Source organism: Mustela nivalis (assembly GCF_964662115.1).
Source record: "Mustela nivalis genome assembly, chromosome: X".
In the NCBI taxonomy this organism is placed as follows: Eukaryota; Metazoa; Chordata; class Mammalia; order Carnivora; family Mustelidae; genus Mustela; species Mustela nivalis.
Genome location: NC_139040.1, coordinates 124,271,746 through 124,413,473, shown reverse-complemented (window position 1 = coordinate 124,413,473; position 141,728 = coordinate 124,271,746). Strand labels below are relative to the sequence as shown.

Below are 141,728 nucleotides of genomic sequence, written 5' to 3'. Positions count from 1 at the left end.
AGGACCCTGAGATCATGACCTGAGCCGAAGGCAGAGGCTTAACCCACTGAGCCACCCAGGCGTCCCTCTCATGATGATTTTGGATGATCCCAGTTTACCCTCAGCATTCAAGCCCAGTACCTCATCAAAGAGTTGAACCAACAACCATTTGGTAAGTTTTCCCCACCTAGATCTTGCTTCTCCTTGGTAGTATTGACATCATGGTTTGTGAGGATTCAACCCTAGCTTCCCAGCCCCTGACCATTAACATACTCAGAGACCAGGGGCTTTAGCTTCTACTGTAAGGTAGAGTCTGTCAGTTTTGTTACCCAATTACCATGGCCTGCCACGCTATCCAGAAGCCGCTTTCCCCCTGAAAAGAACATGTATATAGCTTGTCTATGAGAAAAATTTTAAGGACATAAAAATTACAGTAAATATTGTTAGCAGAAAATTTTATTAGGAGAGTTTAAAAATAATTACATTAGCAGACTCATTCAATAAAAATTTTAGACATATGGTTGAGTATCAGTATAAATCTCATTGCTATGGTAATTAACCGTAAAACACATAGGTAATAAATCATTGCAAGTAGTGTTGTGTTTTTTATTCTTTTTTAATAATAGAGCACATACATGTCCCCAGGAAGAATGAAACGGGGCAGAAATGCTGCCAGAATTGGTGGTTTGGGACAGTTTTTTGGTAAGCAGACAGATTCAGGAGTTTAAAGAAATACTCAATGTGCCAGGTACATCTGAAAAGTGCATGAACCCAGATGAAAAGTTCCAATTACATGAATAATCCCAGGAATCCCCCAAATCCCAGTTATACAAAATCAGGTTACAGTGGGCTACAGCCCGCCCGCAGGAGGACTTTGGTGTGGACGGAGGGCCAACTCTTGGCCACAGTAGGTAAAAACCAGCCATTTATCTGACCTGTTTAATCTGTTGTCATTGAGAAGCATGAAACTCGCCAGCATCACTAACATGTGGGTCCTCTGTTCCACGTAATACTTTTCTTTCCCCTACATTTGATTTGTGCACAGGGCTTGGCTCCAGGACCGCATCTGCTTGAGAAAACCTTTTTTGATCCAGTATGAAGGGAGGGAGGGGAAGGCAGCGGACTCCAGGGCTACGGAGAGCTCTGGCAGGGGATGGATGGGGGATGACATGACACCACCTGGTGGATCTGGGGCCACTGGGGGTGAGGTTCCCGGGATCAGGCAAGAAGTTGCAAAACTGACCTGATTACCTAAAAATGAGGCATCTGGAGGGGCCTTGATTTGATCAAGTTTCACCATCACCATGGAGAGCAACCTTACCCCTCCATCTGCGCTCAGGGCTCAGAGGGCCAGGGGTTTCATGACTTTTTCAAGGACACAGGGCCATTCTGTAATTCAGGCATCAGCGAATTTTGAATAAGGACTAGATAGCCAATAATTTAGGTTTTGTGGGCCACCAAGCAAAATGGAGAAGTTATTATTTAGGTCCTTACAGAACGAGAGAAAACAAATTTTCACAATATTTTTATTGACAAAATATAAGAATTTAGTACAACATTTTGCAGTACACACTATTAATTAGAGGAAAGGGGTTTTTTTGATTGTTTTTTTTTTTTTGATGGGAATATTATTTTTCTTAGTTGAGTTGCAAACGTGGTACAGCTGTAGATCAAACAGATTGCAAATGCTCACGTGTAAGAACAATGTTTAGGTCTCTGGTACAAACAGCACCGTGGATGTGATCCGCAGGCCACAGTTTTAGAGACCCTCGTAGTGGCACACAGTCGTCTGCAGTGGGTTTGGGGGTATTCGGGGTTGCGGGGGGGCTGCTCCTGGTCGCTAGGCACGTCCGTCGCCTCTTCCTGCACCCTCCCTCGCTGCCCAGTTAAGCTGGTACATCGGCCCTCCCTCTCCAGGCAGGGCAGAAAGGTCAAAATCGGGGCCCAGAGCGCTCCCTCTTCAGCACCCCCTCCCTCGGCTCCGCCCCCTCCAGCTCCTCCTCCTCCCGGTCTCGCCGCGGCGCTTTCCCGCGCCTCCGCCCCCTCAGCTCCGCCCCGCCCCGCCCCCCTCTAGCCCCGCCCCGACTCCGCCCCCTGCAGCTCCCTTCCACTCCGCTCCTCCTTTGGTCGACAGCCGCGCTTTCCCGCTCGCGTCGCAGCCTCCGGTGCCACCGCCGCCTCCGCCATGCCCAACATCGTGCTCTTCAGCGGCAGCTCGCACCAGGACCTGTCCCAGCGCGTGGCCGACCGGCTGGGCCTGGAGCTGGGCAAGGTGGTCACGAAGAAGTTCAGCAACCAGGAGACCAGGTGGGGGCCGCGCCGGCGGCCGGGCCGGGCCGGGGAAGGCGCAGGGCGCGCGGCTGCGGGGCCGGGCGGGGACCGTCGCCCGCCCGGGACCACTCCGCGGCCGCCCGCTCCCCCTTCCGGGGCGGGACGGCCACGACGCGGCCTCCGCGCCACCGCTGCGGCGCCCGGGAGACGCGGAGGAGGGCGGCCCCTGGCCCGGAAGGGCGACCTCGGGGCGGTCACAGCGTCGAGGAGAGGTGGGCGCAGGCCGGCGGGAACCGCCTCGGTGCCGGGCACGCGGCGAGGGACGTCCCCGGCTGTGCCCGTCCGGTTTCCCCGTCCCCCTCCAGGCTGGTCCCAAACCCCCGGGCGTGCGAGGGACGGCTCCGCCCACGTCCCCAGCCCCGGCTGCGCGCTGCCTTCACCTGGGGTCGTTCGGAAAGCCGCTTCCCCGGCCTGGCCCGCGGCTGGGTGCGAGTCTGCGTTTTCAGAAGCTCGCAGGTGACTCCCCTGCAGCCCGGGCGCCGACCTCTGGGTTGAGCCGAGGCGGTGTTTGTGCGGCGGGTTTCAAGAGCGCCCGAGCGCACGTGCTTGTTCCCGTGGGCTTCCTCTCATTTTTCTGCCTCAAAGGTGATAGACTTTTGGTCATGTTCGTAGTTGTGGGACTCTGCTGTGTCCAGCGGCAAGGCCCTGGCCCGCGTAACCGCTACCCGTGTCTCAGGTCCAGGAGCCGTGGTCGCCTCCGTTCAGTGAGGTCAGACCGGTGCCCTCCCCCGCCCCCGCTCTCACCCCCCTGCTCCCCTCCCCCACCACGAAACGGGACAGGGGCTCCGTTTTCCACCTGCCTGAGTCCACAAAGCTCTTTGACCGGTTTCAAGTGGGTCTCCTTTTTAGCTCTCTCCCTCAGGCGTCCAGCACTGTACGCAGTTGCTGATCATTTTTATGTCTGGCAGAGGTCCAAAGCAACCAACACTTTGAACAAGTGGTGAGGGAACAATTGGTGTGAGCTGCCAAAACGCAGCAAACAACATCTCTGCTTCCCACCGTTTCAGAAATGAACTTGAAATGGATCGTGGACCTAAATGTGAAGCCTAGAACGAAACATTTGTAGAAGAAAACCTGGGTGACTTTTGGATTAGTCAAAAATGCCTTAGATGCTAAGGAATTAGAGTCAGAAATATGGGGACAGTGGTGTTTGTGGAGTCAGCTTTATAGGATCTGGGAAACCCTTCTTCCCAGTGGGAAATCACTATACATACATAGTCTCGTTGATAATGTAAGTGAAGAAACGTTTGCGAACGAGTAACAGGTGCTCTACCTCCCGGGAGTCCTTGAGCCCAACATTTCCGCTTTGCGGAGTTTAGTAGAGAAGTCTGGAAGCATGGTGGCGGGCTCGGGAAAAGGCTAGTGTAGCGGGGCTTGAATGTTGTAATATCTTGCCAGTCTTATTCAAGTTTCGGTAGCCGTAACAAGAGTGGGCTACTAGTTTTTGTTCGGGAGGTGGCATCGTGTAAGTAAAGGAGAAATTTCTGCGTGAAGTGGATTTTGAAAGCAAATACGTTGCCCTTCCCTGTTCTCTCTGTGCAGCGCCCTCCTTTGTTGCTGGAACCTAGTTAATCTCAGAAGTCCATTGCAAAGGCATTGTTGGATTTCTGTGTGTACCTTTGGAGGAAACTCATTCGGACCTTGAAGTACGATTATATATTTAACTCAATTTTATTTGGGTTTTGAGTATTTTATAACGACCACCTGCTAACTAGAAATCATGAGGTCTCAGAAACCACTCTACGTGACGTCTGGGAATTGCTTGTATAGTTATATTATGTATTTTTTTTATTTTGTGTTTGGTTTGTTTTTTAACCATTAGCTCTTCAAAGGTTTTATTTAGTTATTTAGTTATTTAGAGAGAGCAAGGCAGTGCTCCGCAGCTCACGTGAGCAGGGGGAGGGGCAGAAGGAGAAAGAATCTCAAGTCGACTCTTGAGCTGAGCCCAGAGCCCGATGCGGGGCTCGGTCCCCGTTCCCTGAGATCGGGACTTGAGCCGAAATTAAGAGTCAGATGCTTAAGTGACTGAGCCCCCCGGGCGCCCCTATTTTGTTTTTTTAAGTAATCTCTGTGCCCAAGGAAGGGCTTGAATTCACTACCCTGAGATCAAGACTCCAATGCTCCCGACTGAGCCAGCCAGGTGCCCCAACATTGTGTGTGTGTGTGTGTGTGTGTGTGTGTGTGTGTGTGTGTATATATATATATACACATATATATATATATTAAAGATTTTATTTATTTGACAAAGGGAAACAGCAAGAGAGGGAACACAAGCAGGGGGAGAGGGAGAAGCAGGCTTCCTGCTGAGCAGGGAGCCGGGTGTGGGGCTCCATCCCAGGACCCTGGGCTCATGACCTGAGTCAAAGCAGGCACTTAATGACTGAGCCACCCCAGCGCCCCTGTATGTTTTTATTTTTGGAATATAACAGGTTAGCTTCCTGACTTTTCTCTTTCCCATGAACTGTGTAGGTCCAGAGGCTGATTTTTACGAACAGTCCTTTCTGTACTAGGTATTGTACTAGTGATCTGGTTTTTACTGTGTAGTCCTAGAGATGAGAAATGGGGTAAAAAGAAGAGAAAATTGATTTAGTTCATGTAAGCTTCCTGAACCTCTCCCCAAAGCCAGGACCAGAAATGTGCTTTAATGTCTCCTGCTCATCACTCCTTCCATTCTCCACTTTTTTTTTTTAAGTTTTGATTTTTCTTTTGTAATCTCTATACCCAACGTGGGGCTCAAACTGAGAATTCCAAGAATCAAAAGTAGCATGCTTATCCAACTGAGCCAGCCAGGCACCTGTTCCTCGTTGTTCCCCACTTTTTTTTTCTAAATGCTTTATGTATTTAGGGGCACCTGGGTGGCTCAGTGGGTTAAAGCCTCTGCCTTCCGCTTAGGTCATGATCCCAGGGTCCTGGGATCGGATCAAGCCCTGCATCAGGATCTCTGCTCATCAGGGAGCCTGCTTCCTCCTCTCTTTCTGCCTGCTTCTCTGCCTACCTGTGATCTCTGTCTGTCAAATAAATAAATACATAATCTTTTAAAAAATGTTTTATGTATTTATTTATTTGTCAGAGAGAGAGAGCGAAAAGGCACAAGCAGGGAGGCAGACTTGCCCCCCCGCCCCCCGCAAGGAACTGATTGCGGGATTCAATCCCAGGACCCTGGGACCATGACCTGAGCTGAAGACAGACTCTTAACTGCCTGAGCTACCCAAGCGCCCCTCTTTCCCCACCTTTAAAATACCACTTAATCAGACATGGGGCCTCCTGAATTTCCCTTCTCATCTCTGAATCACTTTACTGATTTTTTTGTTTGTTTATTTTAAAAGATGGTATTTATTCGTTTGAGAGAGAGGGAGCGTGAGTGAGCATGAGTAGGGGGAGAGGGACAAGTAGACTCATCTCTGAGCATAGAACCCAGCACAGGGCCCCATCCTGGGACCCTGAGATCATGACCTGAGCCCCCCAGGAGCCCCTCTGAATCATTTGAAATATGCAGAGAGATGTTTCTGCACGGGCTTCCATAGAGATGGCTGAAATCCCACAGTGAAGGTGTCTGAAGGTTTGTTGTAACGTTTTATCCTGGTCAGTTAACCTGCCCACAGAGTGGTTAGCTGTACTGAAAGACCCAAAGTTTTGGTTTTCTGTTGTGTAACAAATCACCCCAGAATTTAACTGCTTAAAACAGCGATCGTGTATTTGACTCACAATCGTGAAGTTTGGGCAGTGCCTTGTGTGATGGCGTCTGGGACGGTTAGCTAGGGCTAGAGGGTCTACTTTGAAGGTGGCCTGTTCACATGGCCGGTAAGTCGGTGCCGGCGCCTGCCTGGCAGCTTGGTTAGGAACCTCAGGACCTCCCCCTACTCCACCCCCCAGGGCTGCTTGAGCTTCCTTACAGCATGGAAGACAGGCAGTGGACCTGCTGGTCTGGTAAGCTCTGGGCCCTGAAGTTGGGGCATTGTCACTACAGAGTCTTCCCAAATCCGAGGGAAGGGGAACATAGACTCCACTTTTTATTTTTTCTATTTTAGAGAGCGTGTGTGCGTGCAAGGTGAATGTGCATGCAAGGGAAGGGGAGAGGCAGAGGGCGAGAGCATCTCAAGCAGACTTCCTCCTGAGTGTAGAGCCTGACGTGGGGCTTGATCTCACAACCCTGAGATCATGATCTGAGCTGAAACCAAGAGTTGGATGCTTAACTGACTGAGCCACCCAGGTGCCCCTAGACTCCACTACTTTTTTTTTTTTAATGATTTTAGTTATTTACTTGAGAGAGAACGCAAGAGGGAGAAGCAGGCTCCCCGCTGAGCAGGGAGCCCGATGCGGGGCTCAGTCCCATGATCCTGAGATCATGACCTGAGCCAAAGGCAGACGCTTCACCGACTGAGCCACCCAGGCGCCCCTAGACTCCACTTCTTGGTGGGAAAAGTTTTTAAAGCATCCGCAGCCATCTTTTAATCACTACACCCGTTCATTGTTGAGTCACATAAACTCACCTGCCTTCTTATTTCAGAACCTGTGACGATTCTTCATCTGAACAGCAAAAGGATGCTGCCTTCTGGCCACAATTTTTAAAAGACCCTACAGGAAAGATCAGTCGTGATCATCTTTATGAGTAGAAGCAGGAATAGCTTTGGGGAGAAGAGTTGCCATGGTGATAGGACTTTCCATCCTCTGCTGGACTGCTAATCATAAGGGGACTGAAGTTCCTGAAGAAAAGTAGGCCAGAGAAGCAGGTCTTAGGGGATAAACAGTCCTAACACCAGACGCTGGCAGATTTGTTCTGTAACAGGCCAGGTAGTAAATACTTCGGGCTTGGCAGGCCCATGTCCCCTCTGTCGCCGCTGCATCTTGTGGTTGTGTAGGTTAGAAGTCTGTTAGGGGTTGCTGCATTCCCTTCTGGAGGCTCTGGGGAGAAGCCATTCGCTTGCCTGTCTCAGCCTGGAGAGGCCGCCGGCAGTCCTTGGCTCCTGCCCTCTTCAGAGCGAACCATGCAGCACCTTCCTCCCCCTGCCTCAGACCTCCTGTCGCTCTAACCTTTTCCGTCTTCCTGTCCCATTTAAAGGACCCTTGTGATTGCATTGTGCCAACTTGAATAATCTCCGGGGAATCTCCCTATTTTAAGGTCAGCTGGTCAATAACCTTAATTCTAGCTATAGGACTCCGGGATTTCCAAATTGGCCTTATTCCGCAGTTGACAGGATATTCTCAAGGGAATTACGGTTCGCTCCTTAGAACTCAAAATAGGAGGGGGCATATAGAATTCTGTCTCTCTTCATACTCTTTCCATTCATAGCAGAGAACGTAGAAAAACAGGACCCCCGTTACCAGAGCTGACTTGCAGATCAGTTCGACTTGAAAGACTTCATTTTTGTGTCCCAATTAATTCTAGTTGAAGTCGGGTAGAAGCGTCTATGGATTCAGCATACTGCTGCATGGTGTCCAAAATATCGACTCATTTTTAAAGTTGTTTTAGAAACAGTTGGCTCTGTTGATAAAGCAGTATCATTGGGTATAATTGGCTTCTGATAGTAGAATAGATAAGGGTAATTATTTATGTGCCTCACTTGTAATTTTACAGTAAGAGTCATTCTGTTTCTTCTCAGGGTGAGCACATTTGCAGACCATCTTACTGTAGGGTGACATGCTTTCCTAATCATCCTGCTAGGCAAAATCATACAATAAAAAGCACAGGGTTTATGGGAAAGCTGGGGTTGGGGGACCAGCACTCAAACTTCTTCCGTAACTTGATTTAAGAAAATGGGATACAACAGAAATGGTGAAAATGCTACACATACTGAAGGTTTAAACAATAGTGGGGCACCTGGGTGGCTCAGTGGGTTAAGCGTCTGCCTTTGGCTCAGGTCATGATCCCAGAGTCCTGGGATCGAGGCCCACATCAGGCTCCCTGCTCACCAGGAAGCCTGCTTCTCCCTCTCCCTCTGCCCCTGCCCCCTGGTCGTGCTCCCTCCCAATAAATAATTCTTTTTTTTTTTTTAAAGATTTTATTTATTTATCAGAGAGAGAGAGGGGGAGAGAGCGAGCACAGGCAGACAGAATGGCAGGCACAGGCAGAGGGAGAAGCAGGCTCCCTGCTGAGCAAGGAGCCTGATGTGGGACTTGATCCCAGGACCCTGGGATCATGACCTGAGCTGAAGGCAGCTGCTTAACCAACTGAGCCACCCAGGCGTCCCCCAATAAATAATTCTTAAAAAAAAAATACATAAACGCTGTAGTAAGTATGACACTTTCCACTGAAAAAGACCTACAGCTTCCTTGTGGAAGCGGGTCTCGGAAGGGCCATAGCTTTGGGGTTCTTGTGAGGCGATGGGGGGAGGGTGACCCGAAGGCATGTGGGAAATGGTGATACCAGATGTGGATGGGTGTGGCTGTGGTCCTCGTGGGGAGGGTGCGCGCGCGCATGCGCCAAGTATTTCTCAGTGGTTCCATTCAGCTGGGGACAGTGCAGTTTTCTGCCTTCTCGTCTCAGGATGAAAGGCGGTGTGGAAGCAAATGCAGAATTCGTATTATGCTCCAGGTATCAATTGTGGAAAAACATAGCACAGCTGAGGGTCTCCTTGGTTCCTGGCCCTGCTCTGGGAAGGACCTGCCTCAGCACACAGCGCTTTCCCTTTTCTTCCCACGGGAAGGCGCATGCCAGGGATGGGCTGGCTCGCTGTCGCCTTGAACACTCACCATTCTCTGCCCAAAACATGGGTTTTCCAACATGCAGTTTTCAGAGACTTGCGAAGCTTCTCTTTACTCTTTCTCCAGAAGCTACTGGAGGATACCAAACCAAACAAAGAAGTACAGCAAGAAAGAGGCTACAGGAAGTGGGGAATTGAGTGTGGGGGAAGGGATGGTGGGATCCCCCCCGGATCCCCCCGGGGGGTCGGCACCTGTGCAGAGGCAGAAGGAGAACCCGGGGCAGCCAGTGGTGGGAGAAGACACGGCAGGACAGTGAGCTGGAGATGGCGCGTGCAGCCGTCCCGGTGGGAATGCAGATGGGCAGGCCAGTGTTTCCGCTGCAATTTGTGTTCACTACTTAGAAAACTTAGCAGGTGAAAACGTAGGGCGTTAGACTCCAGGGAAGACCGATCACCGAAAGCTATGTGTAGGCGGGAAATCTAACCTTGGATTGAAGTTTGCTTTATGGCTCAACTCGGAATAGTATACTGTTTAGCAGAAAGAGGTAAATATGGCAGGACTGAGACATATTTCCGGCGAGCGTAGAAGGTCCCCTCCTATGTGAGAAAGCGAGGCTTGCCAGGGGTCCTCAGCGTGCCTTTGGGAACCTTGTTTTTGCCAGGGTTCCCGCCCTTCCCAGATAGGAACAGCTCTCTCTGCCCACCTGTGCGAGTGGTGTGCTTAATGTGGAACCCCTGGGGGTCTGGGATCTTGGTCCGGGCCAGGCAGATGGAGCCCATGGGACCCCCAGCTGCACCGCCCCCGGTATGAGCCTGGGCACGGATGAGCCTCCGTGGCGGACAGCACTTCAGGCATATTGTCCCCGCGCGTGGCTGGGGGGTGAGGCTTGCACCCGCTTGCCCGCGGAGTTTGCTCCTCCCCCCTTTCCCTTCGCTTCTTTTGTTCTGCTTCCTTTGGCCGTGGGAGGTCCTAGCCACGAGTGCCACTGTACGGTGAATCCTTGCCCCACGGCCGTGCTCCAGGGGACCTCCGAGGCGCAAGCCTGCTTCACCGTTCGGGCCTTTTCTTTTCCTAGCGTCGAGATTGGTGAAAGCGTGAGGGGTGAAGATGTCTACATCATCCAGAGCGGCTGCGGGGAAATCAACGACAACCTCATGGAGCTCCTCATCATGATCAACGCGTGCAAGATCGCGTCGTCCTCCAGGGTGACCGCCGTGATCCCGTGCTTTCCGTACGCCCGACAGGATAAAAAGGACAAGGTAGGAGGTGTGCGTCCCGTTGGCAGAACCTATTCTGGGGTACCATCTGCGTTTTTTCCCCCTTACGTATTACCTTACAACATCTGGGAAGATGTTTGCTTTCTATTTTAATGATCGAGTACATAAGCCTTCTTATCTGGGCTTTTCAAAGGTCTGTCTTTGAACCAGCCATCGTGTTCATATTTACAGATAGAGATACAGACACGGCATGTGTTTCCAGGCATTATGATAGCATGTAGCCCTGGTAATGACATTGTTGTGTATCTTTAATGGTGGTGGATGGAACTGGACCCTCCCCTCACCCCCGCGCCAGTACGTTAATCTGGGGAAGTAGAATCCCATTACCGGGCTGAATCAATGCCAGTATTTTGGTTGGGATTCTGTACTCTCGTTTTGCATATGTTGCTATGGGGAGAAAATGGGTAAAGGGCCCAACCAGATCTCTGAATTGTTTATTACAATTGCATACAGGTGCCACAGGTCTTCGAAAAGAAAAACATTCATTTAAAAAATACACCTCTTTTTTGGGGGGGGAGTGGATCCTGGGTGGCTCAGTGGGTTAAACCTCTGCCTTCGCCTCAGGTCATGATCTCAAGATCCTGGGATCAAGCCCCACATCGGACTCTGTGCTTGGCGGGGAGCCTGCTTCTCCCTCTCTCTCCGCCTGCCTCTCTGTCTACTTGTGATCTCTCTCTCTCTCTTTTTGTCAAATAAATAAATAAAATCTTTAAAAAAATAAAATAAAAAATACACCTCTTTTTAACCTTTCACAAAGAACGAAGTTAGTATTATTGACTTTTTCTTTTAGCAACATTAGCCCTGTAGGAGGCTGTGTGAGTTTCTAGAAGAAATTAAAATAGTCCTTGCCTTCGTAAAACATCAGAGAAGTTGGGATTGGAGGGGCACTTTGGAGGGGATTTTATTGGTTTGCCAGGGCTGGTGCAGCAAATCACCATAAATTGGGTGGCCTAAAACAACAACAGAAACCTGTTCTGTCATGATTTGGGGGCCAGGCCTCAGAAAATAGGGTGGCATCAGGGTTGTGCTCTTTATGAAGACTCAGGCGGGGGTGGGGGGAGCCGCCTTTGCTTCTTCTGGTTTCTGGTGGCTCCTCGCATTCCTTGGCTTCTGGTGGTATCACTCCCATCTCGCAGTTTTCTTCCCTGTTTCCCTGTGCCCTTCCCTCTTTTTTAAAAGGGTGGTCATTGGATTAGGACCCACCCTTATCTGGAGTAATCTCATTTTGATCTTGACCCTTAACCCTTTACCCATTTTGATCTTTACTCTCTAGTCCTATCTGTAGGCACCCTCTTTTTAAATGAGATCACATTCCAGGGTTCTGGGTAGATGCGTTTTGGGGGGCTATCACTCAAAGCACGATAACCATTGGCTCTTAAACTATTAACGTGCTTTCTGTCTTACGGATGGCTAGAGGCTCATCAGGTTCTCCACAAATCCTTGCAATGGAAAAGACACATGGCTATTCTGTGATGTGACTAATCATGCCAGACGTTTCCCCCAATACACCCCTGTTTATCTCCCTAATTCATTTTATGAAACAACAGACATTTCCAAACAGCACACAAGATTCCCTCCTATATGGAAAAAAAATCCCTTTATAAATTTGAATTCGTATACCAAGATCCCCCTAAATTTTAATGCCTCTTCCGATGTGGTTCCCAGACCCCATGCTGAACACAGCTGTCAGCTAATCTCTCCCTAGAAATTGGTCTCCAGAACGCCATTCTGCAATTGAGTTATGATTTACCGTGCATGGATTAGACCGGGTTGGCAAACTTTCTATAAAGGGGTGTATGGTCGCTGTGGCAGCAGCTGAACTCTGGTGTATCTCAGAGACACAGATGATATATAAATAATGGGTGTGGCTGTATTCCAATGAAACTTTTATGTATGGACAGTGAAATGTGAATTTCATGTAATTGACACATGCCGTGAAATATTGTTTTGATTATTTTCCCCCTGGCTGTTCAGTCATGTAAAAACCATTATTGGTTCATGAGCAGTACCTGCGTGAGTGTGTGACTTTGTGACTGTGTATGTATCACTCGGTGATGGAGCTTTAGCTAAGGGCCCCCAAAACCTTTAGGTCACATAGGTTGCCGTGAAGCACATAACCTCCCCCTTGTTATTTAGGAAGCAATTTTTATTCTAACTTGATTGGAAAGTTTTCTGTGCATTTTTTTCTCCAGAATTTCTATTGATTTTTGTCCCATCAGCACAGTCTGTTGTTCCGTTTGTGTATGTTGTAGCCTTGTAGTACATCTTCACTTTTGTCCATGTCCTAAAGGAGCCAGTGATACTCTGCTCTTTCTCTTTCGTGTAGCAAGAGGCTTAGCGAGTTCTGTATTCTGTCATTTGCCATCAGGTTCTCCTTTCACTTCTCGTGGCTTTGGCATTTGGTGCTCAGATAGGGGATTGTATCTTCTTGAGTAACTGATTCCCTTTATTGTTCCATGGGCCCACTGCCCCGGGGAGGGGAGCCCTAACTTCTCCTTAACCGATACCTGTGGACACTCTTACGGTTTTTGTTTGTAAGTATCCAGTCTGTTTCCAGGGTGGCATTTTCAAACTTTGTTGCTCATGTTTTTTCCTAACAAAGTCTTCTTCCTGCAGAGAAACTAGTCCTGCTTGGCCCTGGCCCCTGGCAGGGACCTGTCTCCCACCTTAGGGGGAATGTGGCCACTGCTGGCCAGCAGTGTCCCCTGCCGCCCTACGCAGTTCTCCCACGAGCCGGCGGTGCGGGCGTGGCTTCTCACCAGCTCTTTGTCCTGGTTCCCACTGGCCGTCATTGGGGCCGGTATTCCTTTCAGGACCCTTTTGAACACCTGTCTTTCTTTCCCTTCCCTCTTCACGAATCACTTTGCTCTAAGTGTGTTTCTTGGAAACAACCTGGTAGCTGTTTTTGTGTTAAACCCGCATCAGACAGTTCCAGACTTCCGAGCTTAACTGCTGATGGAGGAGATAAGACGTTCATTGTCAACCACGCAGGGAGGTGGACGCAGGGTTGAGAGGCCACACAGATAGCAGCAGAGGGAGCCCTGAGGGCAGAAATTGTGTGGCTTCTTGTCAGAGAAAACTGGTGAGGAGAGAAGGAATGGTGGAGGGCTGTGTTCGGTTTGTGTTGCTGTTGTAGTAAATGACTAAGTGGGGGATTGGGGGTCACTTAGAGTGACAGAAATGTCTCACCATTCTGGGGGCCAGAGGTCAAGAATCACAGTGTGGCAGAGCCAGGTGTGTCTGGAGGCCTAGGGGAGGATCCTTCTGGCCTCTGCGGCTTGGAGAGGCTGCCTGGTTCCTTCGCTTGAGGCCACATCCCTCCAACCTGTCTGTGTCTTCACTTGGCTTCTTACCTCCGTGAATTTTCCCTCTTGAAGTGCGAGTATCAAGGGATCTAGGCAAATGCTTAAGAGAAATGGCCCGAGCCTGTGAGCAAACTGTGTTTATCAGTAACTGGGCTGAGCTGAGACCCAGAATGAGGGGGAAACCCTTCTTCCCCCTTTGTGCTCTGCTGAAGAGCACTGAAGAGTAGGCTGAAGGCCGTGCAGTGTTGGAATGTGACAGGATGGCATGGGCCACACGTGCATCCCCTGCCCGACTCCCCGCCCCCGCACGCCCCAAACCCTGGTTTCTCTTGTCCTGTTATTTCCCGCAGGATAGTGCAGCCTGTGATGTCTGAAACACAAGGAAATCCAGGGTAATTGACCTTTATGGAGTTATGTGCAGAGAAGCCCAGAAAAAGCTAGAGGCTTTTATTCATATTCAAAACCTGCTTCTTTGGGGCACCTGGGTGGCTCATCATTGGGCATCTGCCTTCAGCTCAGGTCATGATCTCAGGGTCCTGGGATCGAGCCCTGCATTGGGCTCCCTGCTCAGTGGAAGCCTGCTTCTGCCTCTTTCACTCCCCCTGCTTGTGTTCCCTTTCTCACTGTGTCTCTCTCTGTCAAATAAATAAATAAAATCTTTATTTAAAAAAAAAAAACCTTTATTTTGAATCTTACTGCTTCTTTTTTTAAGCAAGCCCCGTACATCTGTAAAATTTTATTTTTGGCTTCATTGGTATGTGCAAGAAACCAGGGCCTAGTTCCGGCAGTGAAGGAATGGTTTCATAAATCATGACGCGTCAGCACATGCGGTGCCGTCCTGGAGAAGGGAAGGTGACGTAGTATGAGTCGTAAAACGCATCGTGTCGCATTGCCTGAACTCTGGGGTTACAGCTTTGGAAACAAACGGACTCAGGTTTGAATTTCAGCATCATGATTCACTCAGCTCGTCCTTTCTTTGTAATGGTAGCTTAAACTCTGTGTGTGTTTAGTTTTCTCATCTGTAAATGTAAGGATAGCATTTGCTACTATTTCTGACATGCTGTGCCTACAGCAAATACATAGGTAGGCAGATTTTTTTTCCAAAAAGAGCCAGGTGTCAAATTTTAAGACTTGGTGGACCACCAGATCTCTTCCACAAGGTCAGCTCCGCCCTTCTGGCACAAAAGCAGCCATAGATGATACGTAAGCAAAGGGGTATCTGTTTGTGTTCCAGTAAAGTTTTGTTTATGGATGCGGGAATGGGAATTACTTCTTTTTTTCCTTAATTTTTTTTAAAGATTTTTCTTATTTATTCGACAGGAAGAGAGAGAGAGGAGAGAGAGAGAGAGAGAGAGAGAGAAGGAGAGGCAGGCCCCCCCTCAGAACAGGTTTCCATCCTGGGGCTTGATCCTAGGACCCTGGGATCATGACTTGAGCCGAAGGAGACACTTAAGTGCCTGAGCCACTCAGGCACCCTATCTGTTTTTTTCTTTAGGATTTTATATGTTTATTTGGGGGAGACCACAAACGGGGGTGGGGGGGGTGGGCAGAGGGAGTTGGAGAAGCAAGCAGTATGTGGACTCGATCCCAGGACCCCGGGATCATGACCTGAGCCTAAGGCAGACGCTTCACCGACTGTACCACTTGGGTGCCCCTGGTGTAAGAATTTCATATGCTTTTCAAATGTCACAAAACGTTCTTCATTTGTTTTTCAGCCTCTGAAAAAGGTAAAAGCCATTCTTAGCTCACAGGTTGTACAAAAACAGACCACAGGCTGGTTGGTCTCACCGGCCGCGGCTGGCTGATGCCCGCGCTGGTTGGCAGTCATTAACGGCCAGTTCCCTTCCCTGGTGCAGACAGTATGACGTGGGCATAGCTGGAAAGCGTTAGTTCTGAGAGGGTACAAGACTTGCAGCTTTTTTTCCCCGATCATTTTCAAGGTTATGTTCTTTTCAGTTATTTTAATTTCATCGAAATATTATTTATGGAAATTTCAATTTCAGTTATTTCAAATAATTATCCAATTGTTTCATTTGGGTTTTTAACTGGAAACCTTGAGAACATTTGTCCTGACGTTGGTTTCTCCAATATTATAAATTTGTAAAGTTCATCCAATGTACATTTCTAGCAGGATGGCACCCGATACATTGAATAAGATCTAGAATATCCAGAGAGTCTTTTCATGATTGGGCTGGCTCACCAAATGTTTGATCTTTTTCCGTGTTTCATAAGGGGAGTTGAACGTTTTACTTTTGGTCGCTGTACCTGGATGCCACCTTTGTGGAAATGTCATATAAATTATTATCCTGTGGCTGTAAAGTCCATTAATTTGAAGATCCTCTTTCCTGCAGGAATCGGTTGGGTCTTGAGCCAAAGTCATGGTACAGAACACAAATTCTTAAACAAGATCTGGAGAAGGAAATCTCCGAAAGTATGAGTTTAGACATTACCTGGGGTTTGGATCTCAGAAGTGGGACGTGCTCGATGCCACAGAGGAATGTTTTGGCCAGTTATAAAATCAGAGGAAGAGCCCCAGTTTGATGAGCATTGAGAATCAGATTGTATTACAAAGAAGTCTCCATGGTCAGTTTGTTCTTTGAATTATTCTGAAATCGTGTTAGACTGAATAATTCTCGCAGTCACCGAGGCAAATCACTAAGCCTTGAAAATGCGATGGGATTGAGAATCTGTTGTTGAATATTTACTGAAGAGCTGTGGTGTGTACGGTCCCGAGCCATGTGCTCCAGAGGATGTGAAAATCTTCTGAACCAGTCGTTTGCCCTTGAGAGATACCTGGTCCAGTTGTGAACTATGACGTCCGTACACTTCAGGTCTTCTAATGTCAGTCTTTCAGCAGATGGCCTGAGGCGGTCCTCAGCCATAGTGGCCAAGTGATCAGCCTATGCAGCATCTCTTTAGAATGGACAGACCATTTCTCTCCGGAGTTCTCAAGAGTGTCCCAACGTTTAGAGATTTGAACCAGATGGGGAGGGTCAAACGCAGTGTGGCCCAGCAGAGGCATGGGAGTGAGACCGACATGTGGGTGTAGACGGCAAGGCTTGAATTGTTCTCTAGAAGAGGGAGAGAGTGGGCCCAGTGCAGACGGCAGGGAAGACCCTTGGAGTCAGGCTGGTTGGGGTGTTCTTTTTTTTTTTTTTTTTTTTTAAGATTTAGTTATTTATTTGAGAGAAAGCACAAGTGGAGTGAAGGGTAGAGGGAGAAGCAGGCTCCCCGCTGAGCAGGGAGCCCAGTGCGGGGCTCCATCCCAGGACTCCTGGATCATGACCTGAGCCAAAGGCAGATGTTTCACTGACTAAGCCACCCAGATGTCCCAAAGTCGGGGTCTTTTTTATCCTAAAGGCAGTGTGGAACAGAACAGGGAGTTAAACGATAAAAACATGAATTTTAGTTTGTGGTTAGTTGAAAAAGTTGAAAAATGTAAAAAAAAAAAAAAAAAAGAATATTTTCCCACAATTTCACTTTCTGGAAACAGGTACCGTTAATATTTAGGGGTGTTTCTTCTCATTCCTTGTGGGTTGGAAAAAATGTGTGTGTGTGTGTGTGTGTGTGTGTGTTACATATGTGTTACTAACCTGAAAAGTAGAACTGCCAGTTATTTTACTAGCAAAAGGTAGGCTTATTTGAGAATTTAAAAAAAGCATCGGCAGGTCTGAAGGACGAAGGATAGGAGCAAAGGGGGAAGTTGGGAGGGCGGTTAGGAACTGAAAGACCATTGGAAGAAAGTGGGAGTTGGAAGCTATTATAGTGGCTTTCCATCAGCGGAGCTGTTGCCAGTCCAAACCAACAGGACAGAACCAACCGTATGTTAGCTCTCAACCAGAACCCTACGTCTGAAAATATTTATTGGTTCTTACTTGGATTTAGGGAAGAAAAGTTTCTCCCTCTGAAGGTCACCGGAGTCACGTTTGCCTCCTGAAATGGCTGGGAGATAAAAATCGCAAACTAGCTCGAGAGCGCAGTGCACGGAGTAACCGAGTGCATCTGGGAAGCCACGGTACACGGAGAAACGTGAAGCAATAGTTAAAACAGACCCTTTCGGCAAGCACATTTTAAAACAGCATTATCTCAAAAGTGCTATTTAGAAACATGTTTGTTACCACTAATAGTCTGTAAAGTTGCCAATTCAGAAACTATGAATTTGGATAAGAATCCAGGGCCCATTCCTAGTTGAGATAAAAGAAAGACTTGTGAATTCAGAACCTTGTCGCCCTTCAGAAACGCTCACAGGGTCCTAATGAGGCTGTTCCTGTTTGAAAAGGTTTCCCCCTTTCGGCAAGAGATTGGGCAATGCAGATCAAGGGTGTTTTCTTGCCATCAAAGAGATAGAAGGTCTACAGGCCAGGTCAGGAGAGCTGGGGAAAGCGGTCTCTCCAGGTGTTCTGAGTTTCAGTCCCGGGGATCTTGACTCTCACATCCTCTGAGGATGAGCAGGTCCGGTCAGGAGGTGGTGTTTGGTTTAGAGGGACCATGTGGATCCAGGAGTCTGTTCTTGAGTTGGGCGACACGGGTCAGTGAGCCATTCCCAATTGGGGCCTTTCCGGCGAGGCTGAAAGATCTTTTTGGAGGTGTCCTTTCTGAGAGACAAATTCTCCAGGTTGTGAAGGGTGATGATGTAAGATTGCTTGTCTGCTGGGAGTACACAGTGAAGACTTGGCTCTACCAGAGAATGGTGATTTTTTTTTTTTTAACAGAAGCAACTACACCTTTATGATATTGAAGAGCTTTCTTTGCATCAGGTGTGGGTCCTAAGAGGCAGGGCCAAATGCACAGTCGTCCTGGGATTATCTCCAAGCGCGAGAGTGCATGAGTTCCAAAAGCAGGAAGGTCTGCGATCTAGAAGGACTCGTGGCCATGCCTTTGGCCCAGGCATTTGGACTGTACACATTTTGCCACTTAAGTCTTAACGGTGTCCTTAGTGCATTCGAACAGCCCTGAGGATTAAGGACGATGTGGAAAACATTTATGTGAAGCTAGCCACAGTGCCTAGACTTGGAGAAGCACCTGACCAGTAAAGCGGGGACCCCAGTCACTGTGTATGTAGTTCAAGAAAGGTTCCCCAGGAAGGAAATCATTTTTTCTGCTGGAATTTTAGCCACAGAAGAGGCACTGGCATATTTACAGGGGAAGCTTCAGTCCAGTGAGAAAAGTGACAAACCATGATGAAAACATGCTTGTATCCATGAAATCTAGTTGCCAAACCTCCAGTGGTCCGTTGGGCAATTTAATTTGCCAGGCGGATTAAGATATGGTGTGGAGAGGTTTCCCAGGATTGTATTTTGGACAAGTGGAGCAGGCAAAGTAGACGTTTTCTCAACCTTTGTAAAATTTCCCGTCAGTATTGGTTCATGAATGCTCTCATTCTGTCAGTAGACCCATGGTTTAGTGCGTGGACAGCTGGAAGTAGTGCAAATAGTGGAATTTCTGGTAGGACCCGACGGTTATTTGGTCTAAACCCGAGCTCGCTTTCTTCATCAAAGCAACAGTTACTAGATTTCCAGTATTTTTTCTGGGGCTAATTGTTGCACACCTCTGGTCAATTTTTCTAATTTGTTCTTTGAAAGAACATCCTGCCTTTGGAACACACCAGGGCTCTGGCTGTCATTCTCCTTGAGAGGAGCATTTTTTTGGTGGAAGTATCAGCAAGGCGATGTCCTTGAGTCTGGAATGTGGGAACTTTCAGAGCCAGAGCTGCCGGCAAAAGCACAGCACCCAGTAAATTCGGACACGGGAGCCGTGTTTAATCTTATCCCCATTACAAGTATGGAGACCCGGTTGCTGCCGTAACATTCCAGAGTCTTGAGCTGCCCCAGAGGCACACGGACTGTCTGTGTAGGTGTATGTGGTTTTGCCTTTGGCGAAAATAGAAGCTTGAGTAAGAGTGGATAACCCAGCCTTGTTGTAGCAAAAGTAGCTAAAGGTAAAGGGAACAAGACGCAGTGACTTCAGAGGGAGTGGGCAGGGCACGCCCAGCGTGCTGGCTGCCGGTTTGGTCCTGTAAGAACGTCAGTCATCCCTGGAAAGTCTGCGTGGGTCACAGGAGTCTGCTGGGAATTGTCATGGGCAGTCGGAAGGCGGCCTCCAGCGTGAGGCAGTGTGAGGGGTTCGTCAGCGCAAGGGGGGAGGCTGGCAGAGTTAGGGCCCTCGCGGTGAGAAAGTGTGACTGGGAGGAACAGGGAGTAGGAGGGTGTCCCTGGGGTGAGGCGCCTGGTGGCGTGGAGCCGGGGGACGGTTCGTGGGACCCGTGTGACTTACATCTGCGACAGTGGCAGAAGTGGCTCTGAGGCGAAGGGCGGATGCCTGTGGAGCCACTGGTTGCTGGCGGGGTCACCCTCTGGCCTGATGTTTGTGGGTGGGCGCTCGGGGGCATTCCCGAAGCTCTTGTATGAGAAGAGGAAAAAGGCAGGTTGGTAATTAGGAAGTCTGGGGGCAGGGGCTTTTGTTAGGCTTTGCTTTCAAGCCCCAAAGCCTGTGTCATGCCCCTGTTTCCCAATAAATAGGGCTGGGTTTGTCGGGTTTGAGTAAAGGGCATAGAGGCTGGGCGGGGAGAGAGAGGTTTGGAATCCTAGTTTCCACAAGAGCCAGCCAGTTCGAGAAAGCCTCTTAGTTCTAGGTTCTGGGACATTGAGGTTCCCTCGGAGTCTGCCCAGATCCAATTCTGGTGTGTGTTCTGAGATCACAGACCTTAAATACCAAACGGGAGTTTGGACAAAGGACAGTTTTTCTTTGGAGACTTTGATGTCCCTTTAAAGGCCAAAAGTTTTAGCAGATGGGTGCTGTCTTCTGTGAAGAGGCTTGAGAAGGGGGACAGAAGCAGACTGCGTATCGTGACAAAGTAGAACCTGCCGAAAACTCTGGATCCTCCCAATCCGCTTTTAAGGTTTGGGAAAAGTTAGGAAGGGCTCTATGTAGCCCTGGGGCATCACCAGCCAGGTGCATTGCCTTTCTTTCTGAGGGGTAAAAATACTGGTTGTCCTTATCAACCGGGGTGCTATGAAATGCACCACATAGGTCAGTCACAGTGAAGCATTTGCTTTTGGCAGGAAGGGGTGTCAGTCAAAGTGCCATCAGAGACCGCATAAAAAAGATGCCGACAGGTCATATATTTCCCCCAGTTGGCTATCTTGGTTACTACTGTCAAATTCTAGAATTATTTTCCTCTTTTGCGAGAAAGCAGCTTCCAGCATATTTTTCTAAGAAATCTGGGCCCAGTCGAAGAAAGCAGGTGCATCTCTTAAAGGGCCTGGACAGATGGGAGCAGGTTCAGAGAGAGGAGCCTGTCAAGATCGATCAGAGGCCACCCACTCTATGAGCCATTTTAGTACTCCGAGGCGGGGCCTGCTGTATAGCCGCCGTGTCAGTAAGGGCAGACACAGACTTAGCCCAACCTGAATAGTAATTTCTGCAGGCTGCTTAGAGGGAGGATTGGGAAAAGCCCCTGTAGTTTCCTGTAGCCCCGTTGTAGAGAGCAAGATGGAGTCACTCAGGTCAAGCAGGGGCCCAGGACACCCGTCTTGAGGACCCTGGAGACTCTGATAACTCCTAGGGGGCGTGACTAGCAGACCTCCTCTGCTTCTGCGCGTTACGATTTCTGGGGTTTCAGCTGATGCTGGGCTTGGTGATATCTTGTGGTTGCAGTGCCCTGAACTGCTGGCGTCAATGCTTGACATGAGTGACTCCATCTTGCTCTCTACCCCTGTCCTTGGGAATTAGGACGTTGTAAGACTCCTGAAGCTCTTATATTTGTAACAGTCTTTTCCCAGTGTCCTGGTTCTTTGAAATAATAGCAGAAACTACTCTTCCGGTTTTGTTTAGGGGACTTCATTTGCTGGAGCTAAACATCAAACATTTTAGCCATTTTTCCCTTAGTTGCGTTATCTAGGGTGCGAGCAAACTGGTTTCCCAGGTTACTCATATCTGAAGTGGATGTAGTTTCTCATCCCATCCTGGTCCTTTTAACTAAAAGGGAAGTTGGAGTAGTCATTAATAAGCATAGAGTTAAATGTTACCTCGACGGATTCATCATCCAAACGAAGACCAGAATTTTCTTTAAAGACAGTTGGGAGGTGATTATAATAATCACGAACAGATTTTATCAAATTTTTGTGTGTAAGCCTGAATTTTGTTCCATCAACAGGCTTACGAAAAGCCATTATAATTGTTCAGTGGAGATTTCCAGTGAGTTTTCTTGCATCTTGCCAAAAGGTAGGGGTCTGTTTCTAAATCCTGCTCAGGATTTTCCCATTGGGCTAGTTTTGTCCGGTGTTTGGCCTGGCCCTCACCAACAAGCATGTGCACTAGTTGATAAAAATCTGAGAAACCAGGGTGGTAAGTTGGAATAACTATGTTAAATTCTTCAGCAAACCTCTGGGGTCCCAGTCATTTCAGGAAACTCTTTAACCATGGCTGGAAGTTCAGCCTTAGTTCAGATAACGTAAGAAACTTAAGGGTCTGTTTAGATCCTCGGAAGACTGAACATTAAAGGGGCACTTTTTAACTGGTTCAGGAGAGGAGAGAGTGGAGGAGCTTCTGAGGAAGGGAAGGTTTGGCAAAAGGACTGGAAGGAAAGGACAGGAGACCAGAGGGAACAGAGATACCGGAAGAAGATGGCGCCCAGGGGGTGGGGCCTGAACACAAGGTGGCTGCCTTGGACCCGGGGGCAGGGTGAAGAGGCCTCAGAAGCCGGTTTTTCTTTTTAATCATTTGCCTCATTTAGTGTATAAAGTGTATCTCGGAAAGAGGCAATTTCAGATTCCTGACAGTGTTTCGAAGCTTCAAAATACCAATTAAAATAGAAGAAATCCCATTCAGTTTGAGAACCGTGGTTGTTGTCCAGTTTAACTTGGAGAAAATTAAGTTCGGAAAGATTGACAGTTCCCCATAATGGCCATTGAAGTTCTAAATGACTTCTGGTTAAGCCAGTCCATTTATTTATAAATGTGCGTTTGGAGGGACCATAGTTTTTAAACATAAAACTGGCTGGAGTCCCAGTGGAGGGGTGGGGGGGGGGCGGCAGCATGCCCTCAGAGCATTTTGATGACTGGGTCCTGTTTCTTAGAGGTTTTTCTGGAACAGCCTGGTTCTGCGGGAGGACTTTCTCGCTGCCTCCATTCTGGCGTGAGTCTGTACTTTCTAATTAAGTTTCCCTTGCCAGCTTATCTCTTCCCGCAGGCCAAAGACCCTGAGGGCTCGGCAGCCCCTGAGAGGAACCGAAATTACCCCCTGGAGCAGTGGGCTGTTCCTGGCAGGCGAGTCCCCCCACAGGTGACCCCAAGGCAAATGATGGATCGATCTGACTCGTCGCCCACCTGCCTTTTCCCACATTTTCCTTATATACACCCAGACCTTTATCTGGCACTTTGGAGACCATCTTGGAGACACCGGTCCCGCTGTCTTCCGGGTGGAAATGAGTTCTGTCCTGTTCCACCACTGCTCCTTTCTCCGCCTTCGGATCTTGTCAGCAGCCGGTAGCCAAAGCTGGTTTATGTGGGACCCCTGGGACCCCAGCTACGGTTTCATTAGTCCCGTTCCTGACAGGAAGCAAACCGGAAGCTTGCACAGTTCCATCAGGAACAGTCTGAATTGTCCTGAAGGTCAAAGGTGCGGTCAGAGGTACAGACAAAAACAGAAAACCCCAAAACCCAGGGCTTACACAGATCCCAAGTAAAGCCCGGAGAGCTTAGACACAAGGCGTGAAGCTCAAAATCCTAGGAGAAAGCTTCCCCTGAAAACCCCGGGGTCGGGGTCGTAGATAAGGCAGTGAGCCCCAGCAGCTCGGGGGCACCGCCCCTGTTAGCTCACCAGCCCCGGGGCCTCTCCGGATCGGGGCTGATCACCAAGTCATGCCGATCTTGAAATAGACTCTGCCGCTTACTTTCCCAGCAACGGACAGTGATTGGGAATGGAAGAATTGCAAACAAACAAGGTGTGGCAAGACTGTAGGCAAGGTGGAGGACAGCCGGGAGAGAGAGGCAGGCTTTTGAAGGAGAGAAGGGGGAGGTTGGAAGGGCGCTTAGGAACTACAAGTCTCTTGGAGGAACCTGGGAGTTCAAAGTGTGACGGCCTCTCATTGGCTGAGCTGTTCCCTGGGGCCCACGAAAGCACTTGTTCCTCCTGCTGGAAAGGCAGAGTAGTATCCCTGGGCAAGGTCAGGGACGTCTCTTCGTCTAGGGTGTGCAGTGGATGAGGAGTTGGGAGGGCATGAAAACTCCCCCTCCCGAAACCCCCGGACTCCCACTAGTGAGGGTTCCCATTCCTAATGTTCCCAGTAGATTATAAAGCAGTAGGTTTCTGTCCGTTTGTTTGTTTTTTAATAAAGTATGGTGTGTTAAGAGAAGATACAAATGATCCGTTAACATTATGGTGTAATTCCTTCCTGTGTACGTTTTTACATGAATATATGCGTGTATTTAATAGGGATCATGTTATTTCTTACTACTGTGAATGAAATGTCTTTTGTTTCACTTTTGAGATGCAATTGATGACATTCTGTGAGTCTGAATGAAATCTTTTCAGCTTATATGTATATATTTTTGGGTTGGTGAATGAGAATATTACTGTTTACAGTAAAATGCTGACCTCTTTTCCCAGGTTTCATCTATGTCTGTGTAGTCTGAATTTTTTTTTTTTTTGAGTTAGACCATTATTGTCCAGGGTTTATGATGTAGAAGCTAAAGCTGCAGAGAAGTTACGTTAATGTTAAAGAGGAGACAGCGTCAATAAATCACCTTGTATCCCTTCTTGAAACACCAAATTCTTATTCCTGGTACAGTGTCTTTCTTCAGTCTGGTTTTTGTTTAATCCGTGACAGCACACGCTTCCAGCTGAGGCACATGGGCTCTTCCTGAGGAGGGGCTGGCCTCTGCGTCGCTTCCCAGCGTTCCCCCCCACCCCCAGTCTCAGACCAGTGCCCGTGGCCACACTGGGCTTCTTTCAGTCCCCGGATGTGACCTGTTGGCCTCAGTGAAGTCACACGTGCTGCTCTCTCTGGAACACTGGTCTCCCCTCTGCTGACCACACCTTAAAAGCAGTTTTTGAAGGGGCCTCTGCTGACCCGTCTCTACACTCCGTGCCCTGACCCGTCTCTCTACACTCCGTGCCCTCCATGCTCTCTCCTCTCCTCTGGGACCTCTTGTTCCTCACCCTCATCATTCTGTGTAACACAGATGGTGATGCTACGTGTGTGTGTTTGGTTTGCTTCTTGGATATTTGTTCTTTCTACCCAGCATCAAGCACATTGTCTTGCAACAATATATGGAAATAGTAAATGTTGGGCGAATAAAATGGAACGACTATCTTTGGTTAATAATGTAATTTTCTTGTTATTAATAATAATTTGAAGTATTAAAGTTTTAAATGACTTAGGTTAATTTTATTAATGTTATCTCTTCCCTTCTCTTTTCCTGTTATAAAATCTGTGTCTTTATTTTTTAGAGTCGTGCTCCAATTTCGGCGAAACTAGTGGCCAACATGCTCTCGGTTGCCGGGGCCGATCACATCATCACCATGGACCTGCATGCCTCTCAGATCCAGGTTCCAGCATTTTCTTTCTTGCCCTTGTGACCAGGGGCTTAATGGGAGTGGTTAAATCCTAACTGCATTAACTTAAATTGTTTTTGAAGTGGGTGACGCGACTCGCGTTTGAGTTCGTATGTGGCGGCTGTCTTGGGTTTTCATCTTTCCTGGGCTTGAAAACAGAGTTTAACCGTTGTTTCCGCTGTCTGCCGCCAGTGCGTCCGAATAGTTGTGCAGGAGGGGGAATGGCTTCTTGGTAGTAAACTTTATCATTCCCATCTCCATTTCTCGAAGGTACTTAGAATGGCAGGGTTGCCAGGTATGTGTTTTTGACCTCCTTCCCAACTTAGTTCCTTCATGTATAAAACAGGCCCCGTGATACTACACCTACTCGGTGATACAATGCGGAGAAGCATTTGGCTTTCAATAAGGTGCTTAAGACACAGCAGACCCCTTTCCCCCATTCCCCTGCAGAGCCATTCTCCTAGTGCTTAGAATATAGGTAATCCTAAGAGACTAGAACATGTCTACAAAGATAACGGATTGGACTGACCTAGGCACCCGGAACATACCTGTCTTTCGCTTTAATTGTATTAAAATTCAGAAAAGGGAGTCTGTTGAAAAGACTTCTTTTGAATAGAAAATTCAAATTTTACATAATGAAAGAGGGTATCTTGTAAAAACAAAAACAAAAACCCAAAAAACTCTGCAGTGTGACCCTGACTTCTCCCCTTAGGGATTCTTTGACATCCCGGTGGATAATTTGTACGCGGAGCCCGCGGTCCTGCAGTGGATTCGCGAGAACATCGCCGAGTGGAGGAACTGTATCATCGTTTCACCTGACGCCGGGGGAGCCAAAAGGTAGCCCAAATGCACAGTGGTTTTTCTTTTTGTTCTATTTTTTTTTAATGCGTTAACTAAAGCAGCATGTTTTAAATTACTTAACACTCTATTGTGTAAATGGACGAGGACGGGGACCGCAGCCTTCCCCTGCAGAGTAGAGAGCGGTTCTCGAGGTTAGCATGTCATCGTTCGTGCAAGAAACACAAGCATGTGTTTGTTTTCAGTGGACGTGTTTTACTCAAGGTGTTACTTTAAGTTAATTTTTTTCTGATGATAAGAGCAATAAGCCTAACTGGAAAAGAAGGCTTTTCATTAACAACGCAACACACTAAGCCAGTCCTTCCTACTACAAACCCTTGACAGGGAAAGCCAAAATAGAACGGAGCTTTCAAAAGGAAATCTGTGTCCGTAGAGCACAAGAAAAGGGGGCATAAGATCCAGAGCCAAGAAATAAAGAAGAGCTGAAAGCCCTGCTTCCAAGGCCTGGGTCAGGTATGAGGTTCAGGAAGAGGCCGACGTTTTGGTGTTTTGGTGTTAACCGCCCACATAGAGGTCTCTAGAACAGTCACCGACTCTCAGATGACTGACTTGGACAGAAACTGACATGGTACCAGAAGCATCAGACTGCGGACACCCGGACTAGCACCAGGAAGCCATGCCGAGCTGCCAATCTAGCGGGCTTCGCGGACTTGGGGAGTGAAGGAGCGGTCAGTACCGAGAGTTCAGAATGCAGGACGAGGACGGTAGAAGGTGGCTTCCATACGGGCCGGACGCTTGCGGACTCTGGGCAGCGACCATCTGGGAAAGGAAGACTGGGTGGCATGGCGCTTTAGTGCCCAGGTGTAGGGGTCTCCGTCAGGAAGGGAGAGGGACAAGAGACCTCTGGCTGTCAGTCGAGCACAGACGCAGAGAAGCTGATAAATGGGCCGCGAGAGTATCCAGTGACTGTCGGGCTTCGGGATGTCTTTAAAATGCAGCTGCCTTTTTGGCTCCCCTGTCTGCCTGTAGCCTGGCGGAGGGGCTTAGAATCGAACTTAAAAGCTCAGGAGTAGCCCAGAAAGCCGTCACTGAGCCCACGCAGGGAAGCGGAGGTCCTGATTCTTAGAAGAGCCCCCACGAGAGCTGAGCGCTAAGTGGCCCTCTGGAGGGCTTGCTGGGGATGAAGAGGTGGGGCCCGGCCCCCCTGGATAGCGGCAGGAAGTGGCTGTTGCCAGGAAGGAGACACAACTGCATCAAAGGCAGTAGCACAAAGTTGGGAGGCGAAGACCCAAGCCGGGCAGCGGCAAAACCCTCACCTGGGACCTCCAGGTCAAAGTGTGCAGAGTGTCCTCTGTCTGTCCGTCTGTTGGAAATGCTTGCCCTTTACTTGGACACTTTAGTAAGTCACACGGTGGACTCTACATTTGGACACGGTGACTGCAGTGGCCCGATCGGAGGCCGGAGGCGGACGAGCAGGTCAGAGGTAGGTGAGCCCGAGACGGAGCTTGTTGTTAGTGGCGGTGCTCGTGAGACACGATTCGCATCCGCCCCTGCTGTTCTGCAGCTCCGCGGAGGTCGGCGCCGTCCCGGAGCTGTGCCTGCCGCCGCCCTCCCCAGTTCGCGGACGTTGTCCGCGCCGCAGAGCAGACCCGTGCCCGCTAGCCAGGCGCTCCCCCACCCCCCGGCCGCCGCTGCCTCCTTCCGCCTCTGCAGACATCGCGTGTGCACGGCTCGTGCAATACGCGGTCCCTCGTTTGATTTTTTTTTTTTAATTTTTTTAAAAATAGTTTATTTTTTTATTAGAGAGAGAGCATGAAGGAGAGAGGTCAGCAGGAGAAGCCGACACCCCGCCGAGCAGGGAGCCCGATGTGGGACTCGATCCTGACACTCCAGGATCAGGACCCGAGCCGAAGGCCATTGCTCAACCAACTGAGCCACCCAGGCGTCCTGGTCCCTCGTTTTTAACCAGGAAAAACTACTCCGGAAGCTAATAAGCCAAAAGAATAATAGATGCCACAGACTCTTGTTGCCTTTTCTTTTTCTATCCCGACCCTATTTTTTATTATATAGTCTCAGCCTACGCGTCCTGTTCGCGGAACTTCAAATTGGGTCATGTTCCCCATCTCCCTCTTTAGACACCTCCGTTCTTCCCAGCGTCAGAATTCTGTTGTTCAGACACATCCCCCTTTTCAGTTGACACAAGTGGTAATCTGCCGCACACACCTCTTCCCTGTGCTTTTTAAGAACCATCCTCGTTCTGTCTTGGCCATGATTCCACAGCTATGCAGTAAATCCACTTCCTTGCTCTTTACGGCTGAGCGATAATTCCACGGTGCGCATACATCCGGACCCCTTGACCGAGTCCCCCCGTTCCTCGCCCGGAGGTCCTGTGGTGTGTACTCCTAAGCACAGTCCTGCAGCACTGGCCTGACTGTGTCTGGAGGATGTTTGCACACATGAGCTAGTTCTAGAAGGGCAGTTGCCCAGTCCTAGGGCAAGAGCCATTTTGGTTTGCATGAACAGGAACAAAATTGGGTCTTTTGGAAAAGGTAGACAGGTTGACCTTCCCAAGCACGAATGCCTGTGACTTTCTCCCCAGGCCTGCTGCCATAGCAGTTGGGCCGACCTTTTCTGCTTTATGAACGAGATAGAGATGGCATGTGGTTTCTTTTCCTGCTCATTCTGGTTGCTACAGACAAGGTCTGGCATGTCTTTTCCATGAGGATCATTTGTCATGTTGGCTAGAGGCCTTTTCCTTTGGATCATTAGGGGTTTATTTGCTTTTTTTTTTTTTTTTTTTTTTTAGTGATTCTATTTATTCGACAGCACAAGCAGGGGGAGCAGTAGGGAGAGGGAGAAGCAGACTCCCCGCTGAGCAGAGAGCCCGACATGGGGCTCGATCCCAGAACCCTGAGATCATGACCTGACCCAAAGGCAGATGCTTAACCGACTGAGCCACCCAGGTGCTGTGGATCGTTAGAAGTTCTTGGAAGACAGGAGGCTGTGCCTTTGTTCCGTGCGGGTATAGTGCGGATACTTCCCCAAGCTCTTTGTTTCTTTGTGTATTTTTATGTTCTACAGGACTTTTGGAACATTTCTTCTGTTGTCATTTATTTTTTCGTGTTCTGGCTTCTGGGTTTAGGAAGGGTTTACCTGTCTCTCAATTTTTCTTCCATGATTTCATCTATTTCAAGACAAATTGCCTTTTTCCTCTTTAATGTTCCAATTTTTCTTCCATCTGATAGTTGTTTTGGATTAAAGAGTGAAGAAGAATCCAGCTTTTTCTACCCCTAGCCATCTAGTTGTTCCAAAGCTATTTATTAAATAATCTATCTTTTCCCTTTTGATTTGAAACACCATCTTATATACCAAATTCCCCCATCTACTTGCCAACCCTGGCGTGTGGGTTTTTTTTTTTTTTAAGATTGATTTATTTGTCAGGGGTGGGGGAGGGGAGGGACAGAGGAAGATGGAAAGAAGAGAATCCTAAGCTGACTCCCCACGAGCAGGACCCTGAGATGGTGACCTGAGCCAAAACCCAGAGTCCGATGCTTTAACCAACTGAGCCACCCAGGCACCCCAAGCCTTGATTTTAAAAGTGCAGAATCAGGGGTGCCTGGGTGGCTCAGTGGGTTAAGCCTCTGCCTTCGGCTCAAGTCATGATCTCGGGGTCCTGGGATCGGGCCCCGCATCCGGCTCTCTGCTCAGCAGGGAGCCTGCTTCCCCCTTTCTCTCTGCCTGTTGTTCTACCTACATGTGATCTCTCTGTCAAAAGCGTTTTAGGAGCGGCTCTTGTGGATTTTACTCCCACCTTCTTTCATTTTCCACAAAGTTTCTGCTACATGTCATTAGCTTCTTCCTCTTCTGGGGTAAGCTGGTCCCCAACCGACAGAACCGCTGCACAGATGCCCCGTGATACATACAGTGGACGTGGTCAGTGGTATCTTTGCTCCATGCAATGGAAGTCATCTCACCAAAGCAGATGGGTATCAGACCCGTTGGAACCCGCTGCCTTAGTTAAAAGCTTTGAAGCTTGACTCGCTGCAGGTAAAAGGATTGCCACAAGAGGGCACTCTTGGGTAGTCTCCGAAGCTCAGTGGGGCTGACTGCCGAAGGGCAAGTAAACCCTTAGAAGGGAGCTCACCCTTGGTGTAAACACGGAACCAGGCTGGGAACTTGGTGAAACGGATTCAGATTGAACTTCTGTTGTTTTCTTCTGAAAACAATGGAAACACATGTTGAGAAGAAATGGCAAGGAAACTGTATATTTTGTTCTAGGTTTTTCTGGGTAAGATCCAGAGTGATACCCTGGGTCAGCATCATTTGGTAAGAACATATATTGAGTCTCGCGCAGGTAGAGGAGAAGAGCTTGTGGCCACACGCCACGGGCGCACGGAGACGTCTGGCCTGCCTCCTTCTCCCTCTGTTGCCAGCCCAGCCCTTCCTGAGTGGGCAACTTTGGAGCGTTTGCCGCAGATGAGCAGAGAAACTCACGGTTTACTAGTCCCAAGGCCTCTGGTGCAGGGAAGCCTGTTCTCCTTCGCTGTCGTGTTATGTGGATTTGTGAGCCGGGACTTTTGTCCCCACTGGCTACGCCACAAACTGAGCGAGTCGCAGTTTCTAAATAACTTGATTTAAATTGTCTCTTAGTGATCTTTTTTCCTTACTGGTTTTTCATATACACTGTCTTTTCATGCTGTTAAACATACAGCTGTTTCCTTATGCTTCTTTTTTACATTTTTATTTAAATTTCAGCTGGCTGACATGTGGGGTCACATTAGTTTCGGATGGATAGTATGGTGATTCAGCACGTGTCTCTGATTTTTTTTTAAAGAGTCGCACGAACACTAACAGGTGGCGTACGGATTTCTCAGTCCGCGGTTTTAGCCAGTTTTAGCCAGGCGCCCGGCAGTCGCCACCGGCTGCCACGAACGCAAGGCCACGTCAATACATGCCTCTCCCCGTGGCTTGCTTACTGCGCGTCCCAGGCCAGGCCTGGCTTTCCAAGTGAGGCCCAAAGACCTCGCTGTCTTGAGTGTGGTCGGTTAACTGCCTTCCCGGAACACAGCACTGAACGACAAGCGCTTTTCTTCATAAGGACAAGATTTGACACGTCTCTCCGTGTCTTCAAACAGGGTCACCTCGATCGCAGACAGGCTGAATGTGGAGTTTGCCTTGATCCACAAAGAGAGGAAGAAAGCGAACGAAGTGGACCGGATGGTTCTGGTGGGCGACGTGAAGGACCGCGTGGCCATCCTCGTGGACGACATGGCTGACACATGTGGCACCATCTGTCACGCCGCGGACAAGTATGAGGGATGCTGTGGGCAAGCGTGAGGGCATCTCATTAGGAAAGGAGAAATGGCAGCTTTTAAAAATCGGGCCGGTGTTCCCAAATTATCACTGGCTGCTTGCAGAAGGTGTTTCAGACCAAAGGACCGTCTAGGCCCATTTCTTTTTTCTCGGGAGGAAAAAAACCCACAGACCTTTATGGCCTGGTTTCCATTTTCAAGGACGAGCTTTCTGTGTATTTAAATATTAAGGGTCAGAGAAGGTGCTTCCCCTAAAACAGCACAGAAGGAGAGAGGCCATCTTGCGGGCTCCTTCTGGCCTTTTCTTCCTTCCGTTTGGCCTCCCCTCGAGCCTCCTTAGCCCCTGGCTCCAGGAGGATTGAAGGATTGAGAGCGGGGCCGCACCCCGCCAGGCGCGGCCACCTGCAAAGGGGCCGGCCTGACTTGAGACGTGCGGGGGGCAGTGCCCACTGGGTTTCCAACATAGTATGAAACAAAAACCATGCAAGCTGTGTCACTAGTTGTTCTGTACTGACTGTAGCTCAAAATGATGATAGTCTGGCTTTCTTAGTTTAACCCTGTGCTTCTCACCCACGGGCCGTTTGGGTCCCCTAGAGACATTTGACAGCACCTGGAAACGTGTTTTGGTTGTCCCCAGTGAGGGGAAGTGGGAGGGAGAGGCCGGGGATGCTGCTCAGGACAGAATTACGGGGGCCCGAGGCCGAGGTTGACAGAAAGAGTTTTGCCACTGCATACCTCAAAAGATTCTTTTTAGGTTAATAAATGCAAGAGAAATTGGTTTTCTGATTTTCTCTGTGGAACACACTTTTTGCTTTTTTAAATCACACTAAGGGGAGAATGTTTCAAGGGTATTTGTTCTTTTTTTTTTTTCTTTCCCCTTCTTCTATTTTACAGGCTGCTCTCGGCTGGAGCCACCAAAGTTTATGCTATCCTGACACACGGGATCTTCTCGGGACCAGCTATTTCCCGAATAAATAATGCCGCCTTTGAAGCTGTTGTCGTCACAAACACCATTCCACAAGAGGACAAAATGAGACACTGTCCCAAGATTCAGGTAACTCCTATATGGCAGGCAGAACCAAGCAGCGCGGAACATCCGTCCAATCCTGAAAACAGTCCCGAGTCTTCCATGGGGGCCTGTGGCCTCTCCTAACCAAGGGCGCGATCCCCGCTGGGTCCGAACGAGGCTGGGACCAGCGGAAGTCCAAGTTAGAAACAGTCAGCCGATCAAACCACACCAGGAAAGCAGTTGAAAACAGGCCAGGCTAAAGCTGAACAGCATGACCATATATGCCCCAGGAGTCCACCTCTGGCTCTGTACCCCCAGACTTGAAAACAGGTGTGCGGATGAAAGCTTGCGCATGTCTGTCCATAGCAGTGCTCTTCGCAGTAGCCAGAAGGTGGAAGCGGCCAGGAGTCCTACCACAGGGGAGTAGACCGCCAAGGTGGGGTCCAGCATCAGCCTTAAAGAGGAAGGATAGTCTGGCATAGGTGAGAACATGTGAACTTGAAAACATGGTGTTCAGCGCAAGCGGCGGGCCACAGGACAGGTGGCGTACGATCCCCCTTCTCTGAGGGGCCCAGAGCAGTCCAGTCGAGAGATGGAAACCAGAGTGGTGGTCGCCAGGGGCTGGGGGGTGAGGAGGGGAAGCTGGCGCATGACGCGGACAGGGGTGCTGCTGGGATGCTGGAAACATTTTGGAAATGGGCGCCAGCGACTGGCTGCACAGCACTGAGAATGCGGTTAATGGCGGGGCGAGCGGCAGTTCTCACATTATGGGTATGTTCCCACAATTTCTTAAAAATGGAGGCGAGAAAACGGGCCGTGCTAAGGATATTTAGAGCTTTGCCCCTTCCTGCCCTTCCTGACTTGGGAGGCTGCCGGAGAGTTGGTGGTGATCAGATTGTACCGATGGCCTGGAACTGTGCCGAAGGGATTTGAGCCCCGGTTTTGGCTCTAGGCTGCGGGGAACCTTGGCGAGTCATTTCATCACTAAAAGCCTCCATTGTCACCAGCAGAGCTAGAAGGTGGAGCCGGGCGACCCGCTTCGTGATTTCTGACCCGTCCAGTGGCAGCGAGGTTCATTTGGCACAGGGCGGGGGCGCAGCATTGGAAAATGGTCAGAGTAGCTTTGTCTTTCATCTTCCTCCCTGACTGACGGTAGTTGCGAGTCTGTAGACTACATACAGCCCCTGGGCCTGGTTTGGCCCACCACCTGGTTTTGTAAATAAAGTTTTATTGGAACATAGCCGCACTCATTTGTCGATGTATTGTCCGTGGCTCTTCTCACACTGCAGTGGCTGAGTTGAGCCTGGCCCGCAAGCTGAAAATACTACCCCTGGGCCTTCCCTGAAAACCTAGTGCGCTAACCCGAGTGAGGTGATCTTAAGTGACGCAGTCACTGCATTTTTGGAAACCGAGAGAGAGGAAAGCCTTCCATGTCATGATTGCGTAAAATTAAACCAGAGACACCCCAAGAAAAGGACGTCTCTGGCTAACGGACCCCGAGAAAAGCCTTTGAGTGTTCGCACTGGAACTCTCGCTTCCCCAGTCCCACGCATGTTGGTAACTTGAAGATCGAAGTGGGGGCGGCCGGCGGGGGCGGTTGGTGCTCGCGCATCTCTGTGTGCTGGAGAAATCCTTTCTGGGCTCTGTGGCTTCTGTGGTTTTCGCTAACTACGACTGAGGTGTCCCCCTTTTCTGTTGACCTGCAGGTTATTGATATCTCCATGATCTTGGCGGAGGCAATCCGGAGAACACACAACGGTGAATCCGTGTCCTACCTGTTCAGCCACGTGCCGCTCTAGACCCCCGACGGGGAGCGCGGGGCCGGCCCACTTGTGCGTGCTCGCCTGACTTCTTAGTTTTAGGACTCAGCAATTCTAGGATATAATGCAAAAGCATCCCATCTTGTACCCTCCAAGACGCATTGTTTCCCCCTTCTCAAGCTCAAGACCATTTCTTTCCAGGTTGGCGGGGGAGGGTGGTGGCTGTTTGATCCTCGTGAGTGAACTGTTGTTAATGAGATACATTTCGTCATCCCGACTTGTCCCGACAGGTGACCCTCTTCTTTGTTTTGCCAGTACTTTGAGGCCACAACTTTCAAGTATGGAATTCTACCGCCAAAGTTCATAGTTTATGTATTTCGAGGTTGCCCAAGGCGACTTCAGATTAAAGCCTTCTGTGTAAATAAGGATAATGCCTATGGACATTGGGGTGAAACCCTGTATACAGAGTTTAGCCTTTTACTTCCGAGGGAACCTTAGAAAATTGATAATACCCTGAGTTTGGTTTTACTTTATTTTTTTCTTCTTAGTAACCATGATTCAAATAAACCATTGTGGTTATTCTTAATTTGGCCAGAATTTAAGCAGCCCAAGATGGCCACTGACACATTTACCTTCTGATAAACATGAGACAGCAGAGTCAATCTGCATTTTTTTCATTGCCCCTTCTGAAAAGCACATGATAACCATCACTTACCTGCAATGTCATGTTCTAAAATTCCAGAATTATGTGCAGCGGTAAATCTGATTGAGGAAGTGTCAAGATACACCCTTCCGGCTCACTGGGGCCACTCACGCTGTGCTCTTCTGTCCCGCCGTCTTGTTTTATGGCCTTTTGTTAGTTCCGGCTTTTATTTTGTCTTTTTCCAATAATTTCACTTTGTGGGTTGCCGCTAAAACAAAGACTCCCCTAAGTCTTCTCAGATTTACTGGTCTGTTCATTGTTTTTGACATAATAAAAAGGTGAATTTCTGTTGAGTACCACCAAATGCATATTTAAACATGACCTCCTTTGTTTTAATATTCTTTTGCCTTTTGTAATCAGAAGTAGCAAGTCTGCTAGACTACTGATGATTTTAACTAAAACCATTCCATGAAGAACGTGGGTAAGCAAGGCCTACAGAGAAAGTAGAGATAAGGAAGCATTCATTGTTTTGTGACAGTAGCGTTCCAGTGGTGACCCAAGAGCGATGGTGGAGGCAAAGCTTGCTTTACTCACACGTGGCCCTTGACAGCATCCTCCTCGGTGAGGTTCCTCCCCACGTGTGGCAGAAGAGAGATTTGCCTGCGGAGACAGAGCCTGAGAATAATAGCAGTCCCTCTCTCTGCTGAATCTTAAAACTCGAAGAGAGGAAATTGATCTAAATTTTGCAGGTCGCAAAACCAAATCCAGAAGTCAGTAACGGACTTGAACAGCAGTCCTTAAGGTTTCAAACTTCACCACAGCAGAGGTCGAGGTAAAAAAATATCGTCTGGGTCATTGCGGAGATGAACGTCTTGCTGTTCCTTAAAATGGACTTTTGAGGAAAGTAGTATTCTAGCCTGGTAGAGTTGGCTGTGCAATGTGGATTGACTCTCTCTAGGTAGAGTTAACTTGATAATGTAAAGAGCCTCCTTAGATGTATGTAATTTTTAGTTTTGATAAATGAGGAATATCTATTTCTTGGAATTTCTATGCCTAGACCAGTGAAAATGTAGTTACAGACACGCACACGTAGACAGCCTTGGCATACAAGCGTAGACACATTAACATGACTGAAAAAAGTTGATTTAAATGTGATCCTTTTCTCTCAAGTCTAAGAGCTTGTTTCAGAATAATCTTCAGATAAAAATTTGCATGATCATGATTGAATTAACAACTGCCTCTCTCTTCTAGTCTCACTTTGTTGTTTTTCAAGTAGTTCTGATACATTAACTAATTCGACTAGACTTGGCCACACACAGCAGCAACGTAGACCCCCTCGACTCTGTGATGGTTTCCGTTCAAGGATGACGAAGGAGCCCTCGGGAGCAGCCCCATCCCCAGACTCTAGCCTTTGCTGCTGGTGTGCAGACCTTAAGCGAAACCACCAGATCTCTCGGTTGGGTCCGACTCACGTGTGTGGGGCCGAGCAGGGGAGCCGCAGAAATACGCATGCCCCAGAGCTGCTCGTGCTCCGGCCGAAAGTGTGTGACTCCGCGTGCAGATGCTCCTGTTAGAACGTGCCTCTGTTCGGATGCAGTGCTTACATGGGTTTAGGATATAGGATTTTGAGGTTGTCGAACACTGTACTAACACATTTCAATAAAATCGTGCTACTTCTTTCTGTTATAGTTTGTGTCCTCATTGCAAAGTGCTGCGTTTTGATGGGGTTCCTGAACGTGTTTGCCACTTCGTGATGCTAGCCTGGCGTATAAAATTACAGAGAAGCCAGAAGTTAATTGAAGTCAGCTTTTCTCCATGGTGAAGGTATTTCGGGACTGACCAGCAGCCTGCCTTGTCCCAAAGTTGATAACTCCCAGTGTTGCCCATAAAAGTCAGAAATGACACAGTGCACTTATATGTTAAAGTAGTAACAGTCTGCCCGAGAAGATCACCATTTAAGACCCAACGTGATGGAATGTACTAGAAGGGAGGAAGAAAATAAAGGAGAGGTGGGATCCCCAAACATCACCAACTTTACAATTACACCTAGTCATGCGGTCACACCGCTTCCGAAGTGTTTCATTTCATCTCGGCGTGTCCGTAGCCAATCTGCTGGCTGAGCTCCAGGGAGGACAGGCCGAGTGGCGAAGGGAAAGCAAATACGAGGGGGCAGAGGGCCGAATCGGGCTGAGGAGATCCGAAAGGGCTTTGTGAAGGGACCGCCAGTATAGATGAGAATTTGTGGCGAATGGTCCACAACCGATGGCTGTATTCCCGCTGCGACCAGAGCGGGACAGGACAGGGCATTTGTATGATGTGCTCGAGTGAGGATGGCCTGTGGAGACAGAAGTTAAGGGCTGAGGCGTGTCACCATATCGTTCATGTGGAGTGTGCGAAGTCTACAGAACCCCTCCTTTTTACTAGGAATCTTCATCTTTCTGGTTTATTGCCCCGTAGCCTGAGAACACCGCCTCCACCTTGTCCCTGCCCTTGCTTTCCAGAGCTGTGTTCCGATTGCTTTGTTTTACTGTAGCCCCTAAACTGTTTTCTCTCCTGGAAAGCAAAGCGCGCGATGCTCAGAAGCAGATTTCACCACTCAGTACAGTGAAACCAGCAACGAAAGCTCTTTGGGAGGGTTGCTTCACGTCTCGTGCCTCAGTTTCCATAGATGGGAAATGGGAGAGAACAGCCGATGAGGATTTTGAGATCTCTCTATGGCGCTTAGAACGGAGTGTTTTGTACACTAATCTCACCTTTTAGAGCAGGCATCTTAAGTCTTCTCTCTGAAACGATAAATAGATGGGAAGCAGCAAGATTTTCATGCATTTTCGAGACGTTAAGCTGCGTGCACATGTGGTCTAGTCACAAGCACCAGCCCCTCACCCAGAGGGACGTAGTCCTGGCGTGTGACCGTCTCTGTCCACGGCAGCGTTCGGTGGCAACAAATGATCGTGTGTTGAAAATCCCCCCCAGTGGCTGTAGAGGTGGCAGGGAAGAATGGCCTACAGTAACTGACGTTCTCTTGGTTACATTTACGCCAGTGAACCCTTAGCTGGGGGAAAGAGACAAACCGCCCTTACCGCTTACACTGGGTCCTGCTTTCGGTTGGTGTTGTGCTGGGACGGAGAATCGAATCGGGTTGTTGTGAATGGCCTCGATCGATCATGGTCACGGTCTCTGTTGTTGGCTTTGGCCATCTTGCTGCGTAATCAGAGATACGGGAACACTTGATTCCAGTGACTTTGCAGGCTCCAGCCTTGGCAGCCAACATACAGAGGATCCCTGTGCCAGAGCCCACATCTGGCACCACCTTGTCCTTGAAAAGGTGCAGGTTGTGAAACACGGAGTTTCTTATCTTCCAGCATCTCGTGAATGCTAAGGTGAGCATAGGAATGAAGTAATCCTTCTTAGACTTCCTATTCTTCACTTTGGGCTTCTTGCTGGTTTTTGCTTGGCGACGGGAGACCTCCATGATGCAGTTGGTGGCCTCGGCTGCCACCACCCTCGGCCGCACCTGCTCCTTGTCCCCCGCCCCGCCCCGCCCCACCTCACACTGTCCTAATGGCAGAGTCCCACGGCCAAAAGGAAAGCCAGCACAAGTCATTTTACATTTTTTTTTTTTTTTTTGCATTTTAAAAGAGCAATAAAAAGAGACCAGCAAAGCGAAAGGCGGGCATGCTGTGGACAGTGTCCTAAATGGGGAGCGTGGTGGTCTAGAGCCTGGTTCCTGATATGCCACTAGCAAGCTGTGTGACCTTGGGAAAATGTCTACACCACTCTTAAGTCTCAGTATCTGCCAAAATGAGAGGGCAGATGATCGCTGAAGTCCCCTGGGATAGGGGTTTTCATAGGCTATGCTATCTATTGTAGATTTAGTGGGAATAGCTAGTAACTGAAGGTTGTGGTTCCCAAGAGGCAAAGAAGAGAACTTCCCTATCAGGTGAACCACTTGTTTTGGCTGGCGGAGAACTTTCTCAATTTTCGTGCCATAAACCTTGTACCCCAAGAAGCCCTTCCATTCTGAGCAAACCAGCATGCTTGGTCACCCCCATTCCGTCTTCGAAGGTAGATTGTTCTGGATCCCCAATGCTTGCCTCAGCTGAGGAATCCCACAAGCGTGGCTCTGATTTTGTGCCAGTTGCAACAAAAAGCAGGCTATATCACAAGCCCGACTCGGTGCAGTGACCTGTGATGTCACGGTTATTACAAAATACCTTGTCAAGTCACTATAGAAGCCAAAGAGTTGTAGTCACAAATAACAGAGGAAAAAGGGAGGCGCTTCTAGAAAATGCATTTGAGACCTAGCGGGATGGCCAGTCCTTGGCACAGCTGCTTTCAATCCCCTAAGTGGCCCTTACCCCGGGGCACAGTCCAAGGAAAAGGCAGGGTGTCCCAAATGTTCATTTTGGTGTATATTTGCTATAGAATGAACTCAAGAAGTGCCACTGATGTGTGCTCATCTGACCAAGGAACGGACCCTACATTTGTTTAAGCCCCAGAATATCCTGTGTGGGCCCAGGGCTACTGAGCAGTCTCCTAGTACCGCAAAGGGAGCAGACCCCCGTCCTCAGCAGCGGTGTGCTCATTTCCCTGCTGACTGCGCTCAGAGCCTTTGAAAGACAAGGCTGGGTGAAGACAAATTCACAGACAAGGTCCTACAAGTTAAAAGAGTGTGGGGGGAAAACCCAGATGGCACAAGAAGGCCAGTTTTTGATGAGTCACTAATTCCTTCCTGCTTTGCATCGGTGCAGTCACGAACACGGTTCTGCCCCTGGTCATTTGAAGCTGTTTTGTTGTACACACACAAGTTCAGCACTCTAGTCGATCTGAGAAATGCACTTGCTTCCATGGATTTTGATTGGACACAATCATTTATTTGGGGCCAAGGCCACTGTAGCGGGGCGTGGTCAGAAAGAGCTGATCACAGTGTTTTCTCCCCCTCCCCATGTGTTGCTATATCCTGCTTTGGTTTTGTGTACGTTTGATGGTATACAAAAAAAGTGGCGGGGGGGGGGGGCCTAGGTGGCTCAGTAGGTTAAGCCTCTGCCTTTGGCTCAGGCCATGATCTTGGGGTCCTGGGATCGAGCCCCACATCGAGCTGTTGGCTCAGTGGGGAGCCTGCTTCTTTCTCTCTCTGGCTGCCTCTGCCTACTTGTGATCTCTGTCAAATAAATAAATAAAATCTTTTTAAAAATCTGAAATAAAAAAAAACGAATAAACTTTTTATTAAAAAAATAAAAAATTATTTAAAAAAAGAAAAGAATAAACTTTAAAACAAAGACTTTAAAAAAAAAATCTGAAATCAGAATCCTTTCTATCTTAAGCCCACCTAGGCAGCCACACTCAGCATTAAACTTCAACAGAACAACAGTTAAAAATCGCCTTTAAGATGCTTTATTGTTTTAATAGCCATTTCTGCTGCACTTCTGCCATTAAGCACTTTTTCCTAAGTTTACTAGCTTCTTCTCTTGATCACATATTTTCCCCACAGCCAGTTTTATCTCTAAGAAGGGTCTCAGGGTCCCTCCCTGACAGAGGCATCTCAGAATGGAGGAATGGGGGCAGGGAAGACCAGAGGTGAGGAAGGAAAATGGGGGTGGGGGGGTCGGGGGTGGGGGGGTAGTGAATGTGGGGGGGGATATGGGGGGTTGCTAAGGGAAGGGGAGGGAAACTGGATGAGTTACTGAGGACCAGCCTTTCCCTGGCTCAGATGCCTCTCCTCGTCTGAGGGACAGATCTCCTCTGCTCCCTCCTTTTTGTCCCTCTGTCCCTGTGGCTGTTTTTTTTTATTTCCCCGGGAGAATTATGTCAGGGTTTCTCCACCTCAGAGCACTACTGGTATTTTAGGCTGGATTATGCCGTGAACTCTACCTAAGAGACGTAAGTAGTAATGCCCCCCCAACCCCCCACCACGCGCACACACACACACACACACACACACATTTGTACAAAGGAAAAGCATGTCTCCAGACATCGCCACATGTTTGGGGAGCGGGAAGAGTGCAAACTTGCCCCTGGTCCAGAACCACTGATGGATTCCATCCAGAACCTTCTTCCTTGATCCTCTTTCCTGACATTCATTCAAGCCAGAATTCCAGAGTAGATCCATCCTGGCTTCGGGACCAATTTCAAGTAAAAAAGCATTCTGGAGCAAAGTGAATAAGGCAATGGCATTGATCCCTTAAGAAAATGAAGCGGCATTGTTTCGGTAGGACTTGAAATTAACACCGAAATAATCACAGTATCCATTTGACGCAGGGATTCACAGTATCCATTTGACGCAGGGCTACGCACCCGGATCCCTATGTCTGGCAGGAGTCAGGTGAGATTTCAGTAAGTCACTAAATCATTCGTTTTCTCAGTTTCCCCTAGGAATGCTTCCAGCCGCATGATGGGTCACCAGGGGTGGGTTTTTTTCAGTTTTGTTTTAATCAAGAAACAGGAAAACAGAGCGAACTTCAAAGAGGTGACTGAATTTTAGTCTGACTTCAAGTGATCTCTGGAGAGCAGTTCTTGGTGCGCCGGGCAAGTGGCAGGTTTCCCAGCCCTAAGCCCTCCGTGCTTAAACCAGAGAGTCTGTCACCTCTCTTGTGAAATGTCACGGAATTGATCAGAGTCTGGAATGAGATGGAACATTTGAGACCAAATGAGTCCCCTCTCATTTTACAGGCAAGGAAACTAAGGCTCAAAGAGTTGAGGTGACGGGCTCAGTAAGGCCACGCAGGTCCTTAGAAGAAACAGGACCTCTCACTGCTTTGACCTAGAGGAGATGTTTACTGAAACGCAGGCCACCTCTGATGATTAACCACTGTGTCATGAAGGTGCACTATATCATGAAGCCTCAGAGCAGTGAGGAAAAGCACAAATTATGCTGTGCTAGCTATTCAACCTGAATGCTTGCGTCCATAGATTTGGTGGTTCACTTTCTTCCTTCCAGAAAGTCTTCATCGTATTCCCCGCCTTTGCCTGGTCCTTTCTCAGCATCTTACCAACATGGGGAGATTCCAAATAATGGCCCTGGGTCATGGATGGTTTTCAGATAATGGTAATTTTGTAGGACAGTGGTTCTCCAAGTGTGGTCCTGGACAAGCAACATCTCCATCACCGGGGACCTTAGGATAAAGGCCAGTTCTCGGGCCCCATCCAGCCATATTGTATCAGAAACTCTAGGTAGAGCGGTGTGGCATGCATGGGGGTGGGCAGCCATGGGGGTTCAGTACACCAAAGTTCGGGAACTACTCTGCAAGGCCAGGTTTTCTAGGATGGTAGCTGGCAAACTTGGTGGCATATTGGAACCACCTAAGGAGCTTCAAAAAACACTGGTCAAAACAAAATTGATAAAAAAAAATGTGTCATCATGTGTGGTGGTGGAGGTTAAGTGGACTTACTGTGGTGATCATTTCTCAGTATATACAAATATCAAATCATCACGTTGTACATCTAAAACTAATATAATGTCATGTCAATTACATCTCAATTTTAAAAAACAATAAAATGGGGGCACCTGGCTGGCTTTGTTGGTTAAGCATCTGCCTTTCACTCAGGTCATGATCTCGGGGTCCTGGGATCCATCCAGCCCTGTGTCGGGCTCCCTGCTTAGCGGGGAGTCTGCTTCTCCCTCTGCCTGCCACTCCCCCTGCTTGTGTGCTCTTTCTCTCTGACAAATAAACAACAAAAAAAATCTTTTTTAAAAGAGAAAACAACAACAAAACCAGTGAAATTGTTGCCTGGCCCTTGCCAGGGTAGTGATCCCCGTCGTAGAGGGGAAGAGCCCCATCTGCTTTAATAAACGTGCTTCTGACTCTGGGAAGTTAGTCACATTTCATTGTCCGTCATTGGAACTCTTGTATTTGACTCAAAAGTTAGGCCTGCTTTGTAGACATTTGGAGAGAACAACAGTTTTCGACTTATTTGACGATTCAAATGTACCTAGAATAGAAGTTTGGAGTGTTTGTGTCACCTTAACTGTCATTGCCAGATACTTAGTTTCTTGGGGTATTTGAGTTGCTTCTAATGCTTGTATTTTATTTTATTTTATTTTATTTTTAAGATTTTATTTATTTATTTGAGACAGCATGAATGGGGAGGAAGGGGAAGATGGAGGAGAGGGAGAAGCAGGCTCCCCGCTGAGCAGAGAGCCCGACGCGGAGCTCAATCCCAGGACCCTGTGACCATGACCTGAGCCAAAGTCAGACGTTTAACCTACTGAGCCACCTAGACACCACTCTAATGTTTTGGTTTTACTAAGAGAAAAAGACAATGCTGGTTTTCCAGGAACACAAAGTAGAAGGAGATGCTCTTATATTATTAATATTCCATTGGTGAAAACAGTTATTATCAAAAAATATTAAAACAAATAGTACTTAATCATTTGTAATAAGGGATTCAACACACAGTGCTTAATACCTAATTAATTTCCAATGGTTCTATTAATGTGAGACTCTCCTTTAGGGGAATGGAAGGAGGGAAGCTAGAACCAAGAGAAAAGTAATTGAAGTAGTTATTTAACACCAGTTTTTTCAGTATCATTGGTTAGGTAAAGAACAATAAAAAGTCAATGAAATCATGGTTACTTTTTCAAATCTGAATTCCATAGGGCAGGCCACAGACTGGAAAACCAGGCAGGATTTCTATGTTACAGTCTTAGGGCAGATTTCCTTGTCCTGTGGGAAATCAGTTTTTGCTTTTACGGCCTTCAACTAACTGGATGAGGCCCACCCACGTTATCAAGGACAATCTCCTTTGCTTAAAGTCAACTGATTATGTAAAGGTTAATCACATCCTCAAAATACCGTTACAGCAACATCTTAGGTGTTGTGAATGATGGTGCTTCCAAGTCAACCAAATCATCAGCAAATCCCAAGTGAGTGTCTTTCCATCGTGCCTCACTACTAATGAATTCACTCGTGGGGCTATGGAAACCCCATGACCAGACAGACCACTGGTTGCAGGCCATTACATCCATAAATAGCCTTTTCTCTTTTAACCACATCATCTACCCCATTATTTGCATCTGGGGCCTTTTTTTCTTTTTTTTTCAAAGCATCTGACCCTTTGGAGTCATCTGGTGAACACTAGTACTTATAGGGAAGGTTTTTGTTACATGAATTTGCATATCCGGTCGAGGACATCTTCAGAACACTTTCATTTCAAGGTGAAATGAAACTTAGAGGACTAAGCAGCGAGACACTTGGTATTTCGGTTTATGGTCGGGGGAGGGAGAACAGAGACAGGTTAATGATGATACTGGGGCTTTGCAATGATTTCTGTAGACTGTGTTCTACCTCTCACAGACAGCGGGCTCACGGTATCAGCAAATTTCTAACAAAGAATATTATTTGGAGACGGTCAAGGTTGCATCTCACTGAAGGGGTTAAAAGTTCAGGCTCGTTACAAAAATACCATGATTCTTGCCATTAAAGTCCTCTCTCCCTTTTCACAAGCAGTCCCTGACTGCCAGCATCAGCGAGGGGGAACAGCAGAAATCGGGGAGGGGTGGAGTAAATACCTACCCCTCGCTCCCATACTCCCCCAAACCAAGAAACTCGCACAGAGAAACGCAAGAAGTCATACTTCCCCGTGCTGGGAACTCAGCATTCGGAGGACTGGACCACTTTGTGTAAAGGGACTTACTTAGGTTCCCTTCACCTTTGGGAGAGTATGTATGACAAAGTTTCTGCGGAACTACTTTGATGTCCGTGTCGGAGTCAAATGGCTGGCCAGGGACTGCAACGTGCGGCTTCTGGTCCGCAGCCGAGGGCCTGTTCCCCTGCCGCGCTGGATGTTAGCTCGAGTCTGCACTTGCTTTCCATGTCAGAGACCTAATCCCAGGAGTTCCACGAGGTTTAAGTCGCTAGATTAAAATATGACACTAAACCAGGGCTGCGAGGTGAAATCCGGGATACCCAAGTAAATCTGAATTTCAGATAAACAAGAAATAATTGTTTAGGATAAGCCTGTGCCAATTTGCTAAATGTAGCAACCCTGCACGAAGCCTTGACCCACCAAGGACCACTCCTGATCCTCTTTATTTCCACTAAAAAGGAGAAAAGAAATGCAGTCAGACTTAGAAAACCAAGTACAAGGCATCCAGCCAATGAGAGGCCTGTTTTCATGGGACAACTTGAAGCAGTCTATCGTCAATATCCAGTAATTTCTCTTGAACTAATGAAGCCACGGGGGACTGGGCCGACAACGTGGCCATCTTCTGTGTCATCACTCAGCCTCTGGGATAGTTGACAGTGAACCCTTTAGCAGAAGGTCCTTCGTAGTTCAAGGTTAGTCGCTGCGCTGCCGCTCGTAATGGCAAAGATCTGAATCAAGCCACATGTCCGTTGATAGAGTGATGCTCAGACAACTTGTGGAATATCCAGAAACGGGATGCTTTCTAGCTGTGGGAGAAGAATGTATGGGGCAGAAGGTGTAGAAAAACTCTGAATGGCAAAAGCAAGAGAGGAATAAAGTATTTGCTAATAGCAAAGTGTACTGGGACCCAACCCAAGTTCGGCTGGCCTTCGTCCCAAACAGCCATCACTCAAGGAACTGGTTTAGAGTGGGGAGGAATAGGAGAAGTTTTTTTTTTTTTTTTTAATTTTGGTTTTTGTTTTTTTTTTTAAGATTTTATTTATTTATTTGACAGACGGAGATCACAAGTAGGCGGAGAGGCAGGCAGAGAGAGGAGGAAGCAGGCTCCCTGCTGAGCAGAAAGCCCGATGCGGGACTCGATCCCAGGATCCTGGGATCACGACCTGAGCTGAAGACAGAGGCCCCAACCCACTGAGCCACCCAGGCGCCCCTTATTTTTTTATTTTTTTTATTCAGGAGTTCAGCCACCTGGGGAGAAGGCAGACCTTTGTTCAAAGGCCAACCCCGGGGTTTCTGCCTGGCCCAAGGGTTCACAAAGAGGCTCAGGTGGTTCATTGGCAAAGGGAGTGCAGTAGCCTGCCACATTTCTTGATGTGCAGAATCCATGGTACCAGCTACAAACACTATCTTGGTGCTCAGGTTGGAGCCAGTGGCGACCGGTTCCTGCTTCGTGATGCGCGGAGGACCTGGTTCTTTATGCAAGGAAGGGCAAGGTCTGCGGACACACAAAGGGAGGTTAGTGAAATCCTTTGCGTGACTTAAAAAAGAAAAACATTTTGCTACAAAAGTAGCTCGGCTAATCAGAAAGCCAAGGCTACTAGATGGGCTGGCTTCTATGGCCTGGGAAAGTTCTGGTCATTCATTACCTGAGGCAGGGGGTCTGCAGATAGAAGGAAACTTGGGAAAGATGAGTAAGGATAAACCACAGATAGTGGCTTCTTGCGGAGAGGGGGTCGGGGTGGGGTTGGAATCGGGTTGATGGTGCATCAGGAAAGGGGACAATGCAGCAGGCTCTAGAAAGGCCCACTTTTAAGTTTGGCCTTTGGAATCTGGAGAGTGGGATTTTGAGTGGGTTCTCACCATTCCCAGAACTGATAAGAGTGGCTCCCTGCCACTCAGCTGTTTTTGTGAACACTATGATGTATGTCGAACACTGGCTGGCCATCCAGGAGCCTGGAATGTTAGCATGTGCTAGGTAGAGGGTGCCTACGTGACCAGTCCCCCACAAAAAACCCTGGGCACTGCATCTCTGAAGGGAATTTCCCTGGTAGACAGTATTTTACGTGTGCCTTGTCAACTGGTTGCAGAGGGAATTAAGTGCTTCCTGTGGGCCTCCCCTGGGAGAAGATTCTGGAAGCTTACGTTGGGCTTCCTCTCCGGTCATGGCCCCATGCACATTTTCTCTTTGCTGTTTTTGGTTTGTGTCCTTTCACTATAAAGAATTGTAGCTGTGGGTAAACTATATGTTAAGTCCCATGAATCCTCCTCGTGAATCGTTAAACCTGCGGGTGACCTTGGGGATCCCAAGCACAATTTCTCCCCCTCTTTTTATCTATAAAAGTTTTGTACCACATAAATGTATACTATCTATTAAAATACAAAACATAAGTCCTTTATATTTGCCTAAGAGCCCCATCAATCTTTCTCCCTTCCTTCCTTTTGTTCTTTTTCTGTTTTCTGTATATTAGGTCTTGCCTTATGATCATGTGTTTTCTATTAAAAGTAAAGAAAAAGTTCAAGTCCTTGCCTTATATTTGCCCAACTAAAAGCCCCATTCAAAATGTTCTCAGAGAAGGGTGCCTGGTGGCTCAGTTGACTGGGCATCTGACTCTTGATTTTGACGGGGGTGGTGGTCTCAAGGTCATGGTCTTGGGGTCCTGGGATCTAGCTCCACAGCAGGCTCCTTGCTCAGTGAGGGGCTGTTTCTCCCTCTGCCCCTCCCCCTGCTTCCTCTTTCTCTCTCTCTCTCTCTCTCTCTTTCTCTCTCAAATAAAGCCTTAAAAAAAAAAAAAAAAACCCAAACCAAAAAACCCAAAATGTTTTCAGAGAGAGGAGTGGGTGGGGGTGGAGTTGGGAGTTGGGGGAAGAGAGAAGAAACCTGAAAGGAAGGAATATAACATATTTTGCTGCCTTGATCTCTAAGGAGATAGAAAATTCTTCTAGCTTTTAAATAGCAGTGCTCGGGGTTTTTTTTTTTTTTTTAGTTTTTGTAAAACAAAAAAAAGCCCCACTTTTTTCCAGCTTTTACACCTTAATGTTTCAAAATCTTAGGGATTTGTTCCAAAAGAATTTGTCCCTCTTTGTATATAGGAAATTGTCCAGCACATAACTGGAAATATGGGTCTATTATTCCGGAGAACATTTTTGTCATAGAGCTTAAAGTTACCTTCAGATGTGACATCATACATCAAAAAAAAAAAAAAAAAAAGGTTTTGTATAAAGAAAGAGTATAAAAATTTACAGAGACACAACCAAACTCACTGTGTGAACACTTGAATGACTCCTGAATCGGGGGTGGGGGAGCTATAAAGGTTGCTTTGGGGACACATTGGGGACATGTGAATATAGAATCAACATGGGATGGCATTATGGGATTATTGTTAACTCTCAGGTGCCATCTTTGTTTTAGGAGATACAGGCTTACCTGCTTAGGGTAAAATGTCATGTTATTTGCAACTTTCAAATGATTAAGAAAAGAAATACATACATATATACATATAAGTCCAGAAATAGAGAAAACCAAAGGGGCCCAAGCTTAATTGTCGCACACAGACTGGGTCATATAATTCCTTCCACTCTTCTCTAGAGCAAGATCAAGTTGGGCAAAAAAAGAAAGATTTTATTTAAATAACCAGGCTACTGACATAATTAAAGTTAAAGTAGAATGATTTTAAAGAATATTAAAGAATAACATCCATTATTAGATATTATTAATAATATCCATTATTAGAAAATCAGTAATCACTCTGCTACTGAATTCACCACATGGATTTAAGGAGGACTTAGGATCTCTTGAATTAAAAAAAAACCATAGGCTTTCTTCACGCTCAACGACTGGACAAGTGGCATTTAACCAAACTGGGTCATTTAAACAGCTAGTGAAACTCAATAGATGACTGGTGACTTCAATTGATTAATCTGTATCACCATTGTCCTCTCAAGATTAACTTAATTGATTGAATTGTTCTTGTGTTCACGATCACTTTCATCTTCATCATCATAAAGCCTGATTTCTTCAGCACCCACCATGGACTGGGGATGATGCCTCCCTAACTCTCGGGGTCTGTAGTATCCTTGGAGCGCTAGGAGATACAAATCAAAGGTCAATACAAGAAAGCATAATCAATACACCACACACCAGTATCATCATTTCTCAGGATCTTACCATATGAAACCTGGAGTTGTCTTTGCTGATCACAAAGCCTCATCCCTCCCTGACAGATGAGAGAATAGATTTACTTTTACATAGTCAAATATCTCAGTGTTTCTTTTCGGACTCTGAGGTTGCTGCTCTTGGGTTTTTGTTTGTTTGCTGTTGTCTTCTTACATGGAATAACTTTCTCATTTAAGATTGTAAAAATCTCTCTCTCTGGTTTTTTTTTTTTTAGTACTTTTAATGTTCAAGGTCTTACATTTAAATTTTTGAACTGTCTGAAGTTAATTTTGATGTAAGAAACAGAGGTAGGACTATAGCTTAATTGTTTGTAAATTTTATTAAGCCAGCCACCCAACATTATTTTAATGATTTCTTTGTCATTGATGTGACTTTAAAATAATGTCCCATATGCGCCTCTTTGCTTAATTCTGACATCTCCTCTCTTTCATTGACACGCTGGGACTGCACTGTCGGCGATGCGGAGTTATAACGCATTTATAAACGAAATCCTCCCATTAGTACCTTTCCAGTTAGAACTTACCTGCCTGTTCTCGCATGTGGTCTTGACCCAGTCCGATCCAGCGCCTCATTTCTATAACAAATATTTACTCTGTGAAAGGAGACGACACTGGGGACATAGTGGGCAAATTGGAATACCAAATCAACACGAGATGATACAGTGGGGTTGTTGTTCATTCTCTGAGGGGTCATCCTTATTTTAGGAGGTAATGTTAATCTTTGGGATAAAGAAAGCCCAGCTGATTTCCAAAACGCCTCCTGTTTCGAGTCAGTCTGGTAAGTCACTCATGGTATTTTGCTGAGGTCGCACACCATTTATAAATCAATTTAAGCAAGATTTCCATTTTTTACAGCGTTGTGGACTCTAGCCCTAACAGCGAGCTATTTCTCTTCATTTATTTACAGCTCCTTCACCATCTCCAGGGTCCGGGCGGGCAACAGCAGCACGCACAAAGAAAGAAATTGATGAATTTAGCAAAGTGTCTTTTAAAGACAGTGTAGACAGGATTCAGGGCAATCAGGGCAGGTCTTCGCAAGCCCAGGCCTCCAGTGGCAAGGGGAAGGAACACTCAGCGGTATTCGGAAAGAGTGCTGTCAAGGAGTCCAAGGTCGCCTGACACGGAGCGGGATGGAAAGGCGGGCAGAGTGGACCTGGCGGCAGGTGGAAAGCCCATAGCCCATGAGGTAGAATATTCTAGTCTCCTGCCTTCTTCCTACTTCCTTCGTTCCTAAACGTTCTGTGCTGGTTTTCTTCCCAAGGAGTTCATATGTTTGTTACTGTTTTCAGTGGGTTATTTCAGGGTGATTTCACTCCTCCTGTTGCCGCTTGGGATCCATCATTGTTTACATGCGAGACAGCGATCCTTTTGCACATGTTGTTTGCACAGCAATTTGGTCTGATAAGAAGACAGTTGATGTTTCCCGCCTGTGTAACTAGTGCTTACCTGCTTTGCATGTCAATTTCAGTATTCGTAAAAATATAATACTATGTTTATTCCTTACTTATTTATTTATTTACTTATTTTTAGTATTCGACGAGTTAATACATACAAAGCAGTTAAAACAGTGTCTGGCTCGTAACAACTCCCCCCGACCCCACCCGTAAATCTCTATTTCTGTTGCATCTAGTCATTTTTCAGCCAATCTGGTGACTTTTCAGTATATTAACCCTGATCACTATCAGCTGATCTCCCCACACCAACTTGCATTTTTCAAATTCTCTCCAGGTGGATGAGGCGGACTCAAGACCTCTAAACGTAACAACCGATCGTTTGCCTGCCTGGTCAAAGGACAAGATCATCGGTGAAGAAGGGGACAGTTCTCACGAAGACCCCACTTTGAGAAGCAAGGCTTCATATGACACCAGGCGACAAGGGCAGCTGACCTATTCTACTGAAGTGAGTCAGCAGCTGGAAGACCTGCCCCTGCTTCCAAACCAAAGGGGCCCTTTTGATGGTGGGGGCGGGGTGTGAAGACAGAGGAAGGTAAATTTAGACCTGTCTCTCTGACATCTACAAGAGCAGTGGCTCTCAACCTGGGGCTCGTTGGCCCCACAGGGGATATTTTGCAATGTCTGGAGACATCTGTGGTCGTCACAACTGGAAGGGCAGTGTTTCTGGCATCTCATGGGGAGGGGTCAGGGGCGCTGCTCAACATCTTACGAGGCGACAAAGAATTATCTCCCCAAAAAGGTCCAGAGAGCTGAGGTTGAGAGGGTTGCCCATTCAGAGAAGGAAGGTCCGCCTCCAGGGTTGTTTGCATTTAGACAAGACATTGCTCCAGTTACGGTGGTAGAAGTAAGAGGAACCTGGTGCTTCTGCAAACCTCCTGTCTGGGGTGGTTTAACAGTCATGCTCCTCCCCGCCCCCCAACCTTGTCCTCGCACTGGAAAGCCCTACGGCTGGTAGCATAGACCTTCTGGGACCCCATGGTCCCTGAGTATCATCTCCTATCTCCGAAGATTCCAGACATAGAATCACTCCATGCAACCCAGAAAGGTATTTTTCCACCCGTGGACAAATTTGGGTAGTGTAATTAGGTGTGTGAGCCGTTCTTCGGGAGTGGGGAGGGCAGGAGAGGGAACCTAAATCATATGCCAAAAAAATTTTTTTTTAATCTAAAGAAAAATTTGGTAGTCTAAAATGTCAATTCTTTGAAGATAATGTCAATTTCATAATATTAGAACTGGTTTTCTGGAGTCTACCTCTAGCTTACATAACTTTGAGGAAGTAAATACTATTAGTGGCTGTTTCCAAGAGCACATTTTCCAGCGACGTCCCAGCGTGTTTTGAAGCTACAGTCCTTTAACCTCTCCGCAATGTAAAATGCAGTGTTTTCTCTTTATCTTAGTTGATGCTGTTGGATCCATCGCATCTTTCCTGCTCTGCTGTCTACAACCAGACTTCTCTATTTCTCTGTGGAAGAAGACTAAAAAGGGTAAGAACAGCCAAGAGTTCCCTAAAAAACTGTTCTCGGTCATCTTGGTGGGAAGAACTGAAACCAGCTGGCCAGAGAGATATTTAAGAATTTGTATTTTAGTTATTTGCGGGGTGGGGGAATCTTCTTTGTCATCGATATTTCATAATCAAGATGAATCATGGTATTATGTAAATTCAGATTAACCAACTCTTGCTCTGTCCAACTTCGGGCCAGAATTAATGCGAGCTGTGGTGGGAGGAACAGAAATCGCTTCTGTGGCCTTCATCTGTCCATCCGATGTTTCCGGCGTTGAAACCATACAAATCACTGAAGTTACTTTGTGCTTTTTCCAGCCTGTGGTGTGCTCTGAGCGAGTACATATGTGGTGGGAGGGGGGGGGGGTACCTAGGACCAGCAGCTCAGGAGACCTGTGCTGGCAAAGAGACCAGGGATGTTGGTGGACAGTCGTGACGGCTTCAAGAGCAGGCTTTGTTTGGAAACTGTTTTGGGGTGGTGGGGAGAGGTCTCGGTAGAGAACTGGGGAGTTCTCTAGAGTAGGGTAGCTGTGTGTGGATGGAAAATGGCAAAAGCAAAACGACAGGGGTGGGGGCGGCTTCTGGATAAACCGACTGGACGGGATTCTTGCTGTGAGCAGGCCAGGGAGGTCAGCGATCACCTGGAGGAGGGGAGGGGTTGAGGGATGTGGGCAGGTATCAAGGATGATCAGAGATCAATGGTGAGGGATTCTCGCTACACTGACCTGACCGGACTGCAACTGGGAAGACCGACCCAGAAGCCCAAAGATCAAGGCCTAGTGACTGCAAGGAGCCCAAGGCCCCAGCCTTACCTTCTCTGTCGAGGCAGAACATTCTAAGAACCTCTCCATGCGCCCTTCCAGGGCCACCAGGAGGCTCAAGTCACAGAATATGTGTTTAAGTTCTTTGCAAGCAGTGTGAGCTATTAGGGATGTCAAAAATTATTCAGAAGAAGACATCGGTGGCCTTTTTCTGAAATTATTTGTCACCCAAATGAGCCTTGATGGAGTACGGTCAGCGGGAGCCCCTGCTGATTTCTAGATCTGAGTGTGGGCCCCATGGCTCATTTTACGACTGAGGGCGAATGAAGGATTAACCACATGGGGGGGGGGGGCTATGTTGCAAAGGAAACAACTGCTTATAGTTTCATTTCCTAGAAACTCAGATGTCTATTTTTATACAAACCCATGCCCACATCTGCCTTTGGCCTTTGAGGGGTGGCATGAGGGCGCCGGTAATAACAGAGAGTGGTCAGGTTTACTGACCCCTCGCTGTGTCGGCCAGACATCGTGCCAAGGGCTTCATGTCTTAGGTTCTGTTTCAGCTTCAAAGCAGCCCTGTGAGGCCCAGATGAGGCTTCAGGAGGTTTTAAGAAGCTTGAGTGGTCTCAGCGGGGAAGCCCAACTCCGGGAGCCGTGCTTGAGCCCCTCTGCTCTGCGCACTTAGACCAAGCCCGTCACACAGCGTTACCCAGGAGACCCTCAGAACCTGTGAAACTCCATAATGATACCTTATTCCTGATGAGTAAAGGGGCACTTGGTAGATCTTTCCTAAGAAAAGACTTGGAAACAGTTTTCAAAAAAAGAGCTACAAGAGGCCAGGAAGCACAGGGAAATGACTCAACCTTATTAATAGTTATAGGCCCTGTCCTTTGATATGGAAACTCCACTTCTAGAACTCTTTTTAAAGACATGATCAAGAATGTGGCAAATTATTTATCAAGGCTGTCAATGCGGCATGGCAAAGAGAATGTCTCGTGCCAAATGTTGGGGAGGGATTACTTAATTGTGGTCCCCATTTAATGGTATCTATACAATCATCAAATCATGTTAATTAACTTTTAAAAATTTAATTTATTTTATAACGAGCTTGCGAACAGGGGTGCTGGGGGTGGGCATGAGCAGAGGGGAGGAAAGAGGGGGGAAGGATCTCAAGCAGATGCTTACTCGATGTTGGTTAATCCGGGAGCATGATTTATACGAACACACATGTTACCTATTTTTCTTAGTAGTTTTGCAAAGGAGCCCCACATTCTGACCATTTTACCGTTGAGAAATCAAGGTGCTCATGAGGTAAAGTGATTCACCAAAGTCCAAGAGCTCTTATGTGGCAGAATAAGAATTTAAGATCAAATCGTTCTGGGACACTTGGGTGGCTCAGTTGGTTGAGCGTCAGACTCTTGATTTCTGCTCAGGTCATGATCTCAGGGTCATGAGATCACGCCCCACATCAGGCTCCACACTCAGCGGGAGAGTCTCTCTCCCTCTGCCTCTGCCCCTCTCCTCCTTCTGTTCGTGCTTTCTTTCTCTTTCTAAAATAAATCAATCTTTAAAAAAAAATGAAATCTTTCCCCCAACAAAACCCTAGCTAAGGCTGGAATGCTTTACACTATGTGAAACAGACAGCAGTATGGAGATCAGTATTAGAAAGAAACGTGTCAGTATGTAGCTGTGGCTAAGCAATTTTAAAAGTAAAAGCATTCTGTTACTCGTAACTATAGCAAATTTCTCTGTGGCCAAGCAAAGAGGTAATGAGAAATTTATTTACTAAATTAAGCAAGCCAGATCATTTCAGCATTTGAAAAATAGTGCTAAAATTAACATAGTCATTACAGATGGACCCAACAGTGTCTTTGCACACCGAGACCGGATCCCTTGTGTCTCCGAAGCTTGCCAAAGCTTAGAGCTGAGCGGCATGTTGTGGCCACAGCTCATACCCTCCTTGCCACCTATGTTTGCACAGCTCCCAAACTAAGAAAACTTTTATGTTCTTAAGTGATTGAAAAAGTCAGAGTAAAGGGGGCACCCAGGTGGCTCAGTGGGTTAAGCGTCTGCCTTCGGCTCAGGTCATGATCCCAGGGTCTGGGGATTGAGTGAGTCATGCATCAGACTCCCTGCTCAGAGGGGAGCCTGCTTCTCCCTCTCCCTCTGCCCCTTACCCTCTTTCACACACTCTCTCTCTCAAATAAATAAACTTTAAAAAAAAAAAGAGTCAGAAGAAGAATACTATTTCATGACCCATCCCAGTTACTTTAAATTCAAACTTTAGTGCCCACAGTTTTATTGTTTGTTCAGAGGTTGTCTCTAATCGCCTTCGCACAACATGGCAATCTCCTTGCTGGTTGAGTAGTTGTGACAGACACTGGATGGCCAGCAAAACATAAATTCTAACTGGCCCCTTACAGAAACATGTGCCAATGGTTTGGTGGTGGTTTAAGGGAAGCAAGCAGACTAGATGTAAGGTCAAATAAGATTTAATATCTTCTGGTCTTTGGTGCTTGTTGTGATGCATAATAGCCATCAAGCTGCTAATTTATCTAAGACTTCTTTATATCATTTTATTCTTTTATTTTGAAAACTAGGCCTGTTGGGCTAAAATGGTAGGAAATAAATGATCAAAAGTCTCTATTTTTAGAATAAGTCGGTTATATCCTCATACTTTTTTTTTTTGGTTATATAATGAGACTTTGACATTTATGGTAATTATACTTTACAGAGATTAGCCTATAATTAAGAAATCTTTCAAAATTTGTAACAAAAAAGGGTGGTTATTTTGTCAAAAATTTATTAGGGTAATTCCAAGTGGGGCCTCAGTCTATAAAGCAAATAGAAAAAGAAGGAAATCAGAGGCTCCTGAGGTAAAATGATTCACTAAAGTTAAGTTTAACTTCCTTATTCTTGGGGCTTGGAGCAAGGAGCCTGAGGTGGGGCTCGATCCCAGGACTCTGGGATCATGACCTGAGCCGAAGGCAGACGCTTAACAACTGAGCCACCCATTGTGTTAAGAAAGCCTGTGCGGCTCCTGGGCTGGAGCCAGATGGCCCTGTGGGAGCAGGGGAAGGAGCTAAGGAGGTTGCCCGAGAGGAGAACCTGTTTCCGCAGGGTGGGATGTTGGGCTCCTGATCTCGAGTAGGAATCTAGGGCCTTGCTGGTTTGCTGGCTGGAACCACATGAGTTGACCTTGAGGGGAGAAACAGTTGTCTGAAAAACGAGCTTTCGGCTTTCTGGCAGTTTCAACCTCATTAACCCCTAGGGGCACAGTTTCAATATCAACATGGCAAAAGGTGAGTGAATTCAAATTCCCGGGTTTCCAGCAAATGTTCCCCAACAACCAGCCTCTTCCATGGCCCTTTCTGATTATTTTCCAGCCAGGCCTCACCTCTGGTTCAACCCAGCCCGGCCAGTCCCAGGATCCCCCACGGGGAGATGAGACCCCTGTCTTCCCTGGCTGGCCTAAAGCTCCCGCCACCAGAAATGCCTTTTCCGATACCCTTTTCAACACTAGGGCGACTTGGCTTTTTATTTTCCCCCCTGTGTGACCCTGGAGCTGTTGTCCCCTGAAGCCTGGCAAACAGTAGCCCCAGGGGGCACCCCGTCTGTTGGCCTCCTGACCCGCCGGCTGGGTAAAGGAATGGCAGTGCGCATGGCGGTCATTGTTCCCCGGCCGCCAGCATCCCCATCTCAAGATGGATTTCCCCCTCCGTGACGGATGTGACTGAGAGGAATGAAATCAAAGCAGAGTGTAGCTCTGCAAAGCCTGTGAGAGAAAGAGCCCAAGGGGAGGGCAAATGACCTACAGAAAGGTGAGGGGCTTGGGAGGTGTTGGTTCCTTGTTGCCACTGGGGAGGGATTGGTTCCTTGTTGCCACTGGGTAATCACGGGTTTCCTCGTGTGCTCTGTCTGCGGCGGGGCTCCCCTGAAAACCCCTCCCTCACAGGCGTGGTGGGGCCCGGAGCCTCAGCCGCTGCGAGCTGTGTTTCCGGCTCCATGTGGCTCTTCAATATGGCGGCCACAGCGTAGCCAGGCCTTTTCCAAGGCTGGTGGCTCAGGGCCCTGCAGAAAGTGGGGAGACAGAGAAATCGAGAGAGAATGAGCCCTAGGTGAAGTGAAACCCCTATTCCCTTTTCCATCCTAGCCTTAGAAGTCCCATGGCATCACTTCTGCTGCTGCTCTCCATGGAAACACTCAGAAAAGCCCTCCTGGGTTCCAAGAAGGATGGGAGATGTGTGACCAGATGTGTGGATTCCTCCACTAGGGTTGAGAGTTTTCTGCTCCTGGCTAGGGCCCGCCTCCCTGCTGGAGCACTACGTCTCCTCCTTGCTCTCCTGCTCAGGGTCAACATTCCATTCTCTGTCCTTTCTCTCCAAGTCGTCATCCTTGTCATTGTCGTCCTCGTCATCATCGTGAATGCTTTTTGGTGTTTTGTTTTGCTTCATTCTCACCAGCCTTATAACATGCTGTTCTTTCTCTCATCCTAAAATAAATTCTTTTGACCCTACTGGCCCTGTGAATGCCTGCCAGTGTCTTTCTTCCCCTTTATAGGAAATTTCCCAGAAATGTTTGCTATTTCCAATCCCTCATTCTTCCAAGAGCTTTGAAGTCTTATTTTCTTTGGCTTCACCTTCAAAATATATCCAGTATCTGGCAAATTCTCATCACCTACACCCTTGCCAGCTGGGTCTGTTGCTTGAAATCCCGCAATAGGCTCTTGACTGGCCTCGGTCCTTCCGCCTTTGCCCCTCATTATCTGTTCTCCACACAGCAACCAGCATGAGCCTTACAAAATATAGGTCAGGCCGTGTCGCTCTTCAGCATTCCACTCCGTAAAAACCACCATCCTTCCTTGGAACGGTCGGCAGGGCCCGCCATGCTTGGTGAGGGGCTACGGACCCCCTCTTTGATCATCTCCTATCCTTCTTCTCCTCCCCTTGTTCCTGGCACACCCATCTCGTGGCCATTCTTGTAAATATTCCAGCACAATTTTCCGTCTTTGCATGAGGTTTGTCCCTCTGGAATGCTTTTTCCCTGGACAGAGCTGCCTGGTCAACTTCCTCCTTCCCTGAAGATCCTTGCTCACATGTCAGCTTCTCAGTGATGTCTCCCCAAGCCACCCAGTTGTGGTCACAAGCCTGCTGCACATGCCTGACCCCCTTCCCCCTGCCCTGCGCTTTCTTTCTAACCCTTACCAACTGACATCCATGGGATGGTTACTGTTCTTTTTCAGTTTATTATTTGGAGAACATAAGCTTCGGAAAGAGCAGGAATCTCTTCTGTTTGGTCCACTGATGTGACCCAACACTTAGAAGTGGTTACCTGGTATGTGGCGGGAATCAATCAAAACTTGTTGAAATGTTCATTTTTCATAATTTCCTCCTTTTGTTATGCTAAGGTTTATTACTTGCTTTGGATTCTCTAAAATGTTTTTAAGATAAAAGTAATACATGTTCTTTATGAAAAAAAAAAACAAAACCCTCAAGGAATAGTGGATATCACATGTTCTTGCTCTCTCTCTCTCTCTCAAATAAGTAGATCTTAAAAAAAAAAAAAAACTCTAGGGGCACCTGGGTGGCTTAGTCGGTTAAGCACCTGCCTTCAGCTCAGGTCATGATCTCAGGGTCCTGGCATCGAGCCCCACATCAGGCTCTCTGCTCAACAGGAAGCCTGCTTCCCCCTCTCTCTCTGCCTGCCTCTCTGCCTACTTGTGCTCTCTCTCTCTTTCAAATAAATAAATAAAATCTAAAAAAAAAACAAAAAACCTCTAAATAGCACAATATGGAAACCTTACAATGCTCAGAATCCTTGAGATGAAATGGAAGTTAAAGCAAGACACAGGCTCACATGCCGAGTGCATTGGCTGTAACTGTATGAGGGAACTTGAAGAGGATGGGTCAGCGTGGCATGGGCTCTTGGTTCAGTTGCCTCTCCGATCACTACCTCTTCATCAGGGAAATGGGAATATTTCTATGTCCTTTCAATTTCACTGTCAGGGCTCAGTGATGTAGTATCAGTACCGTGTCTTCTTCAGCATCTGGCATGTAATAAGCATGTGATAAAAGGCAGCTGTTATAAAAAAAAATGGCTGATGACTGTTCAGTGTGAATTCCACATTTTCCATTTTAACAAAAAGAGGTAACTGATGAGAGAGGAGGACACCTGTGCATACAGAGTCAAACATTCCCATTTTACCCATGTTTAGCTCACTAATTGAGCATCCAAATTTACCAGCGTATTTGCCTGTGTAATTAGCTGTGATTTGTAGCCAACGCTGAGCTTATGTCCTGGTGTATTCGGTTACTTTACAAATCAAATTACCAAAGGGCACTGTCTTTAGGCAGTTGTTGCCCAAAAAGCAAGCAAAACAAAATATTGTGGATTATTTGCACCAGATGAAAAAATAGGTCTGCCTCAACACTGAGTGAACTCTTTTTCAAGACTTTTTTTTGTTCATATATTTTAATTAATCTCTATATATTTATTTATTTTAGAGAGAAAGCAAGAGCACTAGCGTGAGCGTGAGAATGAGAACAAGCAGGGGGAGGGAGAGGGAGATAATCTCTAGCAGACTCCGAGTTGAATGTGGATCCCAGTGCAGGGCTGGCTCCCATGACCCTGAGATCATGACCTAAGCCAAAACCACATGTCAGACACTCAACCGATGGAGCCACTTGGGTGCCGCAAAACTTCACATCTTTCAATCATCTTCTCAAGAATATCTTTTAAATTTGGAAGCCTCCAAGGGTATTATTTCTCTTTAAAACATTTAGAAAGGTTTTGTTCATTGAGTCCATTTTTCTTTCCTCCTTTGCTTGATCAGAATCCAACCTCTCATTGTGGTTCAACTTCCCTTTGGCACCGATGGGAGAATGCGAACTCGAACTCGCTGGTACCTCTGAGTTCCAGGCTCCTGGTGCAGCAGACATGGAAAACCCAGAGACCTCCTGCCTGCCGTAGAGCATCACAAGGGCCAGCTGGCCTGGGGATCAGCTATAGAGCATAGGCTGTGCTTGTTCCCAAGGGAGACATGTGAGCTCTGCGCTCTCACTGGGGTTTCAGGTTCAAGGGAACAGAACTGAGAAAGAATCGAGTAGAAGACCTTGTGCAGTTCCACTTCCCATGGCCTTCCTCTGCCACTGTTGACTTCCTTTCTGTGGCACTTTCCCACTTTACCCCTTTCTTTTAAAGGTCCCAAGGCCTCCTGTTGTCTCCTCAGTTCCTTGCCTTGTTTCTGACCTTTGGAGTACTTTGCTATTCATGATCATTCAATATGTGTCTTCTGTGGGATCTTAAGAAAGTTCAAAGCCTTGATTTATTCAGTAGCTATTGATCTCATGCTCACTATGTGGCAGGCATCATAATGATAGAGTACATATAAAGACAAGCAAGGTTCTGGACCTAAGAGCATTCACCATCTAGAGGGAGGAATGGTGCACTGACATGGAGCCTTCCAGAAAGGTGGTATAACAGAGCAGTCAAAGGCGCCAGCTCTGTTTCTGAATTATTTGAGTCTTACCTTAGGCCGGTTCTGTAGGCTCTGCATTTCACCCTCCTTGTTGCAAACAAACCTATTTCTTAGAATTGCAATGATGATGAAATCATTTGTTAAATGCTGTTGCTTGAAATTGGTGTCAGTGAACAGAGTTACAGGCTTTGTAGGCAATATGATTTCTTCTCATATTTGGCGATCTTGGGTTGAATTTCTTAGCATTAATTCTATGCACAAGTTTAATACGGCCCAAGATTTTTGTCTAGACCAGGGGTTTGCAAACTACTGCCTGTGTTTATATGGCTCATGAGCCAAGGATGGTTTTTACAACTTTAATGAGTTACGTTCTAAATGGTAATTTAAATACCCACATAATCATCTCAATTTTGCCTAGAATATTTTCTCTCTGCTTTTCGCAGAAAAAGCTCACCATACTTTGGTCTAAAGAACGTTGGGTATTTAAATTACCATTTAGAATGAAACTGCATTTTAAAATTACATTTAATTTTGATTAATTTAAATTTAAATAGCCACATGTGACTGGTGGCTATCATATTAGACAGAGCAGCTCCAGGCCATTTTAAGTGTAAAGATTCTGTATTTTGTCAATGTCCCTCAGTCTCAATGTCATCAGCTCCCTAGAGGCTGTATGAGTCAAGGGGAAGACAGCATTCCTAATCAGATTCTTTGCCCTGGACTGATTTCTGTTGTCTGCTGGAAAATACTTAATGGAAAAATGTTTGAAAAATGCATGTGAGCCCACACTTACGTCCTCTTAAGGCTGTTAAGGCTATTATCTCTGTCCATTCGTCTGCTTTCATCTAGGGTAAAGCAGGAGGCTTTTTCAGCCCTCAAGGCTTCAGATTAAGGAAGTCTTAATCAACTTTAGAGTTCTGGTGGTAGGCAGACAAAACCTCACTTGGCAGAGCTGTACTTTCTTCCATCCCTGCTTGCAGATGGCTGACTGCAGCCACGGCTCATGCCTCTCCCAAGATGGCCGAAAACAGTCAGAAGCCCTCGACGTGCATCATCGTTCTGAATCTTGCCAAACCATTTCCCCTAAAAGTAAAGTCACGAGTCACAGTTGACATTTCAAGGCTGTGCAGCCCAGTGACCGTAGTTCACAATATTGTGTATTTGAAAGTTGCTAAGGGAGTAGATCTTAAAAGTTTTCACCACAACAAAAAAGAGTTGTAATGATGTGAGGTGATGGATGTTAACTAGATTTACTGTGATCATTTTGCCAGATATGTGTTTATCAAATCATCATGTTGAACACCTTAAGCCACCATGATGTTATATGTTAATTGTATCTCCATAAAACTGGGAAAATAAAACAAAAGTCACAGTTGATGCATGTTCTGCCTTCCAAGATGGCATGGGTGATAGTTATTTTGCAATGGTGTGACATGGGTTGCTAGCTTTCCAGGCTCTGACGTCTGAATCTGTCTTGCCCATAGCCTAATAACATCAATGTCACATATTTTCCATTCTTTCATGAGCAGAAGTTTACTTCCAAGTTCTAAATCCTGCACTGGCTGAAAGTAGGTTTACATTTGTACAATAGAAAGTCCAATTAATTCTGGCTTAGTATAAAAACTTTGTGATTTCTCATAAGCCCCTAGAGTTCAGCAGTTCTGAGCCATTATTTACACTCTTCTCTATGAGATCATGCAAGGATCTGGGCACTCTGGCTCATCTACCTTGTTGCTTCATCGTCCCTATAGCACATTTTCCTTATTTGCAAAATTCAACATAGGTGGCTACAACACCCATATTACAAGAAGCCAGATGGAAGTAGACAGAAGGAGAAGAGCCCCTCCGTTTAAGGACATATCCCAGAAATTGCACATCTCGCTTCCTCTTCCATCACATTGGCTTTAACTTAGTCACGAGGCCATGCTTAGCTGCAAGGGAGTCTGGGAAATAGACTCTAATAAGGGAGACTCTATCACTACGAGATGAAAGTAAGGGGACAAAGATATGGAGAGAGATTTAATTTGATGAGGAGGATAAAAATAACTAATTTAAAGTATCAGAAAATACCCTGTGGAATAAGAACACAAGCATCAACATCTTGTCTAGAAAGAACGAATGGTCTTTCCATGTTTTCAGTTTAAATCCATACTTTTTTTTGTCGCTCCTCCTCTGTGTTTTGCGCTCTTTAAGGGCAGGAGCTGTGTGTTTATTGCCCCTAGTAGGTATTCAATAAATATTTGTCAAATCAAAGAAAGAATATGCCAGTGGAATTCTGATTTTTTTTAAATAAATTCTTTCTCACCAGTTACTTGGTATGATTCCTAGCTAAGGAATTTTTGGGGAATTTTCTGGTCCAGGTCCACTGTCTCAGTCTTGGTCCTTGGTGTGCTCGTATTGTTGTTTCCGGGTCTGCCATTTTCTTGGAGGGGGCTCTTTTGCTGAGCACAGTGGCTGCCTCATGAGGGGACATGGGTAGTGGAGTCCCGAGCCAGGACTGGGAGCCCATTCTTCCAGTCCTCAGTCCGAAGTGTTGTTTCACATCATGCATAATCAGGGCAGTAGCAGATGAGAAGAGGGAGTGAATACTTCTGTCTAGATCGATCCCAGAGAGTGTCTTGAAGAAGGCGGGTTCAAACTGAGCAGTAGAAAGCAGAGCTCCTGAAACTTCTTTCCCCAGGGAATCCTCAGGCAAATAGAAGAGATAGAATGTGGTCTCTTGTCAAGTCTGGGGCTGTAGCCTAAAACAACCTACTCCAAGGAGAAATCTGTTGGAAGTATTTTGCTTTATTTCATTCATGCATGCATTCATTCTTCTATTCATGTGTTTAGCAAACATAATGCAACATGAATTAAATGCCAGGCACTGTTTTACACAAGGACACACAAAGCCTTGCTCTCTTACAGCTTACCTTCTCATGCAGGGTAGACATTAAGCAAATAGCACGCAAGTTATAAGCAGATAAGCTATCAGCAAGGTGATTTCTGACAGTGTTATGGGCCATGAAGGAAATAAAGCAGGGTGATCTAGTAGGTACTCTCCTAGATCTAGTGGACTCACCTGTAAAATGGAAATTAATAATAGAGGTCCACAGTTGCAAAATCCCCAGAATGAAAGCTTTGTTGTAACTCAGTCAATGGCAAACACATGACCTGAATTCATTTGGAGGTGAATCTTGATCAGAACAGAACAAGCTAGTTCTTTCCTTGCTTGAGTCCTTGTGGGCTTGCTCACTGGCTTTTCTTGATTTCCCTCCCTTCCTTTATTCCCCACTTAGTGTGGAAAATTCTTTGTTTCACTGCACAAATGTGTGTGTGTGTGATTATGGGATGTTGCCCTGGGACCCCGTAATTATATAATATGTAGATACATATATCACATTACCTTCTATGATCTGGAAAGTTCTTAGTTCCAAAACACATCTAGCCCCAAAGGTTTTGGGGAAGGATTGTGGATCTGTAGTACCACTTACATGTGGTTATTAAGAGGATTTCATGAGTTAATGTATTTAAACACTGAAAATGATATTAAGAATATAGTAAGTGCTACCTAAGCTAACAAACGTTACTGTCACTTTCACTAGTACTACATGGAAGGGTACTGGGTGAGTTGGCCAGAGGTCTGTCCGAATATGTGCTATCTGTGCAGACACCTAAGGGATGAGAATGACCCGGCTGTGGGAAGAGGAGGAGAAAGATAATTTCAGGAAGAGGGAACAGCAAGTGCCAAGCCTGGATCGAATGCAGAACAGAGAACAGGCCAGATGTCTGGCATGTGGTCAAAGAAGGGGAAGGAGGGTTCAAGGTCATGGTCATAGGCTGGAATCAGAACATGCATGATATAAGCAATAATAAGGATTTAAAGTATAATAGGAAGTCATTGTAGTTCATGAGTTTCATGTTTATAAAGACTCTCATGCCATTTGAGGAATGGAATTTTTAGGGGACCGTTTGGGAGTATCTTGAGGTAGTCCAGGTAAGACCTAATGGCTAACGGCAGGAAGGCGGTGGTAGTAGACAAGGAGAAAAATGGACAGGTGCAAGAAAAGTTTAGAGATAAGGGAGAAAAAAAGACTTTCTGATTAATTTTTCCTGCTAGTTCATACTATGTCCATATGTAGAGGCTAACAACGTCACAGTTGGGGCGCCTGGGTGGCTCGGTTGTTAAGCATCTGCCTTCAGCTCAGATCATGATCCCGGGGTCCTGGGATCAAGCCCCCCATTGGGCTCCCTGCTCGGTGGAGAGCCTGCTTCTCCCTCTCCCAATCCCCCTGCTTGTGTTCCCTCTCTAGCTGTCGCTCTCTTTCTCTCTGTCAACTACATAAATTTAAAAATACCTTTAAAAAATTAAAAAATAAAATAAAAATGTCACAGTCATTGTTGCAGGCGTGTGTGTTAAGGGCAGGGTTCTGCACATCTCTCCCCAACTCCGCATTCAGTGATATCACACTGGCAGCTCACACTATGGCAACTGGCCGATGCTATAAATCAGGACTTCACAAATCAGAGATGTGGGTTAGGAGAGGACAGCGGTTGTTAAACATTTCCAAACTCACCACTGTTCATTTTTCTATAACTGAGTTGTCTTCATCTTAGAGCATCCATGTCCCCCCATCACCGAAATACTTAAACTAGGCGTATTCTGGAAACTCTGTGGTGGTGATTGGTATCACTTCCTGTGTTTAACTCTGCTAATTCAGGGATCCTCCCAGTTCCTCCCCAGAGCTCATCTAGGTTCCTGGGAGTGGGATCCGAAGAGCGCACCTGGTTCACACTTTGCCCTCTATTCATTCTGGCCCCCTTCACAGCAGTACTTGTCACCTTCTGATACTGGGGTTCATGCACCCATCATGTCTTCTGACAGAAGCATAGCCGGAGATGCAGTCCAGGGTCTGGGATCCTTTTATCAGGGACCATAAAAATAGCTCGCTCTGCTTCTCTCCTTTGTCCATCTTGACTCAACCCCTCTTCCCTGAGTGATGAACATTTCTCCTCAATCTTTGAGTAGATCACTGCTCCAGGGAGATAGACCATATTTATCTAAGGGTCTCCTGCATACCCTGGCCTAGTACCATATCTTCCCAGGGATTCAAATACTCCAGATTGGGAGGTAAAGCCTTAAAGGAATTAGAATTCCTAAATAGAATGAGAGAAAAGGAAAGCTCAGGGAAAACCTGCTTACTGACCTTTCTATTAGAGGATCTAAGGGAAGGAGGCATTTGGTTTATGAGATTTCAGTACAATTGGCTGATTCAGTCAACTGGGAAGACAAAAGCACTCACTGATCTAGAAGCCTGTTGTAGAGATCCACACTGGATCATTCAATGGACTAGCACCAGTTAAACCAAAGCCAGTGTTTTGGAGTAAAATATTGATAGAAATCCTGAAACTTGAGGGCATGTCCCTGGTTAAACCACCTTCTAAGGCAGGGCCAGTTCAAGTTAATATGGTGACTAGCAAAGCTCTTCAGTACTTCCCATACCACTTTTCAAGGTCTTTCTCCTCAGGGTCCTACTGTCTCTCATGCTAAACCTGGTTGCCAAAGAATCACCATTACGGGTAGATTTCCATATGTGCCAGTTTGCCTGGGAGAGTCTTGGTTTTCTGCCTATAGCCTTAGCGTAATTATTACTAGGCTTCCCCTTCCTTTCACTCCCATAAGTATCGTCTTTGATCAGTCAGGTCTCACCCAGGCAATGCTCAACTCTGCTCTCTTCTTTTCCAAATTCATGTAATGTAAAGCCAAAGCGTAGGGAAAATGTTCATTCCCAGATCATCTTGGATTTCCAAAAACAGTCCAAGAGGAAAGCCAGCTCATAGAATGGCAGCACCAAAATGACAACTGAGTGTCCTTGGTCAAATCAGCTACCATCGCTGAGCTAGGTCTTCATCTGTAAAATGGGGATAATGGCTCTCTTACTTTTTCTACTTACAATATTAAGAAGCTTGAATATTGTGAAAGCCTCTTGCAATGTGTGCTAGAGCAGGATTATTAGTGAGCAAAACATAACTGCATAAAGTCTTTTTTTTTTAAGGTTTTATTTATTAGAGAGAGAGAGAGAGCGCGCACACAAGCAGGGGCAGAGGCAGAGGGAGAAGGAGAAACAGGCACCCAGCTGAAAAGGGAGCCTGATGTGGGGCTCGATCCCAGGACCCTGGGATCCCGACCTGAGCTGAAGGCAGATGCTTAACCGACTGAGTCACCCAGGCACCCCTGCACTAAACTCTTAATGTGTCATTCTTCCCAATATATTTTCATTTTAATATTCCTTCATCCACCAATTTCAGACTTGGGTAGCTATTTGATAGTTCCTTTGTTTTACTATTTTAAATAACAGTGGACAGGAAAACGCTGCTTCTACCACCTTCAAAGCTATGGAATCGAAAAGCTAACATGCTAAAAGCTGAACATGTAACTCGAGCATGATGAATCCCCGTCATGGGGCAAGTACAGTCGTGAGACGTGGGGAGATGCCCTTCAGGCCTTTGAGAATAAGACCTGGGTTGTTTATTTGCAACAGTAGCAAAACAGAGGCAGCAGATGGGAAATTTTAAATCTGACTCTTAGTATATTTTAGAACGATTTTGAATGATGGTGATTTGGCCTTTCTTATCCTTGCAGGTGTTTCCAATGTGGACATTGAAGAGACAGCTCTTTATGCTTTTAAACATAATCCTAGTTTCTGAACTCCTTGGAGCTAGATGGTTTCCTAAAACCCTGCCCTGTGATGTCAGTCTGGATCCTCCGAAGGCCCACGTGATTGTGGACTGCACAGACAAGCATTTGACAGAAATCCCCGGAGGTATTCCCACCAATGTCACCAACCTCACCCTCACCATTAACCACATACCCAGCCTCTCTCCAGCCTCCTTCCACCAGCTAGACTATCTGGTAGAGATCGATTTCCGATGCAACTGTATACCTGTTCGACTAGGGCCGAAAGACCATCTGTGCCCCAGGAGGCCACAGATTAAACCCAGAAGCTTTACTAGACTCACTTATTTGAAATCCCTTTATCTAGATGGAAACCAGCTTCTAGAAATACCTGCGGGTCTTCCTCCCAACCTGCAGCTGCTGAGCCTTGAGGCCAACAGTATCTTTTCTATCATGAAAAATAACCTAACAGAACTGACCAACATAGAAAGACTCTACTTGGGCCAAAACTGTTATTTTCGCAACCCTTGTAACGTTTCGTTTTTCATTGAAAAAGATGCTTTCCTGAGTCTGAAAAATCTAAAACTGCTCTCCCTAAAAGCTAACAATATCACCTATGTCCCTACTACTTTGCCATCTACGTTAACGGAACTCTATCTTTATAACAACGCCATTGCAAAAATCCAAAAAGAGGATTTTAATAACCTCCATCAACTGCAGCTTCTTGACCTAAGTGGAAATTGCCCTCGTTGTTACAATGTCCCATTTCCTTGTACACCCTGTGAAAATAATTCTCCCCTCCAGATCCACCCATCGGCTTTCGACGGGCTGACAGAATTACAAGTGTTACGTCTGCACAGTAACTCTCTTCAGCATGTGCCCCAAAGATGGTTTAAAAACATTAAAAAGCTGAAGGAGCTAGATCTTTCCCAAAACTTCTTGGCCAAAGAAATTGGGGATGCCAAGTTTTTGTATCTTCTTCACAACCTTGTCCAGTTGGATCTGTCCTTCAATTATGAACTTCAGGTCTATCGTTCAGCTCTGAATCTGTCAGATGCATTTTCGTCCCTGAAACACCTGAAAGTTTTGCGGATCAAAGGATACGTTTTTAAGGAGCTGAGCAGCCATCATCTGTCCCCGCTACGGAGTCTTTCCAATCTGGAAGTTCTTGATCTTGGCACTAACTTCATAAAAATTGCGGACCTCAGCATATTTGAACAATTCAAAACATTGAAAGTCATAGATCTTTCAATGAATAAAATATCACCTTCAGGAGATTCAAGCGAAGTTGGCTTCTGCTCTAGCACCAGACCTTCTGTAGAAGGTCAAGCACCTCAGGTCCTAGAAACACTGCATTATTTCAGATATGATGAGTATGCAAGGAGTTGCAGGTTCAAAAACAAAGAGACTCCTTCTTTCTTGCCTTTTAATAAAGATTGTTACATGTATGGGCAGACCTTGGACCTAAGTAGAAACAATATATTTTTTATCAAGTCCTCCGATTTTCGGCATCTCTCTTTCCTCAAATGCCTAAATTTGTCAGGAAATACCATTGGCCAAACTCTCAATGGCAGTGAATTTCAGCCTTTAGTGGGCTTGAAGTATTTGGACTTCTCGAACAACCGGCTTGATTTACTCTACTCAACAGCATTCGAGGAGTTGCGCAACCTGGAAGTTCTAGATATTAGCAGTAACAGCCATTACTTTCAATCAGAAGGAATTACTCACATGTTAAACTTTACCAAGAACCTAAAACTTCTGAAGAAACTGATGATGAACAACAATGACATCGCTACCTCCACCAGCAGGACCATGGAGAGCGAGTCTCTTAGAATTCTGGAATTCAGAGGCAATCATTTGGATGTTTTATGGAGAGATGGTGATAACAGATACTTGAAGTTCTTTAAGAATCTGCTGAACCTAGAGGAATTAGACATCTCAGAAAACTCCCTGACATACTTGCCTTCTGAAGTTTTCGATGGCATGCCTCCAAATCTGAAGACTCTCTCCTTGGTCAAAAATGGGCTCAAGTCCTTCAACTGGGAAAGACTCCAACATCTGAAGAATCTAGAAACTTTGGACCTCAGCTACAATGAGCTGAAGACTGTCCCCGACAGATTATACAACTGTTCCAGAAGGCTCAAGAAACTCATTCTTAAGTACAATCAAATCAGGCAACTGACAAAGTACTTTCTACAAGATGCTTTCCAGTTGCGGTATCTGGACCTCAGCTCAAATAAAATCCAGATTATCCAAAAGACCAGCTTTCCCGAAAACGTCCTCAACAATCTGGAGATGTTACTTCTTCATCACAATCGGTTTCTGTGTACCTGTGATGCCGTGTGGTTTGTCTGGTGGGTTAACCACACAGAGGTGACCATTCCTTACTTGGCCACAGATGTGACTTGTGTGGGGCCAGGAGCACACAGGGGCCAGAGTGTAGTTTCCCTGGATCTGTATACCTGTGAGTTAGACCTGACTAACCTGATTCTGTTCTCCCTTTCCCTGTCGGTGGCTCTTTCTCTGATGGTGATTACAACAGCCAACCACCTCTACTTCTGGGATGTGTGGTATAGCTACCATTTCTGTAAGGCCAAGATAAGGGGGTATCGGCATCTGACATCCCTGGATTCTTGCTATGACGCCTTTGTGGTGTATGACACTAAAGATCCCGCGGTGACAGAATGGGTTTTGGATGAACTGGTGGCCAACTTGGAAGACCCGAGAGAGAAACATTTCAATTTATGTCTGGAGGAAAGGGATTGGTTACCCGGGCAGCCAGTTTTGGAAAACCTTTCCCAGAGCATCCAGCTTAGCAAAAAGACGGTGTTTGTGATGACAAACAAGTATGCAAAGACTGAGAACTTCAAGATAGCATTTTATTTGTCCCATCAGAGGCTCATGGATGAAAAAGTGGACGTCATTATCTTGATATTCCTTGAGAAGCCCCTTCAGAAATCCAAGTTCCTCCAGCTCCGGAAGAGGTTGTGTAAGAGTTCTGTCCTTGAGTGGCCAACAAACCCTCAGGCTCAGCCGTACTTCTGGCAGTGTCTGAAAAACGCCCTAGCCACTGACAATCATGGGACCTATAGTCAGGTGTTCAAAGAGACGGTCTAGCCCTTCTTTGCAAAATGGGACTTCCCACCTTACCAAGGAGAAGCTTGACTGCCTAGATTTTCTGATCGATGGCTCACTCAAAGGGTGTTTTCCAATTCTCTAAGACCAGGATGGTCCATACCAGAGAGGAGAGTCACAGCGACCAAGGAATTGGAACAATGGACTTTTTATGTCGCATGCAATCATCTTTCTTATCCCTCTGTGACTCCGTTTGCCCTTGAGCCTCTCCTTTCTGTTCCTGGATAGATGATACTGGGAGAACGGTGGCAAGGAGAGGACACGAGGCTCCGATTCTCCCGTTATTCTCTTGTGATTATGAAATAAACACACAGTCTCAAAGTACGGAGAATTGCACTTACACCCATAACAAGTACTGGTCTGTCTAGAGATATGGTAAAAGGTGCTCAGGGTCTTCGCCTTTGACATTACATTTTTAGTATCTGTGCTGCCAAAGCGAGCACCGCCTATGATATTACAATGTATCAGAGTTAGTGAAATGAAAACACAGTCAATGCCTCACCCCACGGCTTCTGTATCATGCAGCGCCCCCTTCTGTGCAGACCGAGAATTGGCTCCTGACCAGTGGTGGCCTAGGTGCCCCTCTCTCTTTGCCCTTGGGCCTGTTGCTGGGTTCCGTGGGGAGATAGCAAAAAACATCTTTCGTACTGATGGACATAGTCCAGTCACACATGAGAAAATTAAAGTGATCTGGCTTTGCACAAAGTGAGGCTCTTTCCCTTCGAAGATAACTGACCTGCTTAAAGTTGTCACAGACTGAACGTTTGTTCCCTCCCAAATTCAGATGTGAAATCCTAACCCCCACGTGTGATGGTATCAGGGGGTGCGGCCTTTGGAAGGGGATCGGGTCATGAAGAGTGGAGCCCTCAGGGATTCGATCAGTGCCTTATAAGAAGACAGCAGAGACCTCCTTGCTGTGTTCCCACTGTCCGGGTGTGAGGATACAAAGACAGGTCAACAGCCCACCGCTCAGAACACGGCTCTCCCCAGAGCCAGGCGCTGCTGGCACTCTGAGCCAGGATTTTTGTCCTTCAGAACTGTGAGAAATAAGTATGTGTTGTTTAAGTCACCTGGTTTATGATGTTTCCTTACGTAGAAGCCTGAGCGCACTCAGATATTTTTATCTGCTTTGCCAAGTTCTGTGTCCAAAGTAACATTGCCTCATGCAATGGCCTTTCAGACCGCTTTGCTGACTAATACCGTGTATCTGTAATTATCTGCCAGCTTGATTCGTCAACACGAGATGGGTTTGATAGTAAACTCTGCAGGAGGACCCCAGGAACGTTTCTTTACTTAATAAATACAGTTATCGGGCAAGGATGACATTTCTATGGATTCCTTTAAACTGCAGGAAGCAGGTAGGGAGAGGAGAGACCGACGTTTCTGGACCTCAGTGTTCAGAAGGCTGAGGCCTTGAATGCCCGCTTTCCTATTCAAAGGCAGCAACAGAAAGGACTAAGACATACTGAAGACACACACACTTCCAGCTGGGTCTCAAGTCTCAGGAGTTCAACATTTGGAACCTGATTGTTTGGCTTTATTTCATGAGAGGGACTATTTACAGAGGCTGTCTGTGGCCTTTAGAAAATAGTGTGCATGGGTTCAAATCTTGGAGCATTCATTGGGAGACACCGAGTATGTATGAAATGCCAAAGGTTTGACTTTAAGTATAGTTGTAAATACACAGTATATATATATATATATATATATATATATATATATATATATATATATATTCCTTCCAAACAACTCGTAATCGGTAAGGGTTACAAATTCCCAAATCAGTCTCTGGAATGAATAAAGACATAAGCTGCTAGAGCCAACTATTTGACAACATCTTTAACCTTTATTGTACTTAATAGACACCTTTTTTCTTCTTCAGTGAAAACAAACATAATGTCATAAAACTTGGCTCTTGGCCATCATAAAGCTTCTTTGATTAAAACACACCAACACATCAGGCTGAAGCCATTTGGGTGATTTATAAACCATAAAGCACTTGAAGACAGCTTAAACATCTTGTGAAATGGATTAAGAGGAAGGGAAACTGAAGATAATGCATCTTTGAAACCACAACATATTTTGACATGATGTTGTGTCCAGGCTTTGTTGTAGGAAACAACCAGAAGCACATCGACAAACGGTTTTCATCCCAAATTCTTAGTGATCTTGGGTGGTCACTCTTTGGTGAACCTTCAGAGGGCCCTCCATGTGGTTCTCTATGACTGAGGCCACTAAGTCAGGCTACCAGGAGCGCGTGACTGCTGGGTCCCTTCGAAGTTCTGAATGTCCCACTGCTTGGCTCACCCGAAGGGACTCCCGACCGCCCATGAATCCCCCTCCACTGTCAGGGCTCGGCCTCCAGCTCCTTTCCCCACTGGACTTGCCAGGTTGTGTGCTTTCTCCTCAGACACATCCTGTGCCTCGGCCAGACGTGGGATCCACATCGTTGCAGGATCCAATCCAAGGGGTTGGGGGGGGGGGCATTTGGTAGGGCAAGTGTTATGGCTGAGAAAAGACAAAGCAAGCCTTCTGCAGAGGAGAGGGGGGGTGATGAGGGTACTCAGAGCTCCGTTCCTGCATCAGCGTCTCCTGGCCTCATGTTCACATCTGTTTCCTGCTCTGTTTGGACACCCCTAGGTCTAGATGGTCTCTTTAATGTAAACAGAAAGCCTTCCTTGGGGGGAGGCTGTCCCCCTCCCTGCAAACACGCTTTTTATGTACTTCCGCCTTCTCCTCCGAACCAGGATGAATGGCAGAAACAGCACGTGTGCTAAATCTTAGAATGGGGGTGGGGATCAGGTTCAATCTGCCCACCGCCTCTTCTGCACCTGCTGAAGTGAGCAGGTTTACGGAACAGGCCGTGTGAGCCTGTCCGTCCTTGGAACTTTGAGCGCCAGTACTCAAGCGGCGGTCCGTGCATGGGACACACCGCCAGTCGCCTCTGCTAGAAGATTGAGCCCTTGACCCTAAGGCACCCTGGGGGCCACTTGTAGCTTCTGAGGCGCGAAGAGCAGTGTGGGAGGGGAAGTCAAAAAAGGGCTGTGCTTAGGGGAGCCCCAGGACCGAAAATGATCCCCTATCACTGAGGTCACGTGATGCAGGAAACCAGGAGACCAAGTCTCCACCCCAGCAACCAACAGAGAGAAAGGGTCCGCAGGTGCCGATGCGCTTGTGTGGACACAGGCTGGGGGTGCCCCACGCGGGTGGCGGGTGCGGGGACGGCAGGGCGGGCTCAGCCTGTCTGAACTTTTTTCTTTTGCCTCCACCTCCCTCTCAGTTTCCTCTTCGGCTTTGGACTCCACAGCGAGCCTTGGGTAGCGCGCACAAATGAGGAGAAGGAGAGGTGGCTGCGGCTGCGGGCGGGATTCTCCTGCCTGGAAGCCATGGTTCTGTGTGTACCCTTGCGTTCCAACAGATCCCTCTCCCACGCACCCAGAGTAAATCCCCGCCTGCTTCGACCTTCCCCCCGGGGTGGGGGACGGCGGTGGGACTCTCTGTCCCATTCAAATCCTTGTTCTTCCTTATCTCAAATCTCAACCCTTTGAGTTAAGAAACCGGATAAGATCTGGTCCGCTGCCTTTTAAGATTACCTTCATCTCGGATAGTAGTCAATTTCTAACATGTTTGCCATAGGCTTCCAGAGTCGTATTTCTCCACACTTACATGGATCGCTTCTCCCGCCTGGAGATTTATATGAATTAAATGTTTTGGAAGAGCCCCGACTTACGCTGACTGAGGAGGTATGAGTTCTAGTGTCTCACAAGGAGCATGGTCCAGCAACAGTCTGCTGGGATCTGGAAGGAGATTGGAAGTCCTGGTGGCCTCGTGGCCTTAGAGCCCCCCGAGTAGGGCAGGGTGAGGTGGGCAGCAGAGAGCCCGATGCAGGCCTCGATCCCAGAACCCTGGGATCATGCTTAACCAACTGAGCCACCCAAGGGCCCCTATAACCTGCCAAGTATTTTTTTAACACACGGCTCTTTTCCATTAACGTGTCATGATGGATTAATCTGTGAGATAATCAGCTCCCCAGAGCCGGCCACCTAAGTCGACAGAACACAGGAAACATGTTCTGAAATGGAGAGAATGAATCTGAAACAATTTTGTGTTTGGCTCCCATTCCCGAGGGCAAGGCCCCCAAAGGGAATGACAGGGCAAGGGGACAGCGAGGAGGATCTCAGGAAGAACAGCATAGGATGAAGTTCCTGGTCCCCAGACACTGTTATGAAATGTTATGGAGCGCAAGGGAAGGAAGTCACATTTCTTAAGCAGCAAATGCCAATTAATGCTTCATTTATTCCATTAAATCTTCACATTGCCTCTGTGAGGCTGGTGTTAGGAGCTCTGCCTTTAAGGATGGATGGGTTAATACAGAGGGGTGTGGTCAGCTACCTGAGGTCACAGAGGACAGAAATGGTTCCAGCCCAAACCCACCCAGCTCTGTCCCACCAGCTCGATTGGTTTCCCAGTGTTACTGGGGGCCACAATCACCTAAGGAGCTTGGAAACCATGTAGATTCCAGGCCTCCACACCAGCGAGCCGGATCTCTGGGGCCCAGGAGTCTACATTCTAGAACTAGCCCAGGTGCCTCTCCCCAGCTGGTCCACAGGGCCAAGTTTGGGAAGGACTGCAGCTTCCTCTGGGACACCCAGGGTGGTTAATAGACGGGTCTCTTCAGCAAGGAAAGCCTGGGTTCCCCCAGGTGTGCTCAGTTTCTCTTTCTCCTTCCACGTATAACTCTCCGCGCTCTTACCCCACTGCCAGCGAGTGGAGCTGCGCTTAAATCGCAACACCCCCGCCCCCGCACTGGATTTGGAGGGATATACTTTATTTACATGGCGTTGGCTGCTCTGTTTGAGGCTAAAATGTGAAGACAATTTGGACAAGAACACTGACATATTTGGGTAGAGACGGGTAAGTGGCCAACTGGATTCACAGTCCCGTAAGTCCTGACAAATAGAGCTGCTTATAATCACAATTTAAAGGGCGCTTTGCTAGAATTTGCCTAGTATCTGACCGAATTCATGGTTCTGCGGATACGGTGCAGAGCGCCACCTAGCGGAACCTCATGGCTGTCGATACTCATTTCCTGAGACCCTTGGCTGGGTCTCCAAAGTGAGGTGTGGGAAGAAAATGCAAAAATAGATACCATCTTTTCAAAAGTGTGTATGTGGCTATTTCATCAGATACCCATTGCATTAATACGGAAATATATCGGGACATATGTTAAATGTTGTTTATTGGTGAGAGGACAGTATAAAAAATGTTGAAGACCATAGATAATCAGATCTTGGTTTTGAGCATTTATTTCCATTGCTTTGGCTTGGTGTCTCAAGATGGAGGGGTCATGCATTTCCCTAATGTTAACCCTGGGGTTTAAGCAAATATCGAATCCCTCTTAGTATGTCTCTGGCTCTCCCACTCAGCTTCCCTTGCTGAACACCCCTCACTCATATCCTGAAAATCTAACCCGTAACCGTGGTCTCCTGCCGTCACACTCAAGCCCGCTGGTCCGTAAATGGTAGCTTTGAAGTCTGCTGGGATCTGATAGTTTAAAAGTTAGTGGTCTTTTTCATCCTACTGAACTGTGAGTTCAGGAACATTCCCTGGGTGGGCACAAGGCTCAGGTGCCCCATGCTCCCTTCCCGCAAAGTTAACCAAGTCAAAGATGATAGAATGCTTTACACGCTTATCGCTATATGGTTTATATACATTCATATGTATGTGTGGTTTTGTGTGTGTATGTTTGTGTTTATGTGTGTATACGTGTGTTACTAGATTTGCTAAGTCTAAATACTACATAGGTTCGTTGTAAAACTAAGTGATAGAACCCATGAAAAGTACTCGACATGGGGTGTCATGTTTATCAAGTGCTCCGTAAATATTAGCTTATATTATTATTTTTATCTTATTACTTTAGATATAGGATTGATTTTATATTCTCGAACGGTGAATATATATATGTATTTTAAAAGATTTTATTTATTTATTTGACACAGACAAGAGATCACAAGTAGGCAGAGAGGCAGGCAAAGAAAGAGGAGGAAGCAGACTCCCTGCTGAGCAGAGAGCCCGATGCGGGGCTCGATCCCAGGACCCTGGGATCATGACCTGAGCCGAAGGCAGAGGCTTTAACCCACTGAGCCACCCAGGCGCCCCTTGAACGGTGAATATTTTTAATCTTTTAAAACACACAGTGTCCGAGAATTTTCTCCTACAAACCATTTCTGCTCAACATTTCATGTGCTATATTCATATACTGTTTTAAAATTTTTTCATGTAAGGAATGACACTCAATTTGTTCACCCTTCCCTTCATTACCTAGTCTCAATCACTGTGTGGTCGACTCTTGTTTTCTTTGGCTGTAAAGCCATCAGACTTTCCAGAAATGTCTCAGATACCCAGACCTCATTTCTGTGGGCTTTTTTTCAAATATAATTTCTCATTTTCCATAATCTTCTATCTAACCATGAGAATGCTGACCACTTCCTGCTTAAAATTTCTTTGAGGAAAGTCCCTTTTTGTTGATCCAAGTTCCTATATTTCCCCAGTTCTGCTTTTTCCTATGATCCTACAAGAAGAAAAGAAAATCCAAACGTATGAAGTAGTTCCAAATGTTGGTTTGCATGAAACCATGTGATGGTTCTTTTTTTTCCATTTTAAAGATTTTATTTATTTATTTGAGAGAGTGAGCAGGACCAGAGGGGCAGAAGCAGAGGGCAGAGGGAGAAAGGAAGAAGCAGACTCCCTACTGAGTGGGGAGCCCAACGTGGGGCTCAATCCCAGGACCCTGGGATCAAGACGTGAACCAAAGGCAGACACTTAACAGACTGAGCCACCCAGATCCCCCAACCCTGTGATGGTCCTTATCTATAAGAATCAGAATTGAATTCTGATATGTGCCCTAACTCTGGGCATAATTTCATCTTCATTGTCACACTGGAGTTTACATTTTTCCTCATCGTCTGTTCTCATGAAACTTCATTCAAAAAAACCTTTTTAAGAGAGGCCATTTCAAGGTTTATAACCAAAAGTATAAAGTGCTTTCTTCTGAGGATGCAATGTGCAGGGTTTAATCTCTCCCGAAGAGGGGCTGGTCACCCACGGTGAATCACGCCCAGCCTCGGTGAAGCTCGCTTGGCCGATTCGAATCCCACCCAGGAAGTCTGCAGGTTTCAGAACCACAGGTGTCTGAGGGACCAGGTCATTGACCTCTCTCGGCAGCTGAGCAAGTCACACGCGTGCCAGGTGGGGCTCAGATCCAGCGCATGTCAAATGCGATGCCCAGTTGAGTCGACCCACCCAGGTACAGGTAGAAAGACAGAAATGCAAGTCTTCAGTCCAGAGCGTGGGCTCCTCACCATACAGGGCTAACTCGGGGCAGCGGAAGCGAAGATGGGGTACACTCTCCTTATGGGCAGATGGTCCCAAGAGAAGAAGAGCTGGGAGACAGGAGCAAACAGGAGCGGTGACCATTCCCCGCTGCGGCCACCGTGACAAGTCACTCTGTTGGCCGTGGGAAGCATAAGAATCGCTGCGGTTCTGATTGGCATTTCTCTGATGATTACTGATGCTGAGCACCTTTTCATAGATGTGTTGGCTCTTTGTGTTTCCTTTTTGGAAAAATGTCTCGTCAGTTCCTTTGCCCATTTTTTGAAATTGGGTTTTCTTTTGTTTCGTTGTGGGTGTTTGTGTTTGGTTTCTTGCTGTTGAACTGCATGAGTTCCTAAGTATTGTAAATATTGACCCCTAATCAGATTTGTGGTTTACAGAAGTTTTCTCCCATTCTGTAGGCTGCCTTTTTAATTTCGTTGCCGGTTTCCTTTGCTGGGCAGAAGCTTTTTCGTTTGACGGGCTCCTACTTCTTGATTTTTGCTCTTGTTGCCTGTGATTTGGGCTAAAAAAAAAAAAAAAATCATTGCCAAGACCAATGTCGAGGAGCTTTCCCCCTATGTTTCCTTTAAGGAGTTTTGTGGTTTCGGTTGTTATGCTGAAGTCTTCAGTCCACGCCCACACACAGGTGAGAGGTGACTCTGTCCCATCAATCACGAGGGTTGCAACCATGGAGATTCTCAGGCTGGGGACCATACCAGGATATCTCAGCAGGAAGGACATACTTATTGGGAGATTTAGATATTGACGCCCCTGCCTGTCACAGTAGGTTCTTAACCATGGTTGCACCGTGAAATTACCCAGGGAGCTTGAAAAACCCCCCATGCCTGGGCCCCACGTACACGGATTGTGATTGAATCGGTCTGGGGCATAGCCAGGGCTTTCACAGGAGAAGTTGAACAACCTGTTCTCAGACTTGAACGTGCATCAGATTCACCTGAGGGTCTTCTGAACACTCGCTGCTGGCAGGTCCCAGATCAGTTTCTGATTCAGTAGGACTGGAGTTGAGCCCGAAAATTTGCATCTCTAACAAGCCGGACCCACGTAATGCGGAATGCTGCCGGGCTGGAAACCGCACTTTGAAAACCCAGGGCTCCTGGGTCAATACATTTGAGTCCTGACATCTGCATTTTAAGTAGAGCCGGATGATCCCCGAAGGAGTGCTATAAAGACCAGTCTTTGCAAAACCGTCCCCGGGACACTGTTTACATCTACTGCTTTAGGTACTGAGATGAGGAGGCCGGGAGACCGCGTCACTGAGAATGTCTCCTTTCCTTTGCCTTCACCCGTCTTCCTTTGTTCCCATCCAAGCTGACTTTCGGCTCCGTGCACGTTGCCTTGGGGGACATGTGCAGGGTAAGTTATTTGGATTTTGTCTTTAGGGGCCTACTGGTCTTCGGGGATCATAAGGGGGTTTGGGGAGGTAAAGCGACGCGAGGACATCTGGGTCTCCAAGAAGGGCGCAGGGGAAAGGCTGCTTCTCCACCCTTTTTGAAGAGGGAAGAGACTGGACGGGCCAGGGAGGCCCGTTGTTGGTGCTGAGAAAAGAGGGAATATGCCAGCTTTATGTGCAAAATGACTATGAAATGGATGGCATGCACGTGTGCACACACACCCACCCCCCCAACTCTGAAACCACCGCATCAGACCCGGGAACTGCGTGCACAAGCCCTGGGAGGCAAGGCTCACCCAGGCTTCTCGAAGGATGAGTTAGGTTTGGGGAGAGTCAGGTAGGGAGAAGCTCGGAGATGGAAAAGAAACCGAGTCCTAGAAAATCAGTGTTTCTTTCCGCACGTCGCAGTGGGCAGACCGACACGCCTCGTACACTAGCCACGCGTTCAATACTTAAGCGTTTCCCACCTGGCTGCATTTCCTACCTAACCTGGTTTTTTTTTTCTCAAAAATCAAACTCAGTAAGTAGACTTAGAATATACACTGGGAAGTCGGAGCTTTATTTCATATCGCTCAAAATGTATAAATTTAAGCCTTCTCTAGCTCATCGCTTCGTTAAAATCCTCTATCTACTCCCAAATGGGGGGAGCAGAAGTTTATGGTTTTGTAGCGTTTGCTTTTCTTAAATCTTAAACCCTTTTGACACCCATTGGTCAAATCGTGAACGACAATTCTTTCTGTTTAGAAACTTGGGTTGGCGTCACGAAAACTGCCCCCAAACTAGGAATAAAGACTATATACACAAGCAGATTTGTATTAACTTTCACAACGATTTAAATTTTCATACTCCTGTATACATTATCACACACAAACGGCCGGTCGGGTCCTGCTAGTCAGAAGTCCGAAAGAGTGGGCTGGGAGCACCACCTGGTGGCAGGATGGTTATTAACACCTTCGCCCTTGGCTGGACCTTCCAGAATTTCTGACCTGAGCCTCCAACCTAACAGGCTGTTCTCCAGTTTTCAGCGTGCCCTCCTATTTGAATTAATGGATTATTCCCCAAATCTCCTCGCATGTTTTCAGGCTCTGGTATTGAGCCCTTCCCCCCAGCAGATGCTCTCGCCCCCGAGTATCCGACCTCACCTCCTGCATCCCAAAGACACCGGGGACTCCCCGCCGTGCACTAGTTCCAAGGCCCTCCCCTCCACACCACAATGTTTATTGTCACGGTCTTCCACACCACTGCACAAAAACGAGGTTCTGCACCCCCCAAAAGAGCCCATCCACCAAGATCCGTATACTATTCCTCAAGGAGAGATGGGCCTCCCTTAGGGGTTCCTTCCCCTTGGAAAGTGAAAACCCCACCCAACCTTCTCAGGGCTCCTTGCCTTTTGCGGACTTGGAAAACCTGTTCCATCAGGAATAGCCTGTGAGCTGTACAAACACGCTTTTCCATTTCCGGGTTTCACCTCCCCGGAACATGGTTCTGTTACTTTCCTTCCAAAGATGTTTGCTGTGGCATTGTTTGTAATTGAAAAAAAAAAAAAAAAAAAAAATGAGGACTAACCCAGATGTCAATCAATGGGAGGTTCTTTAAGTAAATGGGAGGTCCCTTAAGTAAAACCTTACAGCTGTACGATGCGCACAGCAGAGCCATTACAAATCAGAATAAGACGGATCTACAAATTCAATACAAGGCTGGGTGGAAACGGTCCAGAGCGGCACTTGTCTGATCCCATTTTTCCAAAAGCATTGTTCGTAGCGCCAGGTCAGTATACACAGAATATCTTTAAGATCACATACCCTGTTGTTAATACTGGTTCTTTTTGACAGGTGGAATTTGAAGGGTGTTCAGCCTCTATGGTATACATTCCCGAATTGCAATGTTTAGAAGTAGGTGGGAATCTTAGAATCAGGAAAGATTTATATATTTTTAAAACTGGCCCATATTTTTTAAATGGCCCTTAATTTTCCTGATCTAATGCTCTGAGTTTCCCTCCTGGTGTCCCCACCGTTTATCCACAGATAGGGGCACGGGACAGCATTGGCTGAAAGAAGCGGTGCTCGGCCTCCGAAGGCTGACCGTGGAAACTGGGCCTGGGAAAATGGAGCGTAGGGCAGGGCGTGACAGGTGCCCAGAGCTCTCGGATCATGTGGGCAAATTACTGAACCTCTGCAAGCCTGCTTCCTCCTCTGAAAGCGGAAACCATAATCCCCAAGACAGCTGAGTGTGGGCTGGAAATGGGAACGGCCCTGGAGGGGTGCCTGGGATACCAGGTCTGAGAATACCGAGGGAGAATTGGATAGAGATGGGCTCTAGATGGCAGAGAAGCTCGCATCGCCGCTCCCGGGGCCGTGCTGCTGTTGCTCATGGCGCTCTGGCTGAGGTTCTAGAAGCTTCTGCAGTGTGCTGGGCTCCTTGCTGTGTGGGCCAGGTGACGGGGTCTGATGGCATCCCCCGCTACTGGGAAACCCCTTCAAGCTTGGCTTTTGATTCTTCTGCTCTCAAAACCACTTTGTCGAATGTTGCTGGTCATCTTGTGTTTCAACATTAGACAACTTTTTATAGGTCCCTGGAATCCTTTCTGTTGTCGGAATATCCAGTAGTGGCACAGTTCTGGAGCCAGAGTCACCTGACTTTTTTAACCTCTTGGTGCTTTAGTTCCCTCTGATATAAACTGAGCACAGCCACAGTCCCTCCATCAGGGATCCTGGGAGTGGCGAGTAAGTTCGGAAGGGCCGGTCCTGCCACAGAGTGAGCCCTCCTGAGGGTCAGCTGCGGCTGGGGAGCCCTTGCTTTCTTCTCCGACTCTCCATCCCTCTCTCCCTTTATTCCAGAAACATCCGCCGAGCTTGCCACTATGCAAGGAGGGTACAACATTGGCGTTTCTGCCCTCAGAGACCCGCTGATGAGAGTTCTGCCCTCCCTGGTCAGTGAATGCCAGATAAGAGTTCGAAAAAGGGAAACAGGACGGCCTGACCCTTTGGGAGTTCAGAGCATGAGGCCTTGCCTGGCGTGGACACGAGGGGGGGGGGGCTGGGTGAAGCTGTGTGGGTGTGATGTTTAGAGGAGGCCACTCCGAGCTGATGAAGTCCAAACTGCGTCTTGGAGGAATCCCAGAAGGGTGACATGGGGGCGGTGTGCGTGGCACTTGGGAGGGGAGTCGGAGGACTAAGGACTAGGTCAGGAGGCGCTTGCCCCTGGGGAGCTGGAAGGGGCAACCCACCCCGCCATCTGTTTTGGATCTGTGGACCCGCCCTCGGCTTCCCCCACTCCCCCCACCCCCACAATGGCTCTGCAGTACAAGTTGTACGGCTGTAACATTTTACTTACTGGAGCTCTATCCATCAACATTTCCGTTCGTCCTAATTTTTTTTCTAAATTACAAAGTCACGACTAGCATATTTGGATGGGAAACAACACAGCGCCGATGTCCGCACTTTCTGCCTGTGCTTGTCTTTGGAAAAAGTTTTGTTGCCTTGTCTCAAGTGGGAACATTCACCTTGTACTTGATCTGTCTCTACGACCCGTATGCATATACAGAGAATCTGAACCTAGCTCAGTTTATAGAGTCCTTTTTCTTTGTAGCATTTAAATACATCTTGTACTTTAGACTGGCTGTGAATTTCTGTAATAGTTGCAAAAAGAGCACAGAGAGTCCCCGTAGAACCCCCACCTGGGTTCCCCTGTTGTTAGCATCTTCTAGGACTATGCTACATTTCTTTTTTTTTTTTTTTTTTTTAAAGATTTTATTTATTTATTTGACAGACAGAGATTGTAAGTAGGCAGAGAGGCAGGCAGAGAGAGAGGAGAAGCAGGCTCCCTGCTGAGCAGAGAGCCCGATGTGGGACTCGATCCCAGGACCCTGAGATCATGACCTGAGCCGAAGGCAGCGGCTTAACCACTGAGCCACCCAGGCGCCCTACATTTCTTGACACAGTATTATTAGTGAACTTTCTTCGGGTTCCATTAGTTTTCCCCTAGTGCTCAGAGTACCTTATGACATGTAGTCGGCCTGTCTCCTTAGGCTGCTATGAGCTGCGACAGTCCCTTGTTTTCCTTGTTTTGGATGACCTTGGCAGTTCTGCAGATCACTGGTCAGGGATTTTGTAGAGTAGCCCTCCGTTTGGGTTTTTCCGATGTTTTTCTCCTGATGAGACTGGGGTTATGGGTTTTGAGGAGGGAGAGCCACAGAGGTGAAGTGCCCTGCTTGACGCATCGTATCAGGGATACCTGCTAGCAGTGAACTTAGTTTTCCGTTTGTCCGTCAGTTTCTATTAAGCTAAATATGGGTTCCCACTGACGTGTCTAAGCAACCCAGGGCCACGTTCTGTCCTTCCCAACCCTCCTCACCCCTCGCCCGCCATAAGCTCTATTTTCGACCGAGCCCCTTTATATCTTAACTTTCTGAAGCACCCCCCCCACCCCTGGCCACGCCCCTCCTTACTCACAGATAAGATGGCTAAGGCTTGAAGTTTTACAAGCTACACACACCTTCCCATGTGACCGCGGGCTCAAGGGAACAATCGCACAGGATGGTTTCGCTCCATCACTCTCAAGTCCCTCAACTGTGGCGCATCTGTGCAGGCTGCCGCCCCACCCCCCCGCTCTGTCCCCACCACCTGACCTTAAAGCCCCCTGCTGTGTCAGCCAGCTCTCACTCCCCTCAGAAGCCTTTCCCTTCACGATGCTGTGGGGTTTAGAGCAAACCAGGGCAGCCTTGTCAAGCCCCCTCTGCCTCCGTGCTCCCCACTGCTCTCGGCTCTAGGGTAGTCTAGACACTGCCATTTCTCCTGATTCTAGCTGGGGTATCAGGAGGAGGCTCCCCCTCTTCCTGGTTCCCAGAATTTATCTGGGGCTTCTGAGTTTCCTCCTGGTCTTCACACAGGCCAGGCCCTTGTCTGAGAGCCAGCTGGCATCTCTCGCCCTCTCTGTCTTGCTCCTCTCTGACCATCTCCCCCTCTTAAACCTTATCCAGGGAGAGGAAATACCATTTTAGGTGTATGTATTTCGAACATCTAGAACTCGACTGCAACTTTCTTGGGTCCTGTGACACCGACCCTTCCCTGACGCAGTGACTGCCTCAGAGCCCCCTTCCCACCAGAGGAAGGTCTGGGGATTGGGGGAGGGGACTCTCACTGGTAAACGTCTTACGAGGCCTTTCTGTTTCCCTAATCCCCCTTTGGCCTGGGAACGCCTGTCAGCACCTAAATTGGCTTTGGCGGACCAGGAGCAGCCAGAACGAACGTCAGCGTGCCCGCAGTGCGTCAGTGGAGGGGGAAGTTTTATGATGTGGATGAGGTATTAGAACACAGAGTTAGCGGGAGCTGGAAAACTCACCCTCATCCTCTTCGCGAAACATGGACAGAAGGCTTGATCATGTCTGGCTTTTCACTTAGGACATTTGCGAAGGGAGAAGTTGAAAGCGCACAGAGCAGAAGTGGGGTGGTGGGTTCCCATACTCTTCTCTACCACTACTGCCCTCTTGACCTTGGCCTTCAGTTCCCACATCCCTGAAATAAGGTGGCCCTTCCAGCTCTCAAGTGCAATGGCTTTTTGTGGTGTCTTGGCCCATTATTTGAGACAGTGGCTTCAGGAAACACAGGAATGGGTTGCAACGAATGGAAACACCCAGGTTTTCAGATAGTTGGTCTGCAACCTGGGACTGCCTCAAAAAGGGAATTTGCAGAGGACTGCAAGACCTTGCCTTGGCCCTGCTTGTGCAGTCAGACATGCTGTTGAAAGGAGACAGTCCTATTCATGATGCTGAAATAGGCTTCAATTTGTTTAGCTGAACCATCATGTACAGTTGCACAGGTTGTCCACTGCTCAAGAGTAGTTGGCGATATTGCCAAGTGAGGCTGTAATCCAGCCCTCCTTCTTCATACCTAGCTCTCTGCTCTGATCGGGGGCTACATAAGCCACAGGAAGTATGCCTTCAGCTAACTTTTTCATCCAGAGGGCTGCCATTTTCTCATGGATTTTGAAGTTTTTGTATAGACTAGCGCTTTAAGCTTTTGTTTAAAATGAGAAATAACGGGCACCTGGGTAGCTCAGTTGGTTAAGCAACAGCCTTCTGCTCAGGTCATGATCCTGGAATCCCAGGATCGAGTCCCACATCGGGCTCCCAGCACCATGGGGAGTCTGCTTCTCCCTCTGACCTTTTCCCTTCTCATGCTCGCTCTCTCTCAAATAAATAAAATCTTTTTAAAAAATAAATAAATAAAAGGAGAAATAATGTACAAATGGTGAAAAACTGGTGGGGAATGAGCCTAACGGGCTAACAGAGTGCTCTGGAGGGTAGGTTAAGGGGCTCGGAAGTAAGGGAAGAATGGGGAATAGGAAGTAGGGGAAAAGCTATGGAATTGTGGGAACAGGTGCGGGAGGACCAGGAGCTGGACAGCAGCTGCTACCTGCAGCCGAGTCCTGTGGCCCACATCACCTGTGTCTGTGCTGACCAGGGAGGGGCCGCGGGCCTGGAGGGACCTTAGGAAGCTGACTGGGGCTCCCAGACACGGGCCCGCAGCAGCCATGCCCTCAGGAGCTCTGCACCTCAATCTCAAGCCAGGATGGACTCACATCGGATGCGGTTTTGTGTAGAGGAATCCTCTCATGCATTCCTTCATCTAAATCTATTGCTTAAGAAGCGGTTCTTTCCTATGACTCCTTCCACGGTAGCTTTTCTGTTCTCCATGTTGAATTTTTTTTGGACACACAACTGATGGCAGGTTCCTGGGGCTGTCCTAGGTCCTGAGCCCTCTTCAGGGCTCCACGGGAATCCCTGTGTGGCTGGCCTGCATGTGGGAGAAGCCGCCCGCTGCCCTGTGAATGCTCGGCAGCCCACTGAGGCCGGAGGAAAGGAGCACGGCTAGCACCCTACCCGTGGCTCCCCGGGCCCGCTGTGGGCCACAGCCCAGGGGAGCGAGAGGGGCAGGGCAGGGAGAGCAGGGCTGGCTACTGAGGGCCAAGTGTGAGGCTCAAGTAGAGGGCCGGCTCACTCTGGCCTCTTTCTGCATGGGACTAGGCTTCTGGTTTGCAGTGATCATCCTGCCTCAGTGTCAATGTCATTGCCCTCTTTCATGGTTACTGGTTGCGTGGAAACACCTGAGAAGGTTCACTTGATTTGAATAAGTGGCCCAGGTTCCTAAGCTTGCCTGGCACAGCACCGACTAGACTGTGAGCGTCACCCCACCATGTGCCGGGCTTGGTGGGAGCCCAGCTGACTGGCCAGTGATCGGCTGACCCTTTGTGGCTGGGGAGCCACGGTGTGTGTGTCTGTCTTTTCTAGAAAGGCTGGCCAGCAGTCCAGCCTGAAGTTCAGCCCACTTGTTCAGCCCTACTGGCAATCCTTTTTACTTCTTTTTTTTTTTTTTAATTTAAGATTTTATTGATTTATTTGAGAGAGAAAGTGAATGACAGCGCACATGTCGGGGCAGAGGGGGGCAGAGGGAGAGGGAGAGGCAGGCTTCCTGCTGAGCAGGGAGCCCAAGGCTGTACTCGACCCAGGACCCCGAGATCATGACCTGAGCCAAAGGCAGGCGCTTAACTGACTGAACCACTCAGGCGACCCTTTACTTACTTTTTAAAACTTCATTTTTGACCAAATTGTTCGAGGGAAACCAAGAGACTGGTAGCAGGTAGATGAGATCTCTGAGCTCACTATCATGAAGGCTTCTGGGGGGCCCATGAAGCCACAGGGTGTGTTCCCTTGGGGGGAACAGTAATGATACAATGTGTGTGGAGCGGGGTGCGTGTGTGTGCATAAAAATGTCACCCCGGTCCCACCCTGTCCCCAGTGTCCGGCAAGAAGAAACACATCCTATCCCTTTCCAAGTGAATCTCTTGGCCAGGGGTCAGCCGATGTTCTCTAGGAAGTAAGTATTTTAGACTCTGTGGGCCAAGAGGCTCATGAAAGACATGAGGTAGGTACTTACATAATAAGAGAAAAACACATCACACGCTTATTTAATTGATAAAATTCAAACAATAATCGAGTGCACTTTTTTGTAATATAGGTCTAATAATGACAAGGATGGCATTCTCTGGGGATAATCACATTCGTGTATTTGGAGTTCAAGGTTAGCGTCCCTTAGCATCAGATTGATTACAAATGTTTATCTGTAAAAATTATTCTTCACCCCCATCCCCCACGCCCCCCCACCCCCGCTGGATTTGGCCCTTGTGCTGCAGTTTGCTGACTCCTGTGCTTAACCCTTCAGAGGCGCTCTGAGAGCCCCGAATCCAGGAATCCAGTTCGCTCATCAGACCGAATCAGGAAATTAACACTTCCTGCCTCGTGAATGCTCGCGAGCTTGCAGCCACCCGTTCCCTCATTCGCTGGATGTTTACTGAGCTGCTACCGCGGGCCAGGTGCGGGCTGAGGTGCGGGGACACTGGGGGTGAGACTCCCTCTCTGCACCCCACGCCCGCTGGGGGACCCACACCCACCTCGCTCTGTGCTGTTTTGGAAACCCGTGGAACACAGATGAAGGAACGCAAATGTTATTTCTCTGCTTTATAGAACGAAAGATGAGTTTAGGCAATCCTAAACGGAATTCAAATGTGATGTGTGGTGAAGTTTATAAAAACACACCGAAGTTTTCTTTTTCTTTTAAAGGTTTTATTTATTTATTTGACAGAGATCACAAGTAGGGAGAGGCAGGCAGAGAGAGGAGGAAGCAGGCTCCCTGCTGAGCAGAGAATCCAATGTGCAGCTCGATCCCAGGACCCTGGGATCATAACCTGAGCTGGAAGCAGAGGCTTTAACCCACTGAGCCACCCAGGCGCCCCTCACACTTGAAGTTTTCTAAGTCAAAGAAAAAATGTCGCAGTTTCTCTCCCTCCTTTTCCCCTGATCCTGCTCTCCAGAGCAAACTGATGTTAACATTTTGGTGAGGCTCCTTGTAGCTTTCCCCCCTCCCCCCACCATGCACACCCACAACTCCCCCCATATGTGTTCTATTTGTATCATTCATTTAAATCATTTTATAAATAACGTTCTGCCCCTGAATTTCAGTTTTGAAATTTTAAAGCACAGTCAAGAAATGATTTGGCAACAGTTAAGAAATCACAAGTTCCCTTCTTCCCACATAAACTTCTGCAAACTGCATGCCGGGTTCTGCTGGTGGTAAAGCCGCCGAGTTCAGGAAGTTGGCCAGTTTCTTTGCTCTGAGCACACCGAGTAACAGAGGGTAGCCCTCCCTGGCGCTGCAGGTGACCGATGAGAAATTAGGACGACAGAGCCTGGTAAGCCACTTCTGTTCTCTTAACAAAGCTTTCCCACGAAATGCATGATTTCTGATTGACTCCGAAATGCAGCTTGGGGGCAAACAATGCAAACACAGAACGGGATAAATGGGGCCAGCAAGTATTAGAGCACCTCTCAGTGATGGGCACTAGACATTGAAAATCAAATACAGTGGTCTGACTGATTTGAACAGGACAACAAGCAGATTCCAAGTTAGGAGCTGACTGATACACTCTGGTCCTGCCAGAAACAGTAGTCTCTTCTAGAACCAAAGGGTTGGAAACAAAGTGAGCAGCACAAGTGTTTTTCCTTCGCTATCTCTACAAACGAAGGACAAATTCTCATCTCACATGCTCTGGTCACTTGCTAGGGCCTCGGCAAAGCCTGAAATTAGCATACTCCAAGGCATGTTCAATATTCATTGCTACTTTTCTTGTTCAGGACTTTTAAGTAAACCTGTTATCGTTTCTACAATTGTATTCTGTAGTCAGGAGGTCGGTGTTTGCTACTGTTGGGAAAGGTCAGGCTGAAAAACAAAATTTATAATTTGAAGAAGTGATGTACTTTCGGGGCACCTGGGTGGTGCAGTGGGTTAAGCCTCTGCCTTCGGCTCAGGTCATGGTCCCGGGGTCCTGGAATCAAGCCCCGTATCAGGCTCTCTGCTCAGCAGGGAGCCTGCTTCCCCCTCTCTCTCTGCCTGCCTCTCTGCCTACTTGTCATCTCTCTCTGTCAAATAAATAAAATCTTTTTTAAAATTTTTACATTTTATTTCCAGTTAGTTAACATATAGTGTAATATTTGTTTCGGGGGTACAATACGGTGATTCAACACTTCCATGAAAAACCCAGTGTTCATCACAAGCACATTCCTTAATCCCCATCACCTGTTTCCTACATCCCCCCCCCACCCAACCTCCTCCCTGGTGACCATCAGTGTGTTCTCTAGAGTTAAGAGTCTGTTTCTTGGTTTGCCTCTCTGTGTGTGTGTGTGTGTGTGTGTGTGTGTGTGTGTGTCTCTCTCTCTCTGCTTCTCTCTCTCTCTTTCCTCACCCCCTTTCCTCATCTGTTTTTGTTTCTTCAGTTCCACAAATGAGTGTGATCACACGGTATTTGTCTTTCTCTGACTTATTTTGCTCAGTGTTATACTGTCTACATCCAACCACATGGTTGCAAAAGGCAAGATTGCATTCTTTTCGATGGCTGAATGAAGTTAATTTTGAAATCCACGCGATGCCCATTTTAGGTCTTGAAAGGAATTAGGTTCGTACCGCAGTTCAATGATGCTTTGTGAACGGACTGCAACAGCCCAACAGGGCCGCCAACACATGGGGAACTGGGATTGAAGTTATCCGATTTCTACTTGGCCTGTGAAGCTGCTATGCAAGCCACAGCCAATATAATTGTATTATAAGAAATGAAAATGGAATCATAAAAAACTCAAACTAGCTTGGAAACGTGCCCTGCTTCCCTCCCTCCCATTGGTGATATGGGTAGGACCTCGCGGGCCCCTGGCCTTGGAGCAGAGGTTGTTAGCTTTGACTGTGCATTAGAATCACAGGGGAACCCCCAGACTGATGAAATCAGAATGTTGGGGCCCGGGCCTGTCGGTTCGTAACTTCTCAACCTTGCAGCTTTCTCAAGGTGAGTCCAAGAGCCATGGCCTTAGAACAGTGGCCCACAGGGCCTTCCGGTCCTTTGCTTAAAGAGCACAGTGCTTTTGTAGGGAGTGAGAAGGTTCCAGGAAGAGCCAGATCTCCCTCATTAGCCCCTTGGTTGGATTTCAGAAAGCAAAATCAAGGCTCTGAGTGTGCCTCATCTGAAAAGCCCAGGATGTGGCTTGTGGAAAGCCCAGACTTCAGCAACATCAGGGTTTGTGCGCAGAGGAGGATGGTGTTACTCATGGTTTGTCTTAGCAAGTCCGCTGGCGATTATTTGTAAGGGCATCTTAGGGTCAGCTCCAGAGTCCACCGAGGGGCTTGTCATTCCAAAGGAATGTGTTAACTTCAGCTGCATTATTAAACAGAGCTGAGGGATTTGTTGTTTTTGAAACTCTTACCAACCACCTCCGGAATTTGAATCCTGAATGTTCCTGGTGTGGCTATGAGTTCTCTGTGGACCGTCCAAACCAGACCATAGCCAAACAGCTGCTTGCTTCTAGAATTACCAAAGTGCCAACTCCTCGGGGACCTCTAGGCTCAGCTGCAGCTCTGCCACCTACCATTTGAGTAGCTTCTTCGGGCCTCAGGTTCCCCATCTGTAAAATGGGGTCTTTTTTTTTTTAAAGATTTTATTTATTTGACAGACAGAGATCACAAGTAGGCAGAGAGGTGGGCAGAGAGAGAGAGGGAAGCAGGCTCCCTGCTGAGCAGAGAGCCCGATGCGGGGCTCGATCCCAGGACCCCGGGACCATGACCTGAGCCGAAGGCAGAGGCTTAACCCACTGAGCCACCCAGGCGCCCATGGAAAATGGGGTCTTAAAGTAGCACGTGCCATACTGACAATCATGCTATTTGAATCCCCCAAAATACAGTAGGGAGCACTTGAGTGCCTTGCCAGGAAGCAAACCCCAGGACCAGTGCAAGTCACACGTTTTTGTATTTAATCCTCATAAAAGCCAGGAAATTGGGATCCATCTCTTCGTTGACATGCGGATTCAACATGGTAGTGGTTTCTCTCCCAAAGCCGTTAGCGAATCCATCAGATTTGGGAAGGATAAAATATCTTTTGATTAGTTGTAAATTTCACCTAAGCTGACAAACCCTGTCAACCATTTCTTTACTAATTTACTTTCATAATGTCTCCGCGGGCAACAGATTCAACAGCAAGTGAATCAGAACCCATAAAAAATTATAAATAGGTTCCCGCTGGGCAAAAATTCAAGTCTGGTCGAACACCACATCACGCCCAAATGGCTAAGTAATTCAACTGACCATGTTTTAGAATCAGAAGGTTCTCTTGACTCTTTAGTGTAATCCTGGGTTATCCGCGGGACCCATCCTGAGAAAGGGGATACAGCTTAGGAGATGGTCTGAGACAAAGGAAGCCTTTGAAGAGGGAGAAGGAAGGAGGCATCATTGCTGAAAGTTTGCAGCCTAGGAAGAGGATGTAGAAAGACAAAAACCTGTTTCATTTCAGGACGGCAGGCTTGTCCCCCACCCCACCCCCACCCTGCCCCCCACCCCCAGATGATTTTTGCCTGAGATTGTGAAATTGTGCAGCAAAACATACAGGGTTGAGGTGAGCATCGCCCAGTGGGGGCACTTCCTTTGCACCCAGCACCATCTGTTTCTGTCCTGCCCGCGCCCCTCACCCCCTCGGGCGGGGTTCCGGGGGTGGCCCCTCACGGCATCCTCAGTGAAGGCAGACTTTTCTGAACGCATCTTCAGAACTCCCTGGTCTTCTGTCATTGTGGTTTTGGCGTCCGTTGGTGTCCAAGCGGAGAAGGCAGGTGTGAGGGAGAACTAGGGTCAGTTGTTCTCGTTGTGCTGTTTGGGTCCTTCTGAACCCAAAGGTGACACCTGGTCTGTTGTCAGCGATGGACCCAACTGAAGGACGGAGCATGCATGGAAAATAGGAAAACAGTTGTGAAATCGCTTCCTCTGTAGCTAGAAACCGTGCTATTTGGCGGGGAGGGAAGTTAGCAGGGTGTGTGTGTGTGTGTGTGTGAGAGAGAGAGAGAGAGAGAGAATGAGAGAGAGAGAGAATGAGATTCCTATGCTTTCTTTAAGGAAATGGGTCCTGACTTTTTCTGGGTGTTCCAAGGCAACACCCAGTGAGAGATCCAGACCACGCAGAGCCAGTCATCCTCAGGGAACGTTCTAGGCAGGGAGCTCACCAGCCTTTCTGAACAACGGCTTCCTCGGGCGGTTGGGCTTTGTCTAGGCACTGGGTTCCACCGGCCGCTCTCAGTCCCCGCTGCCCATTCTCGGGCTCCGCAAACTTGGTGGCTCAAGACAACAGAACTGGATCCTCTCAGCTTCTTGGCAGCTCTGAGGGAAATGTTCCAGGTCCTTCTCTTGGCTTCTGGTGGGGGCCAGCAGCCCTGGGCATTCCTTGCAAACTTCCCTCTTCTAAGGACATCAGGCGCCGGACTGGGGAGACCCTCACTCAGCATGGCCTCGCTTTGACTGGATTCTGTGGCCAAAGACCCTACTTCTGAATCAGTTCAGACTCATGGGTACAGAAGTTAGAGGTTCAGCTCGTCTTTCGGGGGGTTTCAACTGAACCCGCAACATTCCCCTTTTCTGACCCTCGCCCTCCACCTTCGCTGCTCCCGGTCGAATATTTCTCTCCCTGCCTGTGGCTGTCTCCCCACCTTGTGCCCCTGTGCCTGATCTGAACCCCGGAGTGAGACCGTGGACAACCAGGGCCAGCTTCTCATTAGAGAGCTCTTCTGTTCTTAGAAGCCACAGGGCCTAGGGCCCGTGACACTTTAAGGAAAGCTTTCATTTTCTTTAAAATCAGGAAAATCATATAATTCAGGCCAGACTGTGTTTCTCTTTATGCCAATGTGGTCATAAAAGAGAATTTTGACTTTTATTTTTTTATCTTAATGGACGAAGGAGCGCACAAAGGCCAAAGTGTGTTGGCCCCACCTCCTAATTTCTGATTTACCAGAGAGGCTGAGGAAAATTCAGGAATTGCTAATATGTCCCCAGTGAAGGAGACTGAAGTATTTTTTAAAATGTCTTTATTTATTCTGGAGCAAGAGCGAGCGAGAGAACATGGGGGGAGGAGCAGAGGAAGAAGGACAGGGAGACTCTCTGCTGAGCGTAGAGCCTGACACGGGGCTCAACCTCACAACCCTGAGATCGTGACGTGGGCTGAAACGAAGAGTCGGATGCTTAGCCAAGGTCCCCTAGGAGACAGGAGTATCGATCACAATCCCTTACCTGAAACCCATGGGCCAGCATGGCGTCAGAGTTCAGATTCATATTTTAGCAAGATGATATGTTACAAAACACTTCCAACAGGTGCAAGTCACCCACATGGCTATTTCTGCCATGCAAGGAGAAATCTCACGCTAACTAGCTAAATACAGATTATAGTAGCCTTACAGTCAGTTCAGGTCCGGTTTGGGTGGCCAGTAAGTCCTAAAAAACAAAGTTCTCTGGTGCTCGGATTTTTTAGGATTTTAAACTTGCAGACAGGAGACCGAGAATCTGTGCAGGACAGACAGCACCTGCATTAAGAGACTAAGTGTTAAACCACTGTCCTGGGTGCTGGAGGCTCACTCTATCCATCACTGCTTCTGAATTTTTTTTTTTTCCTGTTTCTGTTGATTTCTGTCATGCTAGGTGAATTGCTCAAGGGGACGGATACTCGCTATTACGCAGGGCTTGGAGGATGGGGGTCGGGAATGGGGGCCATATAAGTGATGAGAAGCTTCATTTTACAACACTTCCCAACAGATGAGTCTCTCTGCCCAAAAGGAATGGCCGTGAGTCGCTTTCGGTCAGAGTGTGCTGGAGTGATCGCAGATCTTTTCCCCAGTGCAAGGCTGAGCCCAGGGTGAGGAGAGTTGAGGCAACATTTAAGGAAGGGAGGATGCCCCAAATTTGCCCCGTAATCAAGATGAACAATATTTTAATGTTCGGTTAGAAAAAACAATCAAACCGGCCACCTCCAGCCTGCAGGCTAGTTGCCTGTTTTCGGTAAATAAAGTTTTATTGGCACCGGAGCCGGGATCAAAGGGAGGCAAGTGACGTGGGGCCTCGTGAGAGCGGGGTTGGATTCTGTGTTTATGTAACATGTTGACTATTGAGTGCATCAGACACCTCATCCTTGACTCGTACTTTAAGGGGTTCCAGACCTGCCAGGGGGAGGGGGACAGGTGGCAGAAGTAAGTATCCTTTCTTCTCTCTGTCTCAGGTTCGGTTTTATTCGCAGAGTTGCACTTTCTGTCTTACTTGCACAATCGCCCCTTTCCCTCCTTCATCTGATTCCCAGAGTGGCCATTTCTCTATTTTATTTGCATAGTTGCCATTTCTCTTCTGCCAGACTCCATGGTTTGGACTCGGTGACACTTGTGAACATAATTCTCCTTGGTGGCCCTTGAGGTGCTTCCGGAGCCTGGACTCCTAGTAGCCGGAAGCCTGGGGGCGGCCAAGAGGAAGGGCTCTGCCAGGGAGGCGCAGCTCCTGCGGGGCTGTCGGGGGCTCCCCCCTCCCTCCTTGGCTCCAGTCGGACGAGTGAGCTAGTCTCAGCCCCGCACTTGGGAAGATGACGGGGCCTTTACAGTCCATTCACAGGCGTGAGGTCCTGAGGCAGATGGAGAGGCTTGGCGGCTCGGGGTTTTCTCCTCGAGTCCTTGGCTAGCTGCCAGCTCACCGCTTCCCACCCTGTCCCACCATGTATTTCTCTCCAAACCAAGGTCAGCTGGAACTCCATCAAGTCACCTCCTTAGGTCAGGACCCTTGGAAGAGTGGAGTTAGGAACCGCAAGCTCCTCACTCACAAATGGGCAGAATATGCTGATCCCTTCCATGGCCCGACGTTTACTTTAAGTTGCTTCAGATTCTCCCAGACTCTGGGAGGCCATTTTCACTCTGAAAAAAAACACAAAACAAAACCAACCAAACAAACCAAAAAAACAGTGAAATTCAGCAAGTTCTCCTCCTTGTCTCTAGCGCCCCCTAGAGGCTTTTCCGCTCACTTGTTCCTTGTTGTAGGAGAGAACCTTGCCTCTGAGATGAGACGCGGAGGCCTTAACTTGAAGCCACACAGGACAGCTCTGTCCTCTGGACCTGCCCAAGTAACCACCTAAAAATGCCTCTCCTACCAACAGAGCTGTTCATCACGCTAAGGGAAGACTCTCCGATCTGGCCTTACCTGGCCTTCTGTTCCTCCTGGGCCTTTTTAAACATTCATTTGGAATGTTTTATTAATGGATAATTAAAAAACAAGAGCAGGAAATTAATAAGCACTACCTCAGCCAGGTGATCACAGGCCACATACAGTGAGTCACCTTGCTACTCTGTGCCCTTGGTGTGATGGGGCTACAAAGGCTATTGACTTCTGCGGTCTTCCTGCCGAAGACCCATTACCCTAGTTTCATCATGAGAAGAACAACAGACAAATCCCAGTTGAGGGACAGTCTGCATAACCATCCTCTTCCCTGTCTTTATTTTTCTCCATAGTGATTTCCACCATCTAACCTACTGTCCTGTAGGGTAAGCTCCAAATGGGCTGGCATTTTAATCAATTTGGTTCCTTGCTGTATTCCCAGTTTGGAAGTAATTCCTGAAGTAGAGTATATGCATAATAAATAGTTTTGAACAAATGAATAAATGGCTATAGAGCTTTTGAATTGCTGCACAGTATTCCCCTGTATGGCCACTACTCAAAGGTATTCGAACGATTTCCGATCTTTTGCTATTGCTAACAGCCTTATGTTGAACATCCTTGGGTATAGTGATTGGTGTATGTGAGGGTCTATCTTTAGGATCTATTTCTAGGAATTGCCGAGTCTATGTCTCCAATTTTTTTTTTTAAGATTTTATTTATTTATTTGAGAGAGAGAGAGCACGCATGCGCACAAGCAGGCGGAGGGGTAGAGGGAGAGGGAAAAACAGACTCCCCACCAAGCAGGGAGCGTGATGGGGGACTCCATCCCAGAACCCTGGATCATGACCTGAGCTGAAGGCAGAGGCCTAACTGACTGAGCCACCCAGGTGCCCCTATGTCTCCAATTCTGATAAATGTTAAGAATTTCTTACTGTCTTAGAGGGGACATTAATTTAGATTTCTGCCAGCAAAATATGACAGCACCTGTTTCTCCATGTCCTCACCTACACAGTAGAACTGGTAAAAATAATGGTATCTCTGTGTAATTTTTTGAGTGAGGTTAGTATCTTTTCCTATGTTTAAAAGCTATATGTGTTTCCTTTTCCTTTGAGCTCTCTTTTAATATGTCTTTGTCCATTTTTCTGTTGGGTTATCTTCCCACTTATCTGTAAAATGTCTTTACGTGTCAAATCTCTTACTCCCTTATCTATGATAAGGACTACAAATAGTTTTTCCTAATTTTTTGTTTCACTTTTGGCATCGTTTGCCATGTTTTTTGGTAAGGCATAATTTTAACCCACTGAGCCACCCATGCGCCTTGTAAGGCATAATTTTAACTTGCATGTGCTTGCACTGACCAGTCTCTACTTTTTTTGGGCCTCTGATCTATTTTTTCATTGTTCTGGAGTAACTAGGCAATGCAATTAGACAATAAAAATAAATGGGACTACATAAAGGGTATTAGGGAGAAAATCACTATTTGCAGGTGGTTTAATGGCTTACCCAGGAATATCACATGAAGAAACAACTATTCTAAACAACCAGAGAATTTAGTATAGTGATTTGGTATAAAATTAATATATGGGAATCAGTAGTCTTAATTTATAGCAGCAAAGGCCTGTTAGAAGGTAAAATACAAGTAATCCATCCACAAAAGAAGATCAATGAGCAGGACTTGGTCTATCAGATACTAACATCCCCCCAGACTGTAATTATTAAAACATGTGGTGCCAGCATGTGAATGATGAACAGATTGATGAAGCAGAGAGCCTAAAGTTGGGAAGCAAAAAATTATTCAACAAGTGATGTTTGCACATCATTAAAACAGAAAAGCAACCCACTGAATGGGAGAAGATATTTGCAGTGGTATGTCTGATAAAGGGTTGATAGTCAAAATACATAAAGAACTTATACAACTAAACACCACAAAAATAGCCTGATTAAGAGGATCGGAATAGACATTTTTCCAAAGAAGACATACGGATGGCCAACAGACACATGAAAAGATGCTCCACATCACTCGTCATCAGGGAAATGCTAATCACAACCACCATGAGAGCTCACGTCACACCTGTCACAATGGCTAAATAAAACACACATCAAAAACAAACAAAAACCACGTTGATGGGATGTGCAGAAAAGAGAACACTCATGCCCTCTTGGTGGGGCTGTAAATTGGTGCTGGTACAACCACTGTGAAAACCAATCTGGAGGTTCCTCAAAAAATAAAAACTAGAAATACTACATGATGTGGTAATTTCATTACTGGTTATTAACCCAAAGAAAATGAAAACATGGATTCAAACACACACACACACACATACACACACACACACACACACACACACACACTTCTATGTTCATTACAGCATTATTTATAATAGCTGAGATATGGAAGCAACCTAAATGTCCATCGACAGATGAATAGATAAAGAAGATGGCATGTATACCTACAGCTATAAAAAAGAATGGTATCTTGCCATTTGCGACATGGTGGACAAAGAGGGTATTATGCTAAATGAAACAAGTCAAAGAGAAATAATGTATGGTTTCATTTATATGTGAGATCTAAAAGACAAATGAACAAATAAACAGACCCATAAACACAGAGAACACAATAGTAGTTCCCAGAGGAGAGGGTGGTGAGGGAATGAGCAAAATGGGCAAAGGGGAGTGGGAGGTACAAGTTTGCAGTTACAGAATGAACAAATCACAGGGATGAAAGGTACAGCATAGTGAATGTAGTCAGAGGTACTGTGATAGTGTGGTACCATGGCAGACAGGAGGTACACTTGCAGGGAACACAGCATAATGTATGGACTTGTCGAATCACTATGTCGTATGGCTAAAACTAATGTAACATTGTGTGTCAACCATATTTCAGTAAAAATAAATATGTGAATGACGTTAGGGCAAGCAGATCTCCATTTAGAAAAAAATAATGTGGGTCTGCACCTCATGTTTTATGCCAAAACAATCCCAGTAGGATAAGATATTTCAGTGTAGGAAAATGAAATCATAAATTTACCAGAAAAAAAGATGTGGAAATCGTTGTTGATAGAACTGAGGTATGGAATGTCTTTTATGGCATCCACTACCCTGCATGATCTGATTCATACCTCAGGCTGTCCTTGCCACGACCCCCAAGGCCATCCCTCTGTGAGCACTCTCCTCTGAGCCGAAGGGGCATATATGTAACAGCCTACTGGACATCTCCATTGCAAGATCACAAACTCAAATTTAACACATCAGATTAATATGACAAGAAGCTTCAAACAATACCCATTTATCAGCTCAAATTTCTATAGGTCAGAGTCTGGGTGGGCTTGCCGGGGTTCTCTGCTCTTGATTGAATAAGGCTAAAATTGATACATTGGCCAAGCCGAACTCTTCACTCCAGGCTCTGAGTAAGGATCCATTCCCAAGTTCATTCAGGTTGACAGGCAATTTGAGTTTTTCATGGTTGTAGGATGGGAAACGGGGTGTTCCCTTGCCAGCTGTCAGCAGAGCACCACTCTCAGCTTCTGAAGGTGGCCTGCATTCCTCGCCAGTGGCCCCCTCCACCTTGAAGTCAGCAAGAGTGCGTCAAATTATTCTCCTGCTTCCAACCTCCCTGATTCTCCTTTCTGCTGCCAACCAGAGAAAGCTCTCTGCTTTTAAAGGCTCATACAATGGAATGAGGCCCATCTAGATAATCTCCCTTTTGTCACATGACCTAGCACGATAGCCGAGTAGTATGAGGGAGCAAAGGACAGAGGGGCCTTCTGGAAATTCTGCCTACCAAACCAGGTAAAGTGGGGCTTTCTTTCAGTGGAAGGAAGACATCAGGCAGCAGCACCTAGATAGTGCTGTACTTGAAAATGACTGAAAGTAACTGAAAATGCCTGGGAGTTCTCTTTCACCTGAGTTTTCATCTCAGCAGCAGCTGGCTCTTCCTCGACTGCTGTGAACTGGTGGTGATCCTAGACCCTCAGCATAATCACTATCCACATACTAAGGGTATGACAGGGACTGTTAGTTCATTAACCCTCAACTTTAGAAGAACTTAAAAAAGGAAGCACTTCCCTGGCTTAGCTCACAAGAAGGACAGGAGTTCGGCTCTAGTGAAAAACACGATTTCGTGAAGGTTGGTCTTGAGACTCAGGGAAATAAGATTTGGAGAGTTCTTCTGACCACAGCCCTCATCCCGCAATCACGTTAATGTGTTTATTGCATCGTATAACTACCAAAGCTAATATATTCAGCCGTCTGTTAAGAGAGAGCTGCAGAAAGCGAGGCGCTCTACTGAGTTACAGAGGTTGCTTGAAAAGATAAGACATCATGTCTTCCCTACAGAAGTTTACAACATCAGCCAAAAAATAGCTATTAATTCCAACGTTCCTGTGATAAGGGACAGGAATACTGGTAGCCATTCCGCAAGATTTTTTTGAGTGCCATCTACAACTGAGGTGCTGTTCTGGCACAAAGACTTCAAAGTGAGGTTGTGTAGCATCATGGCTACTGTTGGAATCAGAATGACTGGAATCCAGCTCTACAATGTATTCTCCTTCCGAAAGCCACTGAAGGGTCTTGAGTGGGTAAATCGGATATCAAAGATAAAATACGGATAACATAGAACCTATCTCATTGTGTTGCTCTGGGCATTAATGTGGCTGACAAAATGTTTATGGTTAGCACACTCCCTGATACTTTGTTATCATTATCAACAGAAGGTGTCCACTTCACTGGAGGAGAGAATAGATCCAGATACGTACCACTGGAGAGGTAACAAGCATCTGTGGGGAAGGCCAATAAGAGATATGGTTGTGCTGAGGGATGGCTATGTTGATAAGGTAGAGGTGACTCTAGCTTGGAGATCTCAGATGATACCATAATGAAAGGTGGACCTGAACTCTCCTTGGGATGGGCCAACTTTCATCGAGAGTTCTGCTAATAGGTCGAAGCTCTGAATGTATAGCTTGCCGGGTTCCAGATCTAGCATGAACCATAGCCACAGGCCCGCATCAGACCCTTTATGGTGATGAGGCATCTCAATGAAGGACTCTGCAAAAGCTTCCCAGGCTTCTTTGAGCACCATGAAGCTGAATGCGATGATTCCGAACCTTGCAGCGGGTGTTGTGTGTAAATGATGAATCACTAAATTCTACTCCCCAAACCAATATCGCAGCATACGTTAACTAACAACAACTTAAATACAAATTTGAAAAAGACCAAAAAAATTAATAAAAATTAAAATTGTTCTGAACATAACTTCACACAATTTGTTTAATCGCTAAGAGAATTCATACTTCAAAATCCATGCGCAGTGCCATGAAGCGCTGTTATTTTTGTCATGATTTACCTAGTAAAGCCTGCTACTCTAACATTGTGCCTCCGCTTTTGATTTTCCTTAGGAAAACATGACCCTCCCATCTTTGTTTCTGACCTGCCTTTTCCTGCTCATCTCTGATTCCTACGAGTTCTTCAATAAAGCAAATTTTTCTAGAAGCTATCCTTGTGATGAGAAAAGACAAAATGGCTCTGTGATTGCAGAATGCAACGGCCGTCGACTGAGAGAAGTTCCCCAAACCGTGGGCAAGTATGTGACAGCACTAGACCTCTCTGATAATTACATTACACACATAACAAATGAATCATTTCAAGGGCTGCAGAATCTTACTAAAATAAATCTAAACCACAATAGCAATCCACAGCACCTGAATGAAAACCCTGATATAAACAAAAAAGGCATGAATATCACAGATGGGGCGTTCCTCAACCTACAAAACTTAAAGCAATTACTGCTTGAAGACAACCAGTTATACCAAGTACCTGGTGGCTTGCCAGGGTCTTTGAAGGAACTTAGTCTCATTAAAAACAACATAATTTCGGTAACTAAAAAGAACACTTCTGGCCTTACCAATCTGGAAAGGCTCTACTTGAGCTGGAACTGCTATTTCGGCAATAATTGTGTTAATAAAACTTTTCACATAGAAAACGGAACGTTTGAAAGTCTTACGAATTTGCAGGTGCTGTCCCTGTCTTTTAATAAGCTTATCTGTGTGCCACTTAAGCTGCCAGACTCCCTAAGAGAACTTTATCTCAGCAATGCCAAGATTAAAAGCATCAAGCAGGAAGATTTCAAGGGACTGAGACATTTAAGAGTCCTAGATTTAAGTGGGAACTGCCCGAGGTGTTTCAACGCCCCATTTCCCTGTACACCTTGTGAAGGAGGCACTTCAATTCAGATCCATCCTCTTGCTTTTCAAAACCTGACGGAACTTCGCTACCTAAACCTCTCTAGCACTTCTCTCCGGAAGATTCCCGTAACGTGGTTTGAGAATATGCCCAGGCTGAAGGTTCTGCATTTGGAATTCAATTACTTAGTGGATGAAATAGCCTCTGGGGAATTTTTAATGAAACTGCCCTCCTTGGAAATACTTGACTTATCTTTTAACTACAAAATGGCAAAATATCCAAAATATATTAATATTTCCCAAAACTTCTCTAATCTTAAGCTGCTCCAGGCGCTGCACTTAAGAGGTTACGTGTTCCAGGAACTTACAGCAAAAAATTTCCATCCCCTGAAGGGTCTCCCACATCTAAGGACTATCAACTTGGGCATCAACTTTATTAAGCAAATTAATTTTACCCTCTTCCAAGATTTCCCCAATCTGACGATCATTTACTTGTCAGAAAACCGAATATCACCCTTGGTAAATGATATCCAGCAAAATGACGAAAATGGTTACTCCTCTCCAAGTCATGTGCTTAAGCCACGCTCAGCAGATTTTGAGTTTGACCCACATTCAAATTTTTATCATAATACCCATCCTTTAATAAAGCCGCAATGCACAGCTTATGGCAAAGCCTTAGATTTAAGTCTGAACAGTATTTTCTTCATCGGGCGAGAGCAATTTGAAGCTTTTCATGACATTGCCTGCTTAAATCTGTCTTCAAATGGCAATGGTCAAGTGTTAAATGGAACTGAATTTTCAGCTGTGCCGCATATCAAATATTTGGATCTGACCAACAATAGATTAGACTTTGACGATGACAATGCTCTCAGTGATCTACCCGAGTTAGAAGTTCTAGATCTCAGCTACAATGCACACTACTTCCGAATAGCAGGGGTGACGCATCGCCTGGGATTTATTCAAAATTTAACACAACTGAAAGTTTTAAACTTGAGCCACAATGGCATTTATACTTTAACAGAGCAAGACCTGAGAAGCATGTCCCTAGAAGAATTAATTTTCAGAGGAAACCACCTTGACATTTTGTGGAATGCTGAAGGTGACAAGTACTGGAAAATTTTTACAAGTCTCAGGAACCTGACACGGCTCGATTTGTCCTTGAATAACCTTCATCTTATCCCAAACGAAGCTTTTTTGAACTTGCCCCAGAGTCTCACCCAACTATACATAAATAATAACATGTTAAATTTCTTTAACTGGACTTTACTCCAACACTTTCCACATCTCCACTTGCTGGACTTGAGTGGAAACAGGCTATCCTCTTTAACTAACAGCCTCTCCAAATTCACGCCTTCCCTGAGGACGCTGCTACTACGTCGAAACAGGATTTCACACCTGCCCTCCAACTTTCTTTCCGAAGCCAGCGGTCTGATCCACCTCGATTTGAGTTCCAACCTGCTGAAGATGATCAACAAGTCCACGCTTCAAACGAAGACCAACACCAGTTTAACCATTTTGAAACTAGATAGAAACCCTTTTGACTGTACCTGTGACATTGGAGATTTTCGAAGATGGATGGACGAAAATCTGGATGTCACCATCCCTCGGCTGACGGACGTGATCTGCTCTAGTCCTGGGGATCAGAAAGGGAAGAGCATCATGAGTCTGGAGCTAACAACCTGTATTTCAGATACCATCGCGGCAGTGCTGTGTTTCTTCACGTCCTTAATCACCATCACCGTGATGTTGGCTGCCTTGGGTCACCACTGGTTTTACTGGGATGTTTGGTTTATCTACCACGTGTGTCTAGCTAAGGTAAAAGGCTACAGGTCTCTTTCCACATCCCAAACTTTCTATGATGCCTATGTTTCTTACGACACCAAAGATGCGTCGGTTACGGACTGGGTGATAAATGAACTGCGTTTCCACCTAGAGGAGAGCGAAGGGAAAAATGTGCTCCTGTGTTTAGAGGAGAGGGATTGGGACCCTGGATTAGCCATCATCGATAACCTCATGCAGAGCATAAACCAAAGCAAGAAAACTATATTCGTCTTAACCAAAGAATATGCTCAAAACTGGAACTTCAAAACAGCATTCTACTTGGCCTTGCAGCGGCTCATGGAAGAGAACATGGATGTGATCGTATTTATTCTGCTGGAGCCCGTGTTACAGCATTCTCAGTATTTGAGGCTGCGGCAGAGGATCTGCAAGAGCTCCATCCTTCAATGGCCCGACAACCCCAAGGCGGAAGGCTTATTTTGGCAAAGTCTGAAAAACGTAGTCTTAACGGAAAACAATTCCCGTTATAACAATTTGTATGTTGATTCCATTAAACAGTACTAACGGATGTTAAGCCACGGCTCACCAGCATAATAAAAATGCAAAGCAATTACTCTTCTGTCTTAGGTATTTATTGCTGTGTAACAAATTACCCCCAGACTTACTGGCTTATGGTAACGCACTCTGATCTTACCGTCTCTAGTCAGGCATGCAGACGAGGCTTGGCTGAGTCCTCTGCTCAGCGTCTCTTAAAGGCTGTAAGCTACGTGTCATCAGTCAGGGCCACAGGCATCTCCCAGGCTTAGGATCCACTTCCAAGCTCAAACTCACGTGGTTGTTTGCAGGATTCAGTTCCTCTGGCAGTGTTGGTTAAAGGCTGCTCTCCATTTCCAGCCACAGGCACCTCTCCTGCAGGACAGCTTGCTAGCTTGCTTCATCCAAGCCGGCAAGAGAGAGAGGTTGCTAGCAAGATGGAAGCCACCACCTTTGGTAATCTAATCAGGGAAGTGATAGCCCCTCACCTGGGCCACATGCGGTTTATTAGAAGTAAATCACAGGTCCTGACAGCTCCGTGGGAGTGACCATTTCAGTCCAGGTAAATTAGTCTATGACCAAGATGGCGGCAGTTGGCCTGCCATCTTGGTCATAGATTGTGAATACCAGGAGGCGGGGATTATTGTGGGCCAGCTTAAGAGTTGGCTCACTGCACCTTCTTTTCAATATCTAAGAACTGTTGTAATTCTAACTCATGGCTCTGCTGTTAAGTTGCTCTTTAGGGTTATCATATGCCCGTGGTTACATGGTTACATTATGCTGTGGTTGCATTAGTCTTCCTTTTGCAATTACTTTTCTAAATATTGGGTATAATATTTGACCTCTAAGGTTTAGATGCCATTTAAAGGCTAAGATGGATATTTTCAGATTTTTTTTTATTTTATTATTTTTTTAAGATTTTATTTATTTATTTGACAGACAGAGATCACAAGTAGGCAAAGAGTCAGGCAGAGAGAGAGAAGGAAGCAGGCTCCCTGCTGAGCAGAGAGCCCGATGCGGGGCTCGATCCCATGACCCTGGGATCATGACCTGAATCGAAGGCAGCGGCTTAACCCACTGAGCCACCCAGGTGCCCCAGGTGTTTTTTATTTCTTAACCACTTTTTTAAAAAGTACGCAACCAAGTTAGAAGCATTTGAAGTATCTGTTGGTTGCCATTGCTATAAATCTTGAATGATTAGAAATACTTCATTTCATATGATATGAGCATACGATAAATATACAGTAGGGAACTAGATCTATGATGTAAAATAAATTGCCATCTACACTGGGTTTTTTGTGAATACTTAAAAAAAAAATCTTTGGTAAAAACCAAAGGGCATGGGGCGCCTGGGTGGCTCAGTGGGTTAAGCATCTGCACTCAGCTTAGGTCATGATCTCAGGGTCCTGGGATCCAGCCTGGTGTCAAGCTCCCTGCTCTGCAGGGAGCCTGCTTCTCCCTCTCCCTCTGCCTGCCACTTGCCCTGCTTGTGCTCTGTGTGTATGTGTGTCAAGCAAATAAAATCTAAAAAAACAAAACAAAACAAAAGGGTAAAAGTTTTGATGATGTTTATATATTAAAGTAATTATTAATAGAGAAATTAATTCTATCTTTACCCCCCACTTAGAAGACAAAGTCAGAACACCTACCTGTTGGTGCCCTTTATGCAACTGTCCCAAATGAAACAACTTCGGCTTTTGCTGCCACCTCTACTGCCCCCCATGGTTCCTCTGCCACAGTTTATGGCACCTTCCCTCCACTACAGGTATGAATCTTAAAAAGATACCTTAGGAAATTTACCTGAGAATAGCTGGAAATTAGCCAAGCTCAAAAAAACTCGCTTCAAAAGGAAAGGAAGAAAAATCCCTACTGCATCATCCATCAGAATCTTGCAGGGTGAGTTATCTTTAATGATGTGTTTTTAAGGAACTGAGCAACATGGGGCCACCTGGGTGGTTCTGTCAGTTAAGTGTCCAACTCTTGATTTTTGGCTTAGGTCATGATCTCAGGGTCCAGGGATCAAGCCCTGCGTCGGGCTCTGCGTTGAGAGCGGGGTCTGCTTGAGATTCTCGCTCTTCCTCTGCCTCCACTCGTGTTCTCTCTCTCTCTCTCTCTCAAACAAACAAACAAACAAACAAACAAAAAACCTGAACTGAACAAAATGGTAGGTCATAGGGTTATTTAGGAAGGACAAAGTGGAAATCAGCACAAGTTTGCCAAGGACAGTTTTAGCTCTGTCACACTGGACCCTGTTTTGTCCCCATGATGTTTATTTTTTTAATTTTTACTTTTTTAAAGATTTTGTTTATTTATTTGACAGACAGAAATAACAAGTAGGCAGAGAGGCAGGCAGAGAGAGAGGGGAAGCAGGCTCCCCACTGAGCAGAGAGCCCGATGCAGGGCTCAATCCCAGGACCCTGGGATCATGACCTGAGCCGAAGGCAGAGGCTTTAACCCACTGAGCCACCCAGGCACCCCGCCCATGATGTTTATAGGAAGATATTTGTGCTTGAGTTTGTTGAGGCATGGGGACAAATATATAAAAGCAGGATCATTCCAGGAAAGTAAAGCCTCAAAAGAATGGTGTTGGGGGGGTAAGTTACAGCTCATTCCTGTTGAGGTCACATTCATTTGTTGTCTGGTCAAAGCTCATTCATTTGTTTCCTGATTGTTTTAGTAAAAGAAAAAGGTAGAATTTTCAGTAGCTTTAGTAATTACAGATTACTAGTAAAGTCTCACATGCTTTGGTAGTGTTCTGTTGACAGAATAAAAAATTAGTGAAGATTACAGTTTTCTCCTCCAACGTATTTTCAAAATATTACAACTGTATTAGTTTCCTAGGACCACCATAGCAAAGTCCCACAAACTAGGTGGCTTAAAACAATAAAAGTTTATTGTCTCATGGTTCTAGAGGCTAGAACTCTGAAATCCAGGTATCTGCAGGGCCATGATCCCTCTGAAACTTTGATGGGAGAGTCCCTCCTTGCCTCTTCTAGCTTCTGGTGTTTGCTGACAATCTTTGGTGTTCTTTGGTTCGTAGATACATCGTTCCAGTCTCTGCCTCCAATGTCACATGGCTGTCTTCCTTCCACCTCTCTCTCCTCTTCTTATATGGACACTAGCCATATTGGATTGAGGGTCCATCCTAGGGGCACCTGGGTGGCTCAGTCGGTTGAGCCTCTGCCTTCAGCTCAGGTCATGATCTCAGGGTCCTGGGATAGAGCCCCGCATCGGGCTCTCTGCTCAGCGGGGAGCCTGCTTCCCCCTCTCTCTCTGCCTGCATCTCTGTCTGCTTGTGATCTCTCTCTCTATGTCATATAAATAAATAAATAAAAGCTTTAAAAAAAAATAAAGGGTCCATCCTACTCTAGTGATGCTTCATCTTAACCAAGACCATCTGCAATAGCCCTATTTTCAACAGAGGTCACATTCTGAGACACTACAGGTTAAGACTTAGACATAAAATTTGAGGGGGGTCAGGGGACACAGTTCAACCCATAACAACCATGGCTTTACTTCTTTTGAAGTTACTCAGAATTCCATGAAAGTTGAAAATGCCCTTGTGAATAGGAAAGTCATTTATGATTGTTGAAAGCATAAAGGCAATTTCCCTCTCAGCTATTAATAAAGCTGTTCTGGTGATATGGCCAGGTTCCCACTGTCATTATCCTTGAACTTAGAGCCATAATAATGGCCATTATTTCCAATGAGTACAAAAGAAGGTCACATAGTGGTGTTCTCTTCCCCTCTGCTCTTGAGTGCCTTTAGGAAATGGGACAATTGATAAAGGCCCGTGTCTTACCCATCAATGGGGCCATCATGTTGTCTTGGAGGATACAAGGCAGGAAATAACTGTGTTGGACCCGAAGGGGACATCTCAGGACTTCCTGCGTTAATGACCCAAAATGGAAAATTATCTTTATAAATGTCTCTCCAGTGTACAAAGAGAGGAGACTAGATTTCAAATTCACAAGATATTAACGGAAAAACAAACCAAAATGCCACTTATAATAGCAGAATTTTGCCACTGGGAAGCTTGTTTGAGCCTTTTTATTTCTTTTCCAGTGAGAAATGCATTTCTAGGATTAGAAAGAAAAGACCCCTCTGTCTTATCTTCCCAGTCTTCCTCTCCTTTGATGTTGTATCTGGACTATTTTAGTGATAACTCCCCACTTATCTCAGTAATGATAACACCAGAAGAGCAGAGATGATTAAGAGTCATGTCTGCGTTTGCAAGAAAAGCCCCAAATGCAGTGGCCTGAGCCGGAAACCTGAGGCTCCTTGCTGCCTGTTTCATCTCACTCCGCACCCAACCATCCATCAAGCACTTGGGATTCAACCTCCTAAATTTCTTTCCCACCCATCCTCCATCTCCACCTCTATGGTGGACACCCCTTGTCCTGGCCAGCGTTTCCCACTGGCTTCCTGGGATCCAACGGGCCCCTCCAATCCAGTGCCAGCAGACAGGGTGATTCTTGTAGAAGGTGTGACTTCTGAATTAAGTCTAAAACCATAACTCCCGAATCAGATGCCCAAGGCCCTCTGTGGCCTCCCGTTTCCTGCCCCTCCTCCGCTCTAAGCATCCCTATCACTAGCCTTCAGTTCATGCTGAGAACACACCCAGTTCCCTTGCCTCAGCGCCCACACATGCCACTGCCCTGAGTCACCTCTTCCCCCTGGCTTTGCTTAGCTCATTCCCTTCATCCTACTGGAAGAGGTTCAATGTCATGTAGAGAACCTTTCCCCTAAATTCCAAATTTCACCGGGGGGGGGGGGTCTCCTTATATTATCATCTTAGCATTTATCCCAAATTTGTTTGGGTAGACAATAGCAAAATGGATGGATGGAGTGGAATTAACACATGGTGGTCCAGTAGACTGTAGGCTTCAGAGGTGAGGGATGTTACCTTTTGCCCATCACTGAGTCCCCAATATGGATTACTATGCTCGATGCACAATAAGGGTTCTCAACAAATACTTTTCAAGTGATCGCTGGAATGAAGGTTCACAGAGACTTCTCGAGCTATACACTAGGACAGATGTGGTATGAGGAGGAGGTCACACTGTCAACTGTCACATTGTGGCCTCTATGCAGGGAGGCAGCGCTTCTTCCTCCTTCCTTTTCCCCTGTCCCACTTCCAGCAGCAAGCATGGCGGTTGTCTCTTGGGTACTACACAGCGCCAAAAACCTTGGAGGTCATGATGCTGATTCCATGAGGCTCCGAACCTGGGCACAAGTCATTTGCTTTCTTATCTGAATGTTGTGCTGTGGTTCAGACCAAGTATAGTACAGACAAAGAAGAAGCCGAGGGAAGAGGTCATGAAACAGAAGTTGGTTACAATTCTATAGAGATCATGTGATGGTCCATAAATAATTATGTCATAACAGTGAGTCTGAAATCAGGCTCACGGGAGGTGGTTCCTGACTGTATCAGCATGGGGTAGTTTGCAGGTTCTATGGCCCCATTCGAAGCAAAGTTTCCCCAAGTTAATCCCATACCATGTCAGTAAGCACTCCACCAAAAATGTTTCTGAGGTCAAATAAGTTTGGGAACCGCTTGGTTATTACAGTATTGGTAACAGACATTGTGATCTCCAAGAGGGAGCGACATGACACTGTGCTGCGAATTTGTTTGACCATGGATTCCTTTTTTTTTTTTTTTTTCCTTTTTTTTGCAAGTCTCCTGCTGGAATTAATGTTCTCTCTTTCTCTTTGGAAATGCTGGTTTAAAGGCTGAACAGAGAGTCAGTCAACCTGGTAAGCCCCTGACATGAATTGTTCTGTTTTAAAAACAGAAGGAAAGGGCACCTGGGTGGCTCAGTCGGTTAGGCATCTGCCTTCAGCTCAGGTCATGATCTCAGGGTCCTGGGATCAAGTCTTGCATCAGGCTCCCTGCTCAGTCGGGAGTCTGCTTCTCCCACTCTCTCATGCTCTTTCTCTCTCAAAGAAATAAAATAAAAGCAGAAAGAAATAATAATTAAGGCCACATGCCTTGAGGCATGTGAGCCCAGTCACTGGCTCCTTGAACTAGGCCTACTAGGTCTCCAGAGGGGACACTGTTGTTTCTAAAGAGAGGAGTGACAATAAAGCCGATCATAAGTCAGAAGCAGTAAATAATGAAACTAAAATGATAGATTCTTCCTTAGGACGAGGTGGTTCATGTTCATTTCTAAAACATTAGTAGCCATATAAAGGGTAATTTTTGTACTTGACGTGAACTGAAAACAGACACGATGCTTCCATTGATTGGGCTAACCTTGGCTGTGGCTGAACGAGCTCTCTAGGGATGTAAGGAATATCGTGGCTTCGAAGATGTTAAATCCAGTGGGAACAACTACAGCGGTTAGTCTCTGATCTTGAAAGAATTTCCACCATTAAATCAGCAACCCCAACCCAACCAAGTCTGGATACTTCAGCAATACTGCTTGCATCACAAACCACTTTGAAATGTGTACAGGATCACAAGCCACTTTGAAATGTGTACAGGTATGTTTAATGTACACATACAGATACACGTGGAGAACTATCTACATAAAGATGGTCATAATTGACTGATTAGTAGATATTAAGATACTAAGTGAATGCAATTTCCTTTAAAGATTTATTTATTTACTAGAAAGAGAGCATGAGCAGGAGCAGCAGCAGAGGGAGAGGGAGAAGCAGGCTCCCCAATGAGTGGGGAGCCCAATGTGGGGCTTGATCCCAGGACCCTGAGATCACGACCTGAGCCAAAGGCAGAGGCTTAACCCACTGAGTCACCCAGGTGTCCCCCCAGTACTTCTTGATTCAATTCCATCTGCTCCAGCTCTGCCTTAGTGGCCGCCATTTGCACACCGACCCAGTGGAGCCTCCATAGTTCCACCTGGGGTAACCCCAGAAGTGCAAACAAATCCATGAATGGCAAGAAGGCATTTGTAGAGAACCCATCTGTAGTGAAAACTGGGGGGTGAAGAAACCAGCCCAGGACTGAGAGTCTCCAGGAACCCAAGTGGTAGCCTCACGTCCACAATAAAGCTTGGGTTTTCTCATGGCCAATAGGGGATTATAAAAATAATAAATACGGGGCACCTGGATGGCACAGTAGGTTAAGCGTCTGACTTGGTTTCGGCTCAGGACTTGATCTCAGGGGCCTGGTGAATAAGGGAAGGGTTAAGTGTAGGCAGAGAGAGGTAGGGGACCCCTGGCTGGACTCAAACTATTCTGGCAGGCAGAAGCTCGAAGCCTAAGAAAACAGGAGATAAGAAAACAGACCGCGCGGCCCCAAGTGTGAGGGAGTAGTCTTCTTTGGCTGTTACAGGATAATCATAGAAAATGGCCAAACCTCAAAGAATTAAGACACTAAGGGTGTTACCGATTGTCCTTGCTCAGACCAACAGGGCACAAGAATCTCAAGGCCACAGGCTTCCTGGTCAGTTCCCAACAAAAGACCGCCAGTGACACGCCCCCAGGTGGCAACCCATGGCGCTGTCTCCCTCTAGAGAGCTCTTTGCTTTCCTTTCTGCTCTCACGTTCGCTTCATAAACTTTCACTTCACTTCACCCTTTTGTGTCCGCGAGATTCATTCTTCGACTCCAAGACACGAGAACCCTGCGATCCTATAGCACTGGGTTGGAGCCCTGCAGCTGGCTCCACACTCAGTGGGGAATCGCTTGACATTCTCTCCCTCTGTCCTCAAAATAAAATAATAGCCATTTGGTGAGCAACAACTCTCTATATGTATCCGATCTCATCTATACCGACCCCCCCCCCCCCGCCCAATGAATATCACTGTTCTCGTTTACAGGTGACAAAGCAGGTTCCAGAAGGGTAAGGGACATGTCCCAGCCGACAGAGCTTTGTGTCAGAATAAGGATTTGTACCCAGTTCTTACTTGCCTCCAAACCTAAACTTCTTGCACTTCCTCCTCTGTCTCTTGTCCTGCTGTTGTAAAGGTTACAGGGTGAAATGCACAATGCCAATGTAAGCGTTCATGAGCATCAATGCCCTCTGGCCATGCCTTCATTAGAAAAGTACCGTGTGTCTTTTGAGGCCTCTTTTTATCTTATATCACCTTCTCTTTGAAGCAGTGGTTCTTAAACTTTGGTGTGTCCATCAGCTGGAGGGCTCTTAAAATAGTTTCGGGTGGGAGGAGGTGAACCTGGGGAGCTCAGTGGATGAAGCGTCTGCCTTCCGCTCGGGTCATGATCTCGCAATCCTGGGATCGAGCCCTGCGTCCAGCTCAGAGCAGGGAGCCTGCTTCTCCCTCTGCCTCTGCTCTCAGCCTCCCCACCTCCCAGTGCTCTCTCTCAGTAGCACTCTCTCTCAAATAAACAAAAATCTTAAAAAAAAAAAAAAAAAAAAAGGCCTGGGGCAAGCCTGAGAATTTGCATTTCTGACAAGTTCCCAGGTGCTGGTGCTGGTTGGGGACAGACACTCTGAGAACCACCGGTGTAAACATCAGCCATGGAGCACACTCAGTATCAATGGTTTCCTTCTCCAGGGCGGAGAGCACTTTGCTCCTCTACCAGTGCGCTTCTTTGCTCTGTCTCGGACACAGTAATCTCATCTCCCTCCCCGACAAGATGATAAATTCCTTGAACGCAGGGACCACAATTTACTCCTAGCTACAGTATCCCCCAGAGTATCAAGTACAGTGAATCTTGGCTAGCAGCTGTTAAAAAAAAGTTGGAATAAAATTCCAGAAGGTGATTGATCCAATAACTATCACTATCACCAATTAGCACTAATAATAGCATCTTTATATAAATGACACACACATTAACCTTTTCAGAGAGTTCCACGCTTTCCTGAGGGCACTATCTTGAAACCCAATGAATGTGTTTTTAATGATGTCCCGCTGAGTAACGTTGAGGGCGAACACCTGCTGAAGGATGCTTAAAGGGCAACAGGTTGGCTTCTGGTCTCCCCGCTCCTCCAGCTCATCAGAACGGCTTTGCACACCTTCCCAGTGTGCCACGCCACAAATTTCCCATGGGGAATGAATCTGAACACAGTATAGGAAACTTACAAAAGGAAGGCTCGTTGAAGAGGCACGTGAACGCGGCTCAAAGATCATGTACGCTAGTAGGCGAGCGCATCTCTCCCATCTCATGACCCCCACCTGCTACATCTGAGGGCCAAACCCTTTCTGCCTCTGGCCCCGCTAGCCAAGGTCACAGCCACCTCCGGGGACCATCCGGCTAGGAATTGCCGCCGCCGTGAGGGGGCTTGCGAGTCTTTCCGGGGTATCCGCAGCCATTACTCGCTGCTGCCGATAGGGGGCAGCAACACTCTGCCTAAAGCTTCGGCTTTCGCTTCGCAGAGCGTTCAGGGCCCATTGTTGCCTCGGACACCAGCCTGTCACCGGCTTGCGGAGGGGGGCCCCCATTTTCCTCCAAGCAGCAGGACAGCCTTGGAGCAAACGTGTTGGGACTAAGAGAGCTCAGTAAAGGTTGGGGCTACTGCAAATCAGAGAATGAACTCTCTCTAATTAAGAATAAAATAAAAACAGTTTGGGGGGGCCCTAATCCTACACTGTTTGTCCAGCCACGTCCAGGCTTAATCAATTTAGACATGAACTGGTAAACTCCAGTGGAAGTCTTCTATTGGCTCCGAGTGATGTCACACGAGGCTGGGAGAACTGGTTTTCTAGGTGGGAGGTTTCTTAATCCTTGAAACATCAAGAAAAAAACAAAAAACAAAAAAACCAAAAACTCCGAGTCCTTTTCACCTCCCTCGAACCAGGGCCATCGGTTACAATGCTTCTTCCCAAAGGCTGTTAAAACAACAGAAAATCCAAGAAACAGCAACGCAAGGTGGGAGCGAGCGAAGTAAACCTCCCGGGCCGCTCGGCCCTCGGCTGCACCTGGAAACCACCAGGGAGTTTCCTGCGCGTGTGGGTGCCAGGGCCGCTCCCCAGGTTCCGATGATCTGCCCTGGATACCACCTGGGCGCCTGGAGTCTGGAAAGATCCCCAGGTGATGTCAATGTGCCGCGGAGACAGAGGGTCACTGCGAGACCGGCGGCCTCGGCTCTCGCGTTAATCAAATCCGCACACCCGCTAGCTAGTGTAGACCCCTTAGCCTTGAGCACATTGCAAATAAACCCAAGACTCAATCGGAGAAAGTGAGCACAGGGGCAGAGGGATAGGACCCGGACTGAAGCTGAGCATAAAGCAAGGTCAGGTGTTTTTACCCAGGGCTTTGCCATTTTTAAAGCATTTTTGCAGATGCAACTTCGGGGAAGGGCAGGGTGGGGATGAGAAGCCTCTCCTGGCTCAGAAGGCCTGGAACCGACTGCTGAAGGCCACGGAGTAAAGCAACCTGTGAAATGGGTGCGGTGGGCACACTACTACTCCCCCCCCACGCCCCACCGTGCCCCACATGTCCGTCTGTTGGGGGAGGGCAGGGGCGAGCCATCACAAGGGTCCTTAGCCCGGAGGGGAGACCAGAGGAAAACGGAACTGCGGCGGGTGGCGTGGGGGGCAGGCGGTAGTTAGGCCTCCTCCTCCTTCACCGCCTTTAGGTCTCAGTGCACATTTCGGCCGCGTGGGGGGGGGGGGCGGAGGCTTTATTCTGGCCCTTTCCAGACCGCGGGCTTTCTCTCTGAGCTGTCACAGCATCTGGCTTTGAGCACTTACTGCAGCCGACCTCAGCCCCGAGGCAAGTTACTGGCCGGGGGCGGAGCGGAAGCCCTTCTCCCTAGCAAGCGTGAATGTGGGATTAGATGAACGAGTGCTTGACTCTGACCATGGCGATAGCGCTGTCTCCTTGTGGCCACCAGAAATCCTGGCGCTGAGCGGTCAGTGCTGCGGGATGGCTGAAAGCTGCTCTCGGTGGCACCGGGCGCTCCCTGCTCCCTCCCTCCAGGGCGCCTGGGAGCTGCAGGAAGGGGCAAGAGCCCCCCCCCCCCCCCACGCCTGCAGACGAAGCCTTGCCCAGTCCCGCAGTGTCTCCTGCAGAAGAAAGAGTGTTCTGGCTCCAGACCAAAGAGAAACAGGCGTGATGAATGGGCTTCCCGGGGCCCCAGACTCTGCTGCTGTCATCTTGGTCTCAGTGAAGCCCCTGTTGGGTTTGGGCCTTTGGGCTAGTCCCTTGTTTAGTCTGTCCTCACTTATCAAACCTGAAAAAGACCAGCTCTGTGCTCTGCTTGCTTTCAAGGCTGATGAAAAAGGAGTAAAAGAGGTCTGGCCAGGCCTTGCTCACTGTCACCTAGTTAATACCGCAGAAGCCCATGTGACCATGTGCTGAGAAGAGACCAGGCTAGGCAGGAAAGTTCACATTCACACGGGAAGTGAAAGTGCCTTTCGTCACTTTGTCATGTGACAGCTGTGGGCGGCTCACCCAGTCGCTGAGCCCCTGTTTCCTCCGGGGTGAGATGGGGATCATGGGAGGCCCCGTGTATTGATCTATTTCCATGCAGCCCACCCTTTCCCATTCTAAGCCCTTCGCCACTATCCTCATCATACAGTCTTACAGCTTCTCAGCATTAGAATCGGGACCAACTACATGATTTGTGAGCCCAGGGGTGCCTGGGTGGCTCAGTGGCTTAAGCATCTGCCTTCGGCTCAGGTCATGATCCCAGGGTCCTGGGATAGAGCCCCACATCGGGCTCTCTGCTTAGCGGGGAGCCTGCTTCCTCCTCTCTCTCTGCCTGCCTCTCTGCCTACTTGTGATCTCCCTCTGTCAAATAAATAAGTAAAATCTTTAAAAAAAAACCTAGTAATTTGTGAGCCCAGCGACATTCTTCCAAACTGACCAAACCTCTTGATGGCAGCAGCAGAACATCAGACCAACCCCGGGGCCGGCCCGAGGTGACTCTGCAAGTTGCACGGCCAAGAAGACGGCCCTGGGCAGTCTGACTCCAGAACCTTCTATCTTAGCATCTGTGCAATGACGACTGTGACCTAAGGTGGCTGTGAGGTTGCAAGTGAGATTTAATGTATTCCTGGCAGAGGGAACAGCATGAGTAATGGTCCAGAAGTGGATGCCAGGAGAGTGATGTGCCTAAAAAATGATAAACTCTTGTGGCTACCACTGTGGTTACTGAGGAAAGAAATGTGCCAGCGGATAGTACTGGTTCCAGGCTGTGGCCCTCTGGAGGCCCTTGCCCTTGAAGCTTTTAGCGGTGGGGAGTGCTGGAAGGTTTGGAAGTCGGAGGCCATGTGGACACAAGTCTGGGGACTTACCCTAGGGGACAGGGTAGAGCAGGGCTGATTGGGATGAGAACACCCCCCTAGAGGAGGCTTTGGGGCAAGACTAGGGGCGCCATGAGGAGGGGCTCCTGCAGAAGGGGCAGGAGAAATGGGGAGAGGCAGACAACTTAGGGGTAAGTAGAAATGACAAGTTTGGGTCACAAGCTAGATATCGAGGATGGAGGGGAAAAAGAAAAAGCTTCTGATTCCTAATGGCCTAGCCTTTTGTTTTGGGGACATCAGTCTGAGGATGTTAATCACATACCCAAAGCTTGCCTTGGAGCACATAGCAAAGAGGAAACATTTCTTGAGGAAGCAGAAACTCTTTGAGAAGAAAAAAAAAAAAGAAAAAAAAAATCAATTTAATTTTCTAAAAAGAACAGCTGTTACTGTCTATAAACTCAGTCATATCTCAATTGGGGTTTTTTTCCCCCTAAAATCTTCCCTTCTAGTTTTCCCAGGCATTTATCAGTTCCTTGACCATCATATAATCATGTAGCCTGTATCTCATATTTGCAGGTAATTATGTCCTATAATAATTGTACATTTCAGAGGAAACCATACAATTAAAAACAAAACCAGGAAAAAAAATTTCTTCCAAATCTCTACCATGTTCTTCTCTCAAACAGAAGTGGGGCATCTCTGGCCCAGCTACCTGGGCTCGAACACCAGCTCCCACCTTTGGTCAGGTCAGGGTAACCTGGACCCCTTCTCTAAAATGGGGGTAACAACACTAGTTCTTACCTCAGTCCTACTGTGTTACCGAGAAATGCCTTGACTAGTCCCTGGCTTGCAGAAAGGAGGCCACAAATGTCACTTATCATATTCTCTAGATCTGTAATGATCCCGAGGGACATTTAAGATCAGAAACATCTATATGAAGTTATGTTATCATGACTTGGAATTCTGCTGGCCCAGTATAGTCTTTGGCTGAGCATTCAACAGGCATTCATTCGGGCCCCATGTTTTTATGCCCTGGAGATACAGAGAGGAAAAAAAGACCTAGGCCCACCACTGAGGAGACCCAGCCTGACAGGAAGAAGAGAAGCGGAACAAACTAGTGAAAAAATAGGGACAAATGTCTCAAGGGAAGACTTTCTGAGGCACAGGGGTTATGAGGACAGCATTCTGCCTCAGGAAGTAAAGAAGGCTTCCCCGGCTGTGGCCGGCATTTAAGCACTAGTCTCTAAAATGGCCGCCAGACAGGGTGGGCGGATGGAAAAATTCGGTATCTCTTGTCTGGGATGGTGGTTCCACAGGCTCGCGTGGTCATCGGTCCCCATCGAAAGCACCCACAGAATGACTGCGTTTAGTTTCATGTAAATGGAACCTCACCCAAGTTGATTGTAGACAAGAGTCCTAAGGCACAGGGACCATGTTGTGGCCTCAGCACTCTGCATGGCACATTGTGGGCTCTCTGCTGAATGACACCCTGAAGGGCCAAGCGAGCTGGAGCTTTCTGTTTTCCCTGGGAGCCGGCTCCTGGTTGGTCCTGGGTCTGAATCCTGTCTTTGTGCAGACACCAGGGCCGAAGCCAGCCTCTGCCGGGGAGGGGCCTCGGCTACCGGCCTCGCCAGGCACGGGGGAGCTCAGGGAAGTCTTTCTGATTACTCTTCCTCCGGTCTGAATGCAGGGCCCTGTTGGCGGGCCCTCCCAGCCCGGAAGGCACATTTGTCGTGTTGGGGCTCCCATCTGCCCCTGGAGCTCAGTTGCCTACAGACTCCGCTGGGCCAAGCTCCCAGCCCCCTCCCCCAACACCCTTGTCTTCTGAGCTTCTCTTTCTCTTTCCCCCTCTCCCTTCCTCCCTCCCCCTGGTGGCAGACCCCGCTGGGGCAGGGCTGGCTGGAGCTCCCTAAGCCAGAACTGTGAGGCCTGAGACTTACTAAGGCCCGTGTGTGTGTGTGTGTGTGTGTGTGTGTGTGTGTTTGGGAGATCTGGACAATCAGTGAAAGGGCCTCAGTTTCCCCTCAAGGTAGGGTTGCTGGATAACATACAGGACTCCCGGTTAAATGGGAATTTCAGAGAAATAATAGTTTTTAACTATGTCTCCGATATAGCCTGGCATAACTTACCTCCAAAGTCTTTGTTATTCATCTGAAATTCCCAGTTAAGTGGCGGTTTTGTGTTTTGATCCTGATAAATCTAACAACCCTCCTGGGGCCCGGTGGGCAGCAGTGGGCAAGGGGGAAAGAGCTCCCCAGCACTCTCGGGGAGCAGAAGGGGGGCCGGGCCTTCATGGTTCTTCCCCAGGGCTTCGGAATCACTGTCCATAAGGGCAGGGATAATGGGGAGCACAGGGTGGGCAGAGGCTGCGCTGCTCGACTTCCACAAAAGCAATTATGCGATTGTCCCATAATTCATAAGGGTGAGCAGCAGTTGGCAGAACGGCTGTGAATGTGCTCCATTTCCTCCCCACAGCCACCTCCGCAGTGTGGCTCCTCCCTCCCTTCTCCAAGCCAGCTGGGGGGGGGGGGTGCTGGCTAAGAGGCTGAGAGGGCAGCAGACACCCTTCCTGCACGCCACCGGCCTCACCTGCTTTCCCAGGCTCACCCCAACCGCTACCTGTGTGGCACCCTCCCTCCTCAGAACCTTCCCTTCATGGCTGCATTAGCGCCGAACTCTCTGGGTCGGCATAGAAGTCCGTGGAAAGTTCCTTGCCCAGAAATAGAGGGACGGATGATGAAACTCCAGGAAACCACAGCTCATCCCCTGCCCAGGCACCCAGCCAAGGGCCAACCTGCTAGGCTTAAGACCTACTTCTGGCCTTGCTACTTGCTACCTTGGACAAGTCACTGACCATGTGTCCCGTATGTTCAGTTGTAGATGGGACACCAGCTACACAGCCACACCCCTCCGGGGCCGCCAGGAGCAAGAATGAGCTGGCAGGGTCAAAACACTGGTAAGGTTTAAAAATGAAGCATCTGTACAAATGTACATGTTGATGGTGGTTCAGCCCAGCTAGAGGTGCTTCTGCTTGGAGGAATCCAACACATGAATATTCAGACACATACATTGTTGCATGATTCGAAGAGTACCTTCTGTACCTTGCTGAAAATATGATTCAGTTCACCAAAATACAACACTGTGCTCACATTTTAAAGTGAAACACAGAAGACACAGCTTCTGTAATTGAACTTTGTGTTTGCCTCAGTTGCATTCCATAAAGGAGGCCTGTGGCGGACAGGTCTACAGTCCTTTTGATTTAGGATTATAAGGGAGATTGTCCTAGTAACTGTGCTCCTGCCCCTTTAAGAACAGAAGTTCCTTTAATTGCAGATAAGCAGGAAGTGCCCCTACTCTATCTTGGCTGTGTGTTTCACTTCCTTTCAGAGGTGTTTTCTTACTAAAGAAACCCCAAGTCCAAGGTCAAGTCTATTTCTTTCAAAGGCAGACTCAACTGCCTTTGTATTGGTTTTATGAAATTTCTGGGGCAAGAAAATATACACATTTTTTTCTTTTACTTTTTATTTTTAAATAGCCTTTATCTTCTAGAGCAGTTTTATGTTCACAGTAAAACTGAGCGGAAAGTACAGAGACTTCCCATATGCCCCTGCCTGCACATGTGCACAGCCTCCCCCATTATTTACACAATATATATTTTTTTAAGATTTTAGTTATTTATTTGACAGACAGAGATCACAAGTAGGCAGAGAGGCAGGCAGAGAGAGAGGGTGGGGGAAGCAGGCTCCCCGCTGAGCAGAGAGCCCCAATACAGGGCTGGATCCCAGGACCCTGGGATCATGACCTGAGCTGAAAGCAGAGGCTTAACCCACTGAGCCACCCAGGCGCTCCATTATTTTTGAAATTATAGAAAAGATGAAGATAAAACATAAATGGTATTTGAAATATTTTAAAATATATAAGTAATACATGCTTCCAGTAAAGATGCAAGTGGTAGAAGATTCTCCATTCCCCTTCCCCAGAGGTAACTTCTGTTAATAGCTCTTAAAATTCCGTTCTGGAAATTGTCTCTATAACCTCACTTTCATATTACATGGAGGTAGATCCTACAATATTTAGAGGGTTCCTTTTTTTCTACTTAGGAGTATACTTGAGGAGCGCCTGGCTGGCTCTGTTGGTGGAGCATGCGACTCTTGACCTCAGGGTCGTAGGTTTGAACCCCATGTTGGGTACAGAGATTTGGTAAAAAAACAAAAAAAAAAATTTTAAGAAAAAGGTATACTTTAGCTATCCTTCCAGGACATCATGAATAAAGCTGCCTCAATCTTTTTCTCGCGCTTTTTTTTTTTTTTAAGATTTTATTTAGAGAGAGAGAGAGAGACCAAGCAGGGGCAGGGGTAGCGAGGCTCTATCCCATGACCCAAGATCATGACCTAACCCAAAACCCCAAGATCACGACCTCAGCCCAAACCAAGAGTCAGATGCTCAACCAACTGAGCCACCCAGGCGCCCCTCAGTCATTTTGTAAGGGCTGCATAAATTTCTGTTGTGTATTTAACTCATCTAATTAACATACACTTAGGTTAATTCTAGCGCTTCCTGTTACCTACAATGGAGCTAACTATGGGGAAGCTATGGGGAAAGCTATAGGGAAAAGCTACTGGGAAGTCATGGGGAAAAGATATCTGGGTGTGTACAAATATAAGACAAATCTTGGTGTATCTGTCCGAATACGGCCCTAGAAAACATTTCTAACAGTGGAACTGCTGGATCAAACTGGAAATGCTGTTTTGATTTTGAGAGTGGCTGGTACCCCTGAAAAATCTTTACCGGTTTACACTTCCAGCAAGGGCAAGCGAGCGCCACTCTCACTCTCCTTGCCCTGCCTTCTGCCCAACCTCAGCACTCACCCTTTTCTTGTCTGTCAGAAGGGGGCAGAAAGGGCCTGATTGTTTGATTTGCATCTGAAAGCCTGCTAACCAGGGGCCTTTCCCGCATCAGGGAGGAGAGGCTTCGGGGCCAGACCAGAGGGAGCTGGATGCCATCCCCGTTCAGGCACTTGCCCATAGTGATGGCCAAGGCCTCAGTCTTCCCATCTGTAAAACAAGCATCCTGGGACGCCTGGATGGCCCAGTCGGTGAAGCGTCTGCCTTGGTTCTGGCGGTGATCTCAGGGTCGTGGGATCGAGCCCCGCATAAGGCTCTTTGCATACCCTGCTGCTCCCGGGCTTGTCTGTGCACTCTCTCTCTGACAAGTAAATAAAATCCAAAACAATAATTATTAAATAAAAAAATAAAATAAGCATCCTAAGACCAAGACGTGGGGTGATGGAAAGGCTCCAACAAAGCAACAGAAGTAGACAGCACGACAAAGTCAGCGTGTTTCCCATCAGAGCAAAACAAAAACCAGAAAACCGGATTCCTTCGTCCTTGCTGCCCCTGCTTGAGGGAGGAAAATGCAAATAAAATGCTGAAAGAGAAAACTGAAATGATCGCATCAAACAGTCCATGGGACTAGCGAGTGACCAGGGGCATGGAACATCTCGGAGTTTCTCTTCTGTAAGATGGGGTGTCCACTGCACCCAGCCCCGTCACTCAGGGAATTAAAAAGCCCATGGGACAGTGCCCAGCTCCAGATGACCTGTGTGGTTACTCCTAGCCGTGGATCCCCCACCCCCGAAGTGCTCAGCCCACGCCCCCCAGCAAGACCAGTGAAGTCCCCTCCATTCTGGATGACTCGCAGCACCTACTAAATGCTGGCCTGGTTGAAGGCCCTTGGGAGCCATAAACACCAAAGTAGGGGCACTGGTTGGAAGGGCAACCTCCAATCCAAGTGCCTTGTAAGTGGGTTTGGCGCTGACACGGGGTCCTTCGGTGCCGCAGACTCATGTGGGTTTGGGCATGGAATTCACCGCCCCCGAGGCTACACGTAATCCCATCAGTACTGGGGGCTCTGGTCTCAATATTCGGATCTTCTCCAAATTCACCTGTTGCCAGCATATCCCCCACGGCGGGGGTAGCAGGAGGCAGGCCTTGGAGAGGTGACTAGGTCAGGAGGGTAGAGCCTTCCTGAACGGGACCGCCCTTGCGCTCCTAGGAGAGAAATAAACGTCTGTTGTTTGTAAGCCCACCCGCGTGTGCGATTTCCTCGGGACAGCTTGAATGAACGAGGACGCGGCCACACCACCGAGGGGGCAGAGATGCGGGAAAGAGCGTGTCTCAAAAACAAAGAGCTTCACAGTGGAGAAACCAGGCAGGTAACACCACCCGGTGATCGAAGTGAACACCCCACCCCAGTAACGGGTCAGGCCAACACCGTGCGCTTCCGGATTAGAAAGGCCGAGAAGGTCACAGCCTCCCTCGCGTGGGATTCCTGCCAACATGGCCAAGCCCACATTAACCATCAGGAGACGTCAGACAGTCCTGAATCAAGGGGAATTCCACAGAACAAGTGGCCTGTCGTCTTCATGCCGTGGAAGAGCCGGAGAAGCTGGGGAAGCTCTAAATTGAGACACTGAAGGGACAGGAGGACTGAATGCCAGGCAGGCTCCTGGGCTGGGATCTGGACCAGAAGGAAAAGTTGTTATAAGGACATTATTGGGCTAACAGAAGAGATGGCAGGAGCGTAGCAATGGGAGGCTTCCTCCTCCTGATCGCTGGACTGTGGCTGTGGCGGAGAGGGTCTTGTTTTCTGGGAGATTGTAACTTGCTCTCGGGGTTTAGAAGATACATAGAATGATACAGCAAATGGGGCAAAATATTAACAACTGATGAATCTGGCGGCAGGATGTATAGGAATCTTTCATTGTAGTTTTGCAACTTTTCTGTAAGTCACCTCATTATCATAAACAAGCAGGCACTGTCCAAGGGGCTCACCAGGAATAACAAAGACACTCCTACCACCAGGGAAATGGGAAGGGTTTAGACCAAGGGCAGTCGCATTCCTTCCAGAGGCAACGCAAAACCAGATCCAGCCTTCTAGCTCTAAAAGGCATTTGTGCCTGCTCAGCAGGGAGCCTGTTTCCTCCTCTCTCTCTGCCTGCTTCTCTGCCTACTTGGGATCTCTGTCTGTCAAATAAATAAAGAAAATCTTTTAAAAAAAATAAATAAATAAGAGGCATTTGTGCAAACATCGCTGTAGAGTGCAAAATATGATATTCAAACATTAAAATACCTTCTTCTGGCCCAAACTAAAATTGTGCCCCAGTCTGTAAGTAGACAGATAAATAGGAAGATTTATGTCCAAATGTGTGCTTTTTCTTTGAGCCAAGGACTATGAGTAGTTTAAAATGGGGGGGGGGGGGGAGCTGTATGTCGGGGAAGCCGTTTTCATGAATGAGTAAATTTAGATCTTTGGAAGCCAAGCATGCAGGTTCAAATCTGAGCAATGGATTCTTGGATGACAAAACTAACTAACAAAAAACCATGCACAACAAAACAGAGGCATGCTGCTGTTTACTTAGCCTCGGGAACACCTCCAGTACCAAGAATCATCCTTGGGCAGGTCACTTATCCTCTGTGGGCTGGGATTCTTCCTCTGCAAAAAAAAAAAAAAAAAAAATTCATACCAATACCAGGCCCTTTATCTGCACAAGACTGCTTTAAGGATAAAATGACACAAACGATAAAAAAGTGCATTGACAAAGTTCACAAACACCAGATAAATGTGACTTGTATTACGTAAGGCATTATTGGAGCCCAAGATGTAAGGTGGCACCTATAAGCTGGTCTTTTTTTTTTCCCTCACCTGTTGTCCCACTGACTAGTTTCTCTGAGCTAGTGCCTAAGCCCTTTGGATAAACCACTAGTATGGGGAATTACGTTTCCAAAGCAAATATTCGGTGGTTTATCTGGTCCCTAGAAGGCCACCCCACCATCTCTTCCCATTCCCTCCCAGAAATTCTCTTGGTGACTTTTTCTCATTTGAGAGACCACCCCCCCTTCCCTTCAACAGACATCCAGGAGAGCTTTGCAGACAATCCGGGGGGTCCATGAATTTGGAAAGGGAAAAGATTGTATCTTTTCATTCCCCTCAAAGAGCATTAACCTTTCCTTCAAGGACACCGGGCAGGCAACTCTCTAAGCATGGGCTGCCCTAACAAAACTCCAGGCAAACAGCAGCTTAAACAACACACATGAATGTCTCACCATTCCGAAGGCTGGGAAGGCCAAGATCAAGGCACAGGTGCATTTGGTTCCTGATGAGAACCTGTTTTCTTGCTTGACTTATGGGCAGCTGCCTTCCTTCGGGCAAACGTTCAGTCCATAACAGCAAGGAAGCTCGCTAGCATTAGCAGTTCCTGTGACTGTGTCAACAACAGACACCACAGATATTTTTATATCTGTTAACATTTTGCAGATATCTACACACTCCCCACTATTTTCAATTTATGCTGGATCTGAGACCGACTATCGGCTTGTGTTATTTAATGCACAAAGAAGCACGGAGATGATTCCATCACAGTGTTTAAAGCTCTTTTGGTAGCTCTTCGGGAATCTAATTGCTTTCATTTATTTTTTTTAAAAATTTACGCATTTACATAATTCTGAGAAAGGGTCTCTGGGCTTCATCAGATTGGTGTGACAGAAAGAGTTAAGAACCGACTCTCCCTCGGCCCCCAACTCCCCTCCCATTTCCTCTGAACCAGACACAGGGGTGTGAGGAAATGGGGCTATGATTTCCTTTCTTCTCTCTCTCTCTCTCTCCTTACACCCCCCCTTTTTTTAATCGAGGTAAAGTTCACATAACATGAAATTAACACTCTGAGAGCAAACAGTTCGGTGACTTTTCATACATCACAGTGTTGCCCAGCCCCCCCCTCCTTTGTCTAGTTCCCAGACATTTTCATCACCCTAAAATGAAACCTTGTATATCCACCGGGCAGGTGCTCCCCTTGGCTCCTCCCTCCCCCTGCCCCCTCAGCCCTTGGCCACCTCCAATCACCTTCTCTCTCTATGGATTTGTCCATTCTGGATGTTCCACATAATTGGAATCCTACCATATGTGGTCTGTAGGACCGACCTGGCTTCTTTCACTCAGCATCTCTCCAGGTTCACCCATGTTGTAGCGTGCCCAGACTTCGTTCCTTTTTATGGCGGAATACTGTCCCATCGGATGACTACACTACCTGTCATCGAGCCATTCATTCGTCCATGGGCATTTGGCTCTTTCCACCTTTGGGCTATTGGATTGGTGTTGCTATGAACAAGAAGATGAATATTTGTTTGAATACGTGCTTTCGATTGAATCTGTTTGCTAAAGTGAGATTTAGCAACTTAACTGGACGGTCTGTGAATCTCCATTGTCCATGTCACCTTTCCAGTTCAGACAATCGAGTCCCGGCTGTAAATGCCACAGGAAAAGCCTAGAACTCAAGCATTCTTTCCTGGTGTTTCATTTGCCCCGTGTTTGGCCTCTGTGCAGAAAAAAAAAAAAAAAAAAAAAAAAAAAGACATCCTCCTCTTCTTGTCTCGATACAAATTTTAACTGTGGAATTCCTCCCCAGGAAAGCTTCCGGAGAGTGAAGGAATCAGAGCTGGAGAAGTGGGCGGAGATGGCCATAAAGCCTTGCTCCTTTGTGGTCTTGGTACATGCAGGGGAGTTCTCATGCGCAAGGAAGCCTAGAGGGGTAGGCATTCCTTGGACAGGACAAAACCACCAGGCAGGAAGGAAGGGAAGAGAAGGTGTCCATACTTGGCACGGGGCCCTAGAAATGTGTGGCCATCAACAGCTTCAAGAACAACTAGGCTCAGCTGGGAGATTAGCAGAGGCCACAGAGGCTGAACCATCCTGTGCACACCTGCAGACCCGTTCCCACTCGGGCAGCACAGGCAGGAAATACCAGAGAGGGCATTGCAGGCAGAGCAAGGGGCCTATGAAAAATGGGCCCATTCCTGGGTCCTAGGAAAAGCTAGGGCACCGGGGGCACCCAGAGAATGAGAATGAGAGGGGCTGGACTGGCTTCGTAACTGGTACGAAATGAAAGCGTGGGGCCCTTTGCTCAAAATTATTAACAATTTCAAGATGGCGACAGCTGAGCATGAAGCCGAGGGAAGGGTCTCTGTGAGTGTGAGGGCCTCGTGCCACCACATAGGGCCCACGCCCTTGGAGCCAGCCCCGCAGAGGGGAGAGGGTCCGGGTCAGCCAAGGAGGTTGACCTTGGCCTATGTGATCAAATCTGGTGCCCACCTGTCCTTCGTTTTCCTTACACAAAGCCACCAGCCGCCTTCCGCTGATGGTGTGAGAGCTACGTTCTACTGAAAAGGCACTGACGTCCCCAGAAGCAGCAGCATATTAAAACACCTGAACACTTACTACTTGCTAATGGTCATTCTGTTTCACGACAGGATAAAAAGTCTATCTCTTGTAACCCAGAGGGCCATCGGGAGTGTGTAATGCCTCCCCTTTTAGTGTGACTTGACCTGCCAATTTTTTGTGACCTCGTGTAATATGAATGACTGAATATTAATATTAATATTAAGGTAGAGAAAAGCTGTGTGAAACTGCCAGTGTTTCAAGATCAGATTACCTTCACTGCGAGGGCACTGGGTTCGGTCGGATGGGGCAGAGGGCAGACTGAATTTCTGTAATGAAATCATCTGAAAATTGAAGCAGGCTGCTTTTTAATGTATATGGTACATGACTATGATATCTGTGTTTCAAAGTTTTAGTGATGGAGAAGTTGCATGGTTTATTGTGATGGGGTATAACCTTCCCCTCGGTAGGCCTACACAACAAAATCTAAGGGCCTTATCTTGGGATTCTAGAACAGCGGAGTGTTTAACTGACGTGGCTTGTGAACTAGCCAATCTGAGTTCGAACCCTGCATCTGGCTTTTGCTGTGTGGTTGTGGGTAAATTATTTCATCTCCCCAGAACTCCCTCATCGGCAAAATGAGGAACATAAGAGTGCCTCTGTTGCAGGGCTGTGTAAGGGTTTGGGGAGATTAAACACGGAGAGCTCCCATCTATTATTATTATCGTTATTACTTTATTATTGAATCTGCACCCTGCCTGCCTCTCCACATTATTTCCTGTCATTTTCTCTCATTCTGCCCAAGCCCCCGCCAAACTAAGCTACTCACTGCCCCCTGTGTATGCTGGAAGCTTCTCTGCTGGCTTTTTCCTGCCCTTGCTGTGCATAAACTGAGCAACCACTTGGAGGGGATGTTGTAGAGGCGAATTCAAGCCACGGGGAGGGAACTTGGTTGAGTGAGATCCCCCTTAAAGTTCCTCTTGGCTCTCAGAGTCCATCGGATGGACACAGTGAGCAGGAAAGCCAGCGGCACGGCAAGTTCGACATGACATGCTGGAGAGCTGCCTTTGGCTCCTCTAGGCTCCTCTCGGCTTCCCCTGCACTCATTGTAGCACACTAGCCCAGGGAGCCTTCTGTTACCATCACACTGAGCGCCGGTGGAGCTGCGGCAGGTGGGAGTCCCCGAAACACTCTGGGGTTGGGGACACAGGGCCCCAGGGGCGGGCAGAGGCTCCTGAGACTGGCGGGTGTGTTTGCTGGCGCAAAGGCTGGCTTAGATTCTCGGAGTTTCAGGGTTTTCCGGAGTGCAATTCTGGTAGTCGTGCCCACTGCAGAGGGTGAGAATTGAAGTAGGTGTTATATACAGACAGCCTGCCCAATATCCCTTCCTGCGTGGGGGCAGCGGGCCTCGGGCTGTGTCTCTAAGGGGATTTACATGAACGGATAGAGATTGCGGGGTCACCGGGGATAGTGGGGCGCAGGCAGGTAGGGCAGCTGGGAGGAGGCCCTGAAACGAAGACAAAGAGGCCTGGTCACTTTCTCCTGTTCCTTTCCTTCTTCTGGGCAGCGCTCCGCACTGAATTTAATAGCTTAAAAATAATAGGACTAATTTTCACATACCCAGACTTCCGTGGCTGTTTCTCTAGCTTTGCAAATAGCTACACATGTGTCCCAGGCCTACCCTGGAAAGGCAAATAAGACAGGGTGTGCCCTGAGCCCTCTTCCTGGTGCCACCAGGCATGGGCTTTGGAGGAGGGCCACCGTCCAAGACATGCTCTCTTCTTGGCACATGGGTGGCCGGGGTCTACAAGCTGTGGAAGGCCGGGCCAGCGGCTGGTGGGTGCTTCACCCATCTTCTCCCCGAGAGCCCCGAGCTGGGAGTGCATCCTGCTCCCAGCTGCTTTCAACCTTGATCTTTTCACTCGGGATCGAAACCCCCATGGTGATCGTGCCCAGCACGCGCTAACCCACTTACAGCAGTAGCTTCGGGGAGGCGAGAGTTACCCCTGATGCGTGGGACGTTAATAGTGACAGCTTTGAACGATCTGGGGAAGGAAGCAAGGTGGCTGGAGCCACAGGGTCAGAGCTTGGCCCAGCTGGGTTCTGGGACCTTCCTCACTCGAGCAAGTCAGCTCAACGCAAGGCCATAGCTATTCATTGAGTCGGTGCCCTCTCCCCAGTGCCATGGGAAACACAGCAGCCTGTCCCCTCACGTGCTTCCTGATGGTTCTCGGGGGCAGACTTGGGGGACCGGGGGCACGGGGTGTGAAGACTTTTGTGAACCCCTTAACACAAATAACAGAGAGTAGCTACCGGCTGAGTTATCACAAGGATGGATCTCTAAGCTCAGTTTCCCTATCTGTAAACTAATAAATCCTAATAAATCCTGTAAACTAACTAAATCCTCAAGCGGGGAGGGCAGCAGGGTGGGTGGAGGCCGGAAGCAAACGTACAGCACCCGTGACTGGGTCTGACTCTGACAAGGCATCACCCCGTGGGGGTGAGTTTTTATGTGCCGTGAAAATAACAAAAGATCTCATTTTTACTGGTACTTTTTAAGAGAAACGATGACTCTAAAAACCTCTAAAATTTGCAATCTTAAACACTAAATATTAATTTTTTTCCTCAAATTTTTATCCTAAATAACAATAATACAAAGCGCTCACAAGTGTCATGCACTGTCCTAAGCCTTTAGGGCTCCCCAGGAGCCCAGTGAGGTAGGGTCTTGCAATGGTCCCATTTTACAGATGAGAAAACTTGGGCCCAGAAAATTAATTCACATGGCCAGGGTCATACAACCCTTACAAATATTCCTTTAGTTTGCGTTCCCCGTCATCTGCCTCTTCCTCCCTGCCGGCTTCCTCTAGGTCGCTGACTAGGGCCAAGGCAGGCCCAGTCTGGAAGACTCCCTTCTTTTTAACAAGTGGCCACCTTTTTCTTTCTGTCACTAAACACAACAGGAGGCTGCTTGGTACGGGACTAGAAAAATTCTCCAGGCATTTCCAAATTTCCACTCCTCTGTCTCTTCTGGAAATACAGCTCTGTAAGGCCCAAGTCTTTCTGAGGAAAGGACCTTGGGTTGGTAGTGGCCTTCCCTTGTATCCAGAGACACCGGGGGAGGAAAGAAGTGATTTTTGACAGCAGCTGAGTGAGGCAACATGGAATCCGGAACCTACAGAGATAGTGTTTCGTGCAGCTGCTTGCTGCCACGGGCCAAGAATTCATGCTGCGTGATCTCTAATGGGCTTCCACAGTGAGGGGAACTCTCAGGCCAGTCATCCAGGGTAGGGTCAGGGGGGGAGGTGTAACCAAAGAGGTGACCTCCTGTTTGGAGAGCAGAATGGCGGCCACCCACCAGAGCATGAACTGGGGAGCCAGACAGTCACCTGCCCCTGGCCCCCCTCCTGGCTCCCCCCACAACCAAGAAGGAAGTCAAGTGGATAAAGAAATGGGGAAGTCCGAGCTGAGCTGCTCAGTAGTGGCCTTTGAGGGTCTATAGAACACTTGACTTTAATCCCCAGGGGACAAAAGCCTCGGCCATAAACATGATCTGCAAGGGGTTTTCTGGAAACATTTCTTCAAGGTTGCTGAAAGGGATAAGTCTTGCGCCTACTGCTTTGGGTCTTAAAATAATCTCAAGTAGGTCTTTTCTAACCCGCGGCTCTTTTTGCTTTCACGTGCCATTTGCGGGCCCAAGGCACGGTACTGGAGACTGATTTCGGCAGCAAGGGGGTCACTGGTACTCACAGGCAAGGTGCCATTTTGAAAATTGCTCTTCTCTATCGACATCTCCTGTATTTCCGGATGTAACTTAGAAGTACACTTCAAAAACATCTTGTGCTGCAAAGGCTCTCTTCAAGACAGTGAGATGGTTAAATTTAATCTTTCGATTTCAGAGATGCTGGTATTGCAGTCTTTGGCACTGGACACGAGCCTCCTTAGCAATCGCTTTTAAATTTAGCAAAATAAGGAACAGGATAGTAAAAACTTCCTTATTGTTAGGCAGTAAGTCAATAGCAGAGCTTGAGCTTGACTTACTTTTCTAAGCGGGGAGGCGTCGTACGCTATAAAATGCAGGTAGATGAACCTCCAACCAGCAAATACTCCGGTTATTTGATTCGGGTGCTCGCTTAAAAAAAATTACAGCGATCAAAAAAAATACGCCTGTTACAGTGAGGCAGCTTTTGGGAAAAGAATCACTTAAGGGTGCTTTACCTCCCACCCAATTTCAGGAGAAGCCGGTTGAGGAGACAAAGAGGGCCGGGGTGGGGCGAAGGCCCTCGGCCCGCTCGAAAGCTGAGTCACAGGAATCGCACCCCTGCAGTGGGCGAGGCCCTCCAGCGCGGCCACCGCGCCCTCGCCCGGGGATGTCCGCACCAGACAAAGCCGGCTTCGCAGTGAGGGAATGCCTGTCCCCCTAGGTACCGGCCAAACCCTCAGTTACCCTGCCGCGTCCCCAAGAGCAGGTTTGCGCGGCTGTTGCAAAAATCCATTATGATAAAATAGACAGGAGGCGGGGGAAACGCATGATGCAGGAAGCGCTGGGGGGAGGGGGCTTTGGCTCCTTTTAATTTTCCGCCATCGTGGCGGTTAGGGTGCACCGGTGCACGCCGGGCGGGGGTCCCCCAAACGCCAGGCCGGCCCCCGGACCGGGCGGAGATCAGGCGCGAAGGAGTTAAGCGGGCCAGCGGGTGACGTCACCTCATTTACATACGAGCGCGCATAAAGCAGCGCGCGGCCGCCCCGCCCGGCATTCGGCGGCGGTTCCTGAGCAGACCGGTCTTCTCTCGCTCGCGCACCTCGCTCCGGTGAGCCCCGGGGCCCCTGCCTGCTGCCCTCGGTCCCTTCGCGCCCGGCGCCCGCGCTCGCCCCTCGGCGCCCGTCTCCCTGCGGAGGCGTCCCTACAGCCCAGCCCAGGGATCCTCCCGGGAAGCCTGCCTTGGGGCCTAGGGAATGCCAGGCCCTTCCAGATGCTGGGGTACGGGGTCGAGAACTTGGGGGTCTAAAGACCACCCTCCCCCAAACCGGGCGTTTGGCCGTGCAGCTCCGAGGGAGCATTTTTCTTCTCCTACCCACCGCCCCCCCCCCCACACCCCACCCCGGGCATTCTGCACTGCCTCTTAGCGGGTGATGAAGCTGGAACAGAAAAATCCTTTGTTCTATCGCCCACCCAACCCGAGCCGGGAGCTTTGACAATTAACGTTTTTCCTGTAGTCTGATGGCTTCTTGCAGTCCCGTCTGTCCAGATTTAGGGTGGCTGGGCCATAATGGGGAGGACGGACATCCAACCCTTCTTGCAGGGGAATGGGTGCCGGGGTTGCCGAATTGCCCATAAACGCAGATCAGGGCTGGTTTTCGGGGTGTGGGGCCGCTTTGTGGGCGGCCGGCTGCATTGTTGGGCGCGAGCTAGGCGGCGGTAGGGCGGTTGGGCGGTGGTCGGGGTGCAGGCTGCTGCCACCGCCTTTGTGAGCAGAGGAGAAAAGCAGCACGGGCCCGCATCTCTGGGGGAGAGCCATGTAAAATAGAAGCATTGTGCAGCCTCGGCTTCATTTTAAGAATTTCTACTCGATCCCACCCCCCACCCCTACCCCACTTGACATGGTTTCACTCTTGTAGCCAGATTTCAATTTTGGGACATTGTAACGGACACCCACGGTAGTCAATCTCCTTATTCCGGAAGATTCGCTTCCTAATGAGGCGGCGATCTTCCCAGTTTGTTCCCCCGCATTTGGAAATAATGAAAAGGGGTTCTTTTTTTGTGTGTAGCAAGAGGACGAGCTGTAGCCTTCCATGAAAGCGGAAGGAGGGAGAGGTGGGGTTTCAGGCGGGGGATGCGAGGGCAAAAGCGCATTTCTGAGCCGGGGGAGACCAGGGTGGATCGCTCGCTCGATCTCAACCCCTCTCTTGGCTTTGTATATGCAGCTTCCTCTGCAACCATGTCTGACAAACCCGATATGGCTGAGATTGAGAAATTCGATAAATCGAAATTGAAGAAGACAGAAACACAAGAGAAAAATCCACTGCCTTCAAAAGAAAGTAAGCCCCCCCCACCCCAGAGAAAAATGTTGGGCGGGAGGGAGGAGGGGAGGGGCTGGGAGCAGGACCGCGACTGGGGAGGGGGGGAGGGGGGGTGGGGAACCAGGGAGTGCGGGGGAGGAGCTGACAGTTTTTATGATAAATGTGGTTTGGAAAGGTTAATTAAGAATTTTTTGCAGCCAACAAACAACAGGGCTTTAATAATTTAATAATGACGGGATGTTTGGTATACTATATTAATATGCACTATTATACCATTTTATCTGTTAAATGGTTTTTTAATGGTCCTATTTTACGATGGGATGACTTGATACTTGGACTTTTATGATACGGGAAGATAACTAAACGAAAAGTACGGTGATCTTACAACACTAGGCTGTACTGAGTCTGCCTAATGTGCTCCCTCCATCTTTCTTTTCTTTTTTTTCCTGTCCCAGCGATTGAACAGGAGAAGCAAGCGGGCGAATCGTAATGAGGCGGGCGCCGCCGATATGCACTGTACATTCCACAAGCATTGCCTTCTTATTTTACTTCTTTTAGCTGTTTAACTTTGTAAGATGCAAAGAGGTTGGATCAAGTTTAAATGACTGTGCTGCCCCTTTTCACATCAAAGAATGGAGAACTACTGACAACGAAGGCACCTGCCTCTCCCATCTGCCTGTCTGGCTGGCAGGGAAGGAAAAGAACTTGCATGTTGGTGAAGGAAGAAGCTGGGTGGGACGACAGGGAAGTGTAGAGGAAAAATCAAGCTGGTCCAAGATGTCCTGCAGGCTGTAAAACGCAGTTTAATCAGAGTGCCATTTTTTTGTTCAAATGATTTTAATTATTGGAATGCACAATTTTTTTAATATGCAATAAAAAGTTTTAAAACCTGGTTGGTTGTGACTGTTTGGTGTCTGGAAGGAGCGGCCTAGTGGTACATGAATACCTCATGGGTACTAAGGTGATTGGAAGGTAAATTTTTTTAGGCTACTTGAATTCCTAGTAGGAGTTGGAGGAAAACATTTGCAGTTCTTGGATTTCATAGGGTTTGCTAAGCCAACAAAATTGCATCTGATCGGGGAAAAAGAAAGGACTGGTAATTCACAACCGCGTGTTTCAAGTGTCAAACCAAAGTTGGTTATGCAGTAGCCGGTTACCAACGTTGACACAATGAGGATTTAAGCAGTTTGTCATAAGGGAAAAAATATTTTTTAACAGCTGCTTTGTAGAATTCAAGACGTGTTTCCTCGCCTAATGGCTGGTTCCAGCATTCAAAATTGCGTTCATAAGGGGATCTGTACACTTGAGATTAATGAATATAATTTTAAAATTATGGAGTCCTCCATTTGGATGATGAGAACAATCTTTGGATTTAGAGGACATTAGGACAAGGATGAAATTTGTGTTAAGTTTAAATTCCCTGGAATTTTCATTGGTAACTCTTGAGGCTTTGTTGTTGAGGCTTTGAACTTCTCAGTTACTTGTTTTTAAGTTGGCAAAAGCCAAGCCAAGCCCTTCTTTCGGGACATTTATGCACAGAGGGGAATGAAGTATCAGCTTTCCAAAGGAAAAGAGGTCATTCAACATCCCTCATAGATGTACTATAAGAAAGGATGCAAGTATATTTTTTAAAAAATTGTATCCGTTTCCTCCCAATTTAAGGATGACTGTTCACCCAGCATCTCGGCAAATGTCCAGGAGGTCAAATGCTGCCCCGTCCCCCCCACCCCAAGACTGAAGAAATGGCCCTTTTGGAGGGAGAGGGTGGAGGGCAAATTGTTGATTGGTATTAAACCGCTTGAATTCATTTCCTTTGCTCAACACTTATTTTGAGAAATGCACAGGAAACCATTTACCTGTGGTTTAGCCAAGCGACCAGACTGTCCGCTCGAGGCAGATCTGCAGTGTTAGGGAAGGGCTGTGTGCGCGCGGCTGCAAAGTCTGGAAACCCAGAGGTGAGCAAGGAGCCTGCAGGCCCGGGAGGCTTCTCCAGAAGGAACCAGCCCTCCAACCCTGCTTTTTTCTTTTCCCTCCTGCAAGAAAGGGTGTGGGCCAAGTGAAAATGCCTGAGGCACAAAGGGAAACCTAGCCCACATGGGTTTTTGCTGTGTACATTTTTCAGACGAGGCAGAGATGAAATCAGATTTAAGAAATTAACCCCAGCGTTCTCCAGTTTAAAAATAAAAATGAGCATTAAGGGGGAAAGGGATGATTAATGAAATGAGGGAGAAGACCTTTCTGTGCTGAGAGGGCAAAAGCTAGATACACAGGGGGGTCCGGCGGGTGGGGGGGGCACGGGGCGGGGGACAAAAAGGAGAAAGTAAAATGAAAAATCTGGTAATGATCTAGTTTGGACTGCATGGTGTGTGGGATGGGGAAATGCAGAAGCTTTGGGGCATATCACCCTGTGCCCTTAAGTGCTGAACAGGGCCATGGGGTGGGGGTGGGGGGCAGTAACTGGGAGGGAGGGGTCACTTTATTGTTATTATTATTTTTTAAGATTTTATGAGTGCATTCTTTTTTCTTCCCAAGAGAGGATCTTCTCAGAAGGGCCTGGGGTACTTAGGAATCCGTACGGGAATGGATACTATTAGGAGCTTGGGGTGGACAGTCTTCTTCGCAGACTCCAAGCGGGGGGGGGGGGGGCTCAGTGGACCGGGGGACTGCTCAAGTTGAAGGAGACCCCAGCCTTCGCATCTTTGACCCTCTCCCCTCCCCCAGGAGGAAGCAGGCCAAGGTTGCTTATGTAAGAGCCGAGGGTCACACAGTCCTGTGTAGGGCTTCCGCAAATTTTGAATGGATCAGGCCGAATCAAGCAAAAATAGAGGAAGTGAAAAAGGCTCACCAGAGGACTCTTGGGACAGAGAGTCATTCAGTTCCAAACCTCGCACATTCCTCAACCATCACCACCAGGTTGCTTGGTCTTCCAATGCATGGAATTTTAAAGCTACGTAATTCTTTCCGGAGCACAACACCGCTTTGGGGTGTCTACCGCTGACTGTGTGTTGAGCGGGTGGGGGCTGGCGGGGAGGCCGGCAGAGTCTGAGAGCAGAGTCCCCCCTTTTGAACGGGGCCTCTTCCGGGCCCAACCACCCCACATCCTCCCCACGCCTTTCTGAGTAAGGCATTGTCTCTTTCGAATGCACTAGGAAGATCTATTTATTTCCCTGAAGAAGCGTCTAACTGCTCGAGGCGCAAAACTAAAATAATTTTCTACCCTCTCTAAACGCATGGGGCCAGTTTTGTGCTTACTAAAAAGAACAAGAAATTTTGGAAACTACGTTTTGGCAAAAAACCAAAAAACAAAAGCAAAAACAAAACCTCACACCCTTTCTTAGTTTAAGATTGTAAATTGAAAATATTATTTCATAACGTTGCAAGCCCTCAGTTCTCGATTTACCGTCATAGCCTTCACTGTTCTAGCAAGAGAATAAGAAAAAACCCCTCCCTGCGCCCGGTATCTCTCTGTTTTAATAGGACCTTACAGTGCAGTCTAAGAGAATTAAACACAGCAATTTGACGTTCAACCGTATTTGTCATGAGAAGAGGCTATATTACAAATTTAAGACAGATGTGCAATGAAGTAACCTAAGAAAATGTTTCTAAGACTTACATTTACCTGGCTTATTTTCTCCCTGGATCCTTTTAGCTAACCTCTTAGCTGTCCAGCCAGACAGTTGTGTTAGGACTGTTCCCACCCTCGGCTTCTGAGACCTCTGCGGGCAGGATATGCGTGTATCCGCCATTCCAACTCTGGTGCTCTTCTTTTATGTCCAACAGGGCCTTGCCTGGGAGCAGGAACATCTCAGGGCTTCAGTATACGCTCTTTTCCTCTTAACGGATGGAGAGTTCAGGTAACATGATTGTTTTGGGGTACCTTTGAATATGCAAGTGTCATATTAAATAGCCCAATTTTAAATATATATATTTATATATATATAATTTTATTTATAATATTTATATGTGTTATTTATATATTATATACTATTTATAATATTTATATATATGTAAACTTACTTTGAAGTGGTGTTTTAATCATTTCACAGATAACAGTAATCATTGCCATTGGTAATTAAGCAAATGGTTGTCAGTAGCCAATGGCCAAAGAAAGCCATAACCTAGAAGCAGTCATACCAAATTCCATGGAATGTTCTTCCTTCTTCTGTGACAGTCTCAGACAAGAATGGCCAGCCAAGCACATTGGCATTGATTCTGTATATTAAGCCTCATTACGCTTCTGCTTGGCCTCATATATATATATATATATATATATTTTTTTTTTTTTTTAATATTTTTTAATCAAGAAGATTACACAGGGACATTTTCCTCAATACTTACCATTAATCCTCACCTAAATGTAATGCAAAGAAATTCACAGATAATGTGGAATCTCCACTTGAGAAACCAAAGGTTTGTTTAACAAATGTCCTTAAAGAGCTTGGAGTGCGAATTTGCCACTGTCCCCGGCTGAGCTGATTTGAATCGACACGTACAGCTGACCATGTGCTATTAAGCCGGAGCCGTGGTCATTAGTTGACCCCCTGACATGTATTGAATGTCATGAGTAAAATGCAGTCCCTGCCCTCGCGTGTGTTCCCTTGGCTAAAAGGTGTCCTTTTCTAAATCTGAGTAGAAAATGCTAAGAAATTATTCCTTTTCATTTTTAGGGTGAATGATGAACATAAGAGCTTTGAGGGTTTTGTCATATGAAAAAATACATGTTTTTTTTTAAGTGAACTCTATGCCCAGTCTGGGGCTTGAACTCAGGACCTTGAGCTCAAGGGTTGCAGTCTGCACCCACTGAGCCAGCAGAGCACCCCTAGGCTTTGAGTTTTCAAATATGTATTCAAATCTATTCTTTGGGGGCACCTGGGTGGCACAGATGGTTAAACCTCTCCGGCTGGACCTCGGCTGATCAGGGTAGTGAGCCTCACGTAAGGCTCTGCGTTTATCAGGGAATCTGCTAGAGGTTCTCTCTCACCCTCTCTCTCTGCACCCTCCCCCCAAGTAAATAAATAAATCATAAAAAAAAAAAAAAAAAAAAACTATGCTTTACCGTGACCTTTTCCCCCAAATTTATCTATAATGATTGCATTCAAAACCCCCCCAAAAGCTCAATGGTGAGTGACATTTGATGGAAATCAATTGATTCTTCGCACCACAATCAAATATTTTATCAGCATAGAGAGATTGGGCATAGTAACTCCAGCCTGTTAACCTTTTTGTTTCATTTTCTTAAAATAATCCTTACATCCAACGTGGGGCTTATCTCCCACCCCTGAGATCAAGCCTGCTGGTGACGGGCTCTACTGGCTGAGCCGGCCAGCTGCGTGTTACCTTTTGATAATCCTTTATGAGGGGTGCCCAAGATTCATAAATGGACTGAATGGATATCATTTTAAAATCTTTTTCTAGGGGTGCCTGGGTGGCTGAGTGGGTTAAAGCTTCTGCCGCAGGCTCAGGTCATGATCTCGGGGTCCTGGGATCGAGTCCCACATTGGGCTCTCTGCTCTACAGGGAGCCTGCTTCCTCCCCCCTCTCTCTGCCTGCCTCTCTGCCTACTTGTGATCTCTGTCTGTCAAATAAATAAATAAAATCTTTAAAAATATATTTTTTTTTCTAGGATTGTATGACATAGATGCCGAATTTCTAGAGAAGAACTTCTTGCTAAATCCTTACCCTTTTGTCAGCCTTCTTTCTCCGGTTCAACTGTAAGATAGTTGGGGACAGAAACAGTCACTTGAATTTTGCAATCGCCACCCGCCCCCGAGAAAGTAGCAAAATGATGACCACATCAGGATATCAATAAGGATAGTGCTTCTCTGACCCATGGCTGGGTCACATTAGTTTAGTGGGTTTCCATGGCTTTCAACAGAGAGGCCCAAGTTCTGTTCACGATCTATACAAAGCATTGGAGCGATTCCTGTCGCATTGTTGTCAAACCACAGGAAATTAGGCCTTTCCTCATTACCACACAGAGTTCTGCAAGTGGCTGATACCCTTGGGCCACACAGAGACTTCTTGATAGTATTTTCCCCATCTAGAAACCAAAATAGTTCAGAAGATGAAAAAACATATTTATATAGAATCTTGAGGGCTATTGAGTTATTTCAATCTAAAGTAATGGCTTGCAAAAAAAAAAAAATTATAATAAAGTAATGACTTGCGTGAAGGGTGGAAAGAATCATCCTTTGTTTATTCAAGAAACATTTATTGAGCACCTCCTGGGTGCCCAGCCCTTATCTAGTTGCTGGGAACAGAGATGAATCCGACCCCGACCTCATGGGAGAGGCAGGCCCCGGGTGAGCTACACTTAGAGGCTTGTATCTATCTGTTCATTTGTCTAACAGTTATTCCCTAAACTTCTTTTTTTTTTTTTGCCAGGTGATACAGTAGGCTGAGAGAAAAATTGGAACTAGATAAAGGGCCGCTATGCCTGGCTGAGAGGCTTGAAAATTACTCTCCAGTGAAGGAAGATTCTAGAAGTAAAACCGCTTGGCCCACAGGAGATCACATGGGGACTCTTTCTGCACAGAAACAGCTATATGCGGGGAAGGACAAAGAAGAAGCTGTCCGTACTTGTTATCCAAAAAGCCGATTATCAGAGTGACATTAACCGAGTATGGGAAGGTAACAAATCATACTTGTAGTGTTACTCCTTCGTCTACATTTTAATAAAACGGGCTGGGCCACCTCCATGTTGTAAGCACTCTTCCTGTTCATTTGCTACCAAGTTTCGTACTGGTATGGCCAGGTTCGTGTGTTTGAAATGGTTACAATGACATGTTTTTGGTGGGATGGCCGAGACCTGCATGGTCCCATAGTAGGGTCTGCGCATTCAAAGCCGGTCTTCAATCGTGTTTTGGTTTCCTGAGGCTGTTGTAACCAATGACCACAAACCTGGTGGCTTCAAACAAAAGAATCTCGTTACCTCTCAGGTCCACAGGAGAGAAGTCCAACATCAAGGGGTATCTGGAAAGACACCTTTTCCATGGCGGCCTGGTTGGCTCGGTCTGTGGTGCTTGAGGCTCTCGATCCTGGGGCTGTATGTTCGGGCCCCATGTTGGGCGTAGAGATGACTTGAAAATAACATCTTAAAAAAAGAAAATTCCTTTTTCTTATAAATTCTCATTCCCAAGTTGTAGGGATTCGATGTGGGCAGAATTTATTGGAGGGGCTACCATTTGACCCACTAGGAATCGTGACCAATAGGACCCCTGGTAGGGGCATTGCCCTGTGATGATTGGAGGGGTAAGGTGGCAAGCTGCACTGTGGGCAGGGACCTTTTAATGAACTACTGGGTTTGTGGGAGGAGAGAGGATAGTGGCAGGTTTTTCCTGTAATTGAAGAGTTAGTTACTCCATGCTCTGAGGATTGATATGGAAAACTTCCAGGAGCTGCGAATGAGTAGAAACAGAGGGGCATAGGCTAGAAGGAACATCAAAGGTTTGGGAATCACTTGTATGTTGACTGTGATTACAGAGGTGAGTACCACGGGTGGTCACCGAGGAAAACAATTGGGCTGGTATGGTAATTTGAAATGTCTTCAAGGGGAGTGAAAAAATGCCATTGGGGAAAATAAAGAATATAATAGAAGTAGTTGGAGAGGCCAATCCTGAAAATTAAAAAGGAAATAACCAAGTTAAAAGAATAGAAACTGGATTATTTGAAGAAAGGATTATAATGTATAATCCCAACCTTGTCATTTCACAAACAGTTGTTGACTTTGAGCTAAGATGATGACAGCACCGTGAGTTCATATAAGCCAACAGAAATTCTCGAAACCATACATAGATGCTGAAGGTAGTCCTCTAAGCTTCCACTGACTCTCTTTGAAAGCTCTGGGTTCTAACAGGCACAAACAGGTATAGGCAAGAACAGATGCTCCCACAACTAATGCTGAGAACCTTCATCCAATCAACACTGCTTTTCTGGAATAGGGTCATTAAGTTTCCTAATGGGAGAGGTGGTTACCCAAGAGTAAATTTCTTCAGGTCCTCAACCCACACTTCAAAGAATGAATTCTTCAGATTAGAAAGAGGTGAGGTCAATCGACTCTAAATCAGACCTCGAGACCCAACCGTCTGCCTTGCGCATCTGCCTTACACCTGGCACTCTTGACCATATTCCTTTGAAACAGCGTTGATGGATCTTCCCCTCCCCGCCCCCTCCTGCTAGCTGACGCCTGTGCATGTTGGCGTCCATGTATGTTCCGAATTTCTTACACATTGGGCTTGACCACGGCCCTCCTGCCGCCAGGCTTTCTGCCACAGGTGTTCCCAGTTAGGGCCACAGGAGGCTGGGAGGGCCATTCGGGCGTTGGGTCACCGGACCAGGTGAACAAAGCCCGGGAGGGGCGGGGGCTGTAGCTAAGGCCTGCGGGCCGCAGGGGACGGCTCCCAGGCCGACAGCGGGCTCCCGGACCCTCGCACTGCCCCACTTGGGTCACCCCTCAGAGGGCAATTTTCAAACCACACGCTGTGTCCTCTTACGGTTCTAGGGAATCAATTTAGCTGATGCTTTCCAGCGTTCAAGACAAATACAAAACAAACAAACAAACAAACAAACAAAAAGCCAGCAAGCTAAAACAGATGGCTAAGGAGAAACAGAACAGGAATGACCGGCCTCTCCTGCAGGGTAAAGGTAGGTGTTGTCTGAGCAAACTTCTGTTTCAGTTATCCGTGTAGGAGAATGTGTGTTTGTGTGTGTGTTTTGTGTACTGGCCTGTGATGTAAACTGTTTTTTCAGCGTGAGTTAGTCACACTTACCAAGACAACCATTCCCGACCTCCTGATCTCTGATGGCCTCATTCCCTTTCCTTTCTCCATATCCCTTGCCCTCCTCGTCAGTCACTTTTCGTCCATTTTGAACCCATTCCTAAATCCCCTCCACGAGCCTGTGTACCATTCCTTCACCCAGGCTCCCAAGGGTTAACGGATAAAATGATACTCTTTTCTCCGTGGTTACCACTCAACTTGCTACCTGTCTCTGCTCAGCTTCCTTTTCGCTATGCAACCTTGTCCACACTTCCTAACTTTTCTGAGCTTTGCTTTTTCTCCTCTGCAAAGTAGGAGAGGGGATGGTCTAACCCGCAGGCTTGCTGGGAGGCCTGGAAGCAACAGGTGCACCTCGCCCACGCTTGGTGCTCAGCAGGTGGCCGCTTGTATAATCGGCACATTCTTCCCCCCCCCACCCCCAACCATAGGATAAGGATCAGGATGGGGAAATTTACAAGGACTCTGGTATTATCTGCTACAAAGTTCTACTTAGATTTTGCTGGTGGTTTATTTCTTGTCTTTTACAGCAGTTTTCTTCCTTCTCCCTGGGGGATCCAGTCAGGCTAGGCATCACAGTTATTTGTCAAATCACCGTAATCTGCAAAAAGCCTCCTGTTGTGCTTTGTCTCTCTAAACCTTCACATTTTTGAAGGATCCAGGCCGGCTGGTTTGGAGAATTTCTCCCCACTTGGGTTTGCCTGATGTTTTTTCACAGCTGGGATCTGATGGTTTGGGGTAGGACTCCCCTGTCAGGGACCTTGTGTCCTTGCTGCCTCAGAAGAGGCACGTGATGTCAGCTTGTCCCATTTATTGGCAATGAGGGTGATGGCTTGTCCACACCATTGCCACCAGGATTCTGCGCTGTCAAACCATCTTTTCCCCATTGTAATTAGTAAGTAACCTGTGGCGAGACGCTTTGAGGATTCTTGCCTGAATCGATGATTTCTATGATGTCAACAAAAGGGAACTTCCAACTCTATAGATTCCTTCTAATGTGGCTTCTCATATTTGTGTCCTCCCTTCTTGTGCATACACCGATCAATGCAATTCCAAAATTTCCATTCTAACAACATGAAAAATCAAAGCAGCTCATACATGTAGGCCTGTGGGCTTGTTCTGCCTGACTCGTCTCTCAACATTAGAGAGTACCATGTTGTAAGGAAGATTTCCATGGGCCCTTTCAAGATATGGCTGATGCCGGCAGGCCTGTGCTGTCACTCCATCTGTAAGAGTCCGCTCTGGGTTTGCCTGCGACCAACATTCTCTCTCTCTCTCTGTTTGCTAAGATTTTATTTACTTCTTTGTCAGAGAGAGTGAGAGCAGAGGGAGAAGCAGGCTCCCCGCTGAGCAGAGAGCCCCATGCGGGGCTGGATATCAGGACTCCGGGATCATGACCTGAGCCAAAGGCTTAACCGACTGAGCCACCCAGGGGGTCCCTTTTTAAAATTTTTTTTAAAGATTTCATTTATTTATGTCACATTCACATGAGGCATGGCTGTGATTTTAAAAAGGGATACAACTGCGTATGTGTAAATCACTTCCATTCAGTTCAAATCCGATCTTTAATGTTAACTTGGATCATCTAAAAAATATGACTCCTGATCTGGCCGAGAAAGGGCCAGTTGGTAGTTCTGTGAGGCGGCTGCCGAGGCTGGAGGGGTGGTGGGAGCAGATCCTTCTCAGGTTCCTGATAGACAATGGAGTGTGTGTTATAAAGGACAGCAGAGCCCAACTGGAATAATCCGCAGGGCCCTCTGCATCCGCATCACCGAAGAAGCCTTCTGCTCCTTCTCTGAGAACCGAGAAGCAGCTTCAGATTTGCGAGTTTGACTTTGGGGGTCAGGTGCCATGTGTTTCTGTAGACCTTAAGCAAATGTCACCTGCCCTGCTGGTCAAACACACCTTCCCAACAGCAGCGAGAGAGGAATAAACCGTAGGAGAGCTTCAA

At 47.3% G+C, this 141,728-nt stretch overlaps 4 protein-coding genes and 1 long non-coding RNA gene across 23 annotated transcripts in view; 4 read left to right on the top strand and 1 right to left on the bottom strand.

The window, feature by feature from the left end:
• Positions 1-36,298, top strand: part of PRPS2 (phosphoribosyl pyrophosphate synthetase 2) — a 65,216-nt gene extending 28,918 nt beyond the window's left edge. For 3 of the 6 annotated variants that reach the window (XM_082717101.1, XM_082717102.1, XM_082717103.1), the window contains 8 exons: positions 1-151; positions 2,114-2,286; positions 10,028-10,211; positions 24,986-25,084; positions 25,803-25,927; positions 31,024-31,197; positions 32,095-32,254; positions 33,916-36,298. The exon at positions 1-151 is cut by the window's left edge and continues 91 nt beyond it. In XM_082717101.1, the coding sequence (XP_082573227.1) occupies positions 2,165-2,286; positions 10,028-10,211; positions 24,986-25,084; positions 25,803-25,927; positions 31,024-31,197; positions 32,095-32,254; positions 33,916-34,008 (957 nt within the window). In that variant the 5' untranslated portion in view covers positions 1-151; positions 2,114-2,164 and the 3' untranslated portion in view covers positions 34,009-36,298. The remainder of the gene's footprint in view (positions 152-2,113; positions 2,287-10,027; positions 10,212-24,985; positions 25,085-25,802; positions 25,928-31,023; positions 31,198-32,094; positions 32,255-33,915) is intronic. The other 3 variants (XM_082717105.1, XM_082717106.1, XM_082717104.1) reach the window with 1 other exon arrangement.
• Positions 36,299-50,583: 14,285 nt separating this feature from the next.
• On the top strand, positions 50,584-137,709 carry TLR7 (toll like receptor 7). Of its 12 annotated transcripts, XM_082717078.1 has the most exons (11): positions 50,584-50,869; positions 51,222-51,308; positions 66,186-70,988; positions 74,118-74,267; positions 75,353-75,519; positions 78,057-78,101; positions 86,154-86,216; positions 86,358-86,508; positions 87,155-87,384; positions 98,879-98,933; positions 99,563-102,737. In XM_082717078.1, exons 1-3 carry the CDS (start codon positions 50,855-50,857, stop codon positions 69,333-69,335), a joined length of 3,252 nt encoding a protein of 1,083 aa, XP_082573204.1. In that variant the 5' UTR covers positions 50,584-50,854; the 3' UTR covers positions 69,336-70,988; positions 74,118-74,267; positions 75,353-75,519; positions 78,057-78,101; positions 86,154-86,216; positions 86,358-86,508; positions 87,155-87,384; positions 98,879-98,933; positions 99,563-102,737. The 12 variants fall into 12 exon arrangements, with proteins under 12 accessions (XP_082573204.1, XP_082573212.1, XP_082573211.1 ...); XM_082717086.1 differs by lacking the exons at positions 86,154-86,216; positions 98,879-98,933; positions 99,563-102,737 and adding exons at positions 117,648-117,729; positions 134,784-134,857; positions 137,388-137,709 and having other exon boundaries at positions 66,186-70,403; positions 77,969-78,101; positions 86,358-87,384; XM_082717085.1 differs by lacking the exon at positions 74,118-74,267 and having other exon boundaries at positions 66,186-70,403; positions 77,969-78,101.
• Positions 99,569-102,737, top strand: TLR8 (toll like receptor 8; the record flags this gene model as incomplete). Its single annotated transcript, XM_082717090.1, has 1 exon — positions 99,569-102,737. The coding sequence occupies one exon, from the start codon at positions 99,569-99,571 to the stop codon at positions 102,686-102,688; it is 3,120 nt and encodes a 1,039-aa protein (XP_082573216.1). The 3' UTR covers positions 102,689-102,737.
• LOC309856221 lies at positions 119,070-129,636 on the bottom strand. 3 transcript variants are annotated; one of them, XR_014307099.1, is made up of 6 exons: positions 128,974-129,636; positions 128,733-128,933; positions 125,815-126,313; positions 123,753-124,146; positions 122,879-123,036; positions 119,070-122,267 (listed from the first exon to the last, which is right to left on the bottom strand). It is a non-coding gene; the product is annotated as an uncharacterized lncRNA (long non-coding RNA). The 3 variants fall into 3 exon arrangements; XR_014307100.1 differs by having other exon boundaries at positions 128,733-129,216; XR_014307101.1 differs by having other exon boundaries at positions 123,753-123,929; positions 128,733-129,216.
• Positions 129,347-131,895, top strand: TMSB4X (thymosin beta 4 X-linked). The gene is made up of 3 exons (XM_082717117.1): positions 129,347-129,793; positions 130,908-131,021; positions 131,459-131,895. The coding sequence occupies exons 2-3, from the start codon at positions 130,922-130,924 to the stop codon at positions 131,491-131,493; spliced, it is 135 nt and encodes a 44-aa protein (XP_082573243.1). The 5' UTR covers positions 129,347-129,793; positions 130,908-130,921; the 3' UTR covers positions 131,494-131,895.
• Positions 137,710-141,728: the final 4,019 nt, after the last annotated feature.

Coding starts and splice junctions, on each gene's coding strand:
- TMSB4X (XM_082717117.1), top strand. CDS start 130,922: ATGTCTGACAAACCCGATATGGCTGAGATTGAGAAATTCGATAAATCG. Junction 131,022..131,458: donor TCCACTGCCTTCAAAAGAAA/GTAAGCCCCCCC, acceptor TTCCTGTCCCAG/CGATTGAACAGGAGAAGCAA.
- TLR7 (XM_082717086.1), top strand. Junction 51,309..66,185: donor GTGGAAGAAGACTAAAAAGG/GTAAGAACAGCC, acceptor TTATCCTTGCAG/GTGTTTCCAATGTGGACATT.